Source organism: Anoplopoma fimbria, chromosome 19 (genome assembly GCF_027596085.1).
Source record: "Anoplopoma fimbria isolate UVic2021 breed Golden Eagle Sablefish chromosome 19, Afim_UVic_2022, whole genome shotgun sequence".
NCBI classification, from domain to species: Eukaryota; Metazoa; Chordata; class Actinopteri; order Perciformes; family Anoplopomatidae; genus Anoplopoma; species Anoplopoma fimbria.
Window position 1 is genome coordinate 5,466,149 of NC_072467.1, and position 113,669 is coordinate 5,579,817.

Genomic DNA, 113,669 nt, shown 5'->3' on the forward strand with positions numbered 1-113,669 from the left:
TTATATGCAATATATTAATATGAGACTATGCAATTATTATTTCCTTTGTGGCTCATGTTGTGGAATCGGAAAATTAAGGAGATCATTAAATGTCATTGATTCCTTCACAGAATATTATAAGATGTCTTGTCGGAGGTTTGAGTGTAAACTGTCAACCAATGTAATAAAGCCTTTTTTATAGAAAAGGTTTGCCTGTATATTCTTCTTTGAAAGTCAGGAATATCATGTTCACCCTGGTGTTACTGAGTCAGTAGTCCCTGTAAAACTGAATATATGGCCTCTACAAAGCTATTTATTTATGAAATAGAGGTTACCTTTCACATGTGCTTATCTGAATAAAAAATATATAACCAAATGACTTGAGAGTTGTCAATGGTGTTTTTTTTATCATCTGTGAGGCATCACAGATTAAGAACATATTAATCTGAAATGTTTCATTGTTTTGTGGACTCATAAAATAGAAATAAATATTGTATACAGTGAGTGAGGAGGTGATGCTGCAAATCTGTCTGTACTGAGAATAAAACATAGTTGGGCAGATCTCATATACAGATGCTGGAGCCACTTATGTGACTCTGCAGAAAAATATACCTTATGATGAAACTATCCATGTCATTAAATGGAATCAGGATATATGATGTCAGAAGTTGCCTCAAATTAACAAACCTCCAGGGTTTGAACCTTAGTTTGCATGTTTTCTCTCTGTGTGTAATCCTCCTTCATCAGTCCAAAGAAATGCACATGGGTCCGAGAATCTAAACTACCGATAGCTGAGTGTAGATATGTCCCTTTTCCTCCTGATAAATGTTACCACAGGTCAGTTTCCCTTTATCAGCATGGACAGGAATATTTCCAATATTCCAATAATATAGCTACTCACGAATCTTACAGTATGCATATAAAGATACTGAGTTCAAGAATGTTAACCCAGTTTTAAAGTTGAAATCAAATTGATGGATACATGTTTTCCTTTTCAGTTTAATTTCATATGCTTGAATCAGAGAGTTATAGAATAATTTTAAAGCGCATAAAAAGGGAGCTCCTTGTTGAAGCGACTGTGTTAGCAGGCAGGCATACGTTAGTGTAAGCAGTTTTTTGGTTATGTCAGAGATGAGACCTTCACGTTATGCAGCACATTTCTCACAGATAAAAGTGACTTCCTCGTGCATACACCCAGGATCTCCAATCTTCCTTTGAAATCTTCAGCAGATATTGATATTGACACTGATGTCAGATATATTTGCCATTTTGTTTTTTTGGTTGTTCTTAACAGGTTTTTGTGCATTCAAAGTCTCGGTTGTGAATCCTTCTGGATTTTGGAGAGACGCAACCAGAGGATCTATGTTCCAATAAAAACAAATCTCGGCAGGGGTCAGAGGTTAAAGGTTATGGGACTGAGGTACAATGACCCCAACACAGCAGGACATTCTCTCTATAGAAATGTAATTCTTTCTGCAGTGTGGCTCTTGTGCTACTGGCCCAAACCCCCCACTGTGTTGTCACCGCATGGAGAGAGAAGGAACAATCAGCTCAGACGACTTCAGAAAATGTTTTTCCTTTTACAAAACGTAAACTGGAAATTCGATGGACAGTGAACATGGAGTAATGCATTTTCAGAAGTAACACGTCGTTGTTCTTAAGTCAACTTAAATAAATTAAATAAAAAAGAATTCTATTTAAAACTTTTATATAAAGTAAAAAAGAGCAGGACTTAATCAATCAATGAGCAAAGACTTTTGACATTGATTATGATTATTGAATCGATACAATAATGTGTTTAATTAAATTGTGTTTATATTTGGTGGTGTCTGTGCCCGATTTTTGGACTTTAACACAGAAAGAATATAGACAGAGTTGAAAAAAGGATGATAATTTGACAAAGACTTTAAATTGTCACCACAGACGGTTTCCAGTGCTTTTATTTACAGAAAAGTGACTAGACTTCATGTTACTGTACACTTTGATAATTTCCCTTTTTTATAAATACCCATAGGGTAATAGGTCCTCAGTAGCTTTGAGTGCATTATAAAACACACAACCCTAGGTTAATGCGTCTTTCACTAACCATACAAAACAGAGAACAAAGTACCAATTGTAACATAGAAAATAAAGGATACACCATGTTACAAAGTTACAGAAAATACATACTATGTATATATATATATATATATATATATATATATATATATATATATATATATATATATATATAGTCACAGTAAAACAGCAAAAAATCTTGCGACAGAATACAAACGCACAGTTTTTTTTGAGTCACTGCATTCAATCATCAAGATGGAGACACACTGATCAAGGAGTTTATATCCGTCTTATGTTTTTGATTTGTGCCACTGTATGTAACTGGTGTCCCAAAATAACTTTAAGGCAGTACAGCTCATCCACATCATGCAGCAAACAAAGCTGCTGCAGCGAGTTCATGACAAAATGCTGCACAATGCTGAGCAACAAGAGGAGACAGCGGTGTCACTGAGATTGTACTGGTGTCAGTGAAGGCTTACAGCACACTGATCCGTCAGTCACTGACAAAACTGAGGGTTGGAGGGAGGATCTGTGTGCTGACTTGTGAGTCTGACGAGGGAAACAGAGGTGTACATTCCTTAAAACAAAGGCACAGCTTGGCAGCAGCATTGCACTCCTAAAATGATTTTGCTGCAAGTTCAATCTATATGATTTGAATTTTTTCCTCCAGCAGTGAGCAAAAACATATTTTTTAATAAACCTCTGAACAAGTTTCATCACAATCATAAGTGATTCAGAGACATTTCAAATTGTCAGTACATTCATACCATGATTCCTATTACTCTCCACTCTCTGCCCCTCCTTTTTGATGTACTTGACTGGAAGTGTTCAGAGACTTTGCATCCACCAGTTTGTGTCCAGAGCAGTGTTTATTTAGCCCAGCCCGTGGTGGCCTCTCCATTGATGTAGGCAAAGCCAGGGAAATGCTGCGAGTGTTCGTACTCTGAGTTCCTGCGTGGGCCCAGGGGAGAGTATATGTCCCCAGAGGTGGCATAGCGGGATGAATGCATAGGTGGGCTGGTGTAACAGGTGTTAGCTGGGGACACATCTGGCCACCGGGGGGCGACGGGTGCAGGATGTAACCGGGGAGTGCTGCCCATCAAACAAGGCTCCATACGAGACATCTGGCCGTTGAGCTGGTACTGGGGAAGTGAGGAAGAAGAGGAAAAAAGTTAGGTTGATGCAGCAATGTCAACTACTAAGAGATTCATCAAATTTACAGTAAAAACCTCAACTAACGATTATTATCATAGCCAATTCTTCTGCTGATTGTTGTCTCTATTGTGCTTTAAAAAATATATTCAGTTTTCTATCATATAACAAAAAAAAGCATAAAATCAGAGCATTTAGAGGGAAGAAGCCTTAAATGGTATTTTTCGTGAAAAGGGACTCAAACGATCAATCAGGTATCAGTTATCACAATAGTTTCGGATTCATTTTCTGTGACTTGACTAATGAAGGAATCAAGTAATATCTTGTATCATAAATCATTCAGTTGACTCTTAAATGGTGTCTTCTTTAAATGTAAAGGAGGAAGGAAAATGATTTGCTTTAAATATGAGGCTCACTCAACCAGTTAGCTTAGCTTAGCACAAAGGCTAAGAAGTGTGTGAGTGGCTCTGTCCCAGTGCACATAACCCTCTGTAAAAAAAAAAAAAAAAATGCTTTCACATGTTGTTTTTTGTACTGATGAAACAAACAAGATTTGACGTGTTAGAAGTGTTGGTAAGCCGTGTCTGCCACCTTCGGACGAAGCCACGCTAGCTGTTTCTTCCTGTCGTCAGTCTTTATGGTAAGCTAAGCTTATCAGCTCCTAGCCACATATTCCATGAACAGATATGAGTGGTATCAATCCTAATCAATCTGTTGGCAAAATAAAAGCAATAAGTGCATTTCCCTTAATATCAAACTATTCCTTTAATTAAGTTTAAAATGCTGCCAGGACTAAACTGTTGGAGAAATATAGAATAATTTAATAACTAATTGGGCTAAAAGTAATCAAACCCTAACATGCTGATTAAAAAATACTGTTAAGGACAGTTCTCATCAGTTTATAGAAAATACCCACTATGTGTTACTTCTTAATTGTAGTATCTGAACTCACTCAAGGTTGCTGATCCCAACACATTCCCAGAACATGTACAGAGGACATGACCTCGGTGTCTTCAAAGGTAGCTATATCCCTCCTGATATCATATTTGATACTGCGTTAGCCCTGTAGAGCTGTATTGTGTTAACTGACCCTGCCAATGGTAATTTCCTGTCAGGGGAAATTGCTTCACAAGTTGGACCACAATGGTCAAAATAGAAAATTAAGCCACTTAAGAAAATTAGACATCAGTGGTTTCCTGTGTTATTTTTGTTGCCTATGGTGACTGAACCCAAACAGCTCTGACTAAATCTGCCTGTTGACAAAAATATTTTGGACAGCTGGGATCCGACAAGGTTTTGTGTTTGTCTCAGCTCCATCCCCAACCTCTCACATGGACAAAGCGCAGGCATTGTGCCCGATTTAAGCTCAGACAGGCTTAAAAAAAAAAGTGGAAGTAGGACCCTTTTCCCTTTTCTCACTAAATATAAACACGACAGTCGATTCCATTATGAGGGATCACGGCATGGAAAAAGACAGTCAGTGCAGGTCAGAGAGCAGAACAGACGGCTCAGCTGCCTCTTGTTCACAAGCAGAAAAGAGACCATTGAATAACAATATTTTAATAAACGCCCCCTTGCCCTGCTCTGTGGCTACTGGCTCAAACAGATGAAGAGACTATTGAGAGCTGGAAAGAGGAGTAACAGAGCAGGGCCCCTCTTGGCCCCGGCCGGGCCACCTTTCACTGTCTGCTTCCGCTGTGTGGAGATGCTGATTCTGGGACTTTTAGAAACACTGCGACCGCTGAGGCCCAGCTGATCTCCTCCCACTATAAAGGCAGCGGAGGCTGGAGGGCCCTTGACAGGAAATTACCATCAAAAGAGTAAACTCACACCAGTCGCTACACAAGCTGTAACATCAGTCATCCTAACAACCATTATATTCTAATTTAAATCTTCTGTCTTCTCCTTACTTTGCTGCTGTACAAAGTGTACCAAGACGTGCTTCAAGCATCTCACACACAGCCTATTAACTATGCTCTCTTTCTGGGCACATTTATGCACACATGCTTCTTCTTCTATTTCATACAATAAAAAAAACCCACAATATAGCACAGTTGCACACAGCTCTGTATTATGGATGAATAGTTTAGTTACAGTTCAGACACACATACTCACGCATTGCTATATATCCTTGCAATTGTGTTTGTTTTTGAATAATGTGACTCAGAGTTTCATCGTCTCTATGGCCATCAGCGTAATCTGCAGGTTTCACCGGACGCTGATCTCACCAGTGAAATGTGACTACAAACATTTAATAAAGTACTCTAGTACAGGTTTAATTTTTAGATACTTGTACTTTATTTCACTAATTGGATTTAATGCTACTTTACACTTCTACTCATCTACATTTCAGGGGTAAATATTGAACGTTTTACTCCAGATATATAACTAGTAATTTTGCGAATTAAGATTTTACATACAAAAGATATGATCTTATAAAATATGATGAACATTTATAGATGAAACTTAGTCGACTTCGACCAACAGCAACTTTGAAACACAAATAATATGTTATGTCTGTTATGTATCAATAATGTTAACATGCATAATAACACATAATCCTCTGAAAAGGGCTAATCATAATGATTATTTTAACTTTTGAATGCTTAAATCAATTTGGACTACTTCTGTATGTTTCAATATGTGCAATTTTGGATTGAGGACTAAACTGTCCAAACTCACCTAGAAAATTCCTTAATTGATTTACATTCACTTAAAATGCTATTAAACCTCAGTTCTTGACTTGGACTGACCTGTGCAGACGACCGGTGGTAGGCGGAGTAGTGAAGGGGGGCTGGGATCGCCGGCTCATGGGCCAGACTGGGATACTGGCTCTGGATGGAGTGAGGATGCTGGTTGGCATAGCTGCCATAGTTGTAGCTACCAGTATAGCTAGAATGGAGGAGGAAGAAAACCAATCAAAGAAATTCTCCAACAAAAATAAAATATATCTTAATACCAAAATCTTAATTACCCATGCTCCTCTCTGTAAACAGGCAGCCGGTGGGTGGAGGATGGCGGTGGGACTGGAGCGCTGCTCCTCATACAGGACAGCTGCTGTCCGGCCTCTGGAGTGGAGCCGCCGGCTGTTGTCACTGTGTATGTAAGGGACCAGGTATATGACTGAACAGCGCCTGGTAGACACATATATGGACACAAAGAGAATGTGTTGGCTCCAAGAAACTATGTGCAGTGAGACTTCTGCTTATTTAGGATGTCTGTGTGACTGTGAGGCATGTCTCACCTGTGGTGGTGGGGACTCCGGTGTACTCCGGGGACACGGCTGCTGTGGGGGAGCTGGCCGAGGAAACGCCCACCGAGTGGACTGACCGAGCGGGAGAGTAGGATCCTGGAGATGGGGAGGTGGGGGTGGGGGTGGTTTCTGTCACTGGGAATTCCTCCTCTCTCTCTGCTGAAGGTGTCAAGAGAGGACAGACCGTTACACAATCTAATACGGTAAGAAAATATGCAGTTATGTTGAGAGGGTTGAACTTTATGTGAGTTGTATCGTTATGTGTCCAAGGAGAAACTGACAACATTTATAGATTTGTTAAAGTGTATTTATAAATGTTAAAGAGAGCGAACTTATGTCAGTATCAACATGAGTAAACAGTGATAGTACAATCCTGGACTAATAAGAATAAACAACCTCAGTTGAGCTAAAAAACACACAGATCAATGTTTCAAGTGAGGGTTCAAGCGGTTCAGTGAAAATACATTTAAACTTGCACGCAGAGGGAACACCAAAGAGAAAGAAGTTTATTATTTCAAGAAAAATATATGAAACAAAATAGCAACTATTTATTTCCATAACTGATTATTCTGCTGAATATTTTCTCATTCAACTGAATACTGTTGCTGCAAAGAAAATAAGTAAAAAATTGTTTAAAATGTAGATCATAATTTCCCAACGCTCACAGCGATTTCTTCAAAGTCCCTGTTTTATCGGACCAGCAGTCCATAACCCAAATTATGTAGTTTATTATCAGCAGCAAATCCTCACAATTCCTGAGCTGGAAGTGACTATTTGGGATTTCTGCTTGAAAAATCACTTTAACGATTAAAACAAATAACAGTACTTAATTCCTGGAAATCTCCAGTTACGCTATCTTCTACTACTCCACAAGACATTTTTCCGGCTGTACTGTCATTATTTACTGACTAGACATCCAGGTAGCAGTCTCACCTGTGCTGCCCTCTCCCTTCATGGCCCTCATGAGGTCGTTGGCTCTCTCCTGGCAGTGCAGGGACTCCAGCAGGTAAAGTACATAATCATCAAACATGAGGTGGATCAGGTGGAAGGACCCTGTGTACAGATAGGACGGGATGATCTTTACAGAGAAAGAAGACTCAGAGGTAGTATGGAAGTTATTGTGTGTTAAAACATGCGACTCAGATATGTGGAAAAAACCAAAGGGCTTTTTTTATTTTTAGGGATAGAACATAAATGATAACGACTTTTTAGACTGAAGCGTGTCTAAAGCATGAGTGATGACATCACATCCTGCAGACTGACAGGAGGGCCGCTGTTATTAAAAAGAGGCGAGTGCGTCTGTTTCCGTGTACCGAATCAGTGCCAGAAATATGTCAGCTGACCCCGGGGTCGCACGGAAGATGAGACCGAGGCATGTGAGGAAGTGTCACAATTGTGTCATTGTGCGGGGCGCTGTTGCTGCCGTGCGCACAATAAACACTTGTGGCTATTCAAGGGAGCGGGGTGTAACACTGACCGGTCATAAAATGAGAAAAGACAGGCAAACACATCAGGAGAGGGGAGGAGAGGCTTTTGTTAATTAGCTGTTTGTGCACAGAGACCTGCTTTATCAAAACACTGCGACCAGCTGTGTCTTTGATATTCACAGACAGGGCCGAAGGACACAAGTAGAGGAAAGAGAAGCCATTTTCTTTTCTTTCATTATTACCAATCACTTATTGCACGACAATCTATTAAAGTATAATTTTACTTGTTCTCCGCTCTCCGTATTTTAGACATGAGATCCATACTTTAGAGGAATCGAGAAATGGTTGGTTGGAATAAACCCAGTATTAAGTTTATAAACGTACATCAGTTTTCAGTTCAGTGGTGACATGGACATCAATGTCAGATGTTTTTTGTGAACTGAATATCTTTAACTGGGAGATTTTACATGAACATCTCTGGATTAGTGAGTGCAAAATCATTATTTTGGTAGGATTTTATTGATTTCTTTAATGTGTGTATTATTCCTTAAACTCAGTGCAAATTATTCCTCATGTAAAAAACTAAAAATGTTGCCTCATGTGGAGGAGGCTATAACAAAAAGATACACTGTGCACAGTTAACTCAGCTATAGAAAACAGGCAGGTTTAATTGTTGTTTGTTTATAATGTGATTTAATTTTTTTTCTTTTTTCCCCTTCTAATTATATTGTTATTGAAGCGCTACCCTTCTTTGATGAGTTCATCTGGATGGATAATAATTAAAAGTGTGAGTTGTAAGTTAGAAAGGGGGTTTTTACTATTATTTTGCAATGTATGAAGTTACGTTAATATATGACAAATGTTTCACCACTGCAATGGCATCTGTGGTATCTTAGAAGTCTGTGTGGACCCTTGTATGTGCATGACACAATAAACTACAATACCTAACCTTTTCTATACTCATAAAGCAATGTCAAACTTGTGTATTTCCAGCTGTCTGTTGCATTGAGGAATGATGACAAAGCATTATCAGCTCACCAAAGCTGGGTGCGCTGTGGAGGGTCATATCCCGGATGACTCTGGTACCAAAACAAGACCACATCAGCAGGAACTGTTGGGCCACCTTCTTCAGGCACCCGGGCCTCTTCCCTGCCACCTAGAGAGAACATTTCCATGAGAAAAGAGGGGGAAGGGTCGGGATGCCGGCGTAGAATTAACCCCTGGGTCCACATTGGGGCTTAACCCTCAGGAACGAAAAACATGTCAACAAGTCAACTATTTAATTTGCCCCCAGAGACACGCCCTCCTATTGAACCATTGTCTGGGCAGTCCAAGACGTTGCCAGGGTGACCAAATTTTACAAGCCCATATCTGGCACATAATGGACGCAAATGGGAAGCTTGAAGACATCATTAACTGAGAGGATTGCAACGTAAGTGCCTCTGTGTGAGAAACACACGCAGAGGCGAGTGGCTTTCAGCAGCAGGTGTATTTTTAAAGGCAAAATAACTTGACTTCTAATGGGCAAAGACTTTAAACATTTAGTTAAAATCAACTCTCAGCTTCAAACATAGAAAATACATAAACTTAACAGTTCAAAATGAACAAAAGACACATAATATGGAAAAATGCTGAGTCCGAATTAAATGGATTAAAGGCCTATTTTTCTGAAATTAGTAAAAAACAGTAAATGCTGTCTAACCTTGACGACACAGCGATCCACCATCAAGTCCAGCCACTCGATGTACGCCTCGATTGGGGACTGCTCCTCCAATAGACGGTCAAACTCCTGATACACTGTGACAGGAGGGAGAACATCAGGTTTTATAGTATTTTACATCACATGAAAACAAAAAAAATGGAAAATATGTATGCAAATGGCATCTTTATGCAACAACTGCTAAGTATCAGTGACCTATGATCCCGTCAGGACTGATTCAGAGGAGATTGGAGTGAATTGGAGATGCTCCGCAGGGTGTTTCAGAGGAGAGTGAACTTGTTTAACCTCTTGGTCTCCATCATCAATGCTTTGACTCTGCTGGTCGTGGGAATGATTGTCCCTCGTTGTGTTGTTTGCGTGGCAGTAAAGTGTAATTCTCCGTCTGGCTGGGTGTGTTTGAGTGGAATCAGTTTAAAAGCAAGGACTTACAGTTGATAATAAGCTGCCTGTGCTCCTCTTGTGAGTCCTCCATGGTGTAAAGTGTCTGCTTGGTGATGCTGTTCAAGTCCACATTCCTCCAGTCCTCCAGCATTTGAAAGGTGATGTCAGCACTGTTTATCACAGTCCGTGACGCCTGGGGACAGATAAATCGACAATATTACAAGAGCATACCCATATCCCTTATCAGCTCTGTTTGTTCATATGGATTTTATTAAAAAACATTCAGAACACGATAGGCACCTGACATAGATGATTTAATGATGTTTGCCGCTTTAGAATCTGAGAAAATCTCCTGGACACTGGAAGCAAAAAAGGAGAATAAATATGGTTAGTCCCGTGAGTGTCATCATTTAAACCTTTCTGTTTAAAAATAGCTTTCTCAAGATGTAAACCATTATGATGAGATGTGGATTTTATACTTACATTCAAATTTGATATTCCTCAGGTTTTCAGGAAGGTCGTGAAGTGCTATTTTGAGCCACTCATCGAGCTGTTTGGCAAATTTTCGAATAACCTGAGTCAAACTGTTTTGATGAGAGGACACAGTGACATAATTAGTTCCTTGGACACTTTTTATAATAAACATTCATATCATTTGGTGAAAATAAGTGGATCAAAATACTGTTTCCAAGCACAATATTTACTTTTACAAACAACAAGATTTTCATTCTTTTTTATGTGACAGAATAGAAGCAAATGGTTGGTTTGGGAAGCTGGAGCCAGATCATTTATGGTGTTTTTGCCTTATAAACTCTATGACGATAAGACAATTTTGTCAACTGACTAACTGAGATCTTGACCTATCATTTCAGTCTTACATTTAAATTACAATGAATAAAAACTACATCTGTAATGTCCTTAAACATCCAGACCACAGCAAAACCTGTTTTTTTAATTCAGGTGAACCTTATTGATGTGCATGCAGATCATTAGGCAAATCATGCAGTGGAACCGCAAAAATTTGTTTTACACAATAATAATACCCAGAAATTATGCTGAATATATAGAAGTAAAATATATCAAAAGTACACTGTAGTCAGAAGGCCATAAACCTTTAAAGTAAATGTATTAAAAGTATTATTTATAAGTAAAAAACATACAACGTATCCTAATGTTTGGTAAACAGCTCTTTTCCCTGAACTAAATGATGACTATGACAGTGTTAATGTAACAGCAATGCAATAAACAAAACATACAATCCTATGTTATTTCAGTTACAACAGATTAGACAATTGTAGAAATTCACTCATAAGAATAAAGGGTACAACAGGTGCTCACCTGTCAGGCAGTGCTTGTAGGACGGTGGGCATCAGCACCCCAGAGATGGCCTTGTAGAGGATGGAGTCGCAAACACCGACTATGTTCACCACGGTGGTGGAGCCGAGGACAGGCAGCATGTGGGGCGGCATGCCCTGCCAGAAGTGCAGCAAGAAGCTTTGGACCTGAAAGTACCACACACACACACACCATTAAATGTTACAGGAAATACAAGTTCTTTGTTTAACATCAAAAAGCTATAGGAACTAGTTACATGCAATCAAACTTTTTGTTTGGCAAAACAGAATCGGATCTGTAAAATGTTCTAAAACAAAATATCTTGCCTCATCAAAGTTGGCTCTGATAACAGTGTCCAGTATCCTCTGACAGTGCGTTCTGTACATCATGATGAAGGTTGACACCTGTGGGCAACAACAGAGTATTAATGTAATTGCATCACAAATGCAACAGTGTTTTTTTTCTCTTTTGGGTAAAGTAAAAAACAGTCTGGTACAAAAACAAGAGAATAAATCTTGTACAAAGCATGTGAACCAATAAATACATGTTACAGGTCTAGGCAGGAGCAGAGTAATATAAAACAAGCTTTAGAGATCAGCAAAACACAAACCATTTAAAATCATGGCCCCTCTTTAAAAGCCGGACAGCTAGTGCCTGTCCTTTGTCCATTGCTAGATCTTATTATCTCCCCCAAAAGATTAAGAGTTAGTGAAGAGCCAGCATATAAATCCTCAAGGTCCTTCTCTAAATGCAAACCCAGGGAAGGTCCCAGGCAGATAAAAGGCTGGAGCCAGAGGGGGCGCAGAGATGGTGAGATGGCAGGGAGAGGTGGGAGGGGGGGGGCGGGGGGTTGTAAGGATGGACTTTTAAAACTCCTGTTTACCCTCTCTTCTGACAGGCCGGCGGGCAAATTTAGGTCTTTGACATTTGGAAACTCTGGCAGGAGGGTTCCCAGTTTGGAGCGCGGTGAATACGCCACTGTCTGCTTCGTGACCTCTTTCTTCCCTGTCTCGTTCACCCACGCCGCTCCCTTTTTGGAGTACATCACATCATAATACTGAGAGGTCTCCTTCACGGCTATGCCGTAGTAGTGGTACCTGAGGAGAGCAGAGGGCAAACGGGTGAATAACATATTTTAAGTACAAAGACTTAAAGCATTAGCAATAGAAAACTTTGAAAACAAAAGTTGGAATAACAAAAGAATTCAGACACATTTTATAAAGACATTGCTTAAAAAACAGTTTAATCAGATTATAACATGTTTTTCTCTGATTTTGTGTTTTGTTTATATCATTTGGAAGAACAGAATAGTCTTATTGAAAGGTATATGTAGGCAGATCTTTGCAGACTACCATCGAATGTGATGAATGATTTGCATTCTCAATGCACTCAATAATCTTAGAAACTCAGGACCACAAATGGATTAAGTTATTTTAACTTTCAGTGTTGTTATCCTTTGTCTTATTTAAATCTTGTTTGTCTTATATGCTGTTTATAGGTTGTTTCATTTAGTATGCTCTCGTTCTGCATGTCCATGCTCCATGTTTGATTGAATTTCTCTTTTGTTTGGGTTTTTGGGGAAGACGGATTTTGAATTTGTGTAAGGTGTAGGAAGTTTACAAAAGAATAAACCAAACCAACTTACTTAGACTGCCCTCTTGTTCCAAGTCTTCTGGTAGTTAACGCTGGAAACTGTTGCCTTATGATCTGCGCAGTTTAGGGGAGAAAACATTAGTCAGTGATCCGTAACTAAAGAGTGAGAGGTTGAACTTTTTTTGGGGTGTTTTATATATATATATATAATATAAATATATAGCACTTCATAGCAATTAATTTGAGTAAAGAGAAAAATAAAATGATATGTTAACAGGTGACACAAGGGACAAACTAAGATATTTATAACATATAAATGTGTATTTTTGTGTTTAATAAAGTTTTTCAATGGAACAACACAAACGTCTCATAGCCGTTTCACAGGGAGGTTTGTGAGGGGAAAAAAAAAGCTTTGAGAGCCATCCATTTATGACATCCAGGGGTATTACTTTTTTTTTTCCTATATCAACAGTCTCCCCTCATCCATCCACCCACCCATCCTCTCTCCCTTCTCACTCTCTTTCTCCTCTCCACTCCCTCCTTCTTCCTTTCCTCTCTTTTTGTCCAAAGAGATTGGCTCCTTGGTCCAACTCCTGGTGCAGAAACTTTAGCAAACAGTGTAGCTCTCCATTGTGTGGGATGAAAAAAGAGGCCAAGCTGTGAAGTTTCTGTCAGGCCCCGCTTGATAAATGAGCAGACAGGGAGGCAGTCCGGGCCCTCTCTCGTTTTTTTGTCCTGAATCAATGAAGCCTTCCTAAAGGACACCCCACACTGCTCCAGCCACTGATCTAACATTCCGCAACATCTCACCCTTCCAAATTTCCTTTAATTACACATTAATCCAGGCCCCTTCTCTTTTTCAATATCTTCCGACAGGAGCTGCGGAGGGGTGGGGGTGGGCCAGGTTGGGGGTTGGGGCCGGAGTCCAGGGTACAGGGGATGGCTGGGGGTAGGAAGGCTGAGGAACTTCTTGGGGTTGTGGGAACAGACGAAAGCACATCTCCTTTGGCTCTAGATTATGTGTTCAGTGAACGGTTGCAGAGCTTTGCTCGCTTCACACTGAGCTGCAGTTGATATTACTTCAAGAGCAGCCAGAGCTGCAGTACAAAAAAAAACCCAACCCAGGCATGAAATGGTCAGACTAATGCTGATTTAGTGCATGAGATTATTGCTTTTATAGAACATCCACATCTCGTTGTATCTTCTTCTGTTGAGTAATTTGTCTTTGGTTACTGTTAACTTAACCTGCATGTATAAATGTAGATTTAAATTCTAAAAAGACTACAGATGTAGTTCATGACTTTCATGCGTTTTCAAGGTTATTAAAAAATGATTTTGAGGATAACTGGATTCTGGAGGGACCGATAAATTGCCAGACTGTGTGACCTTCATTCCAACTGATGTTTGAATCTTACCTTTCCAAAGCTGGCTGCGTTCACAGGCTGTGCGTCCTGCTTTTCACTGAAGTCTAGGTAATGCATGTAGAGGGCACTTCGGGGGATACACACACCTTCAGCTATCTCATAGTTCTCTTCTAGCCTGTGGATGATAATGGGAATTATCAGTGCATAAAAAATCTAATATGGTTACTGCATACTACATATTTACCTGACACTAAGCATGACATCACAGATAGCACTGATCCCACGATTACATAAACATTAACAACTGTTCATGGGGGAATATGTACGTGTGTAATAGACAAAAATCCAAAAGATTATTTTCATGATGATAGTAAGCGATTTTTGGCTGATTAACTAATCTAATTAATAATATGATAAATTCTAGGCAGCACAAAATGTTTGATGTTTTTTTAGAGGGGGAGTTGATGCGGTTATATAGAATGCACGTCACCACTTGTCTAACAAGCCCTACACATACCTCTATTTATGCTTAGAAATGCCTTCTCTCTTTTGTGGGGTCCCCCAGGGGTCTATTCTGGGTCCATTTTATTTACCATGTGCAAGCTACCTCTTGGGCAAGTCATGCGAAGGTAAAGTAGTTTAATGTGTCCTATTGAGTTCTACCTTGCTCAAATTAGAAACTGAATGTTTAAAATATATAATTTTGGGGAATTGATTCTAATCATTTTATCCTGGTTATTGTTTCATGATTTGTATTTTATTTACTTTTATTTTGTGTTTTTACTGTAAAGCCCTTTGTAATTTATAATCCATGAGCATGTCAGTGCTGTATTGCTTTAAGTGTGTATTGGAGTATTTTAGCTTATAGACTCTTTGCTGCCAATAAATCATCAGCATGTATATCATAGTTTGCTGGAACAAAGCATACACACATATTTAATCACATTGTGTACGACTTACAATTAAAAACAACTGGTCAACAGGTCTGTGTTTTTTATTGATGACTATGACGTGGCAGCCATTTTTAAAAATGTGTGTATTCACTGTTTTTGCAAATATTTGGAAGAACTCCTTCACTAATAAATAAACAGTGGAAACCATTATGTGCAGTTTGTACCAGGTAACTTCACTGGTGGTCTGAACGGAAAACGTATCTTTAAATTAGCAACAGATTGATTATAAAGAGGTTTGAGGACCAGAATGATCTTCACAGACAAACTACATACTGAAACCTGCCGCCACCTCACCTGCATCATTACTAAAATACATATATTTTCTATTTTTAAAACAGGTCCTTATCCTCTGTTGTTTTATTCAGTTGTTATCGGATATAGTGTAGACTTTTTTGTCTTTCCGAGCTTTTGTAACCTTATTTCTCCATCCTAAATAAATGCCTCTTATACTGATTTTATTCGTAGAAATGTTATGGCTACTGTAAGAGCCTGATCCTGTCGTTTAACAAGCCGTGTCTGTATTGTTTCATTGAGCCGTGGGAGATGATCTCTATGACCTGACTTACATTCCCTTTCACTCAGAGAGCTGTCGTCTGAATTTCATTCATAAAATAATTATGGCCATTTCATTTTCAGTGAAATAACAGCCATTCAACTTTTTTTTAGAAATAACTGTATTTTCAAGACTAGATAGTTCACTAATGGTTGTTCTGTGCTGCTGTGGTTTAAATATATAAAGCTAATTTTAGTATCTTTTTTGAAAATCAAAAGCAAAGTGTTGCCAACCAGTCCTGTGACCAAATGTATTCTTCCTTGCTAAACAATAAAAAACAAATTATTAATCAAAAAAATCATTATGGTTACTTTTACTATAACATTGTGCTAAAATGTAAGTACATTTGTTGTAGATTTCACTAGAAAGAAAAAAGTCACCATATGCACTGTGAAATTATTACAGAGGCCAAATGCATTATCATTTATGTCCATAATGCTTCTCTTTAAAAAGGTACATTGACCCAACTAATGTTCCTCACACTGGGTTTCAGCCCCCCACAGTGCAGCTTAAATCAGTATAAATATTCATTTAAGATTATGTTGAATGCTGTTAAGTTTATGGGGTCATTGGTCATGGGGCGATGCAATAGCCAGGCACGTTATAACTAGAGGCATGTGTGTGGCTGGAATTTTTTACATACAGAGGATATGACCTGATCTGTTGCATGTCGAAGTTGCACCATTTTTTAAGTCTTTCTGTGTTAGATGTCTTTATTGTTCAACAGCAGTGCGGAGTCCAAATCAAACTTAAAACATAAAATCTTATTTTATCAGAATTTTAAATAAACATGGATAAGATTTTTCAAAATGATCATAAGATAAGATAAGATAATCCTTTATTAGTCCCGCAGCGGGGACATTTACAGGATTACAAGATTACATATTGTTACTACAACAACATCAAAAAAGGGAAAAAACAAACATTTCAAAAACAGGTTGTCACTTACATCTGTGTTTGTGGCTCAACGGCACATAATGTAAATCTTCCCTTTAGTGATGTAGTAAGACCATAAATGTAACCAGTGGGTATAGAAACAGTTGTTCATCTGTGTGTGTGGAATGTAAAATGATTCAAATAAAGTTTGATATTAAATGTGAACCCAGAGAGGAAATTGTAGACTTGATGTTCAGTATTAATGTTTTAGGTTCCACATGGTGAGTGGATTACTTATGAGGGAGGCTACATCGATTTTACATTATTCCATATACTTCCATTTGATTAGACTAAAGGAAAAATACAATACACACATTTATTTTAGATAACTTACCACTCCAGAGTAGCCGGTGTCGAATGTGGTTTAGAGGCTCTGTTGTTTTCTTTTTCTTCATCTGTCACAAACAACACATTTTGTATTTAGGGTCAAAACTAAGTGATTCAGGTAAAATCAGACATCCATATGTGGAACCACTGAACGTTTATATCACCGACACAATAATGGACAAAACCTAAACTCTTTAAAAAACTGTCACCATTTAATTACATTTATTGAACTAAACCCATTAACTATAAGATTGATAAATGATGTTCAACAACAGTTAAGTCAGTAGGTTTAGTGTAACAGTGTTCGCCTGCTTACGTTCATCGTTGGACATGTTCCCCAGAGATGTGTGACTGGAATATCGCTTGCTCTCACTCTCGTTGAGGCATCTTTCAATCCAACTCTCTAAAAAACACATGATGGACCACAGATTACAGAGCTGGACAAACTGTAATATGACGCCTTTTAGTACAACTCAGAAAAATATATTTTTTGTTTGGACAGAAGTAATTATGAAATAAAAAATCTGGTCAAAAGAATATCATTTTTTTATAAAGACGTAACCGTGGGCCTTTTAATTGTCCTTTAGCTAAAACATAAGTTTGAAACAGTTTTGATCTATTTCTTTGTATTCATTTTCATTGAAACAGAAACTGTTCCTTTAAAACTCACTTTCTAAAGTTAACTCATTTTGTCCTGCAGCAGAATAGAGCCAAAGCTGTATTTACATAAACAAATGCAAATCACTGCCTATACAGGACACTTTAAATGTCACTAATGTGACAGGGCGAGCTGACTACAATCGATTGTATGGGCAGCGATGCAGCCATGGCTCTATTTGAGATGTTTTCACCAGGACGGCAGGAATCCAGCATTGTTCCCAGGAGACTACGAGCGTACACACTCGCTTAAAAGAGCCTGCGCACATTACTGACGCATTCTGGTGGAATAGAGGCCATTGTCCTGCTTTAATTTCTACTTAGAAATAGCTCAACATGTGTGCTTTCTGTGACCGAGCAGCAGCAAAACACCAAAGCTTTCATGTAGGAACAGCCTGATACGTAGAGTGGAAATCTATTTAAAATTCTGGTATTTCTTTCAAGAAAGGTATTCAGTATTTGATATATGTAATTAAGAAAGAAATTGCACATTTTTAATATTCATCTTACTCATTTACTGAGTTTTATTTGTGTTGGTTTTTTTTATAATAAGCTACATCTTCTTTACTAGCCACATAATGTCCTAAGCAGTGCAATGGAATACAAAGTAAAATATTTTCCATTAAATCTGGTGAATAAAGACTTTATGTATCCTAAAATGGAAATGAGCAGTCAAAACTATCTTAGAAGTTTACACAGTACATAGAGAAATAAGGTAAAGTACTAAACAGGTTACTTTTAACAAAATATAACTAAACAAAATATATATTTAAAATGTTCTAATCTTTTTTTCCTGCATGTTAAATTACAACAATCACCATAGCAGCTGTTGCTAGGACAGACTGTTTGCGAGAGACCTGTTGGTGCAGCCCATGAAGGGATTGAGAGGAGGTCACAGATAATCAAAAGTTTTAAAAGTTTACACACGATGAGGAACCTACACCTCGATGTTCGTCACGTGTTGATAAAAAAAGGCTGACTGCAGTTGAGTCCCATCATCGCTGCACAAACTCACGGCCCTCTGAACAGACGTAGAAGGACTTTTTTCTTTCTAAGCTATAAAATATTATCATTAGAAGCCATTTAATGGTCTTAATTGCTGTGATTATGATTATCAATACTTTTAATATTGATTAATAATTCTCTACATGTCAATTATAATGCATGTTACACAATAAAAAAAACTGCCTATGAATTAGAATTTTAACTCTGAATAAAAGAATACCAGGGTCACTGACGGCTTTCTGACAGGTCTCTTTACCGATAGCATTTGCTTCTGTCTAACTAAAAAACGAAAAACAAAAAAACTGGAAATGCAAAAGTGAATCCACTAAAGTGAAGCTAATTCTCCTCAGAGGCTCAGATCAAGCTTCATTTGCCACAGGAACAGATAAGTTGGGGATCTAAATAATTGGATTAAATTTGATCAACACTCATTTATTTTCACACATGCAGGGCTAAACTAGTCTGAACTGCTGCAACTGCATACAGCAAATAAATGAATTTGAAATGATTTAACTTAATCATATTTACTGGTTTAAATAAATTGAGATAAAAAAATGTTGCATTATTTGTTTAATTTCAATCTTTTAATCAGATTGACCTTAATCATTAATGTTTCTGAAAACCAGATAATGTAGTCACGTTTACCAAATAAAATACAGAAATATTTTAGTTATAAATTTTGAAGTTGAATAAAAGCTTTAGTTTTCCAATTTTGGACTAAAAATAAACAAAACAAGTGGAAAAGAGGAGATAAATAATTCTTTAAAGGCCACCATGATGTGAACTTTTTTAATTTCTTCTCTCATAAAGAAGAACCCAGAATTATAGTGTTCACTGCATAGATTGAATTGTTCGGATATCTATTCTACCACAATTTGTTTATCTGAAAACAGCAAGAAGCGGCTTGACCGAACCAATCATGAAGAGCTATTTCCATGCTTTCTGTAAATTTCTTGAATCAGTCAATAAGTGACACACTTTTGACATAACAGCACTCCTTATAAATGTGCATGACCAAGAACACACATTCATAAATATCTTCAGAAATTAAAAAAATTAAATAAGTGATCAAAAGGTAAAAAAAATGAACAGCCGAGCATCCAGACACTTCCTCTATATGACTGAGAAAGTTTGAGACTTCCAGAGCGGCAGCACAATCAGAAGCTCCCACAATGTTTCTGAAGAGAAGCTGGTTTTCTCAACACATCCAGACAAAGCAAAGCGAGCAGAGATTAACAGCACTGACCTGTGGAATCCATATCAGGCTCCTCCAGCAGCCCGCAATGCATCCTCTTCCCATCAACGACACTGGTTCCTCCAAGAAAATGGCTTAGTGCACGTATCCCCCTCCTCAGCGGCTCTCCCCTTGTCTCGCTCTGTGTTTCCGTGACCACTGCCCGTCACAGGAGATGTTGAGGATCTGAGGTTCGCCCAGAGAGGGGTGGTGTTGGCGGAGGAGAAGGGGGGAGGTGGGAATAAGGGAGGAAAGGGGGGTAGAGACTCCAGAAATCCAGCGGGGGGAAAGCCAGACCCGTCAAAATGTTTGCTGATGTTTCATGGGAAAGGGGCTGATTTTATAGGAGCCCTGATGGGGACATGTCATTGATAGGCTTGGAAGGCTGATGAATGGCCCCAAGTCAGATGGGGATGTGGCAAGGCTCACTGGAAGTCTTTTGTGGGGCTGTTTTGAATAAGAAAAGCTCCCTCCCAACGAAAAAAAAGAGGCTTAGATCTACGCAGTCCTAACACTGTGGCCTCCCCGTCTTCCATTATGGCATTTAATACGTTTTTATACACCCCAGAGCTCCATATAAACATACATCCCTACACAACCGCCGCTCCTGCTTTTGCTTCTCATTTTAACTCTTATTTCACATCCCACGGTCACTTGTTGCCACATTTGGTCTACTTATCACCTCAATCCACCATTTAAGCATCTTTGAGGTAACTTTGTCACAGATTTGACATATTGTGTGCTTAGACACAAATTCAAACATGCTTAAAACTACACCCATGTGGATGTTTTGATATTTTTTTCACCTGTTTTTTTGCTAACTCTTTAGCTGTGGCAACCTTATTTTTGGTGTGCCTCTGAGAAGAGGGACCGGTCACAAAGGGGGGGAAGTAAAAGTGCAAAGCCCGAGGCTGGGAGGGCTCTGATGGAGTGCCTGAGAGCTGGAGAAGCGAAAGCTGTGATTAGAATATGAATGGAACCACAGGAGAGGGGGAGAGGAGAGGGGAAAGAAGAGGGGAGAGGAGAAAGGCGGATTATGGCTGAATTACTCACCACACCATGGATAGCAAAGGAGGACTTTCTCCACCAGTGCGCAGGCGTGGGTGCCACTGCTGCTACTCACTGACGGACACCGTGCAGCCACCTGGGAGCACGTGTGGGACAAGGTGGCAGCCACATCACATGGGACACTGTGATCAGGGCCATACTGTTAGAGCAGGTCTGTGCATCCATTCAGACACATGTAGGAAGAAAGAAGCTGCAGGAATGAATGAATGGTCAAAAGGAATTTGGAAATATTTTTGAAAAATAAGAAAAAAAACTCACAATCATCATGACTTTTTTTTTCATTTTGACTTGTCTGCAAAGCCTCTTAATGCTTCAGATTAAACACAAAATATACTTTAACAACCCATTAACGACACACTATTTCAAAGCCTACATGGTGGCTACTGCAAAGCCGTGACCTCAAAGGAGGATCTAATTAATTTCAGTCAAATAAGGAGAAGGTGGAGTCTGTTTCTCCCTCAGTGGATGACATCCTCTTTTTCATCCTGTTATCTGCTTATTAGAGCCTCATAAAATGGGACAGGTGCAGCCACCAAAAGAGCCTCTTCCACTCTTCCTATTCTCACACACTCTACCCGCACAAACGGATGTGTACCGCTTTTGTTCTGTGAAAAGGCCCCAATTGAGTTGTGGGTGTATGTGTGAGTGGGGGGTATGGTTACGCTACATACTACATGTTGGTCGTATTAAGGCTTCAGTTTAAAAGAGGAAACCGTATGACTCAAAGAGACTTTCTCTTCCTATTGACATGAATGACTGTGTCGCTCTGCATATTTCCATTTGTCCTTACTGAGCTTCTGCTTGTCACATGAAGCCGGTATGAGTTTCCTTAACTATCTACTATGAAACTAAAATAATCTCAGGTTGTAAATACAAACAAACAAAATTTCTTCTGATAGTTTAATGAGCATCCAATTAGTTTTTAATGGCCTTAATCAGGAAGCAAATATGTGGAAAACGTTTCATGAGTAGTTTAATAAGAGTTGGTTGATAATTCAGTATTATGCTCATCGATATTCAGCAGAATCATATCGTGATGATGTTATCTAATAAAGTGCTGCAATGATTAGTTAATTAATCCATTAGACAATTAATTGGCAACAACTTTGACAATTGCTTTGGGTCCTTTTTTAAAGGTTTGAGCTTCTCAAATGTGAAGACTTGCTGTTTTAACTGAATATCTTTGATTTTAGGACTGGTGGTCTGCCAAAATAAGACATTTGAGGAGATTGTGCATTGTGAAATGTACAGCCATCTATCAAAACTCCCTGACATTGTTATAGCCCTGATGCCAATCAATTAATCAAGTAAATAATCGACAGATTAAATGCTAATAAAATAATAATCGTAAATTGCAGCCACAAAAGGATTTACGGACTGCATTATAGTGGAACACATTCATTCTATTAGCTTGCAAAATCGTTACATGTATCGATCAATCTAATTATATTTTTAATTATTTCATAACTTCGATAACAAATTTCAGCCATGTCGCCAAGCCCCTAGTTTGACATTTTACCATTAGTTGTGCATTTTATAATTCTTAATGATCTCTGAACTTTTCAGGACCATAGGTGTGTTTTCTCACCATTATCAGATTTTTTTTTTTATTCAGTGAGGTTCATTTATATTTATAATGTTGACAAAAAAATACAATATATTTATGTTGGTATAAAACGCCAACATTTGACAGCTGAACAGAATTGACGAGTAGGAGGATTTTTAATAAAATTGTTATTATCAGCACATGAATAGAACCAAATGTGACTTCCAAAAACGTTTACTTTGAGTTTGGTCTGAGGCTGGATTAGAAGAGGGGATGTCACCATGACGTCCCAACAGGAACATAACTTTGGAAAAAATAAAACAAGATACAACCTTTTGATTTGAAAACCAGTGGGTGCCTGAAGGGTAAGAAAACACATTTAACTATTTGAAAATCTTTCAGAAGAAATTAAAAGATTAACTTGTAATTTGTAGCATTAAAACATGTAAAGAGATGGTTTTATGTTCTAATAAACGAAAGAAAAATAAGACAAACTGCTCATGGACTATTGCTGTTTTTTTTCTCCATGTCTTATTATTTATGCTTGATCAGAAGTTGTATTCAGTTTTTAAAGCAATTTTCAAAAAGCACCTATTTAAATATTTGTTATTAAACAGGAAATGCTGAGTTAAAAGTAACCAACATAGCAGCACACACAGCAGCTGATTGTGAAATAATCTTTTTTAAGTTTATTATATACACATAGAAAAACATAAAGGTGAGAAAGTATGAACATAAATAAGAAACTTCACGTTTTGGTTTGTCAACAAAATGCCAACATTTTCTTAAAGTTTTACTTCTCATTCACAGCTCTAATAGCTTTTACAATTCAATCAGTTTCAGACTTTGTAACTTAAATCACTAACTCATAACCTTTCACTCACACAGACATGTGTTTCTGTCCCTGTCCTGGTCAATCGTTGTAGCGTGACAGTTTGAGTCGGGGGATGATGTTCATGGACTGCAGCTCCTGGAACAGAAGCTTGCAGGCGTACGGGATTCTCAGGGAGGAAACGTGGCAGGAAGACTTACAGTAGTGACACCTGGAAGATTGAAAGTGAGGATCAGAACGTAGACAAACCAGAGGACTAACGACTGAACTTTCATTTGATCTAAGGACTAGTGCAGTTCAGAGAGTCGGGGAAAAACAAAATCACCCCATTTTTAAGAGTTTAGATTCAATCTGTAACCCCTACTGTAATTATATCAGGCATTTTTTATATTTGCAAACCAACATCACGACAGTTTCTTGTCTGCATTACAATATGTGCTAAAACTTCATGTTTTACAAATGCTAAACTGTTTAAGACTAAGTAATTGTTGCTTTTTTTGAAGAAAAATAATATCAGTCCTAAAGTTGAACTGGTAAATTCTCAGTTAATTGTCCAGCTTCACCTTGTGGTAAACAAGAGTTTCATCCTAAAAGTGATGACTCAGTAGCCAACGAGAGCTCATTTATAGTGAGGTGATGTAGAAACATAAAATGTAAAATTATGGGGTTTTTTTTAAGTTAATGTGAATTACCATTCATTTTAAGCTTTTTCTGAAAATGACGATGCTTTATTAAGTTTCTTGTTCTTTCAGTACACAGCAATGTACACTGGGTAACTGATCAACAGGTCTGCAGTTGTCGACTGAAGTGTTTAACTTACCACCCAGAGTATCCCAACAGGCCGCATTGCCCGCACACGTCCACCTCGAAGGCGTCACTGGAGATCATGAGGCGCTCCAGCAGCAACATACTCGCTCCGTAGCCGATCAGACAGTCACGTTCCATCTCGCCAAGACGCAGACCTCCGTCTCTGGAGCGGCCCTCCGTAGGCTGCCTGATAACGAAGCAGATGCATAATAATATCACCAGAGTAATAGAGGTATTGGCATTTTAGAGTAGCACTGTTTTATTTTGTTACTTCTATACAATTACAATGGGACCATTGATTTTACCTGGTGAGAACGGCTCTGGGGCCTCGGGCTCTGGCGTGCATTTTGTCAAGCACCATGTGCTTCAGTTTCTGATAATACACCGGTCCAAAGTAGATATAAGCCTCCAGAGGTTCCCTGAGGAAAATACGAAAAATATCAATCAAATGCATCCATAAAGATCTAGTCAACACTACAATAGAGACTATCTCAATTAGCACTCAATTCAATAACATAAACATCCGTCATTTATCAAGTAAAAATACCAAACATTTCATTGTAGCAAAATTGACAATTTAATCAGATTGAATCATTTTGTGCTCAGTAAAGTTGGGATTTGCATCCGTACAAACTTTTGATTGTTTTTTATTCAGTGAAGGATTTGTCTATAAATAAAAGTTACATTATTGTCTTGTTGTAATACAGGAGGGACTAGAAGCTTTATATACACACATAAATATTGGGCATGTATTTTTAGCTATGCTGTCATACCTTCGAGTGGACAGTCTTTTTTTTGTTTTGCGTATATAGCACTCTTTTTTTTGTTTAATCTTAATACTTGAATATTATGTGTACAAATATTATATGCAGCTGATAAACGAAAAATAACTATGAAAATGTAAATATGGTTTTATTGTTTATATAAGCTGCATAACAGCTAAAATCGCTCTGATGAAAGGGCTCATTACATTACAATTATTTTCTAACACAAGCTAGTTTTATGTCTTTGTAAACTCTTAGTAAAAAAATTAACAATTAAAGAATCCATTAAGAAGGCAGCCAGTAATGTGAAGTGTGTCTGAGTTGTGTTTAATAGGATGGCACATGGGCTCTTTATTACCCTGTGATTCCTGAGGTGACGTAGTCTTTGCCCTGGTAGCTGTATCCATAGCGGATGAGATCCTCACACACATCCTTCACCTTGCTGCCTCCGAACGCCGTTCCGTAGTGAAACCGTCCATCCAGGACTCCGGCTTTCCCAGCAAGCAGCTCAATCAACTTTCCCACCTGACAGAATCGCACACAATGGATATGTTCTTAACATACATCTTTTGTGTTTTACACTCTCTCCTGGCCCCAAATGTTGATATTGTGGGTGAGAATAGATTACACATGTACCCCGTGGGGTGGGACCGGCAGTCTAAGGATGACTGATTTCAACAATTCCTCTGAGGTCACACCCAGAGGACCCCTGACCCCACCACATAAAAGGAAACACCTACTCTCATTTCACTCTCAGACCACAGAAACATCTTCCCGAGCCAAACATTTCTGAGCCTTTTCCATGGCAACCACAGGGAGCAAACACACTGGCACTGACAACTTCAGCAGTAAAGATCATTCAAGTTTTTACAGTGTAAGGGACAAAAAGCTGGTGGAAACGGGGCCAAGTTTCATGTCATTCACATTCAGCACCATCCTGCAGTTCAGATGTACTGTGCATGTTTGATAAAACTTCCACACACACTGCTACAGGCGGCGGCTTCGCTGGCAGCCGTCTCCACAGCAACAAATATCTGTTTGTGAACAGTAAGATTGCTGCTTAGCCCCGTCAATGGACGTGTGCTCTGGAAGCCAATGATAACCCAGAGAGGAGAGGAACGGGGATAATGACAGTTTTGTCTGAGAAGAGCCGACACAAACTTATGAAGAGCGACGGTCAACAGGGAGGCCGAGGTGATTCACTCTGAACTCAGCTGTCTGCAGGTTTTGGATTCAGTGTCAAATTACAGAATCTTCAACAAAATAAAAGTTGATTTGACTTATATGACAAAGATTACACAGAATGTTAGCGCTGAAATTATTGAACAATTAATCAATTGACAGAAAACAAATCTACAACTGTTCTGATTAATCATTTGAGCCTCTTTTTAAACAGTAATGGAGAACAATTATTGGTTCCAGCAGCTCGAATCTGATCATTTGTTGCTTTACTTTGTCACAAATTACAGTAAACTAAATGTCTTTCAATTTTGGATTGTAAGTCAGACAAAGAAAGACATTTTAAGACGTCACCTTGGGCTGTGGGAAAGTATGAGAGGCACTATTTTCTGTTATGATTTAGTCTAAACAATTGATTGATTAATCAAAAAAACAGACATTTTATTATTTAAAACAATGAAATGACTTATTGAGAAAATACTGTAATGAAAAATGATGTTAGTTTTAACCCAACAAAATGTGTTCTTCCACAGTGCGTACCGTCATTCTGGAAGGATATCCGTGAGGGTTCATGATAATATCTGGACAGATGCCCGTGTCACAGAACGGCATGTCCTCTTGTGGAACGATGAGGCCACAAACACCTGATACACACAAAAGCGAAAGAATAAAACTTATTGAAGTCAACATGCAGATGAAGCACAACACGCACTAATAAGTGATTTATCTTAAATTAATGATGCCAAATCAGTCCTTATAAGTAATCATTCGATCAAGAAAATTCAAAAAGTAATCTTAACATTTACTTGATTGTTTGAGTCTTTTATCAAGCAAAAGTTCCTAACTAGTTGCTTATTTAAGTTTCTTACATGTGAGAATCAGATTCTATTCTGCATTTATAATCATTGTAAATCTAATAACTTTGGGCTGTTGGTTGGACAAAACAAGTAATTTGAAGACGCCATTTCAGGCTCTCAGAAGTCATAATAAGCATTTTACATTAAGACTTTATGATTCATCTAATAGAATCAATATAAAAGTCAGGAATATAACTTTCAGTTTCAGCACTATGTTCTATTGTAACCAAAAAGTCAAACCAGCTTTGCCCTAACAGCACTGATTAAAAATATTAGCAAACTTCTAGTTAAACTTTTTGCCGCCATGAGGCCTGGTGTGGACCTCTGACAGAATGACATTTCCATACTCATGTGGACAGACAGGGTCCTCTTTGACTCGCATGATGTGGGGGACAAGCGCTCCGGTAGCCAGGAGTTTAAGTGTGAGTGCAAATGTTTGCTGAGGGGCCGAGGCACTCTTCCCTGGCCAGGGTAAACAGATTGTAGGGCCATTTGCAAATGAAAAAAAGAGAAAAAGGAGTGAAGAGAAGGGGAGCAGGAAGTGGCGAAAGGTGCTTAGCTTGACAGGGAGACCGGGATTACACATCCATGACTTTCAGTTTAACTCTGAGGAAGTGGAGGGGATCAACTGAAGAGGAGAAATTGAATCCGTGCACGTGGGAAAAATTCACTATTAGCCGACCACTCAGCGACACAGCAGACTGTTGATGCCATACAGGATGTAGTAGCAGGATGTTGACTGGGAACAAGTACAGAGATTTGCTGGAAAGTCATCCAAGAGCAGGAAGACGGTGAAAAGGAAAAGAGAAAAGGCGAGTACGGCTAAGCCAGAAGAAAAGGTAAAAGGGGAAAATGAAAAGAAAGAAAAGGCAGTTTAAAAAAAAAAGGTTTGAATATCAGGGCAAAAGTAGGATAAAAAGAGGAAAGAGAGCAGAAGAAAAGGTAAAAGGGGGAAAAGAAAAGAAAGAAAAGGCAGTAAAAAAAAAAGTTTGAATATCAGGTTAAAAGTAGGATAAAAGGGGAAAGAGAGAAGGAGGAAAGAAAGTGGAAAATGGAGGAGAAGGTGATTAGAAAGATTCAGAGAGAGAGAGACACTAGTTCCCATAGCAGACATCCTCGGTGTTGTTTGTTTTGTGTGAAAGTGAATGATAAAAGAGGCATGAAATCAGCAGAGAAAGGCAAGACAACAGAAAGGGTCCAGAGCCCTCCATCACAGCTCATACAGCCCCACGCTGGCGGCTCGCACAATGGGCCCCTACTACTGACAACCCCTCCACCTCCTCCCCCACCTCCACAGCTGTGTGTGTGTGTGTGTGTGAGTGTGTGTGTGTAAATAATTAACTTATTCTGCTCTGCTGACCAGGACTTATGAGACTAGTCATGAGTAGCTGTGAGATCTATCGCTGCAGCCAAACTCTAATAAAATAATAAAACCTTGATTTAGGATTCAGTTTGAAATATTTATCTGGTTAATTCTACATACAAATACAAGCCCACTGGAGCAAAAAAAAAAGTTTTCCTGAGCATTTCTTAATTCTAAAGTTTCCTTGAACTCCTCAACATGACTGCATAGAGCTCTGATTAACCTGACTAGCCGTACATCAGTTGCACATCTGGGAGTTCCCATCCAGATCTCCAGCTAACCCCCGGCGACCCCTCTCTCTTCGTCACGATATGAGACAGAAGAGATTGTCCCACCCTGAGCTGACCGCCCAGTGGCCACTGCGTTAATGAGGAGAGTAAATTATGCATGGCGCCAGTTAGCTTTTTGATTAAAACATCATACAAGCCCTCAATAGGGGAGGTGCTGCAAAACAATGGAGGTTGTAAACACTTTTTCTCCAGTAGCAGCAGAATACTGCTGGGGTGTAATAAATTTGCATAGTCTGGCACAGGACAAAGAGCCAATTAATTGAAAAGAGCTCTTGAAGGATGAGGACAGGGGGGCAGTGACAGAGCAACAGCTACTGGGACTTGACTCAACAAATGCTCCGGCACAGAGACGACCAAAGTCTTTTTTTTTTTTTTTTTTTTTTTTTTCCAGTCATTTACAATCTATCATGACTGATAGTGACTGATGGTGGTGACTATTGACGCACTGCTCTTTAATGTGCACATTTAGGGTTGAGCTCAACATGCTGCCCTTTTCAGAGAGAATATGGTTGGACAGTGCTGAGGCCGGTACCTTTCTGTCCGTGCCGACTGCTGAACTTGTCTCCTATCTCTGGTCTCCTGGTCTGCCTGAGGAGGATCTTGATGAGGAAAGCATCTTCCGCGTTGGATGAAATCATGACTTTCTCAATGTACGAGTCTGTTGAGCCTTTGTAGCTGCAGGAAGTAAAAAGAAAAATGGCGTAAGTGATTTTCTCTACAGCAGGATTTGCAAGAAATCAAAACAAGTTGAGCTGTTTCTATTTAACATACAGAAGCTGAAGAGGTGGGTGTGATGTTGCGAGCAGAAGTGCACTCACCTGATGGGCACGTCTCTGTACTGGGGTTGGCCTGGCTGGGTACTGCCCTCCAGTGGTGTCTGGGTGACGGTTGGCATGGACTTGTTCACCAACACCTGCTTGTTCTCCACTTTCTCACCTGTGGCCCCACACAAGACACATCACACACTTTATCACCTGGTAATGATGGCCTGCACAGGCATTACATGCGCGTATATGATGTGACTCTTACCCACACTCCTTTTCAGAAGGAATGTTTTCATTCTCTGAAACCAAAACAATCACAGTCTAAAATCTAGATCAAGTTCTGACCGCCAAGAAGAACAGACATTCTCCAGGATGTGCAGCTACATGTGCATTACATTTATTTTGCAGTCTGTGTATTAATCTCTTATAACAATGAAAACTTCCCCTTTATTTACTTCCAAACAATTAATTGTACAAAAGCACATTAAGTGTGCTAATTAACTCATTGCACCATGATAGTGTCCTTCATTGGATCTCGCTGTGTGTCTGTCGACACAAACAGAAGCCGTGATAAAGAAAGCTGGATACTCTGCTTATGCTGAAATGCCGTTAGTCAGTACCAGACAGAGATTTTAAAGACCACAATAAATGGAGATGCCAGGCGCCTTTCTTTCCCCGTAAAACAGTAAATATTTAATTGTCACCTGAAGTAATTTTCTGTAAAAAAGGCATGAACACAATCAACCCATATAGCCAACAAATATTTTGATAAGTTGTATCAAATTGAACATTTCTTTCCGATATCCCTTTGATTGATTGATCAATAATGTCCCACCCCAACATGTTTCAACAGCAATTACATCACATAAAGTAACTTTAAAGTTTCATGAGGCCTCGAACACTTGCTCACTGAGTAAAACATCAGTAACAAGCCAATGCCAGCAAAAAGACTGAATTCCTGTAAAAGACTGCACAGCGAATCATCTCTCAAATGAATGAATAAGGTATAGATGAATACTGTTTTATTATTAATAATAGAGTTAGTGACATTATTGGAGCAGTGGAGCCTGGTTAGGAGCAGCAAGGCATGCTGGGTCTCATCCAGTCCTGCAGGTACTCACCAGGGGAGCAGATGCCGTCAGCATCCAGGATGCTGTGCCTCCAGATGGGCTTTCGTGTGGCAGCATCCAGCATGGGCCCCATCACCTTGTCAAAGGTCTGGTTGGTGTAACGCCGCAGCGTGCACTTAGCGTTTTTATAGACCAGGCACCGTCCAAATCCTGTTGGAAACATGGAGATTAGGATTAGTTGTCTGAGACCTGAACAGGTGGTTGGAATTCAAATCCAATTAAAAATTAAGATAAAAACGCTAAAATCCTGTGAAAGTTAAATCATGCTCCGTCACCTCTGTCAAGCGAGGCTTTGTTGAGGATCAGAGCGTCCTCAATGTCGTAGCCGCTGTAGCTCATCACGGCCACAGTGGCGTTCTGACCAGCAGGCAGCTTCTCAAAGTCAATCAGCTCGATGGTTTTCGTTTTGACCATGGGCCTCTGAGGGTACGCCAGCAGGTACATCAGAGTGTCGATGCGGTTCCTCTGGTTGTAGCCAATAGTACCTGAAGAGAGGAGCAGCGAGATGAATGCTCTCTGCTTTTGCATGAAGAATTTACTTCCGTGACTCTCTGAATGAATATGTTTATGGATATATGGAACTATCTTGTTAATGTTTACTGCAGTTTGTATCATTATTTTCAAAGTTCCTGAGTAAATGTAATGCTCGGCAATAATCCAATATGATAATTTACCGTCTTTCAATATAATCATATTGTGATTGATTTATATATCGAGATATCATGATAATCAATTACATTGTCTAAATTGACAATAACAAGCACATACCACCTCAAAGATCTTAGAAAATCTCATCATTTTGCTCTAAAGTTCCTAATTAAAGGAGCAAATACTCTGTTACTTTCATTTGTCAAGTATAAAAGTCACATACGACGATACAAAAAACATGTTATTTTATAAAGACAATCTATCAAATAACCAGAACACATGCTACGTAGTGATATACATTGTTATTGAGACATGAAATGACCTGTATTCTGATAGAAGATTTTGGCCCAGTGCCGTCAATGAACAAAACAGTCTTTAAATCAATTATGAGCAGATTACATGTGGTAAATCCTCCTGTTGGGTGGGTCGGGGTGGGCCTGGTTAGCACCACCTCAGAGCAGTGGAGTTGAGGAGCGGGCTCAGTTATGGCATGAAGTCTGGCCTCCCTGGAAGCCTTGACATTTGTCAGATGCTATTACTTCACAATCAGGCTACAAGCACAGAGTCGGTGATAATAGGCCCGAGCTACACAACCAGATTTGCACATGTATAGCGCTGTCCACACAAAACAGACAACGCAGAGGATATTGGGCCAAATATAGTTCCAGTCTGTGTTTTTCTAATAACGGGGGGAGGGGAGGAGGTGACGGACGGAGGTAAAGGGGTGGGGGTGGGGGGATTGACCGCAGCTCTTACGAATGTTAGCAGGGCCGCTTGGGGAAGTTTTGGTTACCAAGGAGCTGCGGGTGCGCACTCTGTGGTCTTTCGCAGCTGAGCACACTGACCCCCCGAGCACAGCCAGAGCAGACACAATGAATTGCTAATGACACTCTGGGTGACTGGCAGGGAAAGGGCCTCCGCACACACACAGCACAATAGAGGACCTACGCAAGCGCCCCATGTTTGATGTCCATGCGCATACACACACACTAACACACACATAGAGAAAAAACACTCAATCACACATACAAATGTATTCTGACAAGAAGTGGCGCAGTAGCAGAGTTTTGGGGGAGACGAACCAGCAGGCTGCTTGTATCTATACTTTTTGTTATTCTAATGTCCTGTTGAATGATTTTAACTTGTGCAAATAAAACTCTAAACTCTGAACCAGCAGATTTAGGAGGCTTAAGAATAGTCTTGATGTAAGATTAAATTACTGTCAGTATCTGTGTTTGCGTGTATGCATGCACAGAAGTAAACACTGTCGCTGTGTGGAGGATGTTTGAGAAAGGATTTGAGATCTTTACAGTTTAAAGACCTGCCTGGTGACTGAAGCTACCTGCTCAGCTGAATCTTACCCATGGCCTGCTTGCCCATAGCACACTGGTAGGTGTTCCTGGGCGACTGGTTGTGGTGGGGGTAGGGAATGAGGCCGGCACACACCCCGAGCAGCGTGAAGGGCTCAATCTCCAAGTGGGTTGTGACTCTGCAGGAAAATGAAAAAAACAAAACAAATAGAAGAGGCAGTGAAAGCAGTGCGTTGAATGACAGAAACAAATCAGGAGAACATTTTCCCATTTTCTGACCGTGTCAGGTGCATTGGGTGCCACTCACTTGCTAATCATGTGTTCATAAAGGGCGATGTGACAGTCGTTCTCCTCATTCACATCCAGGTACTCCACCAGGCCCTCATGAAGAAAGTCTTCAAAGGTTCTGGAGGCAAAAAAGTGTGTTTAAGTTACAATCTGCTCTTTAAATATATATGATTATCTGCACACAAATAGGTTCTTGAAACCTCCTGACTCCCAGCCTCACCTGTAGCCCTGTGACAGATCTTCAATGTGTTTGTTTTTCACCATCGGCTGTCCCCTCTTCACTATGATGTACGGCCTGATGGAGAACAACAGCATAGAACGAAGCAGAAAGCTGTCAAACTACTGAGAGAGGTTTGACATATTCTTTGTTATTAAACATCACCACACCAGGAGGACAAATTATGAAAGGTTAATACATTTTGCTACTTTAAATTAAGCAAATAATTCAAACTTCCTGAGTAAGAAAATGTGATTGTGTTGTACAAAGGTCTGACTGAAGTAGTCTAATTTTTGCATTACAGAATGCATCCCATAGCATTTATTTTTCATGCTTTTTAAATGCCTTATGCATCAGTCCAGGTTTAAACCTGCCCACCTGCAGAGACGTCCTCCATCAGAAGAGATGTAGACGCAGCGGTCGGTCAAGTTGGTGGAGATTGACACAAACTCGTTGATAAAACCGGCCCTGCGCATGAGTCTGAAGGTGTTGATCAGCTTGTGTTGATCTCGAATCACACCGAGAATGTTACCTGTCGACATAATACAGACAGAGATAATTGACATGCTTTAACTACAAAAACATTCAAGTACTGTAACCCACCATCGCCTTTCAACATATCCTGGTATCAGTCTTGAACATGAAGATATCTTTTGTCCAGCTACCTACAAGTGAGTTACTCCTGCACCTCGGAAAAAACACTTTAGAATGATTCCGCTTTGATTAGGGCCTTTTTCTTTCTGATCAAGCATTTGACAAGAGGATTGATGTGTTTAGTTAATGTATTTGTTTCCAGGTTGTGTTTGTGTTTAACGCCCGGGGCACAATGCCTCTTGGTCCACAGCAAAGATAATTTGTGAAAGTGATCTTTAGACATAAAAAGTTACTACAGTTTCAAATTCGTTATCTGTAGAACGTCAAAGTAAATATTAATTTGTAACTCAACACGTCCATATTCCGTTTCAAAATAAAAGCTCAAACATTTTTCCGTAAATAGAATCCCTTAATTTGTTAACACGAGGCTTTCATTCTGAATTATTTGCAGGAGTTTGTGGGAATGCAGGGACTTGCACAACTCCATAAATTAATAGATAACTGCCTTTTAATTGTGTATTATTATTATTATTATCATCATTTACAAATGAGCACATGCTTCTTAACCTTTTTCTTTCTAAAATCAAGTAAAACTAACACTTATAATTAAATTAAATTATACATTCTATTATTGTTGGCCATTATGAGATGATAATTATCTAAAGAAAGAAAGGGCTGGCAGCGGCAGCAGCAGCACCGCAGCAGAAAAAGCTGTCTGTGTAAAAACCACACGTAGGCGAGTTGCAGCATTACAGCGAGGTAGCTGTCACGCCCTGCTCACGACGACAGTGTGGCCCGGGCGTAAAGTAGGACTGTAATTAATCATCCTGTCTACACAATTTCAGAGAATGGGTAAAAATGCCCATCACAATTTCTCAGAATCCAATGTGACGTTTTCAAATTGCTAATGTTGTCCATGCGACCGTCTTAAATGCAAATATATTGTTTGACATCAGATCAAAGTAAGAAAAGCTGGATCACAGAAATGTTTGGCATTTGTGCCTATAATAGGAGTGTTTTAGACTAGAGCTAAATGAAGAAGTCGATTGAAAGAAAATGTAACTTCTTCTATTTAAGAATAATTGTGTTCATAAGAAGTGAAACAGTTAACTCAAGGTACTATGGGAGTAAGACACTGAGCAAATTCAGCTTATTGGTTAAATTTTGAGTGAAAAAGCAAACTTTATATGGAAAGAAAAAGAGAATCAGCATGCGTATACAGTAATGTTCTCTGAACCTCATCGGCTGGTGAAAGCCGAGCTCAGGCTGCCTGCAGGGGTTTGTTCATATCAAGTCTGACAGACAAATGAGTGGAGAACAGAGGAGACACTGTGCTATGCCTCTGTGTGAGGGCACATTTGCAGGGAACACACTCTGAAGGGCTTTGACACCTGCTGCTACCAAGTAATTAAATGGTATGGCAGCTAATATAATTTGACAGTTATCAGTGGTGAGACAAACATATACAGTAATTAAGGGGCCAAGTTCTGACTCAAGAATAATACCTACTGCTGCCATGAAATTAATGACTTATCAGCCACCCTGCAAAATACAAAATTGCTTTCTGTAAACTAAACAGAATATTTTCCCTTCATGTTCAGAAGCAATGCATTCAAAACAGGGAGGATTAAACTTTCTTTTCAAGTGATCTAAAGCAACAGCATCCACTGTTAGTTCTCTTTGTGTTTATTTATTAATTAGGCAGCAGTGATGCGGAGGAGTTTTACCATTGAGGAAGACGAGGAAGACGCTTGGGTAGGAGAGCTCCTCTCCACACAGCAGGTTGACATCTTCTACTCCCAGATTGAAGGCCAGTTTGATGATCGGACCGTCCTCCATGTCGGTGGTGATGTGGGTCATCAGAGCCAAGTTCTTCACCAGACCACAGGCCTACAAACCAAAACAATGTTATAAACCATTAGAAGATACTATGTTATATAGAAATTTACATTTCTTTGTATTTGCACGAGGGACTGGCCATATCGCAAAAATCTTCCATCACGATATAGGTTATTTCATATCTCAATGACAACTTAAATCACAATGTAGAATTTTCTTCTGGTAATTCAATAAATAAAAACTATATGAATAACCACATGGTTTGTCTATTCTTGTGTGAATTTAATACTTGACAAATGAAAGAAACTGATAATTTTCTGATTTAATGCAAAATAACCAGATTTTCAGAGATATTTTAGGTAGTATTTGCTTGTTATTATCAATATAGACAACTTAATTGTGTATCAGGATATCTCGATATATGATTTCGTCACAATTTTCATCATTATCAACACCTAATAAATGACCCAATTAACACCGTATAATGTTGCATACAAAACAACAATAATGAACCACGCGTTTTGTGACAACCACACCAAATCAATCTACAACCATATTTAGTGGACATCTACTGATGTTTTCAAAAAGGCAAGAGCTGTAACACTGTACCATGTGGCTCATTTCAGCCCTGCATGTTCCATGCATACTTTTACTCTGATATCAGCATTTAGCAGATATTCAACATGGAGAACTGTTAGCGTAACCTCGTCACTGGACCTGCAGGAACAGGTGAAGTGTGGCTGCAGCAGCTCACTCACCTCTCCCTCAGGTGTGTCAGACGGACACAACATGCCCCACTGTGACGGCTGCAGGGAGCGTGGCCCGCTGACCTTCCTGGTCTTCTCAAACTGGGAGGAGATCCTGGTCATCATGCCGAGAGCTGAAATAAAAGAGAGACGAGACAAGACCTGGGTGACACCCTGACGGTCCATCTTGAATCTTTTTAGAGACCAGTTGCCCTGTGGACAAAATAAATCACTATTATTAATTAATCTGCCTATTAATACACTTTTCATGGACAAAAAAATGAACTAAAAGATTTAGGATTATCATATTAATTCCACTTAAAACAAGTATTCTTTTGCTTTTAAAGCTTTCCAATTGAAGGGGCGAAAGATGCACGATTAAATTACAACTAACTCACTCTGCTGTGATTGGACCGTGTTGTTGTGACTAAGAACTGCTGTGCCACATATCAAATTCATGCAATGACTCAGCCTTCATAGTCATGAAAAGCTATCTGCGTTGTGTAGAGGTCTGAGGCCTCAGCTCAGATGATGCCCATTTAAATTAAGAGATATTATTTTCTTTCTGTGAGCATAAACTGGATTTTAGCTTCATACTTTTTTATATACATCTATTTATGTCTGCATTGTATATATATTTAAAAAAAAAAAAAAGACTGAATGTACACAATTACAAAACAAAACAGAATAAAACGTTGTCGGAAATAATAATAAATGCAATCAACTAGATTACTCTGTTCATTCACGTTTTGCTTTACCTCTTCTACTGGTAGTGTTGGGGTAACTTAGTTTGTGTAAGTAACTAACGACTGTTCACATAAAAATACATTTATCATTACTTAATCACCAAATAGTAGTCTGAGCGTTGAGTGTTCATAGAGACGGAGCAGACAGTGACTCTGTTTGTTGCTTAATGTGCTTCAGTAGGACAGATGTTTGATGGCATAAGGTTTTAAATGTGGTTCATCGAGGGGTCAGGTGCTTCCTTTCTATTAATAATTTCTTAATATTTATGGTTTATGAATGGCGCACACTCACAGTGGATATGGCATTGACCATGCCGTTGGTGATCTGATCCTGCCGCATGTGCTTCACCACATCAAACTGAGCTGCTCTCTGCTTGGGGATGATCTGGTCAGCGATTTTCTTCAGCTCAGAGTTGAACTTCTTAAACAGATCTTCAAACAGCAGAGACAGGAGCTGAGACAGAGAGACACAATCATCAGTGACAATGTTTTTGATTGATATTATTCAATTGTCACGTCTCCAGCCAGGATGTTGAGTAAGAACAGTCATTTCAGAGAGTTGTCATTGTTTCTTCATAATCAGACTCTCAGATCTTCTGGCACCTCACATCTGTTCCTGCCTTTAATCAGTGCTGAGGTGTGTTTACAGTCAGATTTAATAACCAGGTGTGCCGGCTCACTGATAAGCCTGACCTGGCCTCGGTCCCAGGTCTGTGTCCTCCTCCGCCAGGCCTACAGGAGGCAACCTCTCTCACAACCCCCACCCACCCTGTGCATTAGCATACATCAAAAACAAACAGGCAGCGCTGCTTAAAATTAATAAAGAAATTAAGCTTCCGTTGCGCAGCCAGGCCAATTAGTTGAATGTCAGGGAACCATAATTGGAGAGTGAGGAGATTGCTGGCGTTGTTAGTGTGTAAGCCCCCTATTGAAAGAGGGGTCTGTCCCCCCCCCCTCCTCCATCTCCTGCTCCTTATACAGAGCAGGTTGGGGGGGAAATTAAAGGCCTTAAGACAGCAGTAATTACATTATCAGAGCCGGGCCTGCGGATTAGCTCAATCGCTCTAGTCAAGGCAGCAATTCTATTGTCACGGTGCTGAAAAATCCCCATGCTTCCACAGCCTCTGGATTTTGGTACCACTGCATATCTCTCTCCTGACAAAGCCAGGCTGAAATACAGGAAGGGGGGTTGAAAACAAAAAAGGGAAAAACAAAGCTGAATAGAAATAATGAGAGTTTTATTAAAAGAAGGAGGCAGGGACAAAGATGCAGGTGAGCGATCGGGGCTGGAGCAGCCGCTGTCCTTTGGTCCAGTGCTGTGACCCATTCACACTAAAGCACGTGAGCAATATTTGTTCTTTTCCACACGTGTATTATTCATCAGTATGACGCCCGTTTTGTTTTCTAGTAGCTCTATGAGTAAAGAAAAGGTAGAGAATACCTTTCAATTATGAACATCCAGATCAACAGGGTGTATTTTAATGTCAGAACTGATTCCCTGTTGATCCGTTGACAAATTAACAAATAAAACGAACTACATGGACCTGTGTGTTTTTGTCATGCAATGTGAAAAATATAAGACCGACTGAGTCAATGGCAGATTAAATATTGCATTACACCAGCAATAAATGAGACCACATGGAGGCTTACCTGTCCAGCCAACTCGAGACGTTTGTTGCCATAGTAATCTCTGTCGTCCACCTTGTTCTCCCCTTGAGCCAGGATCACTCTCCGAACCATCACAGCCAGGTAGATACACTTTGCCCGAAAGTTAAACTCTTTGACCTGCAGACAAAAAACACAATGATTACAATTTGTGGAATGTACTGAATACACGCTGTGATTCTTGTCTGTCTGTTTACCAACATACCGGCACATGTGTGAGGATAAGAGACGCCAAAAGCTCTCTGGCCTCCTCCATCTTGGTCTTCTTGGGACCTCCCCACATGCGCTGCCTTCGCACTTTATTCCCGAGGTACCTTAGAGCCTGAAACACAGAGCAGCAGATACAGCCGAGGTCAGGGAGTGCCAAGTGTTGATGTTGGTACGGATGTGACACACAAAAAACATCCCATAAAATATTTGTATTAGTTTGGGAAAAATAAAGTTTTCTTTTAACAAATTTTATCTAAAATGCTTAACATTTGCAAAAAGCACCCAATCCAACCTCTTAGCTATAAGACCTTGACAAAAACATAAAACAAGTAAATAAATAAAAAACAATCAATAAATGTAACCACTAGGGTGACAAGTGTCAAGAATCATATGTGATCTAGAAGGGTTTAAAAAGTTTAAGACACAACTTAATGCATCAGTGTTAACATAAAGAGCTTTGCTGTTATTAAATATATTCTGAAATTAAATTTATTTCAGGGAATATTGGATCAAAGAAAGAATAAGTCAGAAAGTCTATGATACTGATCAGGCATTAAATGCAAACTTTCAGTACTTTTATTAAAGTATTATTGGTATTTTTTCTCTCCCGTTGAAGCCCTGCAACTTTTGATATTTGACAGTTTTTGATATTCAATGCTAAGAACAAACTTAATTTGGTATACAAAATTTATAGAGGTTCACTTCCCAGAAATGGTCAATAGTTTTGTATTTAAAGGCATTTGGTGTTAGTGTGTTTGAGGCTGATTGTAAAATGATTAACATGTGTGGAATTTTCTAGAAAAAGAGCACAGAAAACACATGTATCAGGCTTGTGGGAGGTCAAGTGAATCAAAATCACACACCCACACACACACACACACACACACACACACACGCAAGTCAGTGTTTCTCTGGAGCCCTCTACTTATCTATAGAAGGTCAGAGGATAATGAGGCTGAAGACTTTTGGCAAGACCACCCACCCTGGTATCCGCAATGCACTAAATAAATTTCTCTCTCTAAATATATATATTTTGTACACTTAAATACCCTCATGTCAACAGCGTAGAAAAAGTAATTGTCTAATAAAAAAAAAAAAAAAAAAAAAAAAATATAAAATAATATATATATATATATATATATATACACACACACACACACACACACACACACACACACACACACACACACACACACACACACACACACACACACACACACACACACACACACACACACACATACATACATACATACATACATACATACATACATACATATTGTAATGTCATATATTCATATTTATTAATTGATGAAATAATCAAATCTGATTTCTAGGTATATATCACTAGAAAGAAAAGATGATAGTCAAATTTAGTTTAGGCAGATTACTTATCATAATCTGATAACAATGTTTCGTAAGCCTTATCTGCCTTTAATTATATAGATTTAGGCCTCATTGTGCACAATACAATGACCCAATGAATACCATGAAAAGACATCATGGAGGCTGGCAGACAGAGGAACATGAGAGCGGCGGAGACTGGTTGCTAGGAGGCAAATATGGCCTCATCAATGCATCAGCGGTTCCTCTAACAACATAATCTTTATGAAAAACAAATTGGGCGATTGCATTCATCTGTAGATGTCAAAGAAAACACGCAGGCCTCCTGAATAAACTACCCAAAGCATTACTTGACTGGCTGGTAAGACAAAACCTTAGTCATCAGATCACAGAGACAAAGAAAATACCTTCTGTCAACAGACAGGAGCCGCTTGTTTCCGTGTCTGTACAACAACATCCTGCTCTTCAGACGGAGTTAATGGGCATATTATGGCTGGCTGATAATTCAATAACACCGTTTATTGACTTCCAGCTGAATCATACTGTAATGATGTTATCATTCTACCTATTCTGTTGTCTAAATGAATTATACTGAGAATTACACTGTAACTTAAAAACTAGCAAAATGAGCTTGTTCAACAAAATATCCTCACTAGCTAGAGAGTCTCATGCAATTTTATAACAGAAGGACAGTTATTGCTTTCAACAACGTTCAATTCTTCGAGTCATGATATATACTTTTTTGTGTGGAAATTATCATCAATATTTTGCCATTTTCAGTAATATGCTAATTCACTTCTTTGCTGAGAGTCAGATGATAAGATGACCACTGTTAGGTCTGTATGCTAAATATGAAGGCAATTAGCTTAGCTTAGCACAAAGACTGGGGTGAAAAGCTAGCCCGCCTCTAGTACTGGATCTACTGGGGGTAACGTGACTTCCTGAGTCTTGTTGTTCCTGTGAGGTTGCCAGGCGACCAGCAGAGACTCTAATTAGTACGGTAAGCTTTATGCTGCATTCACACTTAACTAGAGCGACAAAACAACAGGTTACAAGTCATTTTTAATGGAAGCCATTGACATGAAGCTACAAACTGAAGCCCGACACTTGTCTATGTGTGACGTGCTACAAATCAAAGTTGGGCTGGTCCTGACTTCTTTCAATGACGCGGGAAGCATCAACCAATCACATGTGTTTGTTTAAACTTGTTCTGTTCCATCTACAAAAATGCCATTAGTCAGTTCCCAGAGCTATTGAACTACTTCAAAGAGCACTTGAGCGACACTTTAACAGCAACTCACCGACAATGTACACTTGGCCATTTAGTTGCTTTTGTCGATTGTAGTGTGAACACAGCATTGGAGGTGCTGGTAGGCTGATTCTCTTATCGTTGGAGAGAGCAAGGCTAACTGTTTTCCCCTGTTTCAAGTCTTTATGTAAAGCTAAATTAATCTGCTGTCAGTTTATATATTTACTGCACAAACATGAGTGATATAAATCATTTTATCTAACTTTCAGCAAGAAAACTACTAAGTGTATTTCCCAATATGTTGAACAACTCATTTAACAAAAAAAGGGTTATAAGGTCAAAATCAATGCAGCCCAGGACGAGATATCCTGATGTTTAAATGCTGGACCCTACATTTCCCATAATGCAACAAATTGCATCCATTTACTTGCCCATTCTGCCTGGTAAATGCAAACTCCCTTCAAAGTCCAACAGTTTGTAGCACAATGGCTCTGTTTAACTTCTCAAGTTCAGGCTGAGAAAACCTTGAAAACATCAGGGTTATTTTCTTAGACTTAAAAGATCCTCCTCTTTTGTTCGTGATTTTTTTTTCTTTAGTGAACTGAATATATTCAAGGTAAACCTTAAAGCTCTGGTTCTACTCAGGGTTTTTTTTTTAATCATGTACTTGTGTTTTAGTGGACTCTCTTTTTTGTCTTCTTATTTCTGTGTACTGAATGATTTATTTATGATCATATATTATAATTAGCAGTTGTAATTTCATCATTTGCGCATGTTTGTTTTTTAAACAATGCTTGATCAAGACTTGTATGTTTTGTTAGCTTTGTAAATCTAGATAAAAAGATAATTTAAGGCTTAGTAGGATTCCCCTTAACTACTTAAATGACTCTTATGTGTAAAAATCTGAGTTTTCCTATATTTTGAGGATAATAACTTCAACCACACATAGACCACTGACGTACCTGAGTCTGTGTGAAGATCTGGGCCTTCTGACACTCCTCCAGGCTCGGGGCAAAGCTGGCCATGACATGCTCCTCCGTACCGATCATCTGCACTATCTCCTGGTCACTCTCTACGCCCATACCCTGTGTGAACGACCAGAAAAGAGCGTGTGATGGAAAGTTAGATTAGAGTTACAAGTGTGGACTCATAAAGATATAATTTATGTAACTACATGAAGACCATAGAAATGATGTGATGTGCACACAAAGTAGACATTTTGTAACTAGTAACTGGAACAAGAGGTGAGCCAGGAGGCATAAGGAGGAGCAGTGTTGGTAGACGGCGAGGTGAACTGGGAGTCATAAGGTTGTCTGACATTTGTTTATGGAAATGTGAAGCTGTGGGAACTGATCCGTCTGTCCCACACTTTTTTCTAACTCAAATGTTGTTTCTGCAGCCAAACACGGGAAGGGAAGGGGAAAGAATTCACCCAAGATATACAAGTGCACTGTAAACAGAGCCAGCATGCAAACTTTGTGCTGCAGATAATGACTTCAGCTCCAAACACTCAACTCTCAGAAGTTGACAAGTTTGGAGAGATTTGTCCTCAGTGGGAAAAGGAGTTAATGATGCCAGCTGGCTAACTGACATTTTCATTTAGAGTGAAGGACGACACATGAACATGGATCTGATGAAGTACTACTGAAACTACTGACTGCTACCTGCACACTAACGTGCAACAGAAACCTCTCATGAAATGGGACATGTATTGTTTATGTTGTGTGAAATCATCTACTGGAGATAATTCAGCAGACTAAAACAACATCAGTATAAACAACTCATCTAGCTGTGTTGTAGCACCCTCTACTGGAAGTTCAGTATCACGTTGATGTGTCAGTTTAACCATCAACAACTCTTTCACCTTGAAAATGATGGCAATCGGAGCGTCTTCTGACAGCGTGTTGTGTCTGAGGTAGAATCTGCCTTGTTTGACAATCATATTCGTTCTGCTTTTCTTCTCATGGGTGGAGCTGAAATTGAAGAAAAGATTTCAATAATAAATTGAGAGCAGGTGAAGAAACAGAAGGTTTGATAAAGAAAGCAAACAATGTCACAATGATATAAGAACTGGAAACTTATGGAAACAAAAGTAACATATAATTATATCATTTTCGCAACTTCAAAATTTCAGGTATTAAATGGTGCTATGTGGAGTATTTGACCTTCAGTAGCGCTTTTGAGCAGCTTTTTATGAGTGGATCCCTGCTTTGTTTATCGTGCACATTCATTTGAATTGCTCCTGATAAGTGTTGATGCTTTACACTCTTATTCCATCCCTGCAGATCAGAATAACGCGAGGAGACTTTATGATGATAAATGCAAATAAAAAATCCTCTGTTGTAGATTATTAGAAAAATAATCTACATACTGTTAGTTCCCATATGACTAAAATAGCAAAACATTTTTAATTTCATAAAATTGGTGAAAGTTTAACTTTAAGCAGAACTATTTATTTCCTGAAGGTAAATCTACACACAACCCACACAGTATTCCGTTCTGTTAACATCTAAAGAGACTTTCTGGATGTAGATTTTTAGAAATGCAAATGGTGCTACGGGTAAAAATGAAAAGTCAACATTTCAAGAACTGTTTGGACATTTGAGACTGACATTGTCTTTTTAATATTTTAGTTTTTTGAGGTTGTGTGTGTTTCACAAGCAGTTGCCTTTAAATCCTGCAATCTGTGCTAGTATTATTAATGGAACTGCCTTTTTAAAAACTCACTGAATGGATGATTAGGGGAGATGTTGTTACAGTACCTGGTAACTGAGGCTCCAACTGCACCCTTCCTGTCCTGCTCCACAATGATTCGATTCTTGGACAGCTGTTCCTGGATCAGAATCACTTTCTCCTGACCTTTTACAATGAAATAACCCCCTGTGCAGAAATACCACATGGAGTGTATAAATCACAAATACAAAAATTAAACTGTACTGATAATTGTGAGGATGTGTTAATGCTCTCATTCAGTGTAATCCTTTGTATACCTGGATCCAGAGGACATTCATTGAGTTTAGAAACCTCAATGTGCGTCTTTCCTGTGAGAACACAGTTTGAGCTACGCAGCATGATTGGCATCCTGAGGCAAAGCAGAGTTAAATACATTATTAACAAGAGCCTGAATTTATACTTGTACTGTATATATTCTTATATTATACTGTATATACAGATTGTTTTGTATCCATTATGGACAAAAACTTAAACTGTGAGATAATAGCTTATCATCATCAAGCTCTCTGAAAAAAATTAGCAGGCGAAAGAGTTGTAGGAATACTTCACCACCAAAACTACCATTTATATATCTATTACTCACCTTGTGTTAACTTAAAAAAAAATGCCTCCACGGTGAACAAAGAAAAAAAAATGAGCTTAGAATTAATTGAAGTAAATGGTGGCTGTGTTTAACAACAGCAAAACTATACAAAAACATCTGTTGAAACTCTCAAACAACACATGCAGTGTAATCAAAGTCTCATTTGCATATGTATCTTTGTCAAACCTTCCTATTTTAAACACTTCCGCACAGTGTCGTGCTTGTGCTCTCCTTGCACTAATGAGTAAGACTTTTCTCAGTTTTCAAATTTTTGGTTCACTGAGAAGGCATTCAAGAAAAACTCAAAAATTCAAGGTAACACAGGGTGAGTAATTGATATACAAATGGTCATTTTGGGAGTTGAAGTATACATTTAAGATAAATTAAAAGGGGACCAGAATTAACGGTGACTGAAAGATGTTGTATCCAGACTGGTGAAATGTCTCTGTGGCTTGTAAAGTTTTGACTCTGAAGGTCATAAATTAAATCTGGGCAAAATGTGACACTGTGATATTATGATACCTTCCGATGGGCAGTGCATTGCGGATGATTCTCTGACTGCCACGAGTGTACTCTATGTCCACTGTGATGGGCGCTGAGTAGGTCATGTCTCTGAGACGACACTGTAAAAACAACAGGAACAATGAGTGAGATGTTCTGACATTTGATGTCATCATGGGTTAATATATTTTTACATAATTACCAAATATACCTATCAGGGCTAGAACTCATGTTTTTTTTAAACAATTGATTCATCATTTAATCAATGAAATCTCAAAACATAGTGAAAAATGTGCTTCATACTTTAAGTTTCTAGAACCAAATATGTGTCATCACATTGCTTTTGTTTGATCAATTCAAAACGCTTAATTAAAAATGATGTGAAACAGAGAAAATTCTCACATACAAGAAGCTGCAACCTGCAAATATTTGACATTTTTGCAAATATGAAAATTTTTGACCATTACTTATCTGTCAATTGGCAAATTATCTCTGATAAGCAAAAAAAACTAATTGTCTCCACTGAAAAAAAATATGTTGAACTGCAGCTACACAAACTTTTCTGCCAACATAGGTTCATAATTTTTACTTAACATTACACAACAAACTGAGCTCACTTCATGAGGAGATACTGGTCTGGTTACGTTGAAGCTTTCTTCAACATCAGGCATGCCAACGTAGATATTTAGGTATCTGCAAGGAAAACATATATAAATATTAAAAACATCATTAACTATTTTCAACACAAGCTGCTACATGTATGTCTGTAGTGTAAGATTAATGTCAGTTAACCCAAACGACGATGTTCATGTGACTTACTTGAGGTACCACATTGGATCAGCATCACTTGTGATCTTCTCGTTTGCTTTCATAATTTTCTTTATCTGGAAAACCAGACATAATCAACATGAACATATATACATAAAGATACAGCTGTACACACACTCAGCTGTACACACTTGGATTTGTGTTTTACCTCAACATTGATAAAATAGTTGAACGAGTCGATGTGCTGCTTCACCAGACCTTTCACCTGGAAAACAGATTGAACAGGTCAAACAATGACGCAGAAACAAAAAATGTCCATGGTGAAATAAATACTGTTTTTGATTTATTAAAAAAAATATATATAAAAACAATGAATTGCAAATTATAAGCATCTATCCCTTAAATATTTCTCAGTGTGTTAGGCTATTGTTGGCAACGTTGAAAATCCATGATTTTAGTGAAATTTTGATTTAACCTGAAGCATTTCATTCACTAGATTAAAGACAGAAACACTCTGATCATTTCATCCATTAACAAAATATATGTTAATTTAACAGTAACTTCACTATCACATCACAATATAAAATCAGGCTACATATATCATAATAGAGGATTTATAAACTACATGTAGGATAACATTCAGTATGGGATATTTGGGGTACACAGCAGATGGATAAATGTTGGTATGTTACCTTTAGAAAGGCAGGTAACAGTTTCCATTTTTCCTGTAAAAAATAAAAAGACATAAAATAACACATCAGGTTCCACTGGACTCTTGTCATTAACCAGCAGTGAGAGCATTGAGCTTGAAAATCTTTGTTATTCTGCAACCGCAAGTTAAGTTTTCAGAATGTCTTCAATTTGCAAAAATGACAAACATGTCAATAGGTGTGACACTATAACTGACACACTGCCTGTGGTTTAGGTTCATATAGCACTCCACAAGCTGTTTGTTATGTTTTGTCTGTCGTGATAGCCACCATGCTAACATTAGCTTCTCCACTCGTGGTGTGAAACTTTCGGGCTTAATTTCCTCTCAACTCACCGCTATAGTGTTGACAGGAGCCGCCAGCTCCTGAGGAGTCATGTCACAAAACTCTCCTCCAAGTACCTCCATGGTTATTTCTACTGCTCAATAGTAAACACATAAGACTCTGTTCATACTGTCAATGTTGATATACTTTCTCGTCGGAAGTCGCTGCAGCATGCTTCCCTCTCATGTGTTCCACTGTAAAACGTCCGTGCGGGCGGAACAAAAGAAAGTTGTTCCGCCCTTCTGTCATTTTCTGCTGCTGAAGGAAATCGTGCAATAATCGGGTATAGAGATTCTTGTATGCATGTTTGTAGGTATGGTTATCTGGCAAGTGTCTGTGAACATCAGTATGAACCTAACGCACAAACAAATTTGGTAAACCTAGGCACGTTATTGATTCAAAGCACTGGTACTTTAAATGTGAATTAAGATTTGTGGGAATGTATTCGTTTATTAGTATTGCGGAAAATGGCCAAATAAACAGACAATTGACCAAATTAATAAATACAAAAACATAAAAATTTAATTAAATTAAATGCAAAATGTTCTCACTTGGTTTTATTTGTCCAGGTTGGTGAAACTTCTGCTGCCACTGCACTTTTCCAGAAACTCAGAATCAGAACTGGACTTGGACTTGACTTACTTGATGCTTAACTTTAAAAAAAACTAAAAGCATAAATAGTCTCAGGTTTTCACCTGATAAAACCCCAGAATAATATAGGTTATTTGGATAGGGCAGGCAGACCATGCATTGCAGCTTGTGTTGCAACTGGCTTATGAAGACTTGTTACTTGAACGTTACTCAAAAGACAAGAGTAGCTCTACTGTGAGTAATCCACAGACCTCGCTGTCAAAAGATTTCATTGGAACATTTTTAACAAAGAAATAGAAATTTTAGCATTTGTACTTACTAGCTGCAGCGTTAAAATGCTGCTCATATGTTAATACATCAATAATGTAACACTCTTCCTTCCAATCCTTCATTTAAAAAGAATACTTTGTTGATACCTGAGAACATTTTAGGTAAATTATTTACAATAATATAATTTAATAAAAAAATAAAATAAATGTAAAAGTACTTCATTATGTTACTGCCACTTTTACTAAAGACAATGATTTGAGTGTTTTTTCCACATACTTAAAACTAAATTCATTAAATCAGTATAATAAAGTGATTTAAATGTATAACAAAAAATAAATTAAAGGACATTTAATTAATACAACAAATATTTGATTTTCAAAACCATCAATTACTTTATTGAAATAGCTTTTTTACGACAAAAAAGTTTACATTGGTCTTGACAAAAATTATAGAAATGTGGCGTCTTAACTACACCGCCGTACATTTGTGCCTCAGCTTGTTGGGCAGGAACATTATAATGCGAGTATCACTTTGTGTCAGTAGATCCTCCACATCAGTGTGAGTGCTGCCGCTGAACATGTCTGCTGTTGCTGCTGAGCAGTTTTGGGTACGCCGTCCCGAGGGAGCGTCCTTGTCTGATGACCACCAGCTCCAGTTGACACTGGTCGATGTTGACCAGCACTGTGGTGCTCCTCTCTGTGTTCATGAGGAAGACGATGGTGAAGAGTGCCATCTCAAACTCAGGGCTCGTCCCGATGAAGGCGCTGCCAACTGGCTTCACCAAACCGTGCCAGCTGAACTGGAGGTTCAGAACGTGGTCGTCTTGATCGGGCTGAGGGCAGATACACATGAAGGTTAATTAAGTAGAATAAAGGAATAAAGGCAGAGACAACCGGTTATGTTATGCGGAAAGAAAGGCATCCCTTTGTCTGATGAACTGTAATACTCACTAAGTCATGATTCCTGGCCTTGTACCCTTTGTAGTCCAAGTTTGTGCTCTTTTCTTGCAGGTAGAACTGGATCCAGTTGTGAAAACCGATGATATCTGTTCCAGATCTTGTCTCTCCAACAAACACATGCTCGAATCCACAGGAGTCCAGGCTGGTCGATGTTTAAGTTCAGAGAAACCAAACAAAATAAAATATTACTTAGAAACAATGACATAACTTCTTGCACAATCATGGTAAATCCCTTGATTTCTTTCTGTACACACACAGATTCTATGATGAATTCAACAAACAGGCATGATCATCTGCTGCTGTTTGGGCATCTCACCCTGCGTTTCTCTGCCTGTGGTACATGTGGAACCAGATCAAACGCAGCTGACTCTTAAAGAGCCTCAGGTTGGAGTTGGACTTCGCTTTGCTCACCAGGTACTTGTGAGCCCTCTGTGGACAAATATTATATGTGGACATAGTTATGACATACAGCTCTATTGATCTGACGCAATACAAAGAACAGGCAGGCATGGGCAAAAACACAATTCATATTCAGGTGGATACTTCTTTATAACCTTATAATAAACTTTTTAACTTCTCTCCACTCAAATCGTTTAGACAGGTACATTTTTTTGTCTTTTCAGACTTTTAAAGAAGATTTTATAACTAAACCAGAGGCCTTTTACCGTTAAAAAAGTAACATGATTTAATAATGTAATAAACCTTAGTATTTGTTGAAAGAGTTATTCAATGTACAAGAAACAGACTATATTCACTGAGGACATACTTCTCTTCTGTCCATGATTGCGTATGGGACAAACATGGTTGGTGTGAGAAAATCTTCTAACGAGCTTGATTAATAATACTACAAATAATACAAATAATACTTAAATATGTAATTGTCCTTTGAAAAAAGTTAAGTTCTGATGTCAACTTTAGCCATCGGGTCCATCTAACAAGCCTGCTTTTCCCCAAAATACAACAAGTACTGCATGTTTTTCCCCACTGATCCTCTTTGGGGAGACAAGCTGAGGCCAACACAGCATTCCACAGCTGCACACAGATGTTTTTCTCCCTCCAACATCCTGATTCTAATGTGTTCAGTGCTGCAGTGCGGTTGGTAAAGGACAAAACTCTTCCTGGAGTTCATCTGCCGTCTCAAAACCACAAAACGTGGGGAAACAACAAACTGGAAAGAGTCAGTGGGGAACAAAACAACTTAGAATATATAATATACATTATGTTCCTACTGTGAGAAGACATCCAGACAAACAAACGGGTGTAAGGAATGAGGTGTGGTGCAAACTAGAACCAGAACTGTCAAAAGATGCAACTGGTTGTAACATGTCTAATGACCTTCATCACTTCTGTCTCTACGACGGCATCCAAGAAGAGATTAATCTCTGCGAGTTCTTCTGTTGTGACTCGTTCAGCCACGCCTGTGGACCGCTCATAGTTGTCCAGGAGTTTAATGAACCCTGCCGGAAAAGAAGTTTCATTAATCACAGTGAAGTCCGCAAATGAGCTGGATCTTAAAGTGAAAATATGTTTCAGTCTGTTACAGAGACACTTACGGGAGTAGGTGGTTGTGTTGCTGAGTTTGCTCTCGTTAACATTGGAGAACAAAGGCAGTGAAGCGTGGTCCTGTACAACGTGGCTGCCTTGGTTTACATAACTGGCTCTACCCTGGGAAGTTCAAACACAGAATATATCTTTGTGTAAACAGAAGACAGCCTGATTGTTGTCAGAATAAGAATATGCTTCGTACCTGAACAGCAATGGTGTAGTCTGTCACAGGCGTCAGGCGATTCACATCCAACCTCCACAGCTCATTGAAAATATTGGACAGTTCCTGGTTTACAGCTGGTCTGTTACACAAATCCAGGTATGAGGGAAAACTGACAAATACTGGCAAACTCAAAAAACAGGGTAAATCATAAGAAATGTTCTGATTGACTACTGTACCTTGATGCATCCAGTCCACTGAGACACACAGTCAGAAGGGCAAGAACTCCACAGAACCTGTACATTTGACATATTTTTTTTTATAAATAGGCCTTCATCAAAGAGTGGAAAGAAAAGAACAACCTTAATCTGACCAAATTAAGTCTATTGTCTAGCATTAAGAAAAAACACAATATCTGTTGTTGTTATTCTACAGTCCCAAAAGACAGTCAAAACCTGCAGCAAGCCAAACTTGACTACAGTTTTTTTCTGTTTTTGATCAAAAATATAAAAAAATACACACCTTACAGCCATGATGCTTCTTGCAAGCTTCCACTCCTTTAGCTCGGAGTGCAGAGTGCTCTCTTGTCTGTTTCACTAACAGTCCAGTCTCAACCCTCTCTTCATATCTTGCAGGGGTTGGACCGTGTACATTAATTGCGCAATGGCAAATCAGAACAAACTCGCTCTGACGTTCACATGATTTGATTGTACGGCCACCAGAGGGCGCTGTGTCTTAATGATTTGATGCACTGCCAAATTTGATTTATGGCAACAAATGGAGGCGACTGATGGTGATGTAGTGATCAGAACTTAAGTAAATGATTTCCGATCTTTTTTTAAACAGCTGCTATTTAATAGAAAGCATGGTTTCTCCCTCTTATTCCTCTTGGTCAGTGGATAAGAATGCAGAGAGGTACAAGATACAAGACTAAAATCGGGCTTTCATTGAATGCATCAAAACATTAGAAAAAGATTAAGATAGCAGACCCAGATGCTGTTAATCTATGGACACAAGATAAGCATTTCAGAGCTCTATAGGCTGTACATACATGCACTTCTATATTATTTTATGAATAAATTCAGTGTGGTACTTGAGCCAAAATCTAGAATTTAGATCTTTACTATTTTTGTTTTTTTGAGGTAAGAAATGTTTTCAGATAGGACCTTGATGATTCTATGGTTGCTATGTTTTGCCTCCAGGTGTGTAATTTAGACATTATCTTCATTTAAACAAAAACAAACTGTCAAACTGTATGCAAACCAGAAGATTTCTACTTTTACTAGCATGTTTCTCTAAAACAAACACCAACCGGCAATTTTTTGCAACAGGACATTTACTTAAAGACTTTTAAAATGAAAATCCAAACTGATTTAAATTACTTTATTGGTCTAAGAATTGCATAAACATAAAAAAAACAAGGGTTGTATTATAACATTATTATTACGAATAAATCCGACATTATGTTATCTCACAAATCTGAACATGCAACACATATATCTGTCAGCCAACAGGGTTCCATTAAAAATCAATTTATAGTAAAAAATAAAATAAACAACAACAACTTATATACTGTAAATGTGTTGAATTTCAATACCATGCAATGATATTCAGTAGGCATTGTATTGTATGTTATGACTTGGTGCAAATACATTTAGAATATTACTGTGGAGTGAAAACCTGTAAAATGTTGAGCATATGATAAAATATATAAAAATTCCTGTGTTATTAGCAGGCTTTAGTTCTGTAGAAAACATAGCAGCCGTTTAAGAGTTATTACTCTACACCAACTTCTCAAATTGGGAGAATCTTCTCAGCATATCACTCCTTTTTTCAATATTTCTTAAGTCAGAAAGGAATTTAAAAGACATATATTAAAATCTATATTGGCATATTTTGGATGTCTTTTTTCTGCTGGTTGACACTTTGGTTCTATCATAAATAGAAATGTGCCAGTACACAACTGAGTACAAAATATCTCCAGAAACCAGCTGGTAGGCAAGCAGTGGTGTTGCCCTAAATGTTCCCTGGCTGTCGTCAGACGACAGTAACGGAGACAGAGTACAGGAGTGATAGTGGCTACTGGGCTGTAGGCTGTCACAACACCGTCGTTTAAAACTAAAAATAAAGAAAAAACACTGTAGTGCTTTTGGCTCATCTTTGAATGTAACACTAAGGTGAAATGTGGGAGCATGGTTGGGGTTTGTTGAGACAAGTCTGTGTGCTGGTGGAGAGGATTGGCACAGAGTTTCATTCACAGCAGGACCAGGTCTCATGGTGCCGACGGTCTCATGCGTTGGAGTCCTCATCTGTTACACTGGGGTTTGGTGAATTTGAAGCCTCTTTGAAGAATTCATCATCTTTCAGCATGCTCTGGTAAAAGGCAAAATATGGGAAAAAAATATATTAAGCTTGTGAAACATTATTATCAATGAGCACAGTGTGCCATGTGTCTAAGTCAATGTTAATTCTCACCGTCAGGTTCTGAATACCCTCAGAGAAAGCTCCGATCTGTCGCACAGTTCCCTCAGAGTCCTCCATCTGTGAAACAAGAAGCAGCTTTCAAACTCAAATCAACTGAAACCCTCAATAGAGTATGGAAACATAAGTTGACCAGACTCTCCTACTGAGTATCTTCTGGAGAAAAAAAAAACCTTCTTAACAACACTGGTGACAATTTACACACAATATTTCCATATAATGCACTAATGACATCATCAGTTAAGCGTCCCTTTGAAGAAGAAGCTCACCTGTTCTAGTCTGTCAAGGTCGTCCTCGTAGATTTGGAGCTCGTAGCCTTTCTGAAAGCTTCGTCCCTTTGGCATCTCCACATCCATCGGACACACGTACTCCTCTGTCTCTTCCTGCTTTTTCCTCCTCAGACTGCCAAAGTTACCAAATGACAGTTTTCTTGGCTGGTGTGAACGAGGAGAGAGAAGACAAAGAAATAAAGTATATAAGTTTTATAAAGCTACACGTAGATACGCAAACAGGAATGCACATATCTAGCTGAGTTGCCTTTTGGACAATTCTAATCTTAAACCTTTCAATAACTTGTTAATAGGTTTTTGTGAATACCCAATTGCAGTATGATGTAAACAAACTTTTAAGATTTAAAAGGGGAAATTTGCCACCTTTTATATGTCCAATCAGTGTTGATTTTAAATGTCGTCAACTAAACCAATAAATTCCTGCTAGTCTGCGCCATATTGACCGAGAAATCTGAGTTCTCGTGTCGGCAGTGCCCATATGTACCAAGATGGATTGGAGGGGTGCCCGCCATCCACATCCTGCTGAATATCCGAGTCAGCCGAAACACTGTAAAATGTATCCTCCATAACATCTTCTGCACTTATATTTCGGGAAGTTCTGTTTTACCATCAAAACTGATTGGACATTGAAATAAAAAAAATGTCGCAAATCTTCCCTTCAAGGGTCCATTAATCAAACATGTTTGGTAAGGTTTAGAGTTTAAAGAGTCAGAATATTTGCATTCTTGCCTGTTAAGTCTTGAAGTAGTCTTTTGAATTTTATTTTAATTAACTGGTTATAAAGATGTTTATTGTCATGTCAAAAATGTTAAATCATTATGTAAAATGCAGAGTTTGGATTTTCTTTGATATTCAGGTGTAATACAAGGTAACCCTGTATTACTAGCAGTACATTTCTAAAGCAGAGACAGTCTATCCTCAAGAAGTCTTGCGTTACCTTGACCTTAGTGGTGGCAGTAAGCAGAGTGTAGTCTGGGTTTTCTAGACACTCCTGTTTGAGCTGCTGGGCCTCTGAGCCAATGAGCATATTGAAATGTGTGGCGAGGTGACGACGTAGCAACGTCTTGTTGGGGGGGATGTTCAGCAGCAAAGCCATGGTCTCCACGTTGAACCGTGGCTCCAGAACCTGAAGAGAGAGGAAATGTATTTAGAGTGAAGACTATCAGAAGGGAATCACTGTTTCATAGGAAGACTGAATGGCAGACTCTCTCACCATCAGGCCTCCGTGCACGCCGCTGCCTCTCAGGTTGGGAGCGTATTCAGCGAGGTCTGCAGACCGCAGCCACTCCATTACCCTATGGTTGGTCCACTGGGAAATTTCTGCTGGAGAAATATTGTTCTGTGGGCACAATTCACAGAAAGAGGTTGAAAAAAAACAAAAAAAACAAAAAACACAAATTAGAAACGGAGTATGATCCCACACAGCTGCACACTATAGAAGAGGCTGCTAATTAGTCAGGTGATGTCAAAGTGAAGCACCTCGTCAGATGGCCTACGACGCAAGCAGTTGGGCTCATAGTTGTTGAGTCGGAGCACTTGGATAGCTCTCTTGATACTGAGGTGATGCAGGACACTCCCCACTTTCAGAGAAAGCAGGTCATCCTGAGGAACAAAGTTAGACATCAATGCATTTCAAATTCAGACAATACAAGCAAAGTTCAGTTGAAGCTGTGACAAAGTATACATTTTAAAAACGCATAACAGACTTTTGTGGTAAAAAATAAACATTCCCTGGCAAAGAAGAATACTCTGTGAAGAATCCCAATTTGATCAGAGGTATATACTGTGGTGTCACAGCACTGTCCCAAATAGGGAGGGTGAGACCAGGCCATCCCCAGTGCTCATCTGGCTCTAATGCAATAATCCTAATGTGAGATGGCACCTCATTCTCTGCGGGGTCTGTGGAGGGAGCCCATGTGTCTCGCCAACACTCACCACTGTCATGTAGTGCAGCATGCGACCATCCACCCTCCCCTCATCAAATTGGGTCTTATACTGAGGCAGACCAATGTCATCCAGCCATCCTGAGAGGAAATGGAAAGAGCAAAATGTCATAAGGAAGAAGTCAAGTTGACGGGCAAATATAATTAAAGTAAAAGTTGTCAAGAAGAAGAAGAACAAAGAAAAATAGCACACAAATGTCCTCAGAGTTCCTCTGAACAGCAGAGCATTGATACTTTTCTGGTACTCACTTGTCACCCAGTTGTAGTCCAGCTTTCCCTTATTATCCTCCTCCTCTGAGCCCAGGGCCTGCAGAGCCAGCTGCAGCTTCTTTCTGTGCAGCGGGTGTTTGATGCCCAACTCCTAAACATCCACAAGAAGACAAGTAAAGATTAAAAATACATTATCTGAGGTACTCCGTACTGTAGTAAGTTCAACAACAAGAATACACCTTTCCTGTCTGCTAGCTTTGCTAAACTTATTAAATTCTTCTGCTTCATCTCACCCTTTCCAGGTCCTGCTGTGAGGCCTGCAGCAGCGTCTGTCCAGAGGAGATCCATACACGAGCCATGTTCACGTAAAGGCCGAGACCCTGCCCCTGCAGCCAGTCGCACACCTGATCCTTGGACCAGCGTGCAAAAGGAGCATCAACATCACTAATAAAAGAAATGGATGAATAGAAAAGTCAAAACTTACAAAAACCAAGGCACACCCTTGTAGTGGTATAAAAAGGAAACAAACAAATACATACACTTAGAAATTGTGAGTATAGTAAATGCATTTGTTATCCCAACAAAGACTGCTTTTTCAAAAATCTCATCACCTGGTCTCTGAATTTCACTGTACACCAGATGTTCAAAACAAGCAAAAGACATTCTCAGTCTCATCATTCAGGCTGAATGCACACACTTACTTATTGGTTCTTTTGAGGTCACGAGACCAACCCAGTCTGGGTCCTGCTGTGGCTCGCACTCCACCTCTCTTGAAGTCACCTTCTGGTAGGTTGTCATCCAGGTTAAATGTGGTAGACTGACTCCTTTTTAGCCTAAAAAAAGCATGTCTTTTAATTATACATGTCAAAACATCCTCGAAATAGAATTACAGCTTTTGTGATAAAATTCGTTGCACATTTCTTATATTCCTTAAATGTATTTTCTTAATGCTTTTCTATTACGAAATAAGAGTTATTCCGAAAATCAAATGCTTAAGATTTCTATATTGTATTATTATTATATATATTATATATATTATTGTATTCTATAATGTTATTTGCTACTCACTTCCCAAAGAGTTTCTTTATTCCTTTGGATTTTTTCTTGCTCTCTGGGTTCGTAGACAGTGTGTTGGTGCTGTCGCTGTTAGCCGACCTCTGTGGCAGGCCGGCCAGATCCAGATGGTCAGTGCCCTGTCGCTCTGTTTCAGCTGTACAAACAAATGCCCACAGAAAATAATCAGCATCATGAGAATCAGTGTGTGAGACGTGCACGGATCTGCGGAGACGGGGCTGCTGCACAGGGTCAGTGTAGAGACCCAGAAAACACGGACAGACACATGATGTCTCCTAGACCTAGACAGAATGAGAGATTATGGCAGTGGGCATCAAAAGCAAAACCCTCTAGTATGCATGCATCAGACACAGCTGATGTCTGACTAAGTCTGGAATAAAATTGTTATATTCTAGCAGGTAAAAAGGAGGCTCATTAGTTTTGTTTTAGATTTTTAGTGGGAAGTCTTCAAGATCCAAATAAATGATTTGATCTGATAATCTGGATCTTGAAACAGACGTGTGTTTGGGGAAGGGTTTGTTGGGAAAAAAAAGAGTGTAAACAAATACATGCAGGAACACAGGCAAATGAACAACAGACTCTCTGTGCGTTGGACATTTGTGCAACAATGGGTAGTGACAAGGGTATGGCTGTGGAATCACTTAGTTGGGATGATAAAAAGATGTCAGCTGGATGTATGAGTTTAGAAAGGACAAAAGTGTAAAACAATATAGGATATATTCAGTAGTTTCCTTTGTTGTCTTCAGAGAACTACTGAAACCCTACAATGAACTGTGGTCTGTACTGTACCTAGCATAGGCGCACTCGCACTCCGGCTGCGGTCTTCATGTGTTACAAAGCACACACAACACAAGGTCCAACAAAAAAAAAAAAAAAAAAAAAAAAAAGACAAAGGGCAGACATTATGATTGAAATAAGAACAAGATTCTAGAGGTGGAACAAACACAGACATACATGTGTACAGGACACACACAAAAAACACATGGACAGAGCAAAGGGCATACAACAGCACAGAAACAGACTTCCATAATTAAATGGGGACCACAGTTTGTGTAGGCTGCAAATTATGGCCTTTTGGTCCATATAGTATGTTCCATGGGTGTGGCTTGGGAAAATATAAAGTCGTTCATGGTGGAAAAATAACCTCCAAGAAAATCTCACTCTCTAGTAAACAGTGAATCAACTTTGCACGGCGGCTATCTTAATGTCAAAATGGTATCAAATACAGAGCGAAACACCTTTTGGACTGGTCCAACTGCTAAACCGTGTTGGTTGCGCTTACCAAGGTTAGGGGTATTGGCTGTCTTTTTGCCCCCACGGATCTTGAAGAAGCCCTTTCCAAAGGATGAACGAGCCTTTTTCGAGCCAAAGCTGTCATCCTCTGTGGTGGCAGGCAAGGTGGCCGAGGGACTCATTGGCGGCTTTTCACGGAGCTCTTCACTTGCATTCTTGCAGAGGACAAAAAATATTACTCTTAAATTACTGTCATGCTCATACATACTGGCCTACAAGTACTGGTCAAGTAAAACATGCTAAACTTGTAGCCAAATATTTTGCATTTGAAATGGCAAAGAGAAGAAAGAGAGAGAGAATGAGTAAAGCAACTAACAAAGAGACGTTTCGGTGAAGGTGAAAGGCTACTTGTATTTGTTACAAATAATCAACTTGGAAAATGGATTTCTTTAAATAATCAAACATACACCCCCTTTCAAAATAAGTAACTTTTACCTTTTGATTATTGCTTCTATCCAGCTGGTCCTGGCTGCCAGTCCTTGTAGCATCTTGACTGCTGAAATGCCAAAGCATAACAATACACACTTAACTCATGGCAGTGTAGTAGAGATAGTAAGCTTTTCTGATTTGGTCATTAGAAGCAGCAGTCTGGGGCTACAGGACATGAACTGCTGTTACACACAACTTCTCATTATTTGTAAATTAAAGAACGCTACTGAGGCACCTTCTTACACTCCTTATGACTGCAGCAAATTAACAAAAGAGGCGTCGGCCTGCTTATAAAAACTGCTCTCAGCTGCACACTAGTCACAAGTATGAATGGTATATAGAAAAAATATTTCCATCTGAGTGTTATCTTACTATCAGTTTGTTAAAATAAGTTTTCAAATATTTACAATGGTGGGTCTAAGACATATAGAAAAATATATTTTTAAAAAGATTGTCCGGTTGCAAAAAGGTGATGAGCAACCCGATGCCTTAAGTGGTCTGATTGCTTGAAACTTAATTGCACACTACTGTGCCTATGCAGAGATACCTTTGTATTCATTGCACAACAGCACATATTCATGTTACGTACCCCAATTCAAATGAACATGAGTCAGTAAGTGTCACCAACTATACTGAAATGCTTTCAGGTCATATTTATCAGTAAAACCTTCAATGTTAGACATTTTCTTCTGTTGTGTTATTGATTCTTTGTCATTCAAAATAATAAGCAAAATAAACTTAACAAAAAGCTCCATTAGCCAAACCCTGCATTAAACTTGAATTGCAGTAAATCAATGCATGTGAAAGCGTGTACAGTCTCCTGTATTTAACCTTTCTACATCTGTTGGTGTGGACTCTAATACTCCTTCTGGATCTGAAGGGCTTGGCTGGGGTGAAGGCTCTTCACTCAGTCCATTGAGGATCTCCAACTAGACACAGATCAGAGAAAGGAAAGAGGACAGAAAAAATACACAGAAAATACACTTTAAAAAAATTCAAAGTGTGCTGGCATATTTTTCTGCAGCCATGAGAATACAGCAGTCTATTAATCTCCACACATTCTTCGAGGACTGATAGCCAATGTTATTCATTTAATTGGATGTCAAACCCGTCAACACTCATTTAGAAAGTGCAAAATCCATGAGAGCTATTAGGGTTTTATTGAGCATTTTAGAGTTTAATGAGATTTGAAGTTGCTAAAGGGGGAAAAAAAGAGTCAATAGCATTGTTTAGCAATAAATTAGAAAGATGGCACAAACAACAATAATCTACAGTTTCTAATAAAAAGTTTAGCATCTCACATAAAAATACATTATACATATTATGTTTTAAAGTATCGCATTTGCTATACCGTTTAAATTGTATTTTTTTATGCTTATGAATTTTAGATGAAAGCACACACACATAATGGCACACAAACCTCATCTGGGCTGCTCCTTTGAAGTTGTTCAACATCTGTAACCTCATACTGTTCTGACTCCGCAGACACAGGGTCGGTTGAGAAGAATGCAATGCATTCATCACCCTGACTCTCGATGTACTCGGTATCTTTGCTTTTCTCTGGAATAGACATCAGATAAGATGCAAATGGAAATTGAAATGTACAATTTAAAAATCAGCCGTTTTATCTAGCATTGATCAAACCTCTAAAAGTCTATCTGAGAAGACTAACCTCATATATTTTCTCTAGACTGATTTTACAAGAGAGTCTCAAATGAAATGTGTTGCAGAAAGCTACAGAAGAGAGTTGTATGAACGAGTGCATCAGCAAAGCGCAAGCTCAGGGCAATACAAATACACCCATGGGAAACAATAGATAAAATAAATAAATCCATTGGCCACCTAGATCAGATATCTCAATAAAACATGTGATATGCTGTTAAAAACGGCTTGCAGTAATTTAAAGTGCACATAAAATGCAGTGAATGGGCTAAACCATGCAAACTCAACTACATAGCATCATAGCTTTTGAGGCTGACTTACTTCTTTATCTCGGACACCGTATAAAAATAATTCATTTACTCTGAAAGATATCTCACCTTTCTTCCCTTGCACTGACATCACCATCTCTTGAACTTTCTTATACCGCAGCAGCGACTGCTTTAGTTCATCAATCTTACGATCCTGCAAAGTAAAAAGAAAATTAAAACCACAGCGAGGCAAATGTTGTTCCAGGTGAGTTGAATCACTCGATTTGGCACAAAGCGAAATCAAAACTTGTCAAATATACCTTCTCTTCATTGGCTGCCATCAACGATTCAACAGCCTTTTTCATTCTCTGCACTTCCACATCTAATGAGGACAGACATGTGTTACAGACAAAGAACTGTAGTGTTGACAGTGTGAAGTTTTAGGAGGGTACAAAGAGATGGATAATGAACCTGAACACATAGGGTGCAATCAGAGGATTCAACACATCAGACCATACAGGCCGCAACATTGCTGACCGTCATTCCAGTAACATCACAGCCACAGTTCTTCAAATTAATTCATCATGTCCATGTATAAGCAGATGTTTCACATATTTCACTTTGGTAGAACATTTTCACTTTTCAGAACACACACTGTGAGCGGTCAACCCTCAACATTAGGATCTTCTATTATTCAGCCTTTCTCCCCACAGTATTGATAAGTAATTTGACAACAAAGAAAGCACAGATGTTTTTGAAAGTATTAAAAGTAGTTTCACTGCAAGCCTTATTGCTCAACTCGAACTTATTGCTTGGATACAAAAAAAATTTGTCGGGCTGTTCACATGCAGCACGCTGTTGTTCCGAAGTAAACACGGAGCCCACTGACGTCAGCGTTTATGGTTTTATTTATACGTTGAATGCAAGACAGCGAATCTGTGAGCAGATGATAACGAGGAAGATGATAGGGAACCAAATTCTGAATTATGGCATTTTGTGGAGCAATGGCTCCAACTCTATATAAATGGGGGGTCTTCCATGTTTGCATTCAGGGTCAGATGTCAGATTCCATGTTATTTGCGCTGTTCACAGCGTTGTGAAAAAAACCCAACAAGATCTGAGTCAAAGATAAGAGAAAAATAAAACTGATTTCAGACACTTTTGCCAGCAGTCTGAAGATAGCCTCAGTGGTCAATTCTAGTGTTCTAGTGGACTGAATGTGCAGTCATGTTAAGGGAATCTGTGTGCTGAATAGAAAATGAAATTGTTCTACATAAGTGAAAGATCACTGATGGGGGAAGGCACATATATGAAGGTAGCACTTCAGACAAATATACTGTCACACAACACTGAACTTGACAACAACATGACAGGTTAGCAGGACACACACTGGTTGTTGGTGTGCACGAGGGAAGGTTTAGAGGAGTTTGAGGAGATATTGACGGTTACAGGAGGTGATTATTGTTGGAGGACATGAGGCAGGGGGATGAGTGAGCAGCCTGAATGGTTACGACAAACAACAGAGTTCATTCCTCATTCCTGTTGAAAACACAAAGCAGACATTCCTTTGTTGCTGTTCCAGGTTGGACATTAAAAACACACAGCTTTTGGATGACTTTGGTTCTTCAGTTCAAAGTTCTCAAACGTTTAACAGCTTGGTGATGTGATGCTCTGTGGTCTGGTATTAGCACTCCAATGGGTTATGATGGACAAGCTGAGTTCAGATGGCTCATGCTCGTTCATGCAAACAGGGGTTGAGAGGGGTGCAGTAATAAAGTGCAATAATAAAAATAAGCTTAAAAACCCCCCTTACGTTTTTCTTTCAGCCTCTTTCTAAGAGTTTCATCTGGATGAGAGACTAAACAGGACAAAGAATTAAGAAACATAAACTGGTTGGTTTCAGATTCTGACTTCTTGCATAACTAAACCTTCTGCTTACTAATTATCCACAGATATTACCACTCAATCATATGACCAGGTTGAACATGAGTTTAAAACATCATGCATGCTCATTTTCAGTGATGCTTGTGATTCTGCGACTGGTTTTCCCACCTCTCTCTGTGGGATCTGAACTGCTCGAGGCCATGGCTTTGAAGCCTGTCTCATCCTGTAGTCTCCTCATATCTCCGTCTCTGCCCTCCAGCTGCCTCCTCAGTATGGCTAGCTCCTCCTGTCCAACAGAGGACAACAGTGAGGGTATTTCCTCCACACAGACACAACCTCCCCCACCCCCAACTCCAGACTACAAACAAACCACAACACAGAGGTTCACAGATGCTGACGTGGCGTACAGGCAAGCAGGCCACACCTGCTCTGAAGGGCGACATGTGTGAGGTGGGAGAGTAAGAACTTATGACCGGGAGGGCTGAGGTGATAACAAATACAGAACATCATAAAAATAAAAGACATGTTTACGTGACCACAATAGGAAGCAAGCTTAGAGACGGACAAATTAAACTGTAAGATTTTTTTAATAAAGATGATCAGAGACAAAGAAATGAGTGCAATGAGCGGTAAATAAAGACGCAGAGAGAAAGACGCAGAGAAAAAGAACGCTGCTATAAAAAAACAAATAAAAATAAAGCATGCCTGAGGTTTGAAAGATGTGAATGTTTGCTTTAAGTGGTCCTCTGTAGATGCAGTTTAAAAAGTGGTATTCCTGACTAAACCTGACTTTATACATTTGACTGTGCTGCATGGTTTAGTAAATCAAGTTATTTCACTGTTTATAAAAAGTGACATCATCTTTCCTAAAATAATGCTGCAAACCAGATTTGATGATTTTTACCCTCAAACATAGAAACAGAAGAGGAGCCAAAGGGAGAGGTCAAAAACCATAATCATACAGCAAGCAAAGCAGTCGTCCTGAGAGAAGCCAACCTTCATAGCCTGGAGTTTGTAATCCTTCCTCTGTTTCTCATACTGCATCTGGCCCATTTTGATTTTCAGGCTAGAAAGCTTGGCCATTAGCGACTAGCAGTTGAGAGATAAGCCAAGGAAGAGAGAGAATATAGAGATGCAAGAAGTGAAAGATAAAAGAGGTCAAGAAGATGGAATACCCAAGATTCAAACCAAGATATTTATAGAATAAAGCACATTAAACGATAGACACTGCTGACCAACAGAGAGAAACTTAAAGAGCGGTTTTAGCTCTATGGGCGACTGCAAAGGTGCAATTTCTCCTAAAGTCACAACCAAGATAAGACAGATAATCCAACAGTCTTATATTCAAAGAAAAAAAATATCTATTGCTATTGAAATCAGCTACCAGAATCTCTGAACCAGAAACAAATAAAAAAAAACAATGAATAAATTATACAGGGAGCCGTTTACAGAAGCGGGAGGATATTTTAACCAGTTCACTAGACTATGTCAACCTTCTTTCAGGTGAAGTTGTTAATTGTCCCAAACTGTTTTAAATATTTTGACAGTTTACTGTAAAATTATAATAATAAAAAACACGTTTGTTTAGGTGGAGGCGACCATTTTTGAGGATACATAAACAGCCAGGGAAATAATGAGGTGTAAGCCATGAAAAGTCTTTGGTTATAAACACAGAGAGAATACTTTCCTGTGACAACGTACCTTTGTGGATTTAAGTTTCTTTTCATACTGTTGTTTTTCACTCTCCAGCTCTGTCAATCTGTACCGCAGTTCATTAATTTCAAGAATAAAATCCTGAAAAATAGAAAGTGCATATCACAGAATTGTAGTAAAATAGCAAAGAGACTCTTAGAATATTATTATTTGTTTTAAGAAGGACGCATATTAATTTACATGAGTCACCATGTTAATGTGCCAGATTTAGCCGTACAGGGTAACTTTCATCTTCAGTTCCTGACAGGTTGATGGCATTAAAGAAAAGATACACTCGTAATACTATAATTCTTTTCAATTTTCTGTTGATTTTCCAGTATGAATTTAATTATGGCCGTGCGCAAATTCAACAATTTTAGTTAAAAGTTCAATGAAGTATAAAGCTACTCTAGATACGTTGAAGGGGCTGAATTCCTTGGAGAATAGATGCTTTAAAAAGGAGCAGCGGTGATAAAACAAGAGAAAGCTGCTTGTAGATGAGAAGTGATTTATGGGCTGTGAGGCGGAACATAGACAGCAGCTTTTTGTTCCAGTGGGGTGGAAGAGACGACCGCGCTGCTACAACAACAACATGACGTTTTTGAAAGCTTTCCAAGTATATTGCAGGGTTTCTCTGGGAGCAGAAAACTCTCCCATCTCGTAAACAAACAATTTTCGTCTTAAAATTTGTTAAGATTTTTTTACTGGAGGGCAGTAAATCCAAACAAGGAAGAAAACATTTATTTTATCCCCCCCGCACAATTCAGTTTTTCATTTATGATCACCTCAAACACAGCAGGCACATTTCCCATCGAGGGTTCAGTGAATGATGACGCTTCCTCGAAGAACAAGAACATTCATCTGACTTTTTTTCTTTTACTCAAAACACAGCTGCTTTGAGGCGGACTGAATAAAATAAGATGTCCCTCTCCCACACAGGTGTCAGACAACATGAGTGAGGGCTAGTTTGGTGTGTGTGTGTGTGTGTGTGTGTGTGTGTGTGTGTGTGTGTGTGTGTGTGTGTGTGTGTGTGTGTGTGTGTGTGTGTGTGTATTAAGTGAGAGAAAGGACAAGGGCAGAAACAAAGAGAATTCCTGTCCTGAGATTTAGCTCACATACCTCACTATCCCTAAATCTGTCATCAAAGTCGAGTCTGTCCTTGTCCATGGTGTTCAGCTTCAGCTTCAGGTTGGACACTTCAGAAATCAGATCTAGCTTCTGGGTCTCCAGTGCATTTCTGCACAAGAGCTCCTACAATAATAAAAGAAGGAATGTTACAAAATGTGGTCACTGTGTGGTCAATATTGGCAGCGCAAACATTATTGGCAGTATGTTGATATTGATGTTTTTCTACAGAAAGACATCAACTCAGATGTTAAAGTTCAAAGTAAGTGTCCCCTCCACACATGTGAACCGTGGATAGCTTTCTCTACTGGGTGGCTGTTTGTCCTGAACACACACACCTGTTGTAGCATCTCCTCAGTGGCGTTGAGTTTCTCCCTGTGCTCTTCCAAGCACAAGTCCAGGTCTCGAATCTTCTCTCCCTGAGCCTCCACCTGGTCTGTCAGCACGCTCACCTGCGAGGGACCAAGCAGTCACTCTTTTTTTAAAAAGGAGATTGTATCTATCTAAAAATACGTCTTTGTGAACCTGGTTATATTATTAAAGATTTGTTCGATGGGTACCTGAAGAACCAGTGACTCCTTATCATTTTCAATTCTGGAAAGCCTTTCCTGGTAGTGGTCGGCCCCACTCAGTGAGATGTGCCCGTTTGACTGCACAGAACGAAGAAAGTATGGATTAGACAAAAGAGAGGAACTGATCTTTGACCTTTTAAAGTGCAGACATTGGTTAGCGGCACAGGTAAATTATTTATTCTGCTGATCGTAAAAACCTTTAAAGGTTGGAGCACCTAATAATGATCTCAGATGAAATGCTTCACATCAAAGCGTGACTGGCTGCCCTGCTTTACCCCGCACTAACAAAACCTTACATGGCTGAGAAGAAGGCTCACATTCAGAGTGCTGTGCACAGAGTGGCTTACAGCATTATACAAAAACTCTGGCGTTTATCTGGCCCGCAGCCCGCCGTTCTCACAAACACCACTCTGGTTCCCACAAAGTCAGCGTGTTTCTTGCAGCGCACTGGCTGGGACATTAACAGCCCCCCCAAGCAAACAAGTCTGTCGTCTACTTTCACACAGGACTATTTGCCCATGCTTGTTTGCATTCATAGAGTTTTAATGCAGCACACAGAGTGAGCACAATCAGAAGCAAACCAGACGTGCTTATTATTATTATCTTGTTTGCAGCACATTCTCTTCCTACAAACACAGACTTGACCTCCTCCATGGTGACACAACTTAAACTGATTCAGACATCGGAAGGTTTTCTTCCTTGAGTTCTACATTCTTCATCTTCTACATTTAGATAAATCAGTTATGTGACATTACCAGTGAAACTGGCTACAGTATTATGATGTGGAGAGAAAGAAAGTATTTTTGGTCCCAGCTATTAAACTAAAAAAAGAAGAAGGAAACACATTCTTTCTCTTAACTGATAACGATTACCAGATCTGTTTAATATCTCAAACAATGTGTTATTTTACAGATCTTAGAGTCCCATGCAGCATGTATGCGTCTTACATACAAGTTCATCTTACCAGGTGACCATGGAGCCACTCGACCAGACTGTCAGCTGTGGAGTCAGGGATCTGGCAGCGTAGACTCTCCCTTTCCTCTGTGTCCATTAACTCCAGGACGCTCCTGAGGTCTTCCAACAGGTGAAGCGCACGCAGGTTGCCCATGAAAGGAGAGGTGGGTGACTGACAGTCATACAGCCCATTGGAGTAGTCCAGAGCCTTGGAGCCTAAGGTGAAGAAGCACAACAGAGGAGAGAGACAAACATTATGAGCTAGAACCCAAAGAAAAACAGATGTACCATCAAATACTTCCCATCCCAAATGTATTTGTCCAGAATCACTCACTTAAAACTACTGCTCCTAACATTATAGAGGAGACCAGGTATTTTTGGGCTCTGGTTCTGAGGTAATTCACTGCTCAATAAAAAAAAAGAGCACAACTTCCAACACTTTCTTAAGTATTACTAATAATATTGCATTAACTAAATGGCAGTGTGCCTGCGGTCATAGGCTGGACTAAAGTGAATAATGATAATGATAATGATAAAAATCCTGAGATTAGGAGACGACCAATAATGGCACTTGTTTGACATCCGATCCTCTGAAGCCACATGTTATGTTTCTTGCAAATACACAGCATGAGAAAATTAAATCAAATGGTCCATTGAGACACAACCCGAACTCAACACTCACTTTTAAAAATGATTGCCTGGCTGGCAACTAGGCATCACCTTTGTTTTGCCAAAACTCAAAATACGGTTGCCATTTGTCACCTTATACTTTGAGTAATTAGGATAATATGCAGTTATATTTCAGCCTAAGAATAAAATTGTGACATAAAAGCAAAATTCTTTGTAGATTGCGTGTTATCAAAACACTACTACACATTTCCTTTCTGTTTGTCGTTCATTATTCATTGTTATTTGAACTTTTCACCCCACTAATGCAAGCAATATTAAAAAATGCTGAGAACAGGTTGCCAATTTCTCAAAATGGTTTTGACACTTGTGAACATAGTTACAAGTCACACAGCCTGAATGAGCACAAAATAATAGTTTCACACATTACGTCTATTTAAAATGTCAGCTCTGCAACAAACCATTACACTAGATAAAGTGTTATCAATGTTTACTCAGCCTGGAAGGGGTATATAGAGACTGTTGCTTTATGCTTTTGACACACACAAAGAAAACTAAAGAGAACTACTAAATGACTGCTCATGGTGATGCTTGATGCTATAAGAGAAATATACCTGCTATAATGCCATCCATCTGTTCCAGGGCAGCTGCCAACATGTCGCTGGCATCAGCCATCATCTTTAGTCACTGATGAACCTGGAAGGACAATGATACCATGTTTAAAAAAAGATTTAAAACCTTCTTCTTATCCTGTATGTCGAAAATGTCATTTTTTCTGGAAATAACAGAATAAAGATGCTGCACTGATAATAATACGCAAAAAAGCACAGTAAATCAAGATCATGTGAAACAGTGAATTTTAATATCATCTCTTTTGTAGAGAAGCCTCCACCTCCACACTTTCATGGTGTACCAGGCAGTAAACTGAAAGGAATTTACAATGAAAACATCCACTATTATTGTACCTATAAACCTAGCAGTGTAGTGCACTGATATTCACAGTTTAGTCTACGGAATAAAATAATTCTGGTAGTTGAACCGTGTGCTCGAGATCTGAATATCAACAGTGCAGGAAGAGGACGAATCCAGCAAACCGGTTACAGTGGTGGTCAGCTCTCTAGCCAAAAAGAGCAGCAATGTTGACGTTAAGCATGTGATTACAAAAGGTTCCCACCCAGGAATTAGGCTGTGACTGTAGTACATCCTCAACAACCCACTATGCCTAAAAGGGGACATTGCCTGCTAAAATACCATGTTTGTGAGATGGATTTAACTGTTTTGAGCAAAATGACAGAAGAGCACCCCATCTAAATAGTTACACGTTAACCAGGGATCCGTGGCAGTTATATAAAAGAAAAGACTCAGACATCTGAAATAAAATGATATGTGCTCGGCTGATTTGTTCTCTGTTCCTTGAGCAGTTAATACATAATGCATTTCACAATATCAATCAGGCCATTTACTTAAAATATTGGCACAATGAATGTCCTGCCCATAGGACACTGGACACTCTGTTTGGATCAGAGTTACATTTTAGTGTCCCAGTCTTGGACATCTGCCCCAGCAGCACAACAGACCCTTTATCTTTGTGCATTTAGTCAGAAGGCTCTGCTGTATATTCACGCATGCTTAAACATGCATGCACAGGCACTCATCTGCGCACGCACACACACACACACACACACCTTCCTTTAATCAGCTGCCTCATATCCTGGGAGTGCCCGACACTGGGACGTAGCACCATTTACAAACTTTATGAAAACCACCCACAGACCTGACACTATCATTTCAGCATTTCTGTGGGCACATTTTCCATTATGTGTAAAATAAGCAGACACACAGACACACAGACACACACACACACACACACACACACACACACACACACACACACACACACACACACACACACACACACACACACGCACACGGCTGAGAAGTGAGGAACCACCATGCCACCAGTCAGCTCCATAATAAACTGCTGAGTGGTTTCCAACAGTAAAACCCTGAATGAGGGTAAAAATGCTCCTCTCAGGCCGCCTACAGTGATGGCTTGTCTCACTTTCACAAATGGGACAAGCAGAATGCAGAGCAGAAAAAAATGAGGCAATTACAACGTTCTGCTAGCTTCTGCTAATGTTTTTTTTTTTACTAAGGTTAGGAAACAATCTACTCAAATTACATAAAGAATTCAAAAGATAACATTTCAATGCCTGCATTTTCAGAGGGAACCTAAAAATATCATGCCAAAAAAACAGCAATGGTGCAATACCCAGTATCAGCAGTACCCCATGATATCTACCAGACAGAAAACATGAAAATAAATATTAATATGTATAACATATTTGTAAAGACAGCTAAAAAAGTAAAGAAAAAAGGATAAATGATATCAACAATGTGACATTTTGATGCACTCAATGTCTGGACAATAAATAAAAAATACAAAATGCCCTTCTTTTTAACATTTGGAGTGACATGAGGGAAGAAACAGGGCACCTTAACAACCTATTATCTGGGTCCTTTCATAAATGAAAAGTATTATAAAAAAAGAACAAAAGAGAATATAGAAATACCTTTTAATAAGAATCTTAATATTTGTTAATAAGGAATCTAAAAAGGTTCTATTAGTTTAACCACAGATATATACTGTATTCTGTGGTCTACATGATTATATATCCTAAGTAGGGAGATACTGCTCAGGGGTAACAGACATAGTTTTAAGTGTTAGTGTAAATAAATCAAAGCCGAATCCCAGATGGAGAGGAATTTGTTTCTTAAACCCTTAAGTGACTATTTGATCTTCTCCAGCTGTATGAGTTGCATCAGGTCACTCAACCACATAGACGCTTTAGGTGGATTTGTTGACCTCCTGTGTCATAATATTCTTCTACGCCCAAGCAGTTTCGTAAAAAGTGTTGCAATGATGTTTTCATGTCTTTCCGTATCGTAGAGTGTTTTCTTTATGTGATACCAAATATGGCTGCTGCTGCATTTGTATTAAAACAGTTCATTCCACGTTTCTTTTGTTATGCTCAATTTACTTGTTTTCCCTCTTTAAGAGCATTTTTTTGAGAGAAGCTATACAGTCATTCATTCTTGAACTTAGCCTTTTTTTTTGTTAAAAGGGATCTTCAACATGTCATCTAAGCCTGAATCTGCAAGGCCAATACCAGCGTCGTCGTGAACGATGGTAATGAGAAGAAGCTTAAAAAAAACTCACTAGACTTCAACGACAAATGCGCCACAGCAGAAACACAGTCTTTAGCTGCATAGACAGAGTTTGGATCGCTATGACTCAAACTGGAATGAAGGCCTGCAGGGCATCCCCCTCAAAAACCTGAGTCAGCTCTTCTCTCACAGCAGAGAGGCAAATATGGGTAAGGTTAACACATGGCTTTCAGCAAACAGACTTCAAACACATCAGGCAAAGACCGGATTAGCTGCTCTGAAACCTGCTGTCCATGTGTCAATCAGTGCCAAACAAGTGTGAAGACCATCTCTGAGCACTTCCATGGCCTCGTCCCGGACTCAGTGGGCATGAGTCTCCAGGAAGATTTCTTATCATAGAATTACAGAAGTGCACTGTGTCCTCAGGTCCTGGGATGCCTCCATGGGGTGTTAGTCATAACAAAAGAGGGTTGTCTAGCAAGCAGCAGGGTGACTTTGCCTGTTTTGTCTTCACTAAACAAAAGCAGTGGATCAGAGTGTTTTTCCGGGCTGCAACAAATTATTGTTTTCTTAATGAATCCATTAATTGTTTGTCTATAAAATGTCAGAAAATAGTGGGGAAATTGCCCATCATGGTTTGTGAAAGCACAAAGGGGTGTCTTTATCTGGTTGTTCTGAAAAAATATTAAGTTAACTATTAAAAATGACAAAGAACATCTGCAAATCCTCACACTGGAATGTTTGGCATTTTGTTTGGAAACAGATTCATTGATCCCTAAGACAGTTACAGTTGTGGCAGATGATACATTTTCTGTCAATCCACTTTAATCATTTAAGTTTGTTTTAAATGTTTGCTTAATTAAGAATGCATTATGGAGGCCATATCTGCACCTGTATTTTATATGTGCAAGCTCGCTATCCAAGGAGACATCTCAAAAATCGCAACAAGCAAGCATCAGTCTCAACAACAAAGTCTCACTGTCCACCATAAGACACACAGAGAGGGCTTTTGTTCATGATAGTGAGGTATTTTGACTGAGAGGCATGAGAGGACAAAAACATAGGCAAAAAAATGCTATGATCCGCTACAGTACACTGCATTTGCAGCAACACCTGCCTGCATAATCTTTTCAGACCCACAGTGCCTCAAAACAAAACCAAAAAAGAAAAAAGAAACCAATTTCAAAAAGCAATCTTGCCCTTTGGTGAAAACAGCCATATAATTAATGGAGACATGCAGAGAATAATGAATACAAGGGGGAGAGTGGACCACTATAATGGCTTTCAAATCCTTCAGCTCTGGTCCCTTCAGGCAGGGGGAATCATACCCCATCCTCACTGAACACAACAAAAAGCTCACATATTGCTGGTAAAAAAGAAAAAAGAAAAAAAAAAGAGAAGATCTTGTCTTCAGTCTTGAGTGACCAGTCAACTGTACTCTTGCAAACACAGGAAATAGAAAACAAAATATAAGCCTCCGGGCCAGCTGTCTCTGATGGGAGAAAGTGTTTACAGCAGCCATGCAACCGTTTCTAAAGAGCCAGTATGGCACTACTGGTAGTAAAAAAGCCCGGGGAGAGAAGAATTTACAATCCAGCCATAAATCATACAGCCGTTTGCATTACTAGTTCTTTTTTTATCCAGGCAACATTAAAAAAAGGTGTGTGCATAAGAGGATGAATCCAAGTATCACCACATTATGACATTTCCCATGTCTTGAGTCACGCAGGCCTTGACTCAGCCTTTACCTTCCCACAATGTTTCCATGAGAAAAGCTTGATGAATGCTCTATTCAGCTCTGAAAATGCTCAAGTGTGACAAAGATTTTCTTTAAAAGCAATCCAAGTGTGTTTGGGCACTAACCATATGTAGGGTGTTGTGCCACACCACAAAACATGCTTAAAATAGTTATATTATGAGCAAACTGCCTGCTGTGATTTCCTCTCGTCACCGAGCTTATAAATGTTGTTGTCTTCGAGTTTAAGGGTGCATGACTGGTGGTATAGTAAGCAGGCTGTGTTTCCACTGATGCACCAGCCACCGACAGGGCGCTACTCTCGTATAACCTCCAGCTATTTACAACCTGAGGGAGCAGGCAGAATACATCATCACTAATTTTATACCACCAAACAACACAGCTTATATGAAAACTTGGTGTAGGGGCAAATCTGAAGGAGCCTATTCTCCTACTAGGTATCTGGGCAATGGGTGATGCAGTGTTTACACCCTAAAGAGTTTTTGAAATCTCCTAGAACTTTTCCTGCTCACAGGAAAAGAGCATAGTGAAATTAATTTATGTTGGACAGCAGCACACATTCTTTTCATATTACTCATGGCTGCACTGCCTGTACCTCAATTTGACTAAGTAAATATTCGTCTTAAACATTATGCAAAAAAGAAATGCAACACTGAGCAGTGCACATGTGCTACAAAGGGTTAGGGTGTGTAAATCAAAACATCTTTAAAGGTTTCACACACACACACACACACACACACACACACACACACACACACACACAAAAACACACAAAAACACATCTGATGTTTCGTTGTGTGTGAGCCTACCCAGCATCACTCCATATCTATACATCTAAAAAAAGTACCTTGTTGCGATTTAACAAGCCAACATGTTTTAGCATTCTTGGCTCAAGAAAAGACTGTAAAAAGGTCAAATGAAGCGCCTAAAATCTGAAATTACAAAGTTTGACACAACACAACTTCATAAACTCTGCCAAACTGCAGAGCTAGGAGCAGTACTAACACATACATATACATATACATATATATATATATATATATATACTAAACATAAGTCACAATTATTGGACAGATGGGTATATGTGAGTTCTGCGGCAGAGTAATTACCTTGAGATGATCTAGTATTTGATTTGGAGAAAATGCTTTTGTTTTGGAAAGCATTTCAGAAGAGAGGCCAACAAGTTTAAAGAAGTCAACTGGAGGACAATACAGCTGATCAAAGTGTAAATTGTTGAGTTAAAATGTACAGTCTTGGATACCTCCATCCTTTACCTCACCAGCAGTCAGCACCACCTCAAGGCCACAATGAATCAGATCAGTGTAGTTTATGCAAAAAGAGGTGGCCTTAGGCTCTGGGAGTAACTAACCACAATGTCTGTCAGAGTCTGGAGCTGTGGCAAAGTCACAAGTTAGACCGACTCTCTCACGTCTGAAACCTTAAAACCCTGTGAAATAACGTTTCATCAATGATGAACCCACACCGTTGTGTTGGGTTAATATTTAGGGTGAATTAAAACATTAAGGTTACTTCCAGATTAAACATTACTACCACTGTACAGTTAGGCTGATGGGGTGAGAATACAAGAACATTTACGATCGACGTTGTTTTATGCAACAAGTGGTAACCTGAACAATTGAAAATGAGCTGGCTTAGTCCACTTGTCCCGGGACCCTGGATATACTTATGAGAAAAACGAAACTGTGTATATCAACGCCACAGCAGAGGTTTGTTCCGACTAGCTAAATGAAACGTTAGCCACTCATAAACCCAAGTTAGTGGAAATAATAAATCACAGCCAGACCTCAACGCAATCACTCACCCAAACTCTGCCCGGAGCGACTTCGATATTTACGTTTGTTTTGATTGTTGTTTACAATATTTCCACAATAACGTTACTTGGTTTCTGAACTTCTCCGTGCCCACTAGTACTACCCCCGTCCGTCCACATCGCTACGCCATGATGTACCGAAGTGACGGGATTGTTGGACATGGAAGTTGGAAAACTTGGGACGTCGTGGCAGGATAATCCCGCCCCGCTGCAGCCTGGATTGGCCCGGGAGCCGCACTCTATGAAACGATGGGAGTTCTGGTGCCTTCGCGGTAGCTTCGGGAAGGTGGGAAATGAGACATTCTAGCAGTATAAAACCGTTAACTGTTGACGTCAGCAATGCAGAGGGCGTGGATATTATTTAAAAACAACCATTAATATGTATTTGTCTGTTTATCACAGGGGGGCGACTATAATATTTACCAAGAACAACCACAACCAACAGTCGCTTGACGTCCCTAAACGTGTTGACCTTAATAACTCAGGAAACTTTCCGCGTTTTTTACCGAATCCTGAAAGCAGCATATTCCTCAAAGTGTGGGAGGAGCCTGTGTGTCAATTTTAAAGAAGCACCGGCGACATCAAGTGGTCTTCAGTGTCAAAAGGCGGAATAGGTTTATCCTTTATCATATACTGTGCAAAAACAGTACAAATCAAGTAGAAGTTACAAATAAAAGTTTTATTTAAATACAAGTACAGAAGCATTAGCAGCGATATGTATTTTATATGCAGAATGCCCCTAGGGAGATTGTTATGTTACATTGTACATTACTGGATTATTGTTTCTGATGCATACATCTAAATTTGATCTTAATGTTATAGCTGATCAAGGTTACATTAAAGAGTAAATTCTTTGTCTGCAAATTAGTTACTTATGTTATCTGGTAAATGTGGTGGAGTTAAAAAGCACATCATTTCCATCATAAATGAAGTGGAGTAAAAGTATTAAGTGATGTATAAATATAATGACCGCAGACATGTTTGGAATACTAAGTCTATGTAGGGCAGATGTTAAAGGGCAGTCATTGTAAACTGAGAGACACAGTAAAAGTGACAATATGTCTACAGAATTGATTTAGGGTCTGTAGCCTTGTGCAAGTTAATCTGGCCACAAGTGCAGAATGAATATGTAATAATATAAAATGAGAAGGACAAATACAATTTTGTTGACACGTGATGGCCATGACTTACTCTTTAAGAGAGATGCAATCAGACACAGGAATGATCAAAACTACAATCAAGTAATGCTGCAAATAAAACAACAACAAAAGAACAAAACAAAACATTGATCCAAAATACAGTAAAAGAAGAGAAAGACATAATAAATCAAGGCAGAAATGAATGCTTTTAATGTTGTGATAACTTCATTAAACAATATCTAAAATGTCTAATGCTCCTCAACTCCATCTCTAAGTTATTGTGATGTAACTTGTCACAGGGGATTGAAGTTGTGATGCTGCAACAATTCCTCAAAATTTCAGTACAAACATCAACTGGGTAATTCCTCTGCTCCCAGTGAATAGAATAATCCACCCCGGGTCACCCATGGGTTCCCAAAGCAGTGTCCCTCCTCAGGGGCCTCTCCACCTTTACTGTGCTGGGGTCACATTCCAGCATCTCTCTGATCCAATCATCATCCAGCGCTCCCTCTATGAACTCCTCCAGACTGATGATGGCTGCAGACATTAAGGACAGACAGTGATTACAGACAAAGAGCCGAGGACAGACTATCAGTGTCATTTTGTTCACTTCCCTCCTTAATATTTATCTGCAACAATTGTTGATATTAGTGAACAAGAGCTTTATGTTAGTCTGCCAATACGAGTGCTTACCAAAGTACATATAATTAGAATTATATAACGTGTTTAGGAAGAATGTTAGTTTTCGTAAACATTTTTCCAAATGTAAGCAGTATGTCTGGGCATATGTACAACATTTACAACCTAAACGGTATCCTCTATTGAATAGCAAGATTACAGGGGGGAAAAAAACCATCCCAATCTCAGGTCCTCACTACGCTTTAGCATACATGCAAAATGCTTTTGAACTTAACCACCTTTAGGTTCAGGATTCATCTCATGTATTTTAAGTGGATTAAGCATTATTTATCATTACAAATGGTGTTTTATCCTCTATTAGTTGCATTACCTCAGCTTTAGGTATGTGCTTTAACTCATAGAATAACTATCTTCTTGTCCAAACTAGTAAAAAAGTTTCTTTACACTTGCATAAAAAGTCAATTTAGAGTTTCAGGGTTTCAATTTTTCCATAATGGATACATAGGACCACAATCTTGAAAAAAAAACAACAATTGAGTGAGTTGGATATTTTGAAGGTATATTTGGCTTCTTTTGCTACTATCTTTATGAGTTCAACTTATTGAAAGAAAAACATACGAAGTGCCCTAACACTATGACAGGTGTTACATCTTTATGATTACAAGCAGAAAGGGAAAATCATTTCCTCACCGTTATTGTCTTTATCTAACCGCACAAATATCCTGTTGGTACATTCCTCAGCTGTAAGGGGGTTGGGTTTGGTCACAGCAGCTGTCACACTCATCTTATACACAGCCTGTGAACAAAAGGAAACACACACCAGTTGGACTGAAAGATTCATCTGTGATACCATCTCATGATGTAGTAGTGTATGACACAGAAAGGCACACACACCTGCATGATCTCCAGCATTTCTTCCCTTGTGATGGCTCCGTCTCTGTCTTTGTCGTAGAGCTTGAATGACCAACGCAGCTTCTCTACAGCCGAACCCTCAATCAGCATGCTGATGGCCATGACATACTCCCTGAAATCAACCACCCCGTCCTGCAGAGAAGCGACCCCATTAACATCTTTATTATTTGCTATTCATTCTTCTTGAGCGTTGTAACTTTATGTAACCTTATTATTATGCAGCATTTATTATTGTCTTGTTACAGCTCACAGGATATACAGCATAAAGTCATACAGTGTAGTTTGCTCACCCCATTGTTGTCCAATGTGCGGAATATCTCTTCTGCATACTCAGCGGACTCACTGCCAACTGTTCCATTGCAGAAATGCCTCTGAAACTCATGAAGAGTGATCAGCCCACTTGGACATTCATTCATAAACATTCTATCATAAAAAAGACAAACAAAACATTTGTTTAATAAAGAGAGAATAACAATGTAAGTTGCTGTAATACAAAGAAAGCATGGGTCCGTTTGGGTAAAGGGTCAGATCTCTAGAAGAAACATGTCCTTTGATATTAAGAAAATGAAGGTCAACCTGTACCCTCTCTGTCGGGATTACATCTGTTTGAAAGCTTGCTTACACGCTGGGACTAGAGTGCTAAGATAATTAGGCCAAATTGTTTTAAACCACTTCACTACAACATGGCAAAGTGAAGCTAATCAGCAGTGTGTAGTGCTGGAAATAAAGTAGGGCTAGAGACACTATTCCTCAACAGAGTAGAGATATAACGTGAGAAAATAAGAAAAGAAACAAAAGTCAAAGGATGTGCTTTGTAGATTTTTCTGGAAAATATTGAATTGTAGCTATGCACGTTATTACTTTTCACAGCTCAGAGGGGACGTCTCCACTCCCTCCACACTGTCATTTACTTTAACAGGCTTCCACTACATGATAACACACAGAGCATTGGGTTAATTAACAGCATCTCTGTGGACAATTTTAAAAGTCAAATGAAAATCTTACCTGAACCACTCGTACAGCTCAGTAACATAAGACCCCCCTTTCCTACCAGGCAGAGTAGCAGCTTGGCCCATTCTGTAAAGGAGCAACAGCTTTGTGTTCTCCACTGACTTTATATACACAACAAATCCCAGCTTATGCCACGCTTTCTTAATTGAACCAACCACCGCCTCACCACATTTGTTAAATTGCTCTAAGCTAATCTCCTCAGAGGGGGGAACAGAACTGAAGGTTGTAGGTGGGTTCAGTATAAGGCAAATGTGATTACTCATAAAGCAGGCTGCTCCATCTCAATTGGCCTCGTGTTTTGAATTCAGTGAGGCTGCTCACAAAGTATGCTGTCTTTCTGTTCAATACAAATATATGCATCTGAAAATATGCTCCAAGTTTCTGTTGAGGGTTTGGTAAACTAATATTTATTAACTAGATGACAACAACCAAGTCCAGACATGTTAATAGCATAGCAGCAATAGACATATACAGTAAGAGCTTCCTCTGGGGCACAACAATCAAACAAGAATTAATTTATAGAGTGGCAGTAACAAGCTGCCAACAGCCTAATTTAAGATTAATGTTCTTCCTCCTGTACAGCAATAGTGTGCTGTGTCATCAGTCTGTTTCAACTTTCCATGTCTAATGATACAACTTATAATAAATTGTAGAAAAGTGTCATGCAACTAGTGACAAAGCCGGGCATCAAATCAAAACATAATGTTACCTTTCTCACAACAAAAGGGATAAATATGTAACCTCTCAGCAAGGTTTATCACTCAGTCACCTCCAAATAAGCTGAATTGGAAGCAAGGCTTTAGATTTCAGGGGGAAACTACAGCTACAAGAGTACAATGATTGAACAAGAGGAACTGAGACAAATAAAATAATACAAAATGGACTTGTTTCCATTAAAAAGACCAGCCTGTCTCTATGGCACGACTCCATGGCTCTGCTTGTTTGGTTAGGTAGTGAGCGAGTGCTGAAGCCAACATGAACGATACAATTCCTGTTTTATCTGTGAACAGGCTTCTGCTTCATTCATGATGTGCACAGTATGCTTCAAGTTAATCCAATGATACATTTAAGCCCTCTTTTCAATCTGTGAAGGTTGCGAGGTGCGAGGCGGTCTCTATAAGCAACACATTTTTATTGAGTGTCCGAGCAGACATGTCCAAAGGCACTTTGGACACAGGCAGGAGGGTCCTTGTGAGCTCAGCTGCTCCATCCACTGGCTCATTGTTCAAGCATTGGTTAAAGAAGACAGTATTCTACAATGTCTTCAAGGGTTCTTGTTGGAAAAGCCTTAACAGACCTCCAGAGGTGACTTTAAATCGTGGCCCGAGACACCAATATGAATGATGGCATGAAAGCTACACAGTTCCATGTATTATATATTTGGGTAGCGATACAACCACAGATATTTTGACTGATTGGTTAAGGTACAGATAACAAAGGGTAAGACAAAGATAAGGGATCTAACTACTTTTTACAAAATCTCAAAATTAAGCTGAAAGAAATGCGATCAATGTAACAAACAGTCAAAAGGGTATAAAATAATCCCATAGCTTATGTGCCAACTGATAACATGTAACTTCATTTCAGTATGTTCTCATTTTATTTTCATAACAGATGAAGTGTGCCAAAGTGCTTACATTTTTTAAACAAGCCAATAATATGTTTTCTTGAACTGAGACTATGTATTTAATGTTCATATTGTTTGGTATCAGCAGTGTTGATGTGAAAATAATTTGACATACTTGGGTAATTCTACATTTGCACCTTATATCCACCCATTAGGCCATGTGGCAACCACCTGATTCTTAACAATGGGTCGCTAACATTAATCATGACACTATGGCTGTCAATGTTTTGTTGGTAAAATCCAAGATGTGCAATTGTAATAATGAGCAAAAGAAAACTCTGCATGAGGTAAATTGCAAAAGGGATCAACACAACTAAGTGACTCAACCAAGTATGCAGGACAACATTGTGACAAGCAAATAAAAATCCCCATGTGGTATTGAAAATTGTCAGTGCATAATATGAAGAAAAAAACCCGGCTAAAGTTATGGCTTAGCTGTAAGATTATAAAGTTGACAATAAGTGTAAAAACACCGACGCGCAGGTGAACAAGTACAGATTATTTCAATGTACAGTTCAAGGGAAGTATGTAAAACTTTAAACTGGAGGACAAAATACTGCTAGTTAGGTTTAAACGGGGCAGCTCTGTTTCCATCAGTCCCTGAGTAACAACTTCTACCATCGGACTCAGAGATCAACCTCAAACAATAAAATGACACAAATGTGAAAGGGGTTTGATTCCAAACCTCCATTATAGCACCTCTAAATTATCACTTTGCATGTAGTACTGTAGTGGTTAGAAAGCCATATCAATTCATGAATGGTCAACCATCAAAAGTGGCTGCTCTCTGACAAATGTATCTAGGTGGATCATCTCTGCCAAGAAATATATAATGTATAGAGCTAGGACAAATCCATTAAGTTGGCTATACAAGTGTACGTACTAAAATATTCTTTCCACATAAACTATCCCTTTAAGACAGATATGGTTTGAAGACATGGTCTTTGCAACTATACCAAATCCACACATATACATTTTGTTCAAGTCAGTGTTCAGGAGAGGAGGTTTCTGGATTGTTTTCATGGAGAATGTTCAGATACTGACAAGAGAAATCTCTGAGCGGCACACCATTAGGGTGACTCAAAGTTAGAGGTTATGGAAGTGTGGTCTGCCGTGGTTCACACTGGCTACCAACGGCTTGGATCCTGAGGGGTCACAGAGATTGGCCAGGTTGTAAAGTTGTCTTCCTCACATTTTGATTACACATATAGTACTTTATCAAAATACAAGCTTTTAAAATGAACATGAAATCGATTCAGTGCAGTTGTGGTTTTTTTTGCATCATCACTCCTAACCTCTGTTAAAATGTAGGTGGATGGGAGATTCCCGAGCCAAGATCATGCCGCTGTAATTTGTGTTCCTGGGTTCTTCAACCTTGTGAGGCCTCCCCAGTTAAACAGAGGATGAAAGTAGGTTTGAGGAGAACAGTGAACAACAGCGTTTCAGGGCAGGCAAACCGCTGTAAAGCTTTAGAGGCAAATCCTCCTTCCAACAACAAGGTGTTTCTTTTTGATGTTGATCCCACTCTCTGTTAGAGCAACCACAAGAAGACTTATTACTACACAGCTTATGTGGAAAAAGATAACTTATAAATAAAAAAAGTCCATCGACAAAAAGGAATGCTGTCTCAGAGAAAAGCATTCATGCAGTTCTCATCACAAAAATGATGGTCCATTGTTTTTCGGAGTGCTACAGCCTCACGCTGTAAGAGCAGATTCTATAAAGACCAGTGCATCTCTTCGAAGTCCACAGCCTCGCCCATGTTTGTGTCTGTCTCCAGGAGGCTCATGAACACTGCCATGGCTGCTTCGTCATTGCTAAGGCTACTAAGGCCCGGTCCAACCACGTTGTCCAAATCCAGCCGGGTGTTCTCCTCTGAGGGGAGATGGGGTGAAAGAAAAGAAGAAAATGAATAGATTTATAAGAGGAGATAACTAAATATGATCCTTTATAAATAAGTTAATCAACAGGAGCAGCGAGAATACCCATGAGTGATTCTGCCCCTGAGAATGCAGCTCCCTGGGGCTCATCCTCTGAGCTGGACTTTCCAGGTATCTCCATGTCTGTTGCCTCTCCATTTGGCACCTTATGACCAAAAGAGGAGCAAATTATAACCCGAGCAGGAACATGGCAGGAGTAAAGTCATGAAGGAAAAAAAGAGGAAAACAACAATTCTGTGTAGGCCAAAATATGCCTTGAACCTTTGGAGGAAATTCACCATAACTCCCACATACAGCGGTGATTGCTTAACTTGATGCTTTTTCTAAGGAAATATTTTGCCATTACTGTGAGATGTTTAAATACCAAAACCAAACGGAGCCAAAATGCCAACTTTAAACATGTTTTCCTGCTTGGTTATATTTATTATTAAAAAAACACTTGTATTTTTATTTTTTACAAATAACCAGGAAAGGGGTAGGTAACACCAGTTATCACCTAGTTAGATGAACAATAAAGACATTTGAGGGTTTATTCCTGCATTTCATATCAAATGTAAGGCAGAGAGCATAAAAAGCAAAAGGACCAGCAGACAGAAATATTTTGCAGCATACTGACCTACTTGAGTAAACATCAGATGTGCAGAGAATTCAATAAGTGATTTGCCTCTGCATCAAAACATCAGCTTAATTGTAAATTAAAATTTGACCTTAATAGACCTAGATAATTGAATAATGTAGGTTATTTATTATTAAAAAACACTTTATTTATTTATTGATAACCAGGAAGGGTGTAGGTAACACCAGTTATCACCTAGTTAAATGAACAGTTGTATACAACAATAGAGATATTTGAGGTTTATTCCTGCATTTCATATCAAATGTTTGGCAAGTCGTGCAAAACACTACCCATTCTATTACAAATATATATTTTCAGACACAATTTAAACCTTATTCAGGTAGTGAGATGTATTTCTATTGCCTTTTGTAAAATAAGGGGTAAAAACAATAATGTTTTACATTGATTTGGTGTCATTTCAACTTAATGTAGTAAGTTGTTTGACTGAACTTCAATTCAGGTGGGTTTACACCAAGTAGCACTGTCTACTGCACCTATAATTATATATTGTTTATTTAAAAGTGTCATGCAGTTTTGTGAATAGAAAAGGATTTGAGACAGATGCAGCAAGATATGCTTCAACACTGAATTACATCGTTGGTGACTTGATTGTGAGTTTGCGGACACTTATCGCGTGGTAGAATGAACGGGCTGACGCTACCACTGGAAGGCGATGAGTTCATCCTAAAGAAACACAGACACAGATCAACTTAAAAACTGCAGTAGTAATAGAAGTAATATTGTCAACAATTTATAAGCATAGCAATCGTAGCAAAGAAAGATTCACTGAATTACTCTCTATTTAATGGTCAATCAGATTTAGTTATTTCTATCACTGGTACAAAATGTAAAGAGGACTTGCTCTCTTTAGAGGCCACACCTGTTGTAATCCAGCAGCTCATTGGCAATCTGGGTCCCGATGCTTCCAGCATAAATCATAGCTCCAGGTGTGGTGGAGATGCCTGGTATAACTGGAAAGGACTTCTTGCCATCTTCTAGGAGAAAAGACAGTTAAAAGTAAAATAACCAGACATTTGCTTTAGAGTTTGCAATGGATTCATAATCTGTATTTTTAACTATCACAGGGCATCAGGTCTTTATCGTCTTTCTTCATTTTAACTGACCGTCAGAAATCTTGTAATAGCTCAACGCTTCAGACTTGTTTCCGGACTGACTGGTTTGACTATGATCATACCTTGACGTGGGACAAGAAAACAGGTGAAGCGCCATTTAATGCACAATGTAGATATCTTGGGTCCAAAGATATCTAGGTAACGCACAAAGGGACTGAAGCATATACTCACGATATAACCGTGTTAGTTGAAACAATGTATTCTACTTCTTTGGTCCAGGGATTTACAAAACTAAACCACTGACTTTGCAGAGTGACGAAGGAGCCATCTTTAGTTTTGAACTTATAGCAGTTTGTCTCTATTTTGTCTTTACTCCGCAGCACTGTGGAAGAAAACAATGATGACAAGTTAGAGAACTAAACAGAAAAGGGAAGGATCAGTATGATCTACGTAAGGCAGAGAACATAAAAAGCAAAAGGACCAGAGGAGAGAAATATTTTTGCAGCACACTGACCTACTTCAGTAAACATCAGGTGTTCAGCAATTCAATAAGTGATTTACCTCTGCATCAAAACATCAGCTTAATTGTAAATTCAAATTTGACATAGATAATTGAAGAATGTAGCTATCATCTTGGCGGACTTTTAAATAAAATAATAATAAAGCATCCAAGAAAATTACAAAAAAGATAAACAGTGTGAGGTCAATGAAGAGTAATTTGCCTTTTCGATGCCTGTCAGCTAAATGTGGTAAGTCGTCTTGATGGAAGTACTCATAGCATGATGTCCCAAGCAATTCTTGGGGAAGATAACCAAGAATGGTTGTGGCTCTGCAGCAGAAAATAAAAGTTTATGTGTTGAAAGAGCATACAAGTTGTTCATGCTAGTATGAATTACTTTTAAACAAGCACTGTAGTATCTGGAATACCGTATGCACTCAAAAGTGTTTATATTTTGACATCAGTATCTAAGAAATTCAGAAATGTCAAAGAAAAATATTTGAAACGTCTCAATAACTGTACATGTTATCAAAGCCATGCACCAAGATATTAAACCCTCTACAACCCCCTAATTGAAATTAAATTCTACCTTTGATCGACAAAGGTGAATTTGCCATCCATGGCAAAACGTGTGAAGAACTCCGTGGGCTTAATGCGGACTTCTCCATTAACCTGGGGAGATGAGTGGGAGTGGACACGTCCCATCGCCACCAGGCAGCTGAAGTGGGAGCTATCCTGCTTGTCTGCCTCGCCCTCCCCCTCTGCTCCGAAATTACTGGTAGGCCAGCTGCGCATGTAGCCTGTGCAGTGGACCGTGCAGTACTTCTGCGACTCTGTAGGCACATGCAGACTCAAATAAGTGTATATATACATATATATATATAATATATATAATGTCATAAGATAAATATTTTTTATCGACAGATTTTGTCATTCCTCATATTTCTTTGTATTATTCCTATTAAGGGGAATAATCATACTCTAGGTTATGGAACTACAGTTCCCATAATGCTTTGGAGGATGTTAACAGGAAATATAATGTTCCCATGGAATGAGGGAGTCACGGCAAATTGGCCCCATTAAAAGTATCATGAATAAGCTATTTGCAATTTTTGCAATCAGTGAACTACTTTGTTACTAAAGATCACTTAAAAGATTCCCAGGTAAGTACAAGAGTCATAGGGCATATTTTTCTGTTTTCTATGTGGACTTGTTGATGTTTATTCACAATGGACATCACAAAATGTATAAAGATTTTATTGAGTGACTGAGGAGTCTTTTCATATTTTTAACTCAAATTGCGCAAATCACTTTGGAAAGTATCTTTGCCTCACATCTCTCCCTCCGCTCCCTCCTCTAAGCCTCTGCTTCACAGTTTGAAAACCTCTGCTTTTCACCAATACTTCTCGTGAATAGAAGTGTACCTGATAAATATCATATGTGCAGATATACATGAAACCAAACACATTGACTGTACAAAAATCATCTGCTGAATCAACCACTGGACCATTTCCCCACCTTTCTTTTTGGAGGTGCTGGCTTGGAATTCCTTCTCCTCCACTTTGACGGAAATCTTGTTGTACTTCATGCGGCAGAAGAATGAGCGGCGTGCGCCTGAACACAGCCGCACTGCACCGACTGGGAGGTCCGCTTGGACCTGCAGGCCCGCTGGAGACATGACAGGAGTGTTACATGTGCCCTCCCTCTCTCTGTCTATCAAAAAATTACACAGACAGTAGAAATAATTTACTTTTAGCATCTATCAGGCGTTCACGAGGGTACAATTCAGAAGCTGAAAGCTGCTCCTTCACTTTTTCCATGTCCTTTGGGTGTATGTAATCAAACAGGTTCTGTCCAATCAGCTCCACCTGTAGGAAGAACAAACAGCCCTAAACATTGTGCCCATGCTGATGAAAAGAAATATCAAAACTATTCTGCATGTAAAGCAATTCCAGCTGACAAATTAAAAAATGAACAAAATATCTGACTGAGGACTGCTGACCCCGGAGCACACCAGATTCTGTGTGTAGCGGATTTAGATTTAAGGAAGATTGAGGGAGAAAATAAAACGGCTCACTCAAAGCTTTCCTGAGGGACAGCATATAAATGTCCTCAAGTAATCAAAAATATGGTGTATAAACTGTGCTCTTGTGCCCAACATCTTTGTTTTTTCATAATCAGAGTCAGGTGTGTCTGCTGAGGGTTACTTTTACACAATGCTAAATGTGGTGCTACAGGCCCATGTAGTGCTGGTGGTATCAGTATATCATAATCCCCCTGGTGGGTTGTAGTCCATTAACAGTGGAGCCTAGACAAAGCAATCCATCTGGTGTGTCCGGGGTTTCACTAAAACATAATTGTTGCTGATACAGTAACAAATGTAAAAACATTACCCGACTATAATTTAACATCTCCGTGACGGACTCTGAGACAAAAACTATTTTCCCACGATCACAGCCCACTACAAACAGGAACCCATCGGCAGCCTGCACAACAAAAAAACATGAGAGAAAATAGGGGGATCCAATGTGATGACATGCTCAAGACAAATGTAAGAGGCCATTGAGTAGATATTTCTATTCCATTTATATATTCTATTGTATTTGAAATTGTTTTTTTAAAATAAACAGAATAACTTAAAATGCTATTTATGAAAAATCAGGGCATCAATTACAAAGAGAAGAGTCTACACAGTGATGAAAACAGAAAATGAAATGCATGTAAAAATGTTTTGATGATCTCTTGCTCTTGACGCTATAATTACATTAAAGCCAGATGGTGTTTACCTTGAGGACAAGGTGTTTAAGCTCCTCGTCGGGGAGGAATGAGGGCTTGTAGCTGGCTTCAGAAAAAGAACTTGCTGAACCTGAAAACGTAGATATAAATGTTACATGGCCAGACCAATGTGAGATTACTATATAACAGTAAGGCATTAGGTATAAGTTTATTACAACCAGTATATCATTGTCAACTCTACGTAACAACATACAGCTCACTAACTTGACCTTTGAGATTCAGGAACATTATAAAATTGCTAAAAACATGTCGGGCGGGGCAAGAAACACTAGCAGTTAATGCGACGAGACAGACTAGACTTTTGAACAAACCTTTGGGTGAGCAAAACTTATGTGCGAAAGAAAAATTAAGACCAAAAGAGACACTACAAAGTAGTTAAAAGTTTCCTAATATGTGATTTCAGGCCATTTTTATGTGTCATCTTTCAAGTTGCTGATGGATGTGATACTGTAAAACCATCTGATTGCCACTGTGTAGCTGCTGAATGTTCCCAAATATCAACATTGTCTAAACCGCTTTAAGCGCTCAACTGGAAGAAGAAACACAAATGCATTCGAACCAGAAGGGAAAAAAATGGATAGGCCAGCATAAGGTAAATATAGTACACACTGGGGAATATATTTTCAAAATTAGCTACATTTATCATCAGCACTGATGGGACATTCACATAAAACGTGGCAAATCTTCTTGCTAACATGGTACCTTTGAGAGATTTGAGGTGCTGCACTGCCATTCTGAGCACAGTGAGTTTGTCCAGTTTACGGGACATGGGGTTACAAGTTGGGATCATGGCTGACAGTTTGTCAATGAGATTGTTCATTTTGTCCCGTCTCCTCTTCTCAATTTGGCTGTGCGGCTCCCTGCAAAGACATTAAATAAGAAATAATTCAGATAATTTAAAGGAGTTTTCTCCTTTCTCTTTACAGACCATCCTGACCTGTGTAATGTAGCATATTACGATTTTACAAAAATACATATAAATATATCATGTTTTCAGATTGATGATACTATTACAGGAAAATAGGAATGTTATAAATGTGATGGTGTTTGACCTACCTAAAGCATTTCATTTTTGCATGTCGGTCCTCTCCATCTGACCTGTAGAGCAGTAAAACACACCTTTGAAATGTTTTTATGCAAAGCAGCAATATGCAAATGCAGAAAAGACAAAAATAAACAGATCAGCTCTTAAACCCATTAATTAGCACACAGTACCCGTTTTGATCATCTTCCATATCTTCTATATCCATATCCATAGAAACAGATTTTGTATCCCTACGAAGAAAATCCATCAATAGCAACTTGCAACAAAATAGGTAACTGGATTCAAAAGATTTTCTGTAAGACAAATAAATTAAAGCAATCAAACTACTTACTGGTTGTCCATGCTGCCCTTGCGCTTCCGAGGCATCTCCATGCCAAAGGACAAACCAACAGCTGAGGATTGGGTCATCGCGCTAGGCAACGCGACAGAACCACTTTGGTTTTTTTCAACCAGCACCTCTTCTGAAACACACAAGATACAATGAGCAGTAGGACTTGATTTAATTTGCAACTGCATTAATGCATTCCAAGCTATAAGTCTGACGCACTATCACTTACATCTAAGAAAGAGTGAAGAATCTAACAGATGCATCGTTATACCCAGAGAATGCCTAAACATGATCGCAGTGTTCATTTAGGAGGTCACAAACAGCATTGTTGGCAGTAAGTCACAGACTGCATCTGTCACACAACTCCTTTAAAATGGCCCCATATTAGTTTACACAGCAGCCGGAACAATGTTAATAGAGAGGAGACAGAACAATCTGTTACGGCATCTGAAATAATAAAGATGAACAGTAAATGCACAAGTCACAAAGTTTTACACCAATCAATCATACAAGTTTGGGGAAATTGAATCAGCTCCCCTACCAATCCAATTCAAAGAAATAACATTTCAATACTATAATATTACAGGTGTTGTTATCAGACTCCCAAGTGTGGACTGCATGCATGACTGTTTCCTAGTACTGGTGACATTAATAATGTGTCAACATTTATTGCAGTTATTATTGGAGGGCATGGATGTGAGGTAATTGCAGAGATGTAACACATTTACTTCTATTGTGCCAGCAGTTAAAAGAAGTGGAGCTTTTGGTATTGTCTTTTTGTATATTTTCTTGACACTCTTAACACACAAGTTTTTCCAGTTGAAAAGAAACTGATGTTATGTATATGATAGTCTCTTAATTCAATGATGGCCTTTCAAAATCAAAGTAGGGTCACCTTAAAGTTAGGAGTTGCTTGTTCGTGACTGAAAGGCCAAAGCTGAAATGTGCAGAGCATCAATTAAAAATATTTAGTTAGGTAAGTAATGTGTAACAATCCTTCCTCCTTATAACCTCTATCAAAGCAAAGTAAGGAATGCCCATCAGTTTATTGGGGCCAAGCACCCATGAACAGCCTCTGTGAACTTCCATGGACATAACTGGTTGTTCTGGTTTAGCTGTGTAACATAACAGCTGTGCAAAAGATGTGGGGTAAAGTTCATGACCATCATTGCTGCAATTTTTATTTGCAGGTGAAAGTTACAGGAGAGCATATGGAGTGTGATAGGCTTCTTAGACCATTTTTCGTGCTAAGGGTCTATTTTTGTTGTGTTTAGTGCAGCGTAACCTGCAAAGCCAGCTTTTTAAAATCACACAAATATCCTGCTGTTTATGTGTTTTGAACTTAAACTGTATCTACATTGATTGATCAGGGCTACAGGTAGGTAAACCGCTTGGATACGTTGATTTTCAATGCGGTAAGAAGAAAATAAATCCACACCATGACAGACAATGATATTGGCTCTTAATTTATTTTGGTCTTTTGCTGCAATTCAAAGTTCTCTTAAGGTATTTTTTAACTATATGCAAGTTTTCTGTATGCATGCTTTTAAGTATCTTTCATGTTATGTCGATCAATTAATCATTTCAGCATGGAAAATCAGATTCTCACTTTTGACTGTAACCAATATGTTTTTAATATTCATTCATAATTAACTTTTACATCCAGCTTTGTTTATTGAGTAATCAAGGGTATTTTTTTCATGTGCCATAGCAGGTGGTTTTACTGATGGAGTATTAATCAAAGTCAGCTGTTGTCATCTCAGCTGCAATGGAAACTTGTTTACAATCTATTCTCCTTGACTCATGAAAGAAAAGCCTTAGACTAACCGACCAATCAATCAACTAATCCTTTCAGCCCTACATCTCAGCCCAGCTAAAACAAAATCCATCTATTCTACAGAAACGTGCAAGCTTTCAATGACTGAATGTAAGATGCTTGTCCAAACTTCTGTGGTGGAGCTGTTCAGAGACTAAAACTAAAACTGTGATTCCGTCATGGCCTCAGAAGAATGTACTCAAGTGAACAGAACCAGGCAGACCAAATACAACTGATACCAATGGCACCTTTTTTCTCTGCTCCACAGACCCTGTGACCCAAATAGCCATTAAAAGATCAGCAACAACCTGATCTTTAATCCCCCTCTCACTGTCAAGATCTTTTGGATTACAGGGTTACAGTGAAGGCAACTAGATGACTGGACATCCCTCTGCCAACTTTCAGTTTTCACTTCAGTTTCAATCAAATTGCTCATTCACTCAATCCATAAATAAGCATCTGCTGCCCTTGAATAAACCCATGAGCTATACTGTACGTGTCCCACAGTAACAGCATCACAAGAAAAAGTCTGATTGGTTTACCGGGTTCAAATTCAAGTTATTTATATAAATCATTTAAGGTTTTTATATTTAGGCATCAGAAGAGGGACCAAGTGTGCTCCCAGACAAAGATTCACAGGTGTATTCATATTCATGCAACAATGGTCAACTGAGCGCCCAAACTAGGTCATGAGCTACGCTGTGCCATCCTACTTTACGTTCATAGTTAATCATACACAGATCGGGGAACCACCCAGTAAGTCCATAGTGTTTCATGGATGCCAACACAATAGCTTGATTCTATAACACTCAAGTCACCGTGACACATTAAGGCTATTGTAACAACTAGTGCAATACATACTTAGTTAATACCAATTCATGTTTTATTGGGCAGAGAAAACCACGTTGTATGGAAAAGCAATCTCAATATGGACAAGGAGGAAATATGACTAAATTCTTCTTTTCAGTAGACATATTATTAACACGGTGCAGGATTATATGTGTTGAACTGCTCACATAAAAAAAGAAATAAAGATCTTCTTTAGATTACTAGTTCCATATGGTCAGTTTGAAAGGTCCACTGTGGCATCCTGAGTGGGCAACAAACATGCCCTACAAATACTTTTCTAATTGACACACGCTTTCAAAAGAGGCAGCAATTTCATTACTCTAACAGCAAAGCCTCTACACCAATGAAACAATTAATCAATCGACTGAGCAAAAATAACAAACATTAATTGATTCCAGCCTCTCAATTTTGAGAATTTGTTGCTTATATTTGTCTATTTGTTCCAATAGTTTACTGAAAGCATCAATACTTTATTCATCTCTCTGAGGAAAGACCACTACTGGAAAAATGTTTTTAAGCAGTACCCTTAAACAGAATTGTATGTTTAGTAACTGGTCTATACCTTTTACAAAAACATTGAGTCTATTGAGACTTATATTATGTCAGGAATCTCTGCCATCTCCATATTATTAAATCTACCAAACAAAACAATTGTTTACCTCCTAAACAATAAATCCACGCACATTGACCTTCAAAAAACCTTTATCACTATTGATTCCAGCTTTTTTCAGACCTTCACAGAAATATTTCAAAAAAATCAATTGGTGGTAGTATTTAAAAATGACCATCTGAGCAATTATTAATTTGAAATGAATAATCCTTTTGATCAATCTACACATCTGTAACCACACTGCAATGCCATTAAGCTTATAATCATGTCTTAATGCAAAATACAGTATCTTAACCTTTTTGGGGCATAAAAAATATTGTAACATTGAATATATCTCACTATAAATGTAACATGCATGTCTAAAACATGCATAATAGCTAAGGTTGCTGATTGTTATCACAGGGACTTCAAAAAGTATCGAATTATAAACAGTGACAACTTATCATGGCCTGTAAAACCTCCCCCCTACAGACCTGGTAAACAGGCCGTGCTACCATGGCTAGGCTAACATCTGTGCGTCTCACTCGCTTAGTTTAAGACAAACAAACATACAATCTGCATCCATGTTGTCATTGATAAACAGTCGCCGGGTGACGTCTGTCACATTATGCACAATACGCCGTTGATGGGACAGACGTCGTGCACTGTTACATACATGACTGCGAGTTTGCTCTACTGATCTACTGACCTAGTTTTGGAAAAGCGCAGAGTTACTGTCAGCCGACTAGATTGCAAAAAAAATAAAAAATAATACACACCACTGCGCTTTATATTGTTTGATAAATATCGTTGCCTAACCCAGAGTGGATATCCAAACTAGTGAATATCTTAAGTAGTGTGTTTTTCTTTTTTTTTTTTTTTTATCACCTGCCGGTTCGCCTCCCGATCTGTCACCGCCGCCAGCCGCTGTATTCCAGGCCGACATGGCCGGAGCCGGAGCGCTGCAGCCCGGGACTCCAATGCATGGATGAGGCAGTCGATTGACGGTACTCCGGGATGTTGCTGCGTGGTTTGTGGCGGAGTCGAGACGGTGGCACAGTGTTGTTCAGCTGAATTATATTGTCTCCATGCAGAAGAGAAGAGGGAGAGGTGGAGGACGCACAGACGAGCACCGGGGTGGTGGAGCGGACTGGAGGAAATGCGGAAGGCAGGAAACAGTCTCCTCCTATCGCCCATCAATCACCGCTGCAGCTCCATGGATTCTCCTACTTCTTCTTTTTTTATGTTTCATGGCGGGGGGGAAACAACTTGTTGGTGCATTGCCGCCACCAGCTGGTATGAAGTATGCACCGAGGTCTGTAAATCCAGTAATTGTAATAATAAACAAAAAAGGTTAAATAAATAAGTAGGTCAGCTAATGTTATTCTCTCTATCAAGTTTGTTCTTATAATTGAAACAGAAATAATAGCCTGTTCTGACCCTGTCACAGAGACTCTGTCGGCCAAATAACAAATCAATAATCAATATAGAAAGTCACGCAATGGAATATGAAAATGATCAGAAGCTCTGAATCACAGGAAACAAAGAAAAACATGAGAAGAAGAAATAAAAGATATGTGCTGATATGAGTAACTTGTGAAAACGTGTTTTATTTTCATCAGATGTTCCTCACCTTCGGACTGTAGCAAACATGAAGCTGTTGCTGACCTTTTAACATACAAACAGAATATAGTTCCTTGCAGAAGGAATGTTAATAATTAACAGTTTTAACCTTGCTATCAGTTAAACAGTTAAAAGGAATATAAAAAAATAACTAAGCAGAATAGCAGGTCAGCCCAACTGCCAGAGCAGCCAAAGTTGTTCCTGACTTTGGGGGTAACCGCCTTCACTTTAATCAGCAGCTGGCTGACAACAAGACACAGGAACTTAGAATGGGTCACCTCACAGGTCGTGAGTAGCATTTATTCACCAAAGAATAAACTGTACATCCTGCACTGTATGATTCACAGCTATAACGTTACTGCTAACCTCATACTCACAGCCATGCACAGGCTCTCTCTCTCTCTCTCACCTGGACACTCAATAACGTTAAGTCGGGCTAGCAATACACTGCCGGAAACCCTGACAGAGCATGGCTGACATCCTCCCGGCTAAACTAATTGATGCAGTTGAGACTTAAGTGACTGCATGTGTCCACACGATGAACAAAACATTGGGGCTGCTTCTCCCAGATGAATGTATTGGGGACGGCCTGTTTTGGTGGATTTAACCTCTTTGTGCATCAGGTTATCGTTGCAGCTGGGCAGCTTATTGGGCTGAACTGAGGCAAGGTTAATGTCACTTTGCTGTAGTGGTATCAGGTGCGGTTGTATCAGGGTTTCTTTTGCGAGTACGAATATGACTATATAAGCACAGTATCGAATCCAATACTGGTATTGGTATCAGTGCATCCCTACTCCAAAGACCCTTTCGCAGGTTTATGTCTCCTCCCTCGGGCGACCATGCATCATAACGTTTAGAAAGTAAACAGAAAAGAATAAAAACGCTAAAATTAGGAGTTGTCAATGATGTTTAATAAAACAGTTCAGTTGAGCCAGCGATGAAACAGCTGACAGCTAAGCCCTTGCTAAATCCTGCCAGAATCTTCAGTGTGATGTCTCCCTTCTTTTCTCCATCCAGGAGAAAAAAGCAGTCTGTTAATTATTCATCTGAAAAACATAACAGGACCCAAAACTGACAGTACTTCATGGAATCAGATGGGTGTCAATATTGATGATTGCGCACAGAAGGATTTACAAATGCATTTCATGATTTATATATAAATGACTCTCCACACAAATACAATAGCATTGTATGTAAATGTTAATATTGCTTGCCCTTTTTGAACTTCACTGCATCATCATAAAATGTCTTCTTCCTTTATGACTGATTACATAAGCAGAGGCCCTTGGGTATGATTTAATGTGGTCACAATATGTATGTAGCCTTTACACACAATACATATTTGGCTATTTCTATTACATATATTTAAAGTAACAAATACTTTGGTGTGCATCAGTAGTACATATGTGAACCTTCTCTATTTTTGTGTAATAATTTATATATAAATCACAAACATTTGTTAAGACTGTGTGCATTCACTATTATTGAGACTTATCTGACACAATACTTTTTTTTAAACTTGAAATCAAACAAGTGTGTGTGTAAAGCTAGTTACATTGTATTCAAGAAGTACTACCCTGAGCCTTCCACTTAGCACTTATTGTCTTCGTAGTAATTTGCCTCTGCACTATACTTTTGCTCTGGTTTATGCTCTTAGATGCTTGTTTAAGAAAGGAGATGCACTTATGACTTCTGGTGACTAGTAGTTCTCTTGAATACCTATGTTGAATACACTTATTGTAAGTCGCTTTGGATAAAAGCGTCTGCTAAATGACTGTAATGTAATGTAATTTAATTTTGTCATTCATTTATTTACTCATTAATATTTCATTAATTAATTAATTAATGTTGTTAGCTTGTAAGACGCAACTCAGCCAGTCTAACTTTAAGTTCAAATTCAAGTTTTTCTTCACAAACATCTTTCAGAAAATAAACAGAAACACATCAGATTTAGGACATTTGGACTGTATTTAACTAGATATTTTGGACCAAAATAGTAGCATTAACACAATGCAACATCCCTACTCACAACGACTTTTTCAGTTCACGTTGACAGCAAAGTGTATTATCACCTGCCTACATTACTGGCATAACGTTCGCTATCAAAGCACAACGTAGATATAAAGCACAACGTTTAATCCCTTCACGTTACATGCTGGGGCCGAGACAGCTGAATGTCAGGTCAGGTGCTCGATTTCGGGTCGCACTTGACCCATTGCGCTGGGTGACTATTTGTTAACATAATGTTACGTCTAACCTACCCATCCTATAACCGAGCGATCTGAAGCCAGATTTTGGGTTATTTCTATAAGACATCATACAACACTGTATGAAGCATAGAGTTACATGACGTCACACAGCGATCAAAGACGCAATAATACGTGACGATTAAAGGCAAATATTCCCATATGACTTCCAGCAGTTTTTTCAGACATCATAAAACACTGTTTGACGCATAGAATGACATGACGTCACACAGCGATCAAAGACGCAGTAGTACTAATATTCCTATATGACGTCAGTTCAGGAACAGACTATATGCACCAGCAATTATTTTAGCTGCATATTGTTTAAGAGAGGAACCAAGTGGACGTGTTTGACGACCTCCAAGAGACATTACATTACATTACAGTCATTTAGCAGACGCTTTTATCCAAAGCGACTTACAATAAGACAGGAGGTAAGCGGAAGGAAGAAGGAACAAGAAATATGGCTCAAGATAATGTCCACGCTGCTCTGGGCAGTCCAGAGATGGAGGAATCACATCGCCTCCATGTGTCAGAGGATGCCCAGAGGCTTTCACAGGAGTGTCTTGAGAAGGAGGAAGTCCAATCCGAAGTTAAGACGCTTAAAACAGAATTGCTTCAATACCAGACAGAACTCAATCAATCCAGTGAAGAGTGGAAAAAGATTAATTCACTTTTAAAAATGAAGGACCTCAAACTATCCGAAGCCAGGGGAATGAATGACATGGCGTTAAAGGTGCTGGAATCAGTAGTAGATTCGCTTGAATTGGAGTTAAACAAAGTGAGGGCGGAAAGTGGCAGGTACATAAGCAAGCAGGAAGAGGTACAATTGGGATTTAGTGAGAAGGGTGAAAATATGACTGCTGAGGTGACCCAACTTCAATGTCTGAAGACTACAGAGCAAACAGAGATTGAGAGTCTGAGGGCAACTGTTAATGACCTCGAGCAGCGTGTAGAGGAGGCTCAACGAGACAATGATGAGAAGGTGGCCCAACTTAAACACCTGGAAGATACAATGAACACAAAGACCAAAACCTTCCAGGAAACACTGCAGGATTACGAGGAAAGAGAGAACTCTCTGAACAAGCAGAACAAGATCATTGCTAATGACCTGGCCCTGCTTGAATCTCACACAGACAAAAATCAGGCAGAGAATGATAATCTGCGGGCAGAAGTGGATGATCTGCAGGAAAATGAGAAAATCCTAACTTTGAAGAACCAGAGCCTGACAGCTGAGGTCGCCAGCCTTGAATCTCGGACAAAGGAAGAGCAAGGAGACATTGAATGTTTGTTGTCAACAGTGCGTGACCTTCAGTGTCAAGTAAGGGAGGGTCATGGAGCCAACAGGGATAAAGATGAGGTAATAGACCTAGAGAAGCGGACGAATGACAAATATCTGTCAGAGATCAAAGAACTTAGGCAAGCGCTGCAAGATTTTTCGAAAATGGAATTATTTCAGAGTGAGCAGAATGAGAGCTATGCTAATGAGTTGGCTCAACTTCGGTCTCAGACAGCTAAACAAAATGAGGAGAACAAAACACTGAAGACAACTGTGCAAGAACTTCTGGACAAAGTGGAGGTGAATGAGCAAAACATCTGGATTAAAAATCAGATTATAACTAAACAAGTCAGGGAAATTGGTTGTAAGAAGGAAAATATACAGGAACTCTACAACACAAGAAGCCAGTTGCAACAATCAATCTGTGATCTCAAAGACCAGTTGGAGATGAGGCGGGAGGAGAAACTGGCTGGCCATAGAGAGGAATGTAGTCATTGTGGCAAAAATACAGTATCATCTGATAATCAGAGAGATGAGAGCCTCCTGGAGACTACACCTGATGGTGAGATATATGAGACTCCACCTGAGAAAAAGACGGATGAGACTTCACCTGAGAATCAGACAGATAAGACCTCACCTGAGAATCAGACAGATGAGACTCCACCTGATAATCAGACAGATGAGACTCCACCTGAGAATCAGACAGATGAAACTACACTTGAGAATCAGACAGATGAGACTCCATCTGAGAATCAGACAGATGAGACTACACCTGATGATAAGATATATGAGACCTCACCTGAGAATCAGACAGATGAGAGTCCACCTGATAATAAGAAATATGAGACTCCACCTGAGAATCAGACAGATGAGGCTACACCTGATAATCAGACATATGAGACTCCACATGAGAATCAGACGGATGAGACTCCACCTGAGAATCAGACAGATAAGACCTCACCTGAGAATCAGACAGATGAGACTTCAACTGAGAATCAGACGGATGTGACCTCACCTGAGAATCAGACAGATGAGACTCCACCTGAGAATCAAACCTATGAGACTACACCTGAGAATCAGACAGATGAAACTACACCTGAGAATCAGACAGATGAGGCTACACCTGATAATCAGACAGATGAGACTCTGCCTGAGAATCAGATGGATGAGACTTCAACTGAGAATCAGACGGATGTGACCTCACCTGATAATCAGACAGATGAGACTCCACCTGAGAATCAAACCTATGAGACTACACCTGAGAATCAGACAGATGAGGCTACACCTGATAATCAGACATATGAAACTCCATCTGAGAATCAGACAGATGAGACTACACCTGATGATAAGATATATGAGACCTCACCTGAGAATCAGACAGATGAGAGTCCACCTGATAATAAGAAATATGAGACTCCATCTGAGAATCAGACAGATGAGGCTACACCTGATAATCAGACATATGAGACTCCACATGAGAATCAGACGGATGAGACCTCACCTGAGAATCAGACAGATGAGACTTCAACTGAGAATCAGACGGATGTGACCTCACCTGATAATCAGACAGATGAGACTCCACCTGAGAATCAAACCTATGAGACTACACCTGAGAATCAGACAGATGAGGCTACACCTGATAATCAGACATATGAAACTCCATCTGAGAATCAGACAGATGAGACTACACCTGATGATAAGATATATGAGACCTCACCTGAGAATCAGACAGATGAGAGTCCACCTGATAATAAGAAATATGAGACTCCACCTGAGAATCAGACAGATGAGGCTACACCTGATAATCAGACATATGAGACTCCACATGAGAATCAGACGGATGAGACCTCACCTGAGAATCAGACAGATGAGACTTCAACTGAGAATCAGACGGATGTGACCTCACCTGAGAATCAGACAGATGAAACTACACCTGAGAATCAGACAGATGAGGCTACACCTGATAATCAGACAGATGAGACTCTGCCTGAGAATCAGATGGATGAGACTTCAACTGAGAATCAGACGGATGTGACCTCACCTGATAATCAGACAGATGAGACTCCACCTGATAATCAGACGGATAAGACCTCACCTGAGAATCAGATGGATGAGACTTCAACTGAGAATCAGACGGATGTGACCTCACCTGATAATCAGACAGATGAGACTCCACCTGAGAATCAAACCTATGAGACTACACCTGAGAATCAGACATATGAGGCTACACCTGATAATCAGACAAATGAGACTCCATCTGAGAATCAGACAGATGAGGCTACACCTGATAATCAGACAGATAAGACCTCACCTGAGAATCAGACAGATAAGACCTCACCTGAGAATCCGACATATGAGACTCCACCTGAGAATCAGACATATGAAACTCCACCTGAGAATCAGACAGATGAGACTCCACCTGAGAATCAGATAGATGAGGCTACACCTGATAATCAGACAGATGAGACTCCAACTGAGTATGAACCTCCACCTGAGTATGAAACTCCACTTGAGAATCAGACAGATGAGACTCCACCTGAGAATCAGACAGATAAGGCTACACCTGATAATCAGACAGATGAGACTCCACCTGATGATGAGGTATATGAGACCTCACCTGAGAATCAGACAGATGAGACTCCACCTGAGAATCAGACAGATAAGACCTCACCTGAGAATCAGACGGTTGAGACTCCACCTGGTAATCAGACATATGAGAATACACCTGAGAATCAAACATATAAGACTACACCTGAGAATCAGACAGATAAGACCTCACCTGAGAATCAGACAAATGACACTACACCTGATAATCAGATATATGAGACCTCCCCTGAGAATCAGACAGATGAGACTCCACCTGAGCATCAGACAGATGAGGCTACACCTGATAATCAGATAGATGAGACTCCACCTGAGAATCAGACGGATGAGACTTCAACTGAGAATCAGACAGATGAGGCTACACCTGATAATCAGATGGATGAGACTTCAACTGAGAATCAGGCGGATGAGACTCCACCTGAGAATCAGACAGATAAGACCTCACCTGAGAATCAGACAGATGAGACTCCACCTGAGCATCAGACAGATGAGGCTACACCTGATAATCAGATAGATGAGACTCCACCTGAGAATCAGACGGATGAGACTTCAACTGAGAATCAGACAGATGAGACTCCACCTGAGAATCAGACAGATGAGGCTACACCTGATAATCAGATGGATGAGACTTCAACTGAGAATCAGGCGGATGAGACTCCACCTGAGAATCAGACAGATGAGGCTACACCTGACAATCAGATGGATGAGACTTCAACTGAGAATCAGGCGGATGAGACTCCACCTGAGAATCAGACAGATAAGACCTCACCTGAGAATCAGACAGATGAGACTCCACCTGAGCATCAGACAGATGAGGCTACACCTGATAATCAGATAGATGAGACTCCACCTGAGAATCAGACGGATGAGACTTCAACTGAGAATCAGACAGATGAGACTCCACCTGAGAATCAGACAGATGAGGCTACACCTGATAATCAGATGGATGACACAATGTCTGATGATGAGACAGATGACACAATGTCTGATGATGAGACAGATGACACAACGTCTGATGATGAGACAGATGACACAATGTCTGATGATGAGACAGATGACACCACACCTGATGATCAGACAGATGGCACTACACCTGATGATCAGACAGATGGCACAATGTCTGATGATGAGACAGATGACACAATGTCTGATGATGAGACAGATGACACAATGTCTGATGATCAGACAGATGACACTACACCTGATGATCAGACAGATGGCACTACACCTGATGATCAGACAGATGACACAATGTCTGATGATGAGACAGATGACACAATGTCTGATGATGAGACAGATGACACAACGTCTGATGATGAGACAGATGACACAATGTCTGATGATGAGACAGATGACAATACACCTGAAGATCAGACATATGACACAACGTCTGATGATCAGACAGATGAAAAAACACCTGATGATCAGACTGATGTTAATACACCTGATGATCAGACAAATGACATTACACCTGAGGAGAGCCTCCTGGTGGCTCCAGCTGCTGAGGTTCAGACCAAAAGTTGCACTAGAAGTCTATGGAAAGTAGGATTCCATCTTTGCATCACCACCGTGGGTATACTTATTCACATGGGAATATCAGGCAGTACAATGACTCCCAACTACACTTCAGACTTTAACGGCTGCCTGTTGAACTGTGCACACGACCTGCTACATTCCCTCTGCAATGGTCAACACATCTTACCTCCTCCCTACTAAACAAGACCATTTTCAACTCCAATGGATATTCCCCAGTCAAGATTAAGCTAATTTCCAAACTATGCATTTCTGAATATAAATTAAGAATATAAAAGATATTCTTAATTTATATTTACAAATGTAAGGATGGCACGTGGTGCAGTGGTGAGCGCTGTCACCTCACAGGACAGTGTGTTCTGTGCAGTGTTTGCATGTTCTCCTTGTGTCTGCGTGGGTTTTCTCCGGGTGATCCGGTTTCCTTCCCCAGTCCAAAGACATCCGTATGTGTGAGTGTGAGTGTGAATGATGGCCTCTCGCCTAATGTGAACTGTGATAGCTCATATCGAGTGAGAGGTAAAGAAAATGTATGAATGGTTTTCTGAATGTTTTCAGAAAAAATAAAAATAAATTAATAAAATAAAAATAAATCAATATTTGGAAGAGGAACTGAATTTGTAAAATGAAAAGAAACTGAATAAGAGCTATTGATTATCAAATAATGAGAAAAATGAGAAACAAAATACAAATTGAACACTTTATGTTCACTACGATGATTCTCTGGTAAAAAATATAAATATATACAGTACCAGTCAAAAGTTTGGACACACCTTCTCATTCAACTACTTTGAAGATTCTAAAATATAAAACATATTCTGGTTTGTTGAGCATTTGTTTGTTTACCACATAATTCCATATGTGTTCCTTCATAGTTTGGATGTCTTCAATATTAATCTACAATGTAGAAAACAAAATAAAAATAAAGAAAGAAAAACCATTGAATGAGAAGGTGTGTCCAAACTTTTGACTGGTACTGTATATATACGTATATCAAACATTTATGTACACACACAAATATTGTGTAAAATATCACTGAAAGGTTTCTCTAAAAAGGAGGTACTAGAATCTTGTTAGGATTCAAAGGTAAATATATTATGTTTTGCATAAGAAAAATGAAAAAAAGAAGAAAAAATATGGTACAAATGTGACTGCATATCTGTATTTTTAGTGCAATGTTTGTAACATACTGTATATAGCATGTTAAGTGGAGGCAGGGGACAGAAATCATTCATTTATTGTGATGTGAGGAAGATAAAGTTAAGTGTCAGAGTCTCACAGCTTGATAACTAAAGTTAATTTACTCAACCTTGTGGAACAATTGAACAGTTACAATTGATATGAAAACTTACAATAACCTCAATTCTTAGTTAAATACATTTATGAAAAGATTCTTTGACTTTTAGCCCTTTGCTCGTATAACGTTATATTGCTACTTGTTATTTAAAGTGACCGTAGTCTGTTTGGCAACACTTAACAGCACTGGATGTATTTGATCAATCCCACAATACAGCAGTGGTCTTTGCAGTCACACCAGGCGAAGATCTGCACTCAATTGAGCACACCTTTCTCGTTTTACTGTGGTCCTCTCTGTCAATTCATCATAATAATGTCCACAGAGTAATGCTATCACTGCAAATGAACAGCCATAGTAACTTGGTCTCAAGTAATCTCAGTTTATGGAACAGAAAATCTTAGTTTTCTATAAACGCTGTGTTTTTCCCTTATCAATCTCTTTTGATGCAAAGTGTTGGGTTAATGTTTTTTTAGTCCACTACCACAGCTCTGTTCTTCATTCATAGATAAACGAGTTATCCAGATTAGATTATTGACGATTTGACTTTAATTTAGATTTGTTGGTTCTTCAAAACTGGTTTAATCTGTATAAACTTAGTTTTAGCAGCAAGTTATCTTATTGATAGTTATCTGGAATATGATCAATTCAACATTTAATGTGAACCCAATACTTGAACTCATTATAGGAAACATATACTTGAACAGTGTTCATGTTATTAAACCTGACACACATCACTTTAATTAAAGTCTCCTGTACAATCATGCACCAATCATACATTGGCGTAACTTTTTGTTTAACCATATTAACTGGTAATATCTCTAATGTTTAATACTGTTATACAGTGATGAAAGTGTGGAAATATCGTGGAGCAAAATGTAGAAGAAGAAAAAAATGAAGGACAACATAAAATTAGTCCATGAATCAATTGCCTTAGTGCATGTTGGGAGTGTTACCAACACACCTAACTCATGTAACTGCAATCTAACTGCATTTAATACCTACCTGCCTCCATCTTAGCAGAATCTGCCATCCTCCCCTTAGCATGGATGACATGCCTGAGGTAATGCACACAAACAGAAGTGCTGTTGCAGTAACTGTTGTTGCTTTAAGTCCTTCTCTTCTATCTTAAACTGCCTAAGCATAATCTTTTCTCAAGTTAGTTTTAGTTTTAGCTTCACAGTGGGTAGATGACAGAATTATATACAGTGTATTGATCGTATGTCTCTCTCTCTGCAGTCACCTGATGATCACATGTGTTACTTCCTCCTCCAAACACTAGATGGTAGACTTGACTCACTCAGAAATGGAAAGACTCAGGGACCGTGTTCAAAACGTCCTTGGCTTCAACATTCAGAAATAATGTTGCATCGCAAGGCATTAGATTACTTTAAACCAACTATTTGCCAAATTCAGTAATTACATTACTGTGGAATTGTTTGGAAGCAGTAGAGCAGAGTCCAACAGAAACAAAAAGGCTGTCAAGTTGAATCTAGGATTAGTTGAGCGTTTCATCCAAAAGTGTTGCTTCTGTTTGCCATCATTATGTCTGTCTGAGTCTTTTTACCACACTTCCACTAAGGCTCTTTCCCCACTTCTGACCCACCTTCCTCCAGCTCCCTTGCTTTGACCTAAACCCATCTTTAAACTCTGCCTTTATTTTGATCAGCAACTTGGTGTAAAATTTGTGACCGCATCTTACACGGTTGTGACGCTATTGCCGTTACAAAATCTGTCTGCAGACAGACAGCAATATCAACACTCGGCAAAGTACAGAAACCCAGCTCTGTGGTAGTTCCTGCTACAGTTGGTCAAGGTCCAAATTTTTAACATCATGACTCACACACAGACTCACAAAACAAAACCAACGTTGCTGTCGTGGCTAGAAAATACACATCTCATAAAGAATCTTTAGTATATATTTAGTTTACACAAGGAAATACTTTTACTTTTGTAACCTTGTAATGGTGTTTTATCTCTGAAACAGAGATTTTTGTCTCAAGGGACTTCATTGTTAAATAAATGGTTAAATAGATTAAGTATATGATATGAACATACATGTAATTTCAACCATTTCTGATGTATCTGATGCCATAAGGTTCTACAAAAACAGAAGGCAGTGCCATTAATGCTTTCTGTAATGGAACTGTGATATTTCTAGCACAAAGAACCTTATTTATTGAAAGAGTGTCCACTGGGGAATGAGCTCTCCGTTTATTTATGCAGTGCATAAACAGCTTGAGTACCAGCAACACTCTGAGCAGTTGCTCTGCAGCAGTCCATTGCTAAAAGAGACTGTTCGGGCTCAGGCCCTCACCATCCGCTCTACTGTTTAAACTTTAAAATCTCCCTGAAATGCTGCATATTTGATTATCGGGAATGAAAGAAACTCACTGTGAAAAATGACAAGTTTCCCCCTGCTGGCAAAACAAGCTATTAGGGGAAATGCCCATCAGTGTCAAATGGTAAGAGATTGGTGTTGTTTGTAAGTCCATGAACTATACATCTTCATGGCAGCAGTTATGATGTAAAAAAAATATGAAAAATAGAGGTCATGGAAAAATGGGAGTCTTAACGTGGAACTTGATGGCTCTGTCTTAGGTTTCACCTGTTCCCATTTTACACCCCAGCAGTCCAGCTTCTCTTGTCTCTCCTCATTGAAACTTGTCAAGCTCATGCATATTTAACTGTCGGGCTGCTATCAGATGAACCTAACTAGCTGAGGGGGTGGAGCTGGGGAGATGATGATAATGATGATGTGTTAAGCGAGGGGGCTGGGTTTTGAAAAACCAGCTACACCTGCCCCTCCTCACCACGAATGGATGCGTTATGAGATGGAGAGGAGATCCAGGCAGTTTGTTCAGATCCGCTGCAGACAGGAGGGGGCTCACAATGGCCAGAGACTAAAACCTGGATTCTACACGTTCACTAACTGGATCTTTAGAAGATGAAAATAGTTCCAGAGGCTCTGGCTGAACGGTACTTTGGACATTGAGGAATACCTCAACATCATCTTTCTTTCAACTTCAACATTGAATCCTCACACCAGAGAAAAGTGGAGAGGAAAAGTCTGTCTTACCTCTGAGGGACTTGTGGCACCACTGAACAGTGGAGCCAACCCCCGGTGCCACAAACTCAGGATGATGAACAGCTTTTAGTGGATTTTTTTCTCTTTGTCCAAACAGAGTGTGTTAGTGAGGTATCAAGACACTGTTTTCAGATAACGTTGGAGAGGAAACAAAGACACAGAGAAAAATGCCTTTTGGTGGGTTAGCAGGTTTGAAGGAACAGGTGCTTAAACCTGGGAAGGAGGAAGTGAAAGGCACTGTGGGGGACTCTCTAGGAAAACTGCAAAGGTGAGAGGGTTTGTATGAAGGGAGGTGGGAGGGAAGCATAAAGACTGCGTGTGCAGGGTGTTTGATCTACACTATTACCATCTTTTTTAGATGTTTTCGGACTACATGGAATGAGCGTGTCACTCTCATTGTTTTCATGGAGGAGATTCATTTTTACTCTGTAACTAAGAGCGAAACATCTGCTGTGGAGAGCCTGGAAGCAAACATATTAAGCGCAGCGTGTTCGCAGAGATCCTGATGATAAATAAATATTTGATTCTTCTGCTTGCAGCCAGGCAATGCCAGTGATGTAACCGCAGATTTTATTTTAAGACCTTAATATATATTTCATATCTGATACATGCTTAACAGAGAGATGTGTGTGTGGTGTTGGAGCCTCCGTTCTAGATTATGAAGTAGGCAATTTCCTGGAAAAATGTATATTGTTAATGTGCATGTGTTTTTGTCATGTATAAAGGATTCCTTGACTGACATTACAATAAAGTGGAAAACTGGAATTTAAGATATTTTAATGTTAAATCGTTAAAAAACTCGAATCCGGATAACTTGGATAATAATTCGTCAATATGTTTAGTTTTGTTTAATCACATCATCCTGCTATATCAAACACACTCATTTAATATGCACATTTATTTTTTAAAACAGACAGTTACATTTAATCCTTGAGAATCTAATTTACATATAGGGCTTCACAATTCAGGTCTTGAAAAGTTAATTTATGTTGGCCTCTTTCGGTTAATGGAAATGTTTGGCCACATTTTATTTACGGATTCAGTGACCAGACATGAACTCTTAACCCTGATTTGTTGTTTCTGGTTGTTTCTTCATTGTCATCTTACAACTTATACATTTGAAACTGGTTGCATAACATTTACACTGAAAGGACTTGAAATGTGACTTTTGTATCCTAATGCAATTTTTGGTGCAGCTGTGTGAGACACCTAATGACCGTATTAACCATTCTTTCAAAGACTCATGTCCACAATAGGTCTACTATTAGACCATGTATTAACTTTTAATTTTATGACAAAAACACAAGTATAAAATACCCTGTTTTCCATAACATTGGATTATTTTACAATAGCTAATATAATAGTACACACCAGGTGTTCCAACTGTAAAGACATGAGGGACACTTGACTCAAAAAAGTGCTTGATATAAAAAGCGGATCCCAGTTTCTGGTTATTTTGTGTCTTACTGGAAGAGAAAGGCAGATGAAAGCAGTTCATGGGATCAGGGAGACAGCCAGACAGAGATGGATTCTGGGTAGTGAAACAGGTGTGGAGTGTGATGCACATGAAAGCAACCTGATAACAGCACTGCTGTGATCTTTTTAGTCGTGTGTCTTGGCCTGTGTTACTTTGCTATATCTGTTTCCATGGTTTTAACAAACTTACAGACAAAAGTGGGAGGACAGTGAAATAATTTACATTCTGTATCTATATCTATGACTTGTAGACAATTTTAACAGAAAAAAATCACAGATTCTAGGTAGCCTACATTTTGATATATTGTCGATGGAAGAATAAAGAAGAAGGACGAATATGGATAAAAGAAAAACTGTTTTATTTCAAGCTCAACAGATAGAAACTAGTACTGCTGACGATCACTTGCTCTTACTGTGATTTATTTTCCTGTTATTTGCGTCATAGGAAAATAGACGGTAGCAATGTAGAAGAAGAGGACAACATTGAGCTGACAGAGGATGGGCGTCCGGTGGCGTCGGCTCCACGTGCTGCCCCACTAGTGGACTGCAGCTGCGGCGGTCTGCCCAAGCGCTACATCATCGCCATCCTCAGCGGCCTGGGCTTCTGCATCTCCTTTGGCATCCGTTGCAACCTTGGTGTGGCCATTGTGGAGATGGTGAACAACAACACCGTCTATATCAATGGGACTCCTGTGCTTCAGGTAGCTGAATCAAATCAGATGGGACCACTGGGAAATTGATGTTTCAGGACTTTGTATAATGTGTTTTTTTATTTTCTTGTTGCTCAGAAGATAGTCTTGCCTTACAGAAGAAAACTAGATTGCACTATAACCATTTCAATCGACTGTTTTAGTGATGTATCTGTGATGCAACCAGGTAGATTATACCAAATGTATGCAGTTTAGTGGTAAATGTTTTTTTCTCTCTCTCTCTCTCTAGATAGCTCAGTTTAACTGGGATCCAGAGACAGTGGGGCTGATCCATGGCTCCTTCTTCTGGGGCTACATTGTCACTCAAATCCCTGGTGGTTTCATCTCCAACAAGCTGTTTGCCAACAGGTGACATGCACTTAATGACTATCAGGGGTTCCACCGTGACACTGTTATCTCTGTTTTATGTCATTGTTTATAGAATATATTTTGGATTTTAGACTTTTGGTTAGAATAGCAATTTAAAGATGATGTTTTGTGAGAGCCACTTTTAACCCTTCTCTTTTATTTTATAAACCAAAGGATTAATCAATAACAGATAGAATCATTAGTTGCAGCCCAAACACAGTGCAGAGACACCTGATAATGTGGCCCATGAGAGAGAAACTGTTTGATGTTACATGTCAGATTAGACAGATTATATTTCTTGTCTTTTGATGTTTTTCCTCGAGTTGGGGGTGAGGTCATGATCGATGCAGCCATGACCACGTATGTTAACAAATGATCACAAGAAAGACAAAAAAAAGGTAGGAAAAGAAAGGTTTGGGGAGAGTGTGCGTGGTGAAAGGGTTAAAGCTGTACGGTGTGGTGAGCGGTGCTGATGGAGCAGATAGCAGTCCTGTAATAAAAGCTTCACAGGAAAAGAGGACACGCCACTGACAGAGTTAATAATGAAAGATCCTGCCTCTGATTTCTTTCTGAAACACCAGCCACTGGAATATTACAAGTGTCACTTACACACTGTTTTGGAAAAAGAGAAGGAAGGGGGGATGAGGTGAACGAGAAAAGAGATGGGAGCTAAGCGGCTACGTGGTGATGAAGCAGAAACTTGCGGATTGAATGGGATGTCTTTATCTCAGTGCGTGCAAGGCAGAGGCGTGAGATCCGTCTCATTTTAGTCTGACTGAGATGCTTTGACCGTCACATATTTGGAGATATTATGCCTGACAATATTAGACATCTACAGCAGCTTTCAGACACTGGCTAACCTTTACCTTTTACAGACAGATATTAGGAGTATTACAAATATATGTAGTTTTAATGGAATATAATTTTGTAGTTTAGTACCAATTATGGGCAAAATAAGAAATACCTTGAAAGAACTGCAGCATTTAAACTCAAGTAAAAGACAATTTTCATTTATTTTCAAAATCTTTATTCTCATGTTGACTGGAGGATGAATTTCACATGAAAAGCTGTGCACTGACTAAAATACCGTTGGTTACATAAGCAATTAATTGGAATTAATCAATTGAAAGTATAGAATTTGTCTGTATTTCCCCAATAATTTAATTTTTCACAAGAAAACGCTTTAAGTCTGTAAGTGCTTCAGGTGGACATTGAAGTTGCGGTCTTCTCACTTTAAACAACACAGACACACACACAAGCACACACACACAAGCACACACACACACACACACACACACACACACACACACACACACACACACACACACACACACACACACACACACACACACATACACAATATGATGACATTGCATTATTTCTGCAGGGTTTTTGGGGCTGCCATTTTCCTGACGTCAGTGCTTAACATGTTCATCCCATCAGCAGCGAGGGTCCACTATGGTTGTGTCATGTTTGTGCGCATCCTGCAGGGCTTAGTGGAGGTAAGAAAAACATGGTGGGCGTTTAACTAGTGAAAATGATCCACATACATTATGTTTTCACATACACACATATTTCCCAAAATGTTAGACTTATATTTCCTTTTTGTCAGATGATTCCCAGGTTTCCTCTTAATCAATATTTAACCTTTGACATCATCCTCACTTTGTCCCTGCTAGGGTGTCACCTACCCAGCATGTCATGGGATGTGGTCCAAATGGGCTCCACCTCTTGAGCGGAGTCGACTGGCCACAACTTCATTCTGTGGTGAGCAATGCCTCTAGTGTCCTCTCCCAAACTGAGTACAACACAAAGCTTTTCACTGATCCAAACCAGTTTACACAACCTTATAAGTCATAGTTGGGCTGGTCAGTAAATGGACATGAGAGAGGTCATTTTGTTTTGCAGATTTAGTCCACTGCTCTCTCTCCCAAATTAAAATAACCACATTGCACTTTAAACTGGTGCCATGACAACCCACACATCAAAACCCTCTTGACATTGTCTGTAAATGAACACGGCTCACCTGCGTACTCACTAGGAGATTGTCCCTCCATTCACCTAGATGAAGCGTCACATTGCTTTCCGTCCAAAAGCACTCTCATGTTCCCTGCTCTATTCAAAACAACAGTGTTCATGAATCCGTCTCATAATAGAAAACACATTAAAACACCATCCCTGTCTCGGCTGTGCCAACGACTCAGCATTTATTCAATGAAACTAATGTGTTTCTTTGATGTGTTTGTTTTTATAAGGACACATTTTTACTACATGGTAGATTTTGTGTAAGCAGAGGCTGTTGCACTGTAACTACATAAAGATAGGTATTTTGGTTGTATAATATTCAAATTTGTTTAAAGGAAATATAAACAGAAACATATTTTTAAGGTGGGCTATAGTTGATATACTTTAAGTTATTTATCACTGAGTCCAGCTGTTACTGCAGTTGTAATCATACCTTGACACTGACATTTTACACCAATTGTTCCCAGGATCCTACGCAGGAGCAGTGATCGCCATGCCTTTAGCTGGAGTGCTCGTTCAATATGTCGGATGGTCTTCGGTCTTCTATATCTATGGTAAGACTAATAACAAACACTTAATTTGTTCTATCTTGTAAAAAAACAACAAGCAAATAAACAATAATCAAAATATGTTCATGTAAAAATAAATATGAAGACAGAGATATTGCATTGAGTGTGAAGGGAAGATCAATACCATGTCTGTACAATAAATATGGCGCCAGCAGCCTTTTAGCTAAGCTTAGCATAAAGACTGGAAAATTGTATTTTATATGGTAAGGACGAATACAATATACATAGAGGATTTAACAAAAATGTTCTACTGCAATGTATCAGAGCATTTATAGCTACTGCTAGTTTCCAATGCCCGTTCATAGAACGGACAAAAATAACAGAGTCCACAGAGTGTGGTACATTATGTTGCACTCATAGGAACAATAATACGACATATGAGACACAAGACTAGATGATTGATTGGCTTTTAAAAAAAAATCCTTCAATTTAATTAAACATGTTTCTTTTCATTTAAAACAAATTTGTTCATTTTAAGTTCAACAGGCGGCACATAAGCTCCCTTTATAGAAAAGGACATCCGGCCAAAGGAGGTATTCCACTAATATACTTTACAGTTTCCAGCAGAAATATTCCTAGTGGACAATCCAAAGGCCTGAAGTGGTTGCACCATGTCACAGAGAACCTGAGGAGCATGGCTGTGTGAATACTTGCACATAAGATTGGTGTTTGAAAATGCAATGTAGTTGTCCAAACTTAGCATGTTCAGGTTTTCCAGGATGTGACAGTGGTGTGATCAGTGTGAAACAGCTAGCCAGGAGAAGTAGCTTAGATTGTTCATTAGTTGTTGTGCCATTAAATACACCAGGTGTCAGTTTAGTGACATGCAAAGTGTTTTTGTGGCCTACTGCTCTGGCAGTAGTACTTTGTATGCTTTGCACAATAAGCGTTATCTGAATAGATTTAGGGTTTGATTAAAATGATTAACATTGACATAAAATGTGTGCTTTGCCAAATGTGTTTTAATAAAAATCTACTCTGGTTCTACTGTGATATAATCTCATGATTTATTGATGTAAATTAGCATTTTCCTGTCTGGGCTGACAGGAAGTGACTCATACCTTGTTCATTTCATTTTAATAATGAAAATTATTATAGTCTGGAGTATGTCGGGCTGGTTTTAATTAGTCTATCCTGCCCCTTATAAAGCCTTTAATACAAATATAAACATATCGAAGTATATATGTATAAAGGAATGTATTCATTTGTTGTTGTTTTTTCATGAAAAGGTGTTTTTGGGATTCTATGGTATGTCATGTGGCTTCTGCTGGCATATGGAAGTCCTGCTGAACATCCCACAATCACAGACGAGGAGAGGATGTACATCGAGACCACCATCGGTGAAACAATGCGCCAACTGAGTGTGACTGAGGTGTGTTTGCCTAATATGCTGCCAGTTTCAGGTTATCACAGTGCAATTATTTCAACAGAATTTCACTTAAATTCTGAAAAACACACACAAACACAGTCAGTTTTCATTTAAAGGACATTGTCTTATATACATTTCCTGTAGACCTACCCTAACCGTAATCATTACTTGCCTAATCCTAACCTTAACCAAAACCTAACCTTTCTTATCCTTCAACCAAGTCTCCATCCTAAATTATAATTATTTATGTTATGGGGACATGCATTTTGTCCACAAAAGGAAGGCGAGTCCCCACAATGTGACCTTGTACTACACATTTACATAACATGAGTAACACACGCCCACAAACACACATAAACAACATACACTGAATTCTGTCTCCCAATTACAGAAATTCAAGACACCGTGGCGTCGTTTCTTTACCTCCATGCCCGTCTATGCCATCATCGTGGCCAACTTCTGCCGCAGCTGGACCTTCTACCTGCTCCTCATCAGCCAACCAGCGTATTTTGAGGAAGTCTTTGGCTTCCCCATCAGCAAGGTTGGCCTCACAGTTTCAGTAAAGCTATTCAACAGGCAAAGACAAACATCCATAAAGACAGATGATTAATCATAGGACTGATTTACATGATGGCTTCCTGAATGTATCTTGTCCCAACAGGTGGGGCTTCTGTCCGCTGTCCCCCACATGGTGATGACAATAGTAGTTCCTATTGGAGGACAGCTGGCTGACTTCTTACGCACTAACAAAATCATGTCTACCACAAATGTGAGGAAGCTCATGAACTGTGGAGGTACGTCGTAGTCAACTAGAAGAATTTTATATTGGAAATGAAAAAGGATCTCTCTCTGGTTTTACTGTTATTGTGCACAATAACGGTTTCGGACTATTCTTATGTTAGCCAGCAGTAGTATTAAAATGTTAGTTGTTTCTACTGTGAACAGTAAAGTGACATTATATAATGTCATTTTTTTGAATAAGTTCCATATTACTATCAGCCATTGCTCTTGAGCTTTTGAGCTTCTAATAAGTATCTAAAATATGTGAATGTACACAAAGTCCTGTTAGAATGATCCAGCTATTATGCAGCACAATTAATTGAATCATTAATACAGAACCTATGCATACATTTGGACATTTTTCTAACACAAGCCGATGGCTCACATTCTCTGGTCCTGTATTTTGACAGGATTTGGTATGGAGGCCACTCTGCTGTTGGTGGTCGGGTTTTCTCACACTCGAGGGGTTGCCATCAGCTTCCTAGTTCTGGCTGTAGGGTTCAGTGGATTTGCCATCTCAGGTATTGCCACATCTGCACCAAAGAAACATTTATATTTCACCTGAAATATAGGACCTTTAGTTTGGCTATATGCTAAACCTAAAACATGAGGGTTTTGGTAGAGCTCAGGATGTAGCATTTTTTTTTTTGCCTTTTTCTCTGTGTTCTCTTTAGATTAGATTTTGAAGAATTTGTCTAAAAACTGTGTGTGATGCTGTTTACACACACTAGCCTGCCAAACACTCCCACAGGCACTTCCCCTGAATATTTCATAGATTATTTTCAAGGCAACCAAAAGCTCTAAACTTGCAAGAGGCTCTTAGCCATGTTTGCTTTTAGAGAATGTATTTTGTAATTGTGTCACTCTCCACTCAATCAAATATTCTTGTGTATTCTGTGTCTTCAGGTTTCAATGTCAATCATTTGGATATTGCTCCTCGCTATGCCAGCATCCTGATGGGCATTTCTAACGGGGTGGGAACGCTATCGGGAATGGTGTGTCCCTTGATTGTTGGAGCCCTGACTAAAAACAAGGTATAACAAGTTGATTTGTAACAGTAGCTGTTTTGCACATATATTAACCGACGTACATTGATAAGTTCATCTCATATTTTCCTGTTGTCTTGCCTTTAACTTCAGTCCTCCAAATTTATATTCTGATGAAATTATTTTATTCTTAATTAGGAGTCTATAAAACACAACAGGAAACAGGAAAAGTGTCCTTCAAAGATGCTTTCCCTAATAGCAAATATAGAAAAGTCAGGTTTGCTTCTTAGTCAAACACAAAATCGCTGTATGTAATCTTGCACCTATCAATGGCTGTAATTTATAGCCCTGCAAAATGTATTATACACATTGTAGTTGATAGTTTTTCCTTTGCTGTGTCATGAGTAAGGCAGTGGATTTACACCGTTCACCGTAGTGGTACTTAATCAAAAGATCTGTAAGTTTACTTTTCTCAGGAAATTCATTGACTCCATTCCTCTCACCACAGACTCGTCTGGAGTGGCAGAATGTCTTTGTTATAGCGTCCATGGTGCATTATACTGGGGTTATTTTCTACGCAATCTTTGCTTCTGGAGAGCAGCAGGAATGGGCCGACCCTGAGAGCACCAGCGAGGATAAACGTGGCATTATTGATGAGGACGAGCTGGCTGAAGAATCAGAGCTCAACATGGAGAACACGGTGGCTCCCAAAAAGAGTTACGGAACCGCAGACAATTCATCTGGTGGCAAACAGGGCTGGAAAAAGAAGAGAGGGGTGACCATGCAAGAGGAGGAGGAACATTTTGGGAATGGCGACTACCAGGACCGGTACCAGTGAGACGCCCTTTGGGGCAAAGGACTTCCAAAACACTCAAGTCTGGTCGAGGCTGAAAGTTTGATTACAAACCTGTGGAAATGTAAGAAACATTGGAAAAAGTGACGAGGAGCCGCAGCATCATATGTACCTCAAGACATTTTCCCTTTTAAATCAATACTCCAGATTAACTGTAATGTACTCTAATCTCAAAAAGCATGGGGGAACACAACACAAAAAGTCAACATGCTAAAATCAACCATAGTTTTAATTAGAAATCCAT

The 113,669-nt window shown here is 39.2% G+C and overlaps 8 protein-coding genes across 13 annotated transcripts; 2 read left to right on the forward strand and 6 right to left on the reverse strand.

Annotated features, from left to right (window-relative positions):
- Positions 1–2,248: 2,248 nt before the first annotated feature.
- rfx4 (regulatory factor X, 4) lies at positions 2,249–19,982 on the reverse strand. Its single transcript, XM_054620392.1, has 18 exons — positions 19,940–19,982; positions 17,348–17,434; positions 17,039–17,099; positions 14,314–14,437; positions 12,951–13,012; positions 12,189–12,402; positions 11,632–11,709; positions 11,309–11,472; positions 10,454–10,554; positions 10,271–10,329; positions 10,019–10,163; positions 9,572–9,666; positions 8,908–9,025; positions 7,376–7,495; positions 6,434–6,601; positions 6,164–6,323; positions 5,943–6,081; positions 2,249–3,179 (listed from the first exon to the last, which is right to left on the reverse strand). The coding sequence occupies exons 1-18, from the start codon at positions 19,980–19,982 to the stop codon at positions 2,907–2,909; spliced, it is 2,211 nt and encodes a 736-aa protein (XP_054476367.1). The 3' UTR covers positions 2,249–2,906.
- A 3,233-nt stretch (positions 19,983–23,215) lies between these two features.
- Positions 23,216–47,208, reverse strand: polr3b (polymerase (RNA) III (DNA directed) polypeptide B). Its single transcript, XM_054619377.1, has 28 exons — positions 47,014–47,208; positions 46,661–46,693; positions 46,177–46,233; positions 46,020–46,084; positions 45,818–45,893; positions 45,222–45,322; positions 44,374–44,465; positions 44,146–44,263; positions 43,248–43,356; positions 42,346–42,468; positions 38,786–38,902; positions 38,566–38,700; positions 37,208–37,369; positions 36,182–36,382; positions 35,312–35,474; positions 33,369–33,522; positions 32,994–33,068; positions 32,793–32,891; positions 32,537–32,664; positions 30,803–31,012; positions 30,519–30,677; positions 29,452–29,569; positions 29,166–29,308; positions 26,664–26,767; positions 25,303–25,469; positions 24,486–24,599; positions 24,194–24,367; positions 23,216–23,584 (listed from the first exon to the last, which is right to left on the reverse strand). The coding sequence occupies exons 1-28, from the start codon at positions 47,083–47,085 to the stop codon at positions 23,455–23,457; spliced, it is 3,399 nt and encodes a 1,132-aa protein (XP_054475352.1). The 5' UTR covers positions 47,086–47,208; the 3' UTR covers positions 23,216–23,454.
- A 1,022-nt stretch (positions 47,209–48,230) lies between these two features.
- Positions 48,231–51,154, reverse strand: endouc (endonuclease, polyU-specific C). Its single transcript, XM_054620262.1, has 8 exons — positions 51,050–51,154; positions 50,767–50,823; positions 50,570–50,669; positions 50,376–50,487; positions 50,158–50,279; positions 49,139–49,251; positions 48,814–48,964; positions 48,231–48,695 (listed from the first exon to the last, which is right to left on the reverse strand). The coding sequence occupies exons 1-8, from the start codon at positions 51,058–51,060 to the stop codon at positions 48,417–48,419; spliced, it is 945 nt and encodes a 314-aa protein (XP_054476237.1). The 5' UTR covers positions 51,061–51,154; the 3' UTR covers positions 48,231–48,416.
- Positions 51,155–51,895: 741 nt separating this feature from the next.
- Positions 51,896–73,968, reverse strand: ppfibp1b (PPFIA binding protein 1b). 5 transcript variants are annotated; one of them, XM_054619853.1, is made up of 27 exons: positions 73,758–73,968; positions 67,626–67,707; positions 66,395–66,600; positions 65,419–65,508; positions 65,197–65,310; positions 64,853–64,984; positions 63,743–63,835; positions 62,210–62,327; positions 61,971–62,015; positions 60,478–60,539; positions 60,287–60,371; positions 59,668–59,807; positions 59,079–59,176; positions 58,254–58,311; positions 57,808–57,973; positions 57,315–57,347; positions 56,520–56,661; positions 56,153–56,284; positions 55,745–55,895; positions 55,491–55,602; positions 55,234–55,322; positions 54,778–54,900; positions 54,512–54,637; positions 54,236–54,424; positions 53,278–53,442; positions 53,003–53,068; positions 51,896–52,900 (listed from the first exon to the last, which is right to left on the reverse strand). In XM_054619853.1, exons 2-27 carry the CDS (start codon positions 67,687–67,689, stop codon positions 52,817–52,819), a joined length of 2,883 nt encoding a protein of 960 aa, XP_054475828.1. In that variant the 5' UTR covers positions 67,690–67,707; positions 73,758–73,968; the 3' UTR covers positions 51,896–52,816. The 5 variants fall into 5 exon arrangements, with proteins under 5 accessions (XP_054475828.1, XP_054475827.1, XP_054475830.1 ...); XM_054619852.1 differs by having other exon boundaries at positions 58,254–58,314; XM_054619855.1 differs by lacking the exon at positions 61,971–62,015 and having other exon boundaries at positions 58,254–58,314.
- Positions 73,969–75,305: 1,337 nt separating this feature from the next.
- si:ch211-245j22.3 (uncharacterized protein LOC563798 homolog) lies at positions 75,306–77,532 on the reverse strand. The gene is made up of 5 exons (XM_054620796.1): positions 77,462–77,532; positions 76,747–76,879; positions 76,439–76,588; positions 76,235–76,340; positions 75,306–75,442 (listed from the first exon to the last, which is right to left on the reverse strand). Exons 1-5 carry the CDS (start codon positions 77,530–77,532, stop codon positions 75,306–75,308), a joined length of 597 nt encoding a protein of 198 aa, XP_054476771.1.
- A 334-nt stretch (positions 77,533–77,866) lies between these two features.
- bmal2 (basic helix-loop-helix ARNT like 2) lies at positions 77,867–91,845 on the reverse strand. 2 transcript variants are annotated; one of them, XM_054619649.1, is made up of 17 exons: positions 91,534–91,845; positions 87,395–87,524; positions 87,234–87,293; positions 87,075–87,116; positions 86,721–86,878; positions 86,009–86,088; positions 85,616–85,708; positions 84,973–85,090; positions 84,741–84,890; positions 83,812–84,055; positions 83,446–83,552; positions 82,955–83,105; positions 82,775–82,845; positions 82,531–82,642; positions 82,244–82,334; positions 81,080–81,179; positions 77,867–80,969 (listed from the first exon to the last, which is right to left on the reverse strand). In XM_054619649.1, the coding sequence occupies exons 1-17, from the start codon at positions 91,589–91,591 to the stop codon at positions 80,812–80,814; spliced, it is 1,923 nt and encodes a 640-aa protein (XP_054475624.1). In that variant the 5' UTR covers positions 91,592–91,845; the 3' UTR covers positions 77,867–80,811. The 2 variants fall into 2 exon arrangements, with proteins under 2 accessions (XP_054475624.1, XP_054475623.1); XM_054619648.1 differs by having other exon boundaries at positions 82,531–82,645.
- Positions 91,846–94,977: 3,132 nt separating this feature from the next.
- On the forward strand, positions 94,978–100,113 carry LOC129107913 (mucin-2-like). The gene has a single exon (XM_054619523.1). It carries the CDS (start codon positions 94,978–94,980, stop codon positions 100,111–100,113), a length of 5,136 nt encoding a protein of 1,711 aa, XP_054475498.1.
- A 4,363-nt stretch (positions 100,114–104,476) lies between these two features.
- On the forward strand, positions 104,477–113,410 carry slc17a8 (solute carrier family 17 member 8). Its single transcript, XM_054620513.1, has 12 exons — positions 104,477–104,577; positions 106,231–106,486; positions 106,725–106,843; positions 108,231–108,345; positions 108,523–108,610; positions 109,336–109,422; positions 110,667–110,809; positions 111,198–111,347; positions 111,468–111,600; positions 111,997–112,107; positions 112,493–112,620; positions 113,081–113,410. The coding sequence occupies exons 1-12, from the start codon at positions 104,477–104,479 to the stop codon at positions 113,408–113,410; spliced, it is 1,761 nt and encodes a 586-aa protein (XP_054476488.1).
- The last annotated feature ends 259 nt before the right edge of the window (positions 113,411–113,669 follow it).

Bases quoted from the DNA above. Each gene is read 5' to 3' on its own strand.
- slc17a8 (XM_054620513.1), top strand. From the start codon at position 104,477: ATGCCTTTTGGTGGGTTAGCAGGTTTGAAGGAACAGGTGCTTAAACCT. The intron at 106,487-106,724 runs GTAGCTGAATCA...CTCTCTCTCTAG, and splicing joins ATGGGACTCCTGTGCTTCAG to ATAGCTCAGTTTAACTGGGA. The intron at 112,621-113,080 runs GTATAACAAGTT...CTCTCACCACAG, and splicing joins GAGCCCTGACTAAAAACAAG to ACTCGTCTGGAGTGGCAGAA.
- polr3b (XM_054619377.1), bottom strand. From the start codon at position 47,085: ATGGAGGTACTTGGAGGAGAGTTTTGTGACATGACTCCTCAGGAGCTG. The intron at 45,323-45,817 runs GTGAGCTCAGTT...TTGTTTTTACAG, and splicing joins GACCAGTATCTCCTCATGAA to TGTCGTCTCAGAGACATGAC. The intron at 29,570-30,518 runs GTGAGTACCTGC...GTGGGGCCACAG, and splicing joins TGACGGCATCTGCTCCCCTG to GTGAGAAAGTGGAGAACAAG.
- endouc (XM_054620262.1), bottom strand. The intron at 50,670-50,766 runs GTACAGTAGTCA...TTTGTGTAACAG, and splicing joins AGTGGACTGGATGCATCAAG to ACCAGCTGTAAACCAGGAAC. The intron at 50,488-50,569 runs GTACGAAGCATA...TGAACTTCCCAG, and splicing joins ACTACACCATTGCTGTTCAG to GGTAGAGCCAGTTATGTAAA.
- ppfibp1b (XM_054619852.1), bottom strand. From the start codon at position 67,689: ATGATGGCTGATGCCAGCGACATGTTGGCAGCTGCCCTGGAACAGATG. The intron at 58,315-59,078 runs GTTAAATACAGG...TTGGCATTTCAG, and splicing joins ACACCAACAGATGTAGAAAG to CAGTCAAGATGCTACAAGGA. The intron at 55,896-56,152 runs GTAAGTGTGTGC...TTCTTTTATTAG, and splicing joins GACCTCAAAAGAACCAATAA to TGATGTTGATGCTCCTTTTG.
- bmal2 (XM_054619648.1), bottom strand. From the start codon at position 91,591: ATGTCGGCCTGGAATACAGCGGCTGGCGGCGGTGACAGATCGGGAGGC. The intron at 84,891-84,972 runs GTAAATTATTTC...TCATGTCTCCAG, and splicing joins ACGCCTGATAGATGCTAAAA to CGGGCCTGCAGGTCCAAGCG. The intron at 84,056-84,740 runs GTGGGGAAATGG...ATGTGCCTACAG, and splicing joins CAGCACCTCCAAAAAGAAAG to AGTCGCAGAAGTACTGCACG.
- si:ch211-245j22.3 (XM_054620796.1), bottom strand. From the start codon at position 77,532: ATGGGCCAAGCTGCTACTCTGCCTGGTAGGAAAGGGGGGTCTTATGTT. The intron at 76,589-76,746 runs GTGAGCAAACTA...GCTTCTCTGCAG, and splicing joins GCACATTGGACAACAATGGG to GACGGGGTGGTTGATTTCAG. The intron at 75,443-76,234 runs GTGAGGAAATGA...TAATGTCTGCAG, and splicing joins GTTAGATAAAGACAATAACG to CCATCATCAGTCTGGAGGAG.
- LOC129107913 (XM_054619523.1), top strand. From the start codon at position 94,978: ATGGCTCAAGATAATGTCCACGCTGCTCTGGGCAGTCCAGAGATGGAG.
- rfx4 (XM_054620392.1), bottom strand. From the start codon at position 19,982: ATGCATTGCGGGCTGCTGGAGGAGCCTGATATGGATTCCACAG. The intron at 11,473-11,631 runs GCAAGATATTTT...TGGTACTTTCAG, and splicing joins TCAGAGCCAACTTTGATGAG to GTCCAAAGCTTCTTGCTGCA. The intron at 10,555-11,308 runs GTGAGCACCTGT...TCATCAAAACAG, and splicing joins CTACAAGCACTGCCTGACAG to TTTGACTCAGGTTATTCGAA.